Source organism: Eschrichtius robustus, chromosome 7 (assembly GCF_028021215.1).
Source record: "Eschrichtius robustus isolate mEscRob2 chromosome 7, mEscRob2.pri, whole genome shotgun sequence".
NCBI classification, from domain to species: Eukaryota; Metazoa; Chordata; class Mammalia; order Artiodactyla; family Eschrichtiidae; genus Eschrichtius; species Eschrichtius robustus.
The window spans coordinates 70,307,729-70,451,907 of NC_090830.1; positions in this window are offsets into that span (position 1 = coordinate 70,307,729).

A 144,179-nucleotide genomic window follows, 5' to 3' on the forward strand; every position below is an offset into this window, starting at 1 on the left:
AGATATATAGTTCCTGTGTTTATGGAGCCTGCCTCCTAAAAAAAAGAAAACATTCATAGGTTCAAAATGAAATTCATAGAAAGTGTTTTGTGTTCTGTACTTACACATGGAAGAATAACCTTACATCTACTTAAGCTATCAATAAATTAATGCTTAGAAAGTGTTTAAATATATACAAATAAAAAATGAAATATGTAAATTCTGTACTTATTATAAATGTTGTCCTGAAATATCAATATGAACATGCATGTCATAAATGAAATATAAGTTCTTTAATAGCTGATGACTTGGACCTTCTTAAAGTTATTCTGTCCAAAATGGGACCTTCGACAAATCTTACATGGTATTTCTGATTCCTCACAGAAAACACTTCAAAAGAATCAAATAATTAATATTCACATTCCATATTCACAGCCTATTCAATACAATTTTTTAAAAGGAAAAAAGACATCTTTAATTAAAAAGAAAGCTAAAAGAGTAGGAGGAACTAAAATGTGCTCAATTTCAATGACACTATTAGAAAACAATTATTTCAAAAACAGTTTATCTGTTGAAAGCTGGCAAACTACCAGGAACCTGATTGCTATAAGTAATTTTATAACTGCTTTAAGCAGATAAATTGAACAAAGAGAAATTAATTTCAGTCACACAATGACTCATCATCTTTTCAGAATGAAGTATCTTTTGCAATATAGTTCTTTTTACATTGTGTTTGTAACAGGAATTTGTGAGCAAATAGTAAATTCCTGTTTTGAAAAGTTCATTGTGAGATCTGGACTGATAATGTCTTATCATATTAGGGTTTTATTCTTCTTCATCTTTTTAACTTTTACTGGGACGATGCACACATGCAAACCACCCCCCACGCACACACACACAAACACACACATACACAGACACGGAGAGGTGGCAGTAGAAAATACTTCTACATTATTCATTCTTCAATAGTAATATAGAAATACAATTTTTCTAAGCAGCAGCATATATAAATATTAAAAAGGTAGTTTTGAAATATTTTAATCTTTTTTACCTTACATAGATGAAAAGAATGAGATACTGCAAGTGGCTTATTTAATTTCTTCAATCCAGTTCAATGCCTTTACAACAAGGTTTCAAGCCTAGAATTCTGCAGAGGACAGGATACCAGGTAGAGTGGCTGTGAGTGAGCCTCAGCAGAGAATGATGTAAACTGTGGGGAATTAGTGAGTTTCACCAAAAAGCTGTTTTTCTGTAGCTCCAGCTTATTTTTTGCCACACAAGAAATGTGAGCTCAAAGTTGCCTTTTAAAAAATATATATATATTTATACAGATTTATATAAATCTATATATTATCTGTAAATATTTGAACACTGTGAAGACTAATGAAAATATACATGTGGCCCCCCCACCCAAATTCACTACTTCTGCTTTAAACTGAATCAAGAAGCGGGTGTGCCTGCTTCAAATTGCATCTCTTGGTTTTGTGCTTTGCTGAACCTCTTAAAAAGTTTACACACCTTGCCTTATTAGTATAGCTAACCCAAAAGATTTCACATAAACTGTCTCATTAATAGTCTTCTATCAAGTTTGACAGATATGTTAAAAAAAATAATAAAATGAGAAAAGTAACAAACTAAAATGATAATTAAGTACATTAAGGATAAATAGGATCATGTAAATGACATAAACAACCCCCAATTAGCAAATGAGGAAATTCTAGCCCAAGGTAGTGACATATTGTCATGTTTTAAAAAGGGAATAATAAATCATATACACTGAGTAAGGAATGTGGAAGCTATGGTAACAGACAGAATCTTTTGATGCGAAAAATTATTATACTAGTTTTTCCTCAGGATTGCTAGTGAATTCATTCAAAGGGCATAGTTTCGAGTGCGTTTGCCTGTTTGTCAGATCAATTTTGAAGCCTCTGTCTTTGGCACCACTGCAGGGAAGCTACATGACCTAGAAGAAGCAAACCACTGATTTATAATTTCCTGGAACCTCTACCCACTCCTAGGGCTAATTTCACAGCAAATGATAGAAATGATTATTGACTATTTCTGAGATAAAGGGAAATTTGGGGGAAATGAGTAGCAAGTGAAAATACAAGCTACTAACTTAGAAAAAGGAAAGAATTCTTGTTAATTGAGGAGACAATTTTCTATGTACCTATGATACAGATGTGTATGTGCCCCTTAAGTACAAGTTTGCCTGTGATCCCTAGAAAGTCTTCTATCAATATAAGATGTATGTGTTGTTCATTGTTTTTAAAAATACTATGTGCAAAGGATAAAAATTTCACCTTGCAACTGGACTTTTTAAAAAGTTCTTATTGTTTTCAAATATATTTTTATGCTTTGAAACAAGAAAATGCTACTACAATCTCTTAATGTTGAGATAAAAGCAAACAATCAAACAAACATACAGGGAGCCAGACTCTTAGAAATAAAATAGAACCAGCTTTCCAAATGGCAAACCCAGTTCCCTTTCCATAAAAACTGAGCTGCCTCTCCTTGGCAAGTGTTTGTTAAAGCTCTAAAGCCATACCTAAAACAGGACTTCTCTAATTTCAAATAATGTTCTTCTTCTTGGACTACACTGTAGAAACTACCCAAAGAGATGCAAACTAGATTTGTTTGCATCTAAATTAGTTCCTATTTATTCCCAAATATTTTACCTCAATTCATTTTTTTTTTCAGAAGTTAAATGAAAACTATGAGTAATTCAATTAAACAAACATCCACTTACAATAAGTGTAAGAGAAGAGCAAAATATAATCCTTGGCCCCAAGGAGTTCACAATCTTATAAAGAAATTCAGTACATAATAGTCCCAATATATAGCATATAGATATGTAAAAGACAGAGCAAGGGAACAGAGAAAGCAAAGTAATTAATTCATCCTGGATGAAGAGAGTCAATGTTTCAAGTTCAAGAAGGAAATTGAGAGAGGTATCAGCAAAATGGTGGAGAGACTACTCCAAGCTCTTGTTTCCCCACAGAAAAATTGAACGGCATGCAGAAACTGTTAAAACCGACTTTCTTAAAATTCTGTAAAAAAGTCAAAGGTTTACAGCAAACAAGCGTACACTGAATGAAGAAAAAGTTACTCGAAAGTGGTAGGAAACCTTTGGTTTGTACTCCCCCTTTCCTCAACTCCTCCTCCAGCACAGCAGTAGTCTTGAAGCTGGTGAGAATGTAAACTAGTTCAACTGGTGTGGAAAACGGTCTGGCAAATTCTCAGAAAACTAAACATTAAATTACCCTCTAGCCCAGCAATTCCGATCCTAGGTACGTATTCAAAAGAACTGGCAGTAGGGGCTCAAACGAATATTTGTACACCAATGTTCATCGTAGCATTATTCAAATTAGCCAAAAGGTAGAAGCAACCCAAGTGTCCATCAACAGATGAAAAGATAAACAACTTTTGATAAGTATGTACAATGGACTTTTATTAAGCCTTTAAGATAATGAAGTTCAATACATGCAACAACATGGGCGAGCCTTGAAAATATTATGCTAAGTGAAATAAACCAGAAAAAAGGACAAATATTGTATGATTCCACTTACATGAAAAATCTAGAGTAGACAAATCTATGGAGACAGAAAATAGATGAGCATTGACCAGGGACTGGAGAGAAATGGAAAACGGGAGTTATTGCTTAACAGTGACAGAATTTCTATTTGGAATTACGAAAAGATTTTGGGAATAGACAGTGGTGATAGTTGCACAATATCGTGAATGCAATTTATGCCGCTGAATTTTACATTTTAAAATGATCAAAATGGCAAAATAAAGTATATAAATAAAATTTAAAAGTTTAAAATAATGTGTAAACACAATCCTAAAAGATTGCAGAAGATAAAAAAAAGGACAAGAAAGGTAAAGGAATAATATGAATAAAGGGACAGAAAGCTGAAAGAGTTCGGAAATTAAAAAGGGAGGCTTGGGCTCCCCTGGTGGCACAGTGGTTGAGAGTCTGCTTGCTAATGCAGGGGACATGGGTTCAAGCCCTGGTCTGGGAAGATCCCACGTGCCATGGAGCAACTAGGCCCGTGAGCCACAACTACTAAGCCTGCGCGTCTGGAGCCTGTGCTCCGCAACAAGAGAGGCCACGATAGTGAGAGGCCCGCTCACCGCGATGAAGAGTGGCCCCCGCTTGCCACAACTAGAGAAAGCCCTTGCACAGAAACGAAGACCCAACATAGTAATCAATCAATCAATAAATCTTTAAAAAAAAAAAAAAAAAGGGAGGCTTGTACTGGATTATGGGGATTGTTAATGGTCAAGTGGAATTTGTTCTGTAAGAGGAGAATAGTTGAAGACAATTGAAGAGGGAGAGTGCTGTGATTACATCTATACATTTTAATAAATTAGAGGATGTTTTAGAAGGAGGGATAAATTGGAAGATGTATAATCATCAAGGAGATTATTGCAAAAAAACCCATGAGATGGAAACATTGGAGAAAATGTGAGGGAAGATATAAGAGAAATATTGGAAGTGATTGAGAAGCACATATACATAGTACAGAAATATCTTAATTATGTTTAAAATGTATTATAATGCCAGATACTACAGGTATACAGTCCAGGTATTACTTCCACCTAAGTATGTACCCTAATACTGTATTGATGTGTCAAAGTGTCAAATGGGACATATGTTCTAAAACCTACTGCCCATTTTATCATATCTCCCTTTCTATCTATGTATCAGGCAGGATTATCTATTAACACTGCTTAAGAAAAAGGAAAGAAAGAAACTAGAAGAAAGTTAACAAATCTGCTGGGAAGGAAAAAGCAATGTTATAACTAATGATAGATAACAAGCTGCAGGGTTAAATAGAAATCTACACTGATTATTTTTGCACATCCCAAAGGACTTTGTTTATAAAATTATTTTTCTATCAGTATTTCAATGACACATATAAAATTCTGAACAGTATCTCACAACATGGGGCCGAAGAGAAAGAGGGTTATTCAATGCCAACATTCTAGTTAAATTCTGTATTTATAGTATAATTATTCTCCATGTTGATAATGCACAGGTGATAATGTTGCCCTCTTTTATTCCTCAGCTATCCACCAATGAGAAGGGGACAAAACATTGCAGTTCACTGTAGGCTTGAAACTCAATATGGCTCATCACTCGATCAAATGCTGTGGGGTTATATGCTGATCATTCACTCCAGCCATGGTGAGTCCCAGCTATTTATTTTCCTTTACTGCATGTTAGTGTACACCTCCCATCTGAACTTAGACACAAGCTGATTTGCAATTATGATTTCCTTTAGAAATACTAATCCTATTCTTAAGTAAAAGTAGGCAGACACACTAATGGTGGCAGATAATTGTTGTCCAAAATGAACAAAGACCACCAGAGGGCAGACAGCAGAAACAAGAAGAACTACAATCCTGCAGCCTGTGGAACAAAAACCACATTCACAGAAAGACAGACAACATGAAAAGGCAGAGGGCTATGTACCAGATGAAGGAACAAGATAAAACCCCAGAAAAACAACTAAATGAAGTGGAGATAGGCAACCTTCCAGAAAAAGAATTCAGAATAATGATAGTGAAGATGATCCAGGACCTCGGAATAAGAATGGAGGCAAAGATTGAGAAGATGCAAGAAATGATTAACAAAGACCTAGAGGAATTAAAGAACAAACAAACAGAGATGACCAATACAATAACTGAAATGAAAACTACACTAGAAGGAATCAATAGCAGAATAACTGAGGCAGAAGAACGGATAAGTGACCTGGAAGACAGAATGGTGGAATTCACTGCTGCGGAACAGACTAAAGAAAAAAGAATGAAAAGAAATGAAGACAGCCTAAGAGACCTCTGGGACAACATTAAACACAACAACATTCGCATTATAGGGGTCCCAGAAGGAGAAGAGAGAGAGAAAGGACCAGAGAAAATATTTGAAGAGATTATAGTCAAAAACTTCCCTAACATGGGAAAGGAAATAGCCAACCAAGTCCAGGAAGCGCAGAGAGTCCCATACAGAATAAACCCAAGGAGAAACACGCCAAGACACATAGTAATCAAATTGGCAAAAATTAAAGACAAAGAAAAATTATTGAAAGCAGCAAGGGAAAAACGACAAATAACATACAAGGGAACTCCCATAAGGTTAACAGCTGATTTCTCAGCAGAAACTCTGCAAGCCAGAAGGGAGTGGCATGATATACTTAAAGTGATGAAAGGGAAGAACCTACAACCAAGATGACTCTACCCGGCAAGGATCTCATTTAGATTTGATGGAGAAATCAAAAGCTTTACAGACAAGCAAAAGCTAAGAGAATTCAGCACCACCAAACCAGCTCTACAACAAATGCTACAGGAACTTCTCTAAGTGGGAAACACAAGAGAAGTAAAGGACCTACAAAAACAAGGCCAAAACAATTAAGATAATGTTCATAGGAACATACATATCGATAATTACCTTAAACGTGAATGGATTAAATGATCCTACCAAAAGACACAGGCTTGCTGAATGGATACAAAAACAAGACCCATCTATATGCTGTCTACAAGACACCCACTTCAGACCTAGGGACACATTCAGACTGAAAGTGAGGGGATGGAAAAAGATATTCCATGCAAATGGAAATCAAAAGAAAGCTGGAGTAGCTATACTCATATCAGATAAAACAGACTTTAAAATAAAGAATGTTACAAGAGACAAGGAAGGACACTACATAATGATCAAGGGATCAATCCAAGAAGAAGATATAACAATTATAAATACATATGCACCCAACATAGGAGCACCTCAATACATAAGGCAACTGCGAACAGCTGTAAAAGAGGAAATTGACAGTAACACAAAAATAGTGGGGGACTTTAACACCTCACTTACACCAATGGACAGATCATCCAAAAGGAAAATTAATAAGGAAACAGAAGCTTTAAATGACACAATAGAACAGAGAGATTTAATTGATATTTATAGGACATTCCATCCAAAACCAGCAGATTACACTTTCAAATGCGTACGGAACATTCTCCAGGATAGATCACATCTTGGGGCACAAATCAAGCCTCAGTAAATTTAAGAAAATTGAAATCATATCAAGCATCTTTTCTGACCACAACGCTATGAGATTAGAAATGAATTATAGGGAAAAAAACATAAAAAACACAAACACATGGAGGGTAAACAATACGTTACTAAATAACCAAGAGATCACTGAAGAAATCAAAGAGGAAATCAAAAAATACCTAGAGACAAATGACAATGAAAACACGATGATCCAAAACCTATGGGATGCAGCAAAAGCAGTTCTAAGAAGGAACTTTATAGCTATACAAGCCTACCTCAAGAAACAAGAAAAATCTCAAATAAACAATCAAACCTTACACCTAAAGTAACTAGAGAAAGAAGAACAAACAAAACGCAAAGTTAGCAGAAAGAAAGAAATCATAAAGATCAGAGCAGAAATAAATGCAAGAGAAACAAAGAAAACAATTGCAAAGATCAATAAAACTAAAAGCTGCTTCTTTGAGAAGATAAACAAAATTGATAAACCACTAGCCAGACTCATCACGAAAAAGAGGGAGAGGACTCAAATCAATAAAATTAGAAATGAAAAAGGAGAAGTTACAACAGACACCGCAGAAATACAAAGCATCCTAAGAGACTACTACAAGCAGCTCTATGCCAATAAAATGGACAACCTGGAAGAAATGAACAAATTCTTAGAAAGGTATAAACTTCCAAGACTGAACCAGGAAGAAACAGAAATTATGAACAGACCAATCACAAGTAATGAAATTGAAACTGTGATTAAAAATCTTCCAACAAACAAACGTCCAGGACCAGATGGCTTCACAGGTCAATTCTATCAAACATTTAGAGAAGAGCAAACACCCATCCTTCTCAAACTCTTCCACAAAATTGCAGAGGAAGGAACACTCCCAAAGTCATTCTATGAGGCCACCATCACCCTGATACCAAAACCAAACAAAGATACTACAAAAAAAGAGAATTACAGACCAGTAACACTGATGAATATAGATGCAAGAATCCTCAACAAAATACTAAAAAACAGAATCCAACAACACATTAAAAGGATCACACACCATGATCAAGTGGGATTTATCCCAGGGATGCAAGGATTCTTTAATATATGCAAATGAATCAATGTGATACACCATATTAACAAATTGAAGAATAAAAACTATATGATCATCTCAGTAGATGCAGAAAAAGCTTTTGACAAAATTCAACACACATTTATGATAAAAACTCTCCAGAATGTGGGCATAGAGGGAACCTACCTCAACATATAAAGGCCATATACGACAAACCCACAGCAAACATCATTCTCAATGGTGAAAAACTAAAAGCATTTCCTCTAAGATCAGGAACGAGACAAGGATGTCCACTCTCACCACTATTATTCAACATAGGTTTGGAAATCCTAGTCACAGCAATCAGAGAAGAAAAAGAAATAAAAGGAATACAAATTGGAAAAGAAGAAGTAAAATTGTCACTGTTTGCAGATGACATGATACTACACATAGAGAATCCTAAAAATGCCACCAGCAAACTACTAGAGCTAATCAATGAATTCGGTAAAGTTGCAGGATACAAAATTAATGCACAGAAATCTCTTGCATTCCTATACACTAATGATGAAAAATCTGAGCGAGAAATTAAGGAAACACTCCCATTTACCATTGCAACAAAAAGAATAAAATACCTAGGAATAAACCTACCTAAGGAGACAAAAGACCTGTATGCAGAAAACTATAAGACACTGATGAAAGAAATTAAAGATGATACCAACGGATGGAGAGATATACCATGTTCTCGGATTGGAAGAATCAACATTGTGAACATGACTATACTACCGAAAGCAATCTACAGATTCTGTGCAATCCCTATCAAGTTACCAATGGCATTTTTTTACGGAACTAGAACGAATCATCTTAAAATTTGTATGGAGACACAAAAGACGAATAGCCAAAGCAGTCTTGAGGGAAGAAAATGGAGCTGGAGGAATCAGACTCCCTGACTTCAGCCTACACTACAAAGCTACGTTAATCAAGACAATATGGTACCGGCACAAAAACAGAAACATAGATCAAGGGAACAAGACAGAAAGCCCAGAGATAAACTCACGAACCTATGGTCAACTAATCTATGACAAAGGAGGCAAGGATATACAAAGGAGAAAAGACAGCCTCTTCAATAAGTGGTGCTGGGAAAACTGGACAGCTACATGTAAAAGAATGAAATTAGCACACTTCCTAACACCATACACAAAAATAAACTCAAAATGGATTCAAGACCTAAACATAAGACTGGACACTATAAAACTCTTAGAGGAAAACATAGGAAGAACACTCTTTGATATAAATCACAGCAAGATCTTTTTTGATCCACCTCCTAGAGTAATGGAAATTAAAACAAAAATAAACAAATGGGACCTAATGAAACTTGAAAGCTTTTGCACAGCAAAGGAAACCATAAACAAGACGAAAAGACAACCCTCAGAATGGGAGAAACTATTTGCAAACGAATCAACAGACAAAGGATTAATCTCCAAAATATACAAACAGCTCATGCAACTCAATATTAAAGAAACAAACAACCCAATCCAAAAATGGGCAGAAGACCTAAACAGACATTTCTACAAAGAAGACATACAGATGGCTAAGAAGCATATGAAAAGCTGCTCAACATCACTAATTATTAGAGAAATGCAAATCAAAACTACAATGAGGTATCACCTCACACCAGTTAGAATAGGCATCATCAGAAAATCTACAAACAACAAATGCTGGAGAGGGTGTGGAGAAAAGGGAATCCTCTTGCACTGTTGGTGGGAATGTAAATTGATACAGCCACTATGGAGATCAGTATGGAGGTTCCTTAAAAACTAAAAATAGAATTACCATATGATCCAGCAATCCCTCTACTGGGCGTATACCCAGAGAAAACCATAATTCAAAAAGACACATGCACCCCAATGTTCACTGCAGCACTATTTACAATAGCCAGGTCATGGAAGCAACCTAAATGCCCATCGACAGATGAATGGATAAAGAAGTTGTGGTACATATATACAATGGACTATTACTCAGCCATAAAAAGGAATGAAATTGAGTCATTTGTTGAGACGTGGATGGATCTAGAGACTCTCATACAGAGTGAAGTAAGTCAGAAAGAGAAAAACAAATATCGTATATTAACGCATGTATGTGGAACCTAGAAAAATGGTACAGATGAACCGGTTTGCAGGGCAGAAGTTGAGACACAGATGTAGAGAACAAACATATGTACACCAAAGAGGGAAAACCGCAGTGGGGTGGGGATTGTGGTGTGCTGAATTGGGCGATTGGGTTTGACATGTATACACTGATGTGTATAAAATTGATGACTAATAAGAACCTGCAGTACAGAAAAACAAACAAACAAACAAAAAACAACTAATACTTAACTTTCTTTGGGTTATTTTTATGGAAATATGTTTATATAAATGTTTCAGACATTACATGAAATTTCTAAAAATCTTATATGTTCTGGTATTATGTTATAAGTCATAATTCTAGTTATTACTTTAAAATATCTCAGAAATAACTACATTTCCTTGTCAAATGCATTATTATGAACTTTCATCAAATCTTTAACCGTGGTCATTTTTAAGTCTTTTGTCATTTACAGACAGTTGTGGGTGTACTCTGATGCTTTTGCAAAAATGTTCCTATAAAAGGGTTTCATCTTCAAGGAATTCATGGAAAAGACTCTGACAAGTACAGGTTTCTGGTAATTGACTGTACTGCTGAACTGAATATGCATTTTCAGAACTCTAATTGAAAACTGATGAATTCATAAAAGTGCTAACAAAAGACCAAGATAAAAAAAATTAATTACATGGGACTGAGTGAACTGATGAGGATGATTATAATTTTTGTGACTTTCTGTTTGAATAAAAAAAAAGAAATCTCACAAGGACTCAGAGGCAAAAAATATACAAATCAATTCTCACTGCAAAGTAAAGGAGCTGTTACAGTGGATGATTACTGGAGAGAATGTCAATATTATGACATAGTAGGAGTGTGTTTCATGTTTCGTAATTGCAATCATTGTTGCTTTTGTTGTGGTCATCCATTTACAATGCTTGGTGTCAGTTTATTTACCTCTTGTAAAAATAAAATACAGTGTGTGTGTGTGAAAAAAAAAATGAACAAAGATACCAAATACTAAAACCTAAAGTATTAATTTTATTTGGCTTTATAGTTTTATGCAGTAAACGTTATTAAACACACACACACACACACACACACACACACACACTTCTGATCACTGTCCACTACTGTGTCTTTTCTTGAGAAAAGTGTAATTGAAAAAAATGTATTGGGGCAAGATTATCGCTATTCTCATTTTTTTTCCCTCCTACGTGAGCCTTTCTGATTTGCCTGGGAGCAGATTTCACCTGTAAACAAAGTTTCTGGGGGAAAAAAATGCACTGGATCTTTTCTCTGGGCTGCAATATTCCTTGTTCTGGCTTCACTCTATTCAACAATTGTTCCAGCATCAAAATTTTGAGCCAAGTATACTATCCAATTTCATTTTGATGGCACTCCAAATTAAGAGATACTGATGGAACAATTTCCTGTCATTCAGATGAGAGAGAACATAAATATAGGAATGAGAGAAGTGATTTCACTGTAGATTCTATAGATACTTAATGATAATATGGAAATGTTAAAAATAAATGTATGCCAATAAATCTGGCAGCTTAGATGAAATGGACAATTTCCTTGAAATCTACAGACTATCTATTAAATAAATTGTATTTGTAGTTTAAAAACCTTCCCACGAAGAGAACTCCAAGCTTAGATGGCCTTAGTGGAGAATTATACCCAACAGTTATGGAAGAAATAATAGAAATACTTCCAGAAAATTGAAAAGCAAAGGAACACTTCACAAATCATTTCAGGAGTTTAGCATTATTACCTTGACATCAAAAACAGATATATACATTTTAAGAAAATAAAAGTACAGAACAATATTTCTTATAAAACAGGGTGCAGAAATTCTCAACAAAATTTTAGCAAATCAAATGAGAAAATGTATAAGTAGGACAATATATCATGGCCAAGTGTGGTAGAAATCGAGAATGTAAAGGTGATTTAGTGTTTGAAAACTAACATGTAAACACACCATGTAAAAACTACCATGTAAAAAAGTAATATAAAAAAGTAGTGACTGAGATCTAAAATATGTAAAATCTATTGAAATCAAATGAAAAGGAAAAGCAAGTCATTAAATAACAGGCTTTTTATAGAAGAGAAATGGACATTATGCAAATAAACAGAGATTCAAACAGCAGAATTCAGAAAACAATAAATAAAGCCAAAATATATTATTTTGCACCCACCAGATTTTCAAAATAAAAAATGTAGGAAGTTCTCCCATTATTTGGAAATAAATACATTGAGTTTACATAAAAAATCAGCTTAGAAGTATCTCAGAAATAAAATATTGAGCAAAAAAGTAATTTTCAGATAATACCATTCAGATAAAGTTTAAAAATGTAAAAGTAAATCATATAGCTTATTATGTATAATACATATAGTAAAAAATATGAAGAAAAATATTAGAAAAATGAAGGGAATTAAAAAAACCAGAAGAGTTTCAATATTAATAATCTCCGTGAGGGTAAAAGGGTTTCAATGACCCTAGTAAGGTTCTACTTATTAAGGGCAATGAAAGGAACTCAGTGTTCATTGTATTATCTTGTGTTCCTTTGATGAATTCCTTTGATATTAAAAATAAAGGCACTACTGTTAAATATATATATGTATAGTACAATATATACACACATATATACAAAAATACATACATGTATGTATTTACACACATACATACACACACTATATGTCAACATTTTGTCAACATTTGTCCTTTACTGCTTCATGGATTGATAGAGTGCAGGAATTATTGTCTTTAAGTAAAATTATATTATTTCATTTATGCTTGAATATAAAAAAAAACCTTATGCAGGTAAATTAATTCTTTTGCATTTGATTTAAAAAGTAAAAGCTGATGCTTCAGGATTTAAAAAAAAAAAAAGGTAGATATGTCTTAAACTTGAAGATACTCCTTTGCATTCTAAATCATAAATCCTAAGTATTAGAAGTAAGAGTTTGATCATCTGCAAGTTCAACTTCCAATTCCTGAACCTTATTCGTAGGATATAGAGAGCAATCGTGTTTCTGTATGTCACATTACTGAGTGCTTTTTTCCAATTTGGAGAGTTACCTTGACATCCAAATCACTGACTCAAGTTCAGCACCCTGATTGATTCCCAAACCTCAATGTCACTCCAAAAATTGTTTTGTCTGAAACACTAAATAATACTCTTTTATCTAAAAGTGTAACCTTCACCCTTTTCCAACTGTCTTAAGAGCATTTCCTTTATCATAATCAATTTATAATAAAACAGTTTTTAAAAAATAATTGCAAATGGTTTAATGAAGTTATGTACTCAAAAGTGTTTTAAAAACGAAATGTTAGCTTTAACTTAATCTTACCCTACAGTAATCTGAGTACATTAATTTGCAACCAAATGACTTTATTTCTGTTGACTGAATATGGTTAAGCTGCATAAATTTAAAATATTAGCTAAAAAATTTAATTCAACATAACTCCCTTTTATATATTAAAAAATCCTTATTATTTATAATAAATGCACTCTATTTTTGTCTGAGCAAGCTTTACAAATTCCTTGTTTCTTAAATATGCACAATTGTTGAAGAAAAATGAAAATAAGTTACATTTTTCAAGTGAGTATGGTGAGAATGCCAACACAGTTTTTAAAGAATACACATTCATGGCCAGAAGGGAGTAAAATGATTTACTGTTTCTTGTATGTAGCTGCAAAATCATTTTTTAAAAAGAGTTTTATACCATACGACCCGGCAATCCCACTACTGGGCATATACCCTGAGAAAACCATAGTTCAAAAAGAGTCATGTACCAAAATGTTCATTGCAGCTCTATTTACAATAGCCAGGACATGGAAGCAACCTAAATGTCCATTGACAGATGAATGGATAAAGAAGATGTGGCACATATATACAATGGAATATTACTCAGCCATAAAAAGAAATGAAATGGAGGTATTTGTAATGAGGTGGATGGAGTTAGAGTCTGTCATACAGAGTGAAGTAAGTCAGAAAGAGAAAAACAAATACAGTATGCTAACACATATATACGGAATCTAAGGAAAAAAAAAAAAAAAAGCCATGAAGAACCTAGTGGCAAGACGGGAATAAAGACACAGACCTACTAGAGAATGGACTTGAGGATATGGGGAGGGGGTGGGGTGAGATGTGACAGGGTAAGAGAGTGTCATGGACATATATACACTACCAAATGTAAAATAGATAGCTAGTGGGAAGCAGCCACATAGCACAGGGAGATCAGCTCGGTGCTTCGTGACCACCTAGAGGGGTGGGATGGGGAGGGTGGGAGGGAGGGAGATGCAAGAGGGAAGAGATATGGGAACATATTGTATGTGTATAACTGATTCACTTTGTTATAAAGCAGAAGCTAACACACCAAAAAAAAAAAAAAAAAAGAGTTTTAACTTATAAATCAAGGGTAGCAGAGTCTGAACATTATACTGAATTTAAACAGAGAAATCATTTTACATAAAGATTACATTCTGGATCACAAATGAATTTCATCTGTTTTCCCAGAAATTACTGTCCAGAAAATCATTTGTCACTATCATCATATGTAAATACGAAATTCTACTGCCCCACTTAAAACTTCTATTAACATTAGTAGGGATGGCAAGGATTTGCTAAAAAATAGCACCCCTGTAATTGCGAAAACTAGCTTCTGTTTTCCAAACGACTTTAGAGGAACAGATTTGTAAAAGAATCTACTACTGATGATTATACTTTTTTAAAAAACTGGAATTTGTCAGAACAAAATAAAAACACCACAATTCTTTCATTTTCAGTCATTTTGTTTTACGTTGCACACACTGGAAGGTGTTACTTCTTGAGAGGCTGATCTTCAAACTTACACATTTTTCTAAATCCTAAACAAAACTACCTACACAAACATGAAGAAATGCAGCAGGTTGTGAGAAACAACCTCTTCCCGGGTTCATTTCATTAATTTGAAGAATAAAATCATGCTTTGTTTAAAAGTATAAAATTATTATTTCACACAGTAGAAAATACAGAGTGGTATTGTTTATGGGTTGTAGAACAATCAATTGTATAACTGGCTGGATTAATGTTAGGGATACCCCCAAAACTTCTGATACAGGATAAGCTTTGTTTATGATTCACTAGTGTGTACAGAACAAATGCATTGAAGTAGAATTATATTAATATGAAGATTGCCATGGAGTGGGTTAGCTTGTCAAGTTGTTCACTAAGAAATGAGAACATGGGGAAATTCTATTTCAAAGTGCATAATTCTTCCTGATTCACTAGGATTCTCAAAAGAGCTCTGTGGCCAGCACTTTTTCTGTTTTATGTCTATTTCCATCATGCTTGTTTATCCCCCCCCCCCAATTCTGTGCATAAAAATAGCACACACCAAACAGAAATAGAGCAAAACAGTGTTTTCTATTTTAATATCACTAGGATGGTGAAGTTATCTAGAAAAAAGAAATATAAAATGCAAATGGTTTTAAAGCTATATTTATAAGTGACTTAACATAACCTGGTCTCTACTAGGACATAAAGCAACATAAAGCAAAATATAGAAAAGACTGAGAAAATCAGAGAAAAAGCAATATCTAAAGATGTTTTACTTAGGAATAAAAAGTAAACTTCATTGGAGAAATGTCTATTTAGGTCTTCTGCCCATATTTGGATTGGGTTGTTTGTTTTTTTTTTGATATTGATCTGTATGAGCTGCTTGTAAATTTTGGAGATTAATCCTTTGTCAGTTGCTTCATTGGCAAATATTTTCTCCCATTCTGAGGGTTGTCTTTTGGTCTTGTTTATGGTTTCCTTTGCTGTGCAAAACATTTTAAGTTTCATTAGGTCCCATTTGTTTATTTTTGGTTTTATTTCCATTATTCTAGGAGGTGGGTCAAAAAGGATCTTGCTGTGATTTATGTCATAGAGTGTTCTGCCTATATTTTCCTCTAAGAGTTTGATAGTGTCTGGCCTTACACTTAGGTCTTTAATCCATTTTGAGTTTATTTTTGTGTATGGTGTTAGGGAGTGTTCTAATTTCATTCTGTTACATGTAGCTGTCCAGTTTTCCCAGCACCACTTATTGAAGAGGCTGTCTTTTCTCCATTGTATATTCTTGCCTCCTTTATCAAAAATAAGGTGACCATATGTGCGTGGGTTTATCTCTGGGCTTCCTCTCCTGTTCCATTGATCTATATTTCTGTTTTTGTGCCAGTACCATACTGTCTTGATTACTGTAGCTTTGTAGTATAGTCTGAAGTCCGGGAGCCTGATTCCTCCAGCTCCGTTTTTTTTTTTCTCAAGATTGCTTTGGCTATTCGGGGTCTTTTGTGTTTCCATACAAATTGTGAAAATTTTTGTTCTAGTTCTGTGAAAAATGCCCTTGGTAGTTTGATAGGGATTACATTGAATCTGTAGATTGCTTTGGGTAGTAGAGTCATTTTCACAATGTTGATTCTTCCAATCCAAGAACATGGTATATCTCTCCATCTGTCTGTATCATCTTTAATTTCTTTCATCAGTGTCTTATAGTTTTCTGTATTTCTCCAAAGAAGATATACAGATTGCCAACAAACATGAAAGAATGCTCAACATCATTAATCATTAGAGAAATGCAAATCAAAACTACAATGAGATATCATCTCACACCGGTCAGAATGGCCACCATCAAAAAATCTACAAACAATAAATGCTGGGGAGGGTGTGGAGAAAAGGGAACCCTTTTGCACTGTTGGTGGGAATGTAAATTGATACAGCCACTATGGAGAACAGTATGGAGGTTCCTTAAAAAACTAAAAACAGAACTACCATACAACCCAGCAATCCCACTACTGGGTATATACCCTGAGAAAACCATAATTCAAAAAGAGTCATGTACCACAATGTTCACTACAGCTGTATTTACAATAGCCAGGACATGGAAGCAACCTAAGTGTCCATCAACAGATGAATGGATAAAGAAGATGTGGCACATGTATACAATGGAATATTACTCAGCCATAAAAAGAAATGAAATTGAGTTATTTGTCATGAGGTGGATGGACCTAGAGTCTGTCATACAGAGTGAAGTAAGTCAGAAAGAAAAAAACAAATACCATATGCTAACACATATATATGGAATCTAAAAAAAAAAAAAAAAGGTCATGAAGAACCTAGGGGCAGGATGGAAATAAAGACGCAGACCTACTAGAGAATGGACTTGACACAGGGAGGGGGAAGGGTAAGCTGGGACAAAGTGAGAGAGTTGCATGTACCTATATACACTACCAAATGTAAAACCAATAGCTAGTGGGAAGCAGCCACATAGCCCAGGAAGATCAGTTCAGTGCATTGTGACCACCTAGAGGGGTGGGATAGGGAGGGTGGAAGGGAGGGAGATGCAAGAGGGAAGAGATATGGGGATATATGTATATGTATAGCTGATTCACTTTGTTATAAAGCAGAAACTAACACACCATTGTAAAGCAATTATACTCCAATAAAGATGTTAAAAAAGAAAAAATGTAAACTGCAGAGGGGAAACCTAAAAAGCTAAAAAAATAGCACTATTTATGAAAGAGAATACACTTAGAAGAAACAACACTAAAATAGTGAATATGATACTACATGTTCAGCACTGTGTTAGGTTCCTTCATCTGTGCTTTATTTAATCCTCAATACTGACATTAAGAGTTTAATATCATATATTATAAATAATGGAACTGAAGCTTTGAGAGAAAAGAGTGATTTATTCAAGGTGTTTTAGTTCCTGAAGGGCAGAATCTCAAGTCAATTCAGGTCTTATTATTCAAAATGAAAGAAAAAGTAAATATCCTACAGATAAATGAGAAAAAATGAGTAGATGAATACTAATAAAACTGGTAGGTTAAACTTACCTGTCCCATTTATGTAAAAGACAGTCAACCAAGAAAACAAGTATTTCTGGTATAGGTGATAATAAAGAAAGGGGTTATTAAGAAGTATCTTTCATTTCTCTTCTTTCATGACTACTGATTGTTGATTTTAAAAAAGGAAAAACAAACAATTAAGAAAAAATAGAATTAGAAGTTAGAACTAGATGACAGGAAGAATCTTGTCCTATTCTCCCATTCATTCACTTAGTTATCCCTTCAGCAGATACTTTCTAGTAATGAGTAGTAGTTTAGATAGTGTTGATCAAAATATTGTACTGGAGGCAATAAAGAATCCGTTCATTAGTAGCAGTAAAACTAACAAACTTAATTAATTCAGATAAAACTATGTAAATCAGCAAAAAATTGTGGGAAAGCCAAAACAAATCAATGTATAAACAAGTAAATAATTAATAAATAAACTACAAAGAAACTAAAGCACATTTACCTTCTGATTATCATAGTTATGGCATAAACCATAACTAAAAATAGACCATATAGAAATAAATTCATTAGTATTCAAAGTCATGCAATTTTACTACAAACAGTGTCAACTCTGGGAACAACTGTTGAATAGTAGACAAAGATGTGATCCCAAAAGTGTTGGACTTGAGTTCTGCATTCACTTTGTCTGAACGACCCTGCCTGAAGTGACTGCTCCATAAAAAGAAATTCTAGATGGAGCAGAGTAGGTGAGGCAATGCACATAAGACCCTAGATCCTATCCTTGTGGAAATTAACTTTATTAGAGAAGGAAGTGAATAACTGTATAAACAAATAAATATATGATAAGAAACAGAGAAATATCTTACAAGATCTTGTGATAGACAATTCTAGGGACAAGGTGGGAGGGCGGGACATACACAGATGAGTGCATCAAAAAGACCTATTTGAAGAGACTACATTTAATAAGAAATTATGAAAAGGAGGCACCGGCCATGTAAAGAACTCAGGGCAAAGCATTTTGAACATGCACATTAAAAACAAGGTGTGAAAAAGCTCTAGGCAGGTAGAAGTTTGGGGTGATCTTGAAGCTGAAAATATTTCTCTATGACTAAAGGTTAGAGAGACTGGCTGGAGATGACATTTGAAAGGTGAGAAGTGTCCAGGTTATACAGGCCTTTGTAATTGAGAAAACTGAAGGCCAACGATCAAGTGACCTATCTAAAATCAAATTAGCTAGACGCTAAATAAACTATAATATAGGTCTCCTAATCCATCATTAAGAGCTATTTATTTCCTATATTTCGTAAGTTTTAACCCTAGATTATAAAACTCAATAATGTATTAAAGAAAGAGGAAAAACTATTCAAGAGCTGACCTTTGCCTGCTTATGTTGATAATCAAGTGTCCACACAAAATTCATGATCCAATTAAACTGTGGTTATATAATGACCACCGTGTACCAATTGACATCTTTACTCCTCCAATAAATGCACTAATGTTAGAGCTATTCAATTCCCTCAATATCAATATTCTTCAATTTACAAACACAAAGTCCAAAATAAAACAAAAATTTGTCCATTTTTATGTCAGTAACCAAGAACTCAAGATCATTACACTTGTAATGGTATGTTATAACTTTCTATTGCATATACAATCAAGATCAGCTGAGGAGGCACTAGAAAAAGACCCATACCTTCCAGAATTCATATTTTAATCAGCTGACTTTCACGGCAGCTAAAAAGTTCTGTGGGAGTTTTGCGATAGGAAACTGAACTCTGCCTACATTTACAATTCAGGTAATTCTAGTCTACTTTCATAGGCTGAGAGAACCCCAAATGAACATCATTTTTCAGGGCCCTAATAGAAACCTTCACAAGAAGAAAGAAATTGATAGAAGTTGTTCACAGAAAGTTGAACAAATCTTGAGATTCTAAGTACAGTATGATGGTTGGTTCTTGAACATCACCCACTCCCACCAGCTGTTGAGGCTTGGTAAGTCTGGTATATGCATTTCATGTGTAATATAGTTGTCCATTTTATTACATGCTGCAATTCCCCGTGAATGTATTTTTATATTTAGCTCTTGCTAATGATATCTTTGGAGATATAGCATTCCTTACTTCTTAGTAGAATGGTAAGACCTGAATGGATTTGAATTCTTCTCCTCAGTAACTAACAACTTTGAGTAAGTCATTTTTTTCTCTAATATTCAATTCCAATATTTGTAAAATAGGATATTAATCTGTTTAATTCACAGATATTTTGAGAATTAAATGAAAGAGCACAAGGGGAGAAACCTAACATAATTCATGACAACTGCAGCTGCTCTCTGAAAGGCCTTCCCATTTTTACTTTGTCTCTTAAGCTTATGTTTGGCCCGATTTGTTGATTATTAAAAACAGAGGTGCACTAACTCTAGAAGTCTCGTGACAGAGTTTTCACTTACTATGACTTCTTGGATAGCTATGATTGTACTTTGATGCCTCAATGCTTATTTTGCACTCCAAATAACTTATTTATTTATATATAATTGTAAGATTATATGTATGGTGTGTGGTAATATTGAAGAATTCATTTTCATTAAAATAAATTACTCCAGAGTAAAGTGATACCATGTGATTTCACAAAATTACTTGTCTTCAGATAAGAGGGGAGGGTAGCATTTAAATTACTTTAAATATAAAATAATTTCAGGTGGCAACAATTTTTGTACCTTTAACATTATGTGACATAAAACATTTTTTAAAATTACAATTAAAAGACACATGCTCAAGGTAGATTGACAGGTGTATTAGTCTTCTGTTGATGCAGTAACAAATTACCACAAATTTCATGGCTTAAAACAGCACAAATCTGAATTATAATTTTGTATGGATATATGCCCAGGAGAGGGATTGCTGGATCATATGGCAACTCTATTTTTAGTTATTTGAGGAACCTCCAGTAGTTTTCCATAGTGGCTGTACCAACTTACATTCCCACCAACAATGTAGGAGGGTTCCCTTTTCTCCACACCCTCTCCAGCATTTGTTACTTGTAGACTTTTTAATGAAGGCCATTCTGACTGGCTTGAGGTGGTACCTCATTGTAATTTTTATTTGCATTTCTCTAATAATTAGCAATGTTGTGCATCTTTTCATATGCCTGTTGGCCATCTGTATGTCTTCTTTGGAGAACTGTCTATTTAGGTCTTCTGCCCAGTTTTCAATTGGGTTGTTTGGAATTTTTTGTTGTTGAGTTGTATGTACTGTTTGTGTATTTTGGAAATTAAACAGTTTCTCCCAGTCTATAGGTTGTCTTTTCATTTTTTTTATGGTTTCCTTTGCTGTACAGAAGCTTGTAAATTTGATTAGGTACCATTTGTTTATTTTTGCTTTTGTTTCTATTGCCTTGGGTGACCTAAGAAAACATTGGTATGATTTATGTCAGAGAATGTTTTGCCTATGTTTTCTTCCAGGAGTTTTATGGTGTCATGTCTTATATTTAAGTCTTTAAGCTATTTTTAGTTTATTTTTGTGTATGGTGTGAAGGTGTGTTCTAACTTCATGGATTTACATGTGGCTGTCCAATTTTCCCAACACCACCTGTTGAAGAGACTGTCTTTTTTCCACTGTATATTCCTGCCTCCTCTGTCAAAGGTTAATTGACCTTAGGTATGTGGGTTTATTTCTGGGCTCTTTACTCTGTTCCACTGATCCATATGTCAGTTTTTGTGCCAATACCATGCTGTTTTGATTACTGTAGCTTTGTAGTATTATCTGAAGTTATGCTTCCTGCTTTGTTCTTTTTCCCCAGGATTGCTTTGGTAATTCTGGGTCTTTCATGGTTCAATATAAATTTTAGGATTATTTGTCCTAGTTCTGTGAAAAATGTCATGGGTAATTTGATAAGGATCACATTCAATCTGTAGACTGCTCTGGGTAGTAGGCCATTTTAACAAAACTATAATTCCAAAAGATACATGCACCCCTATGTTCATAGCAGCACTACTCACAATAGCCAAGACATGGAGACAACCTAAATGTCCATCAATAGATGAGTGGATAAAGAAGAGTGGTACATATATACAATGGAATAGTATGCAGCAATAAAAAAGAATGAAATAATGTCATTTGCAGCAACATGGATGGACTTAGAGGTTATCATACTAAGTGAAGTAAGTCAGACAGAGAAAGACAAATATCATATGATATAGCTTATATGTGGAATCTAAAATATGACACAAATGAACTTATCTACAAAACAGAAACAGACTCACAGACATAGAGAACAGACTTGAGGTTGCCAAGAGGAAGGAGTGGTGGGGGAGTGATGGCTTAGGAATTTAGGGTTAGCAGATGCAAACTATTATATATAGGATGGATAAACAACAAAATCCTACTGTATAGCACAGGGAACTATATTCAATATCCTGTGATAGAACATAATGGAAAAGAATATAAAAAAGAATATATACAAATGCATAACTGATTCACTTTGCTGCACAGCAGAAACTAACACAACACTGTACATCAACTATACTTCAATTAAAAAATAAATAAAAACAGCAAAGGCAAAAAAACCACACCAAAATCCCCATAAATGTATTATCTTACAATTTTGTAAGTCAGAATTTTCACGTGGGTTGCACACACGGCTAAAATTAAGGGGTTGGCAGGACTGTGCTCCCTTCTGGGTCTACTGAAGAAGAATGTTACCTTGCCTTTTCCAGTTTCTAAAGCTCATGTGTTGCTTGATTCTGAAGCCTTCCTCCATCTTCAAAAGCCAGAAGCCAAAGATGGAGATCATCTCTAGCACATCAACCTGACCTTCCCTTCTGCCTCCCTCTTCTACCTTAAGAGACCCCTGCAATTACACAAGGCCCAACAGAATAATCCAAGATAATCCACCCTATGTTAAGATGAGTTGATTATCAATCTTAATTCCATTTGGTTTCTTTATTCTTTTGCCATATAATCTAACACAGTTACAGGTTATAGGGCTCAGGACATGGACCTGTTTGGTGCCCATTATTCTACCTACCACAGTATATGATTTATCAAAGTCTACTGTTGTCCAAATTTACCAGTTTGGGTAAAGTACAGAAACTTTACCCCATCTACATCCCCTTACCCTCTCCCTTTATAATAAAATTGTGTTAAATATTCTTTCTGTATATACATTAGACAGGGTTATAATTTTGCTTAAACTATTAAATGTAATTTAGAAAACTCAAGAGGAAAAGAAAGTTTACAAAATTAACCATATTTTGCTCTTTTCATGTTCTTTTCTTTTTTCTGATATCCTCCTATCATCATTTCCTTACTTCATACTGAGAGGAACTGCCCACCCACATAACCTACTATCTAGGCGACCTTGCTTGGTACTGCATGACTCATCATACCTCTTTTATTTCACCTCCACCCTTAATGGTGAATGGTTCAAGTGATGGTCGTGACCTGAGGTCAGCAAATCCACAGGACTTCAAGAAACCTATTTAATTTTAGTAGTTACTTAAGGTTTACAATATATATATTTAATTATCAGAGTCTTCCTTCAAATAATATTATAACACATCATGTGTAGTATAAGGACTTTCTAGCAGTTCAGTCCCAATTACTTTCTCTCACCCCTTAGGCTGCTGTCATTTACTTTTATACATGCTGTGAAAACACAATATATAGCTACTCTTTTTTGCTTTAGATAATCAGTTATCTTTTAGAGCAATTAAAAATAAGGAAAATGAATTTTTATCTAAACTTATTTATCCCATTTCAGCACTCTTGATCCCTGTCTATGGAGCTAAGTTTCTGTCTAGTATCATATTCCTTCTGTTAGAAAATCTTCCTGTAACATTTTTGGTAGGGCAGGTCTGCTGGCAATTCTCTATTTTGTTTGTCTGAAAAAGTCTTTATTTCTTCTTCAGTTTTGAAAGATACTCTGCTGGGCATAGAATTCTGGGTTGACAATTTTTTTTTTTTTCAGAAGATCTAAATAGACATTCCTCTAAAGAAGATAGATGGTCAAAAAGCACATGAAAAGATGCTCAACGTTGCTAATTATCAGAGAAATGAAAATAAAAACTACAGTGAGGTATCTCCTCACACCAGGAAGAATGGCCATCATCAAAAAGTCTGCAAACAATAAATGTTGGAGATGGTGTGGAGAAAAGGGAACCCTCCTACACTATTGGTGGGAATGTAAACTGGTACAGCCACTAGGGAGAACAGTATGGAAGTTCCTTAAACAACTGAAAATAGAGCTACCATATGATCCAGCAATCCCACTCCTGGGCATATATCTGGAGAAAACCATAATTCAAAGAGATACATGCACCCCAATGTTCACTGCAGCACTATTTACAATAGCGAAGACATGGAAGCAACCTAAACGTCCATCGAAAATGAATGGATAAAGAAGATGTGGTACATATATACAATGGAATATTACTCAGCCATAAAAAGGAATGGGATAATGCCATTTGCAGCAACACAGATAGACCTAGAGATTGTCATACTAAGTGAAGTAAGTCAGACAGAGAAAGACAAATATCATATGATATCACTTATATGCGGAATGTAAAAAAATGATACAAATGAACTTATTTACAAGACAGAAACAGACTCACAGACTTGGAAAACAAACTTGTGGTTACCAAAGGGAAACAGTTGGGGCAACTAGGAGTTTGGGATTAACATATACACACTACTATATTTAAAATAGATAACCAACAAGGACCTACTGTATAGCACAGGGAACTCTTCTCAATAGTCTGTAATAACCTACATGGGAAAAGAATCTGAAAAAGAGTAGATATATGTATATGTATAAGTGAATAACTTTGCTGTACACCCGAAACTAACACAACATTGTAAATCAACTGTACTCCAATATAAAATAAAATTTTTTAAGAAAGAGATTTTTCCGTTGTCCTACAGTCTGCTGTAATCTTTGTCTTTTTCTTTTGTTACTTTTTTCTCTGGTTACCTTCAAGAGTTTCTTCTTATCTTTGACTTTCAGTACTTTAAATGTGTTGTCTAGATGGTTGTTGTTTTTATTTATGCTGTTTGGCATTGCCTGAGCTTCTTGGATCTGTGGCCTCTTTTATTGATTTTGGAAAATTATTTACCATTAATTCTTCAAATATTTCTTCTGCCCTGAGTTTTCCTTCTGAGGTTCTAATCTCCCTTACATTTGATAATGTTCCAAAGTTCTTGGATGCTCTGTTCTGGTTTGTTGTTTTTACTTTGTTATCACTTTGTGTTTCAGTTTGGGTAATCTCCTTTGACATAGCTTTGAGTTCATTGATTCTTTCCTCCCTTGTGTTGAGTTTACTGATGAGCCCACTGAAGGTTTTCTTCATCTCTATTAATATGTTTTTCATTTGTATAATTTTCACTTTATTTTTTATTATAGTTTATGTATCTTTGTTTTAATTACCCATCTGATCTGATTATGCATGCTGCCCATTATTTTCTACTGAAGCACTTAAAATATCCACCACATTTATTTTTAAATTCACTGTTAGATAGCTCTAACATCTCTTTCATAATTGATTATGGTTTGGCTGATTGCTTTGTCTCTTGATTTTTTTTGCCTCGACTCTTTGTATGCCTTGTAATTTTTTGTTGATAGCTAGACATCTTATATACAACCATGGAAACTGAAATAAAGAGTATTTATTATGTTTAGAAATGAGCAGATCTTTCTGGCCTTCTGCTAAATCTTCAGTGTGGACAGATGATTCAGTTTTATCAGAAGTCAAGCCAGATCTGGGATTTGTTATTTCTGTGGTTACCTACAGTGAACCACAGGCTCCAAATCCCTCTAATGCCACATTGCGCATATGGTAGGGTTGGTTTGCCAGAGAGTTTACCTAATGTCTGCTCCACCCTCAACTTTAGGTCTTCCTTTTGTTCTGAGCCTCACAGCAAATTACTCTCCATGCTCTTGCCTTTTTCCTACCCATAAGCTTTTGTTGTTATTCAACACTTGTTAGTTTGTCAAGCTAGTGGTGAGGGGCTGGAGAGGGCATGCTCCTTTTGCTCTGATTAAATCTGTCTTAGACATTGTGTTGCTGTCTCAGTAGTGGGAGTTCTCAGCAATCTTGCCTGTATGCCTGAGCCAAGCATGCATTCCTGACCCCTCAAGAATAGGTAAAGGACTTTTTCAGGTTTATTTTTCCTAGCTGCAAAGTCTTCACCAATGACTAAGAGTAACAACATTTATTCCCATTTTCTCAGCTGTTTAGGACTTTTGTTTCTATGAAAGACGGAAAAGAGTGATCCAGATGAGACTTTGAGCCTTTCTCAGAGTGGTTGTTGTCCTCTCTCAGACCTGCTCTACACGAGTCATGTTTTCAGGTCTTTCACCTTGCCCTCGATCTTTTATTGTGAGCAACCAGTGATATCCATGGATTTCATGTGAGCATGAAATCCCCTTGCGTCTGTGGCCTCCAGAGTTTATATGACCTTGCTTCTCCACACTTGGCCTTCAGTATATGTTAAACATTTTAGTTGAATCCTCTTCACCATTTTCCACTATATGTTAAACATTTTAGTTGAATCCTCTTCACCATTTTCCAGTGGATAGGCCAACTTAGGCAAGAGCTTTCATACCATCTCTTCTTAAACATACCTGTCTATCCCTAGATGATCAGTTAGTTGTCATCCTGTGACTTCAACTCTCTGATGAGTTCAAAAATTTGAGAATTTTTCAGACTGTGAAGAGTTCTTGTTGTTGTTATTTTTGCAATGGTGAGAGTGATAATCTTTCCAGCTTTCTACATCCTAAGTGGAAACTTGAAGTCAAAATACTTACACAATTAAAAAAAAAAAAAGACCTATAAAAGTCTACCTACCCACTTAGCATAGAACAGCAGTTATATCCATCAGGGTCCAGTCAGAAAAACAGAAACTACACTAACTGTTTGAACAGATGCTACATTATATATCACAAGTAATATAAATATGCAGTGTTTTATATTATGTAAAGAAAATCTTACAGAATTTTGAAATAGACATTAAAAGGCTTAAAAAAAAAACAAAAAACAAAAAGGAAACCCTGAGGCAACACATAAATAGGAACTGCAAAAAGCAGCTCCCCCTGCCCCCAGGAATAGGGGAATGAGGAGGGGTCTGGGGTTATCAGAACAGAGAAGTATGAAGATGAGGGCCTGCCTCTGGGGCTCAGCCATCTGGTGAACTCACAGCCAGGCTGCTACTGGTACCTCTAATGGATATGATACGCTGATTCTGGGATTGGCAGGAAGAAAAGACAAAAATTGGAACCAACTGCTGTTTTCATAGGAAGGGCCTTCACTGGAATGATTCCAACAAGAAAAAATCAAACTAGAAGCAGAAATTTCTTCTCTTACCTCCTGCCTTCTGGCCTCTCTCCAGGGCACCCTACTGGCATAATTTAACAGTCTCTGGCAAAGGGGAAATATAGTTTTCATAGTCCCAGTCCTGGCATCACAAAGCCTATAAAAGGTATCTATGGAGCCGAAAGACAGTAGCTTAATAACTATCCCAGTAGGATCTTTTTATTTTCAATAGGCTGAGTGAATTGTAAGTAGAGATTTTAAAGTGTTTTCAATTTTATAAACTATGCTTCATTAAATACCAATATCTAAATTGTAAAAATTATTCATGTAAATAAACTCACTTTTGTAGAACCGGTACATTTTCAAATTTCTATTATCTGAGAAATGACTGCCAGTTCCAAAGTCTTACAGCTAAATATTATTCTTATGGACGGCACATTACTGACAGTGATGGAGAACACTTTTAATATTTCTTTGTTTTACCGAATTTCAATTGAGCTGACAGTTGCACTAAGAAGTTTCCATTTAGCTGTTTAGAACATTCATTACTCCAGAAACGATTTCTTTTATGAGCATACACTTCGTGAACTTTTAAAATTAAAAAAAAAGAAAAGAAAGAAAAAACCTTGATTTGCCATAAATAAATGAGAGGTTATAGGGAATTCTCTGGTGGTCCAGAGATTAGGACTTGGCGCTTTCACTGCGGGGCCCAGGTTTTATCGGGGAACTAAGATGCCGCAAGACGCAGCCAAAAAAATAAATTAATTAATTATTTTAAAAAAATGATAGGCTATATTTTGTTACATGTTTATTAAAATAAAGATCAAAGTTTACCAAAAAAAGAGATAAAGAAAAGAGAAGAAAGAGAATGAAATCTTGCTTCTCTTTTATTTATATTATTCAAGTGTCAGTATAAATTGGATAAACAATTTTATATTTCAAAGAAGATGCCTATACCAATTACTAGAATTCTTACCAACTTCTATCAAGTTGATAAATTTTTATGGTAGTACACATTTTAGAATCATTTTAATATGTAAATGTCACATTATAAAAATAAGTTCCTAGTAAATAGTAGAAATTTAATACCTGTTATTTGAAATGGTTAGATGGATGAACTGAAGAAAAAAAAAAGGTCCATAAAAACAAATGAATAAAACTAAATATTCTCTGCTCTGGGAAATATGTGGTAAGACAAATTCAGCAAGTAAATTTTGTTCATTATAAATATATTCAGGGCTTCCCTGCTGGCACAGTGGTTGAGAGTCTGCCTGCCAATGCAGGGGACACAGGTTCATGCCCGGGTCCGGGAAGATCCCACATGCCGCGGAGCAACTAGGCCTGTAAGCCACAATTACTGAGCCTGCGTGTCTGCAGCCTGTGCTCCGCAACAAGAGAGGCCACGATAATGAGAGGTCTGTGCCCCGCGATGAAGAGTGGCCCCCACTTGCCGCAACTGGAGAAAGCCCTCGCACAGAAACGAAGACCCAACACAGCCATAAATAAATTAATTCATTTAAAAAAATAAAAAATAAAATGTATACTCATAATCACATTGGTTAATTTTTTTTCCAATATAAAACACCTAGTTACAACCAATACTCATTGTACGAATCATCACTTTTTCTCTTTGAAAACCTAGGTCAGTATTATTCATATCGAAATAGCAACGTGATAGATAGGTAGACAGACAGGCTGAGTAAAGTTCCACAATTCTTGAATATTTCTGAATTTCTGAGTTGGCATAGAATATAAAAGGGAAAGATGGGACTCCTTACTAGTATGGGCAGGTTAGATCTTGAGAAAAAAATTTGACAGTATGACTATGTTTACCTCAGTTTGACAAAATGGATCATCCTGGTTATATAAATTCATAATAGATTTGAGAATAGAACATATGTTCTTGAAAGGAAGAGGATAAATTGGAAAGTGTGTATACTGCATCAATGTTGAAACTTTAATTAAAAAGAATTTTCCTTTAGAAATTTTGCTAAGACTCTCTAAAGTAATTGATTCAACTTTTCTTTGTTACTTTTATTCTATTTTAGAAATAGATCATCCTTTCTTTGATGTATATATATATTTTTTGATTCAGTGAAAGCCAACATAACCAGGAAATTGGGTTCTTCCACTGAAGACACTTATCAAACAGACTGTTTCAAATTGCTTTGGCTTGGAGACAGAGAAAGTCAGTTTCAGTAAAAGTGCTATTTATTTTAAAAGGAAATATACTTTTTGTAATCCTGATAGGAATTCATTCCTGAGACTTTAGAAAGTTTATCCATAATCCAAAGTTGGCACCACTATTTAATCTTAACAATACTTTAAAAAACTTTAGTAAAAATACACGTGCACACACACACACACACACACACACACACACACACACACACACACAGTATTCAGAAATATTTTGTCTCACTGTTTATCACCAAATAACTTTTAGGTTGAGCAAGGGGCTTTCTTCTGAATATACATATACAGAATTTATTCTGTTCCCTCTAAAGATAAGTCCCAGGTAGAGACTTGTGTAAATTATGTACCTAAATTCATATCAACAACTCTCCATCTCAAATCAAAGACTTGATAACAAACTATAATTTTATTCATGAAACTGGTGGTTCAGTATAAATTTGACTGGAATAAAATAGCTTTCACTTTTACCAAATGAACCAAACTGTACACAAGAGCTCCTATAGTTTCTCTGACAGAAAGAGTTTTCTCTATTCTGTCATCTCTCTGATGCACTCAAGCAGATGTTCTCATTTTACTTCATTTTAAAAATTTTATCCAAATTTCACAGTTATCCTCAATGTGAGGGTTGGTATAAGTTAAGTGTCTGTCATGATAAAAACAGGAGTCCTTTGGGGTATTTGTTTAAATATTTTCTTCTCTCATTTCTCTCTTCTTTCACTAAAACTATTATCAACAGGCTGGTTTACATTTTGAGCTGATTTTCTAGTTTTATTACGTTTCTTGAATTTTATTTTTTTTTACCAAGGGAATTCCAGTTTTATTTTTTTCAACCTTTTTATTCTCTCTCTCTCTCTCTCTCGCCCACTGCCTCCCGCCCTCCCCCTCTCTCCCTTACTCCCCGCCTCTCTCTCTCCATTCACACAATACACACACACTTTTATGCACAACTTTCTAATGTTTAAAGTTTTATATTTTCAAATATTTGTTCCCTTTACATAGATTTCTTTCTTATTTCATAGATGCAATATCTTCTCTACTTTATGAGAACAACAATTTTTATTTTCTTTGTTATGTTAATAATCCTAATGTGGTATAAGTTAAAAACAATAAAACATACATTCTTGAGTTTGCATTTGGAGTTTAATGAATCATAATAAACATATACTCATGTAATCACTGTCTCAGTCATGATGTAGAACATTGCATTCACTCCAGAAAGTTCCCTCATGCCTCTTGCAGTCATTCCTCCATGCCACTTATAATTCAAGCCCATACCTGAACTTTTCATTGTATGAATATAAAATAGTTTAAGCATTTACCTCTGGATAACATTCAAGTTGTTTACAGTTCAGAACTATTATGAATAAATTAAGTATAATCATTCATGTACACATCATTTTATAGACATATGTTTTCAGTTCTCACGTAAATACTTAGGTGTTGAATTGCTGGGTCATAGGGTAGGTTTAACTTAAAGTCACAAAGACTTTCTCCCACGTTTTTTCCTAGCTGATTAGGCTTTAGTTTTAACTTACTTTTTAAGGTCCATGTTTCTTATCAATTAATTTCTGTGTGACATAGGGAGAGAAGTTAGTTTTTCTCCATATTTATATCCTGTTGTTACAACACCTTTTGTTAAAAATGCTGCTCATTCCCCACTGAATTGTCTTAACACATCTTTCAAAAATAAATTGAGAAAGTATGTGGTCAATTTCTGGGTTCCCTACTCTGTTTCATTGATTTCTATGTTTACCCTGATGCCAGTATTACACTGTCATGATTTATGTATCTTTATATCTATAGGAGGTCTTCAAGTGAGGTGGTAGAAGGCTTTCAAATGCTTCTTTTTCCCAAAATATTTGAATTCTTCCAGAATCTTTACATTTTGAAATATATTTAAGAGTTTACTTGGCAGTTTATACAACAACAAAAATACCTGCTTTGGATTTTGATTGGAATTGCGTTCATTCTGTAGATCAATTTGAGGGCTATGGACATCTTAATATTGACTCTTCCAATGCATGGTATATCCTAACACTTCCATTTTTATGATCATTGGGTAGAGAATATTTTCTAATTTCTTGCACTATGAATTTTACTAGAAGTGGATTATGTAATTTCCAAATATTAGGAAATTTCTAATTTTTCATTTCTAATTTAATTCCATTCTTCAGAGAACCTATTCTGCTATATTTAAATCATTTGAAATTAGGACATTTTATGCCCCAATACATCATCTACCTTTATAAACATTCCATGAGCAGTTGAATACATATTCTGTAGTTGTTATATGCATTGGTCTGTAAATATCAATTAAGTGAGATTGGCTGATAGTTTTGATCAGATTCTTACTGAGTTTTTGCTTACTTGTTTTATCAAATACTGAGAGAAGTGTCTTAAAATCATGAACCATGATGGTCACTTTGTCTGTTTCTCTCTTTTTTTTTTTTTTGCCAGGGGGTGACTGCCAATTTTTTTTTCATATATATTAAAGTCTATATTTATTGCATTTACATCTTGAAGTGTTAGGTCTCCTTGGTGAATTGTTTCTTTAGCCTGTGAAATGTCCTTTTCTGTTTCTGATAGCACTCTGTCTTGAAGCCTACCTTGTCTGATAGTAATATAGCCATATTACCTTTCCTACACTTGGTGTTTATTTGCAGGTTATATCTTTTTTACTCCCTTTAATTCCAACTCTGTATTTAAAGCACATTGCTAATAAATATCACATAGTTGTGTTCTGTCTTTTAATCCAGTCTAACGATCTGCCTTAAAATGAGTGTTTAGTCCATATACATTTAATGTAATTATTGACATAATAGGACTTACAGGTCACTAAGCCCCGTATATTTTCTTCAATCTTTTATTCTCCATTTTTCCAACTGGATTATCTGATTAGATTTTGCATGAATCCAATTATATGGTTCTATAATTCGTATTGCTATCTATATATCTTATTGCTATTCTTATCATCAAGTTGACTTTCCATTTTCTAAAAAGTCTAATCCAGTCTGCTATTATGCCTACCATGAACTTTGCATTTTAGTTGTTACAGCATTCTCATCCAGTATTTCCATTTTGTTGTATTTTGAAATTTCTATTTCTCTGCTAGGATTTTCTTCAAGATTTCTCATTAAGATATTTTTCTTTACATACTGTATGTATTTATAATAGTGTTTTAAAAATTTGTCTGCTAAATCTAATATATGGACCATTTGGGGGTCTGTTTCCACTTATTACATTTTTCTTTTCTTGGCTATAAGTCACAATTTCCTATTTCTTTAGAAATATAGTATTTTTTATTATATAGATTTTGGACACTATAATTGGCACATTATATAGATGCCACATTTTCTCTTCTCTGCAAATTGTTGATTCTTTTTTTTTCCCCCTAGAAAATTAGTGGCTGATCTCCATCAACATGTGTAGGTTTGGTTTTATGTTTTATTGGAGTGGGTTGGTCGAAAGTTCAAGGTGCTTACCAAGCTCCTCTAACGTGTTGAGGCTCAATCTCCAAGGGTCTAAAGTAGGTTTTATGACAGGGCGTGAGCTTTATTCTTAAGTCACAGTCTTGCTGACATCTTAATTAAATGCTCAGGTGCTAGAAAGGTCTCTCCACTCTGCTTGTGCTGGAATTCAAATGTCTGCTACCACTGACTGATTTCTATTTATTTTGTTCTACTCTCAACCCAGGAAAAGCTGAGAATTTTATATGATCTTGCCTGGAAAAATCACAATTCCACCCTCAGCCAGGGACGTGTAGGAAGCTTTCACACAGATGTCTGCCCTCCCCGCCCTGCACCCTGTCACCTGATCCCCTTACTCAGCTAATTCCTTGCTAGTGATTGCAGACTGTAGCTGCTTTAGCAGTCAAATCCTGATCTCTGTCTTCTCAACTCAGAAGCTTTGTTTGAATTTTTCTTTTCTGCACCACAATTAAGAAAATGTCCCTGGACAGGATGCTGAGATAAATATAGGACTTACTCATGAGTTCCCTTCACTCAGAGATTGCAGTTTTGAGTGCCTATTATCCTGTGCTTGAAAATAGTTGTCTCAGATGCATAGTTATTATATAATCCATGCAAAAATACATGTGTGGTATTTGTGGTGCTTATATGGTTTTAAAATGTCAAAATGACTATACTACCCAAGGCAGTCTACAGATTCAGTGCAATCCCTATCAATTTACCAATGGCATATTTTGCAGATCTAGAACAAAAAATCTTACAATTTGTATGGAAACACGAAAACCCCCAAATAGCCAATGCAGTCTTGAGAAAGAAAAACGGAGCTGGAAGAATCAGGCTCCCTGACTTCAGATTATACTATTAAGCTACAGTAATAAAAACAGTATGCTACTGGCACAAAGACAGGCTTATAGGTCATTGGAACAGGATAGAAAGCCCAGAAATAAACCCACACATCTAGAGTCAGTTAATCTACAACAAAGGAGGCAAGAATATACAATGGAGAAAAGAGTCTCTTCAATAAGTGATGCTGGGAAAACTGGACAGCCACATGTAAAAGAATGAAATTAGAACATTCTCTAACACCATACTCAAAAATAAACTCAAAATGGATTAAAGACCTAAATGTAAAACCGGATACTATAAAACTCTTAGAGGAAAACATAGGCAGACCACACTTTGACATAAATCGCAGCAATGTCTTTTTGGACCCACCTCCTAGAGTAATGAAAATAAAAACAAAAATAAACAAATGGGACCTAAAATTAAACTTAAAAGCTTTTGCACAGCAAAGGAAACCATAAACAAAATGAAAAGACAACCCACAGAATGGGAGAAAATATTTGCAAACAATACAACTGACAAGGGATTAGTCTCCAAAATATACAAACAGCTCATGCAGCTTAATACCAAAAAAACCAAACAACCCAATCAAAAAAGGGGCAGAAGATCCAAATACACATTTCTCCAGAGAAGACATACAGATGGCCAAAAAGCACATGAAAAGATGCTCAACATCACTAATTATTAGAGAAATGCAAACCAAAACTACAATGAGGTAATCACCTCACACTAGTCAGAATGGCCATCATCAAAAAATCTACAAACAATAAATGCTGGAGAGGGTGTAGAGAAAAGGGAACCCTCCTGCACTGTTGGTAGGAATGTAACTTGGTACAGCCACTATGGAGAACAGTATGAAGATTCCTTAAAAAAACTAAAAATAGAGCTACTGTATGATCCAGCAATCCCATTGCTAGGCATATAACTGGAAAATAAACATCATTCAAAGAGATACATGCACCCCAATGTTCACTGTAGCACTATTTACAATAGCCAAGACATGGAAGCAACCTAAATGTCCATCGACAGAGGAATGGATAAAGAAGATGTGGTATACACACACAAATGCACACACACACAATGGAATATTACTCAGCCATTAAAAAAAATGAAATAATGCCATTTGTAGCATCATGGATGGACCTAGAGACTGTCATAATAAGTGAAATAAGTCAGACAAAGGCAAATACCATATGATATCACTTACATGTGGAATCTAAAAAATGATACAAATTAACTTATTTACAAAGCAGAAATAGACTCACAGACTTTGAAAACAAACTTATGGTTACCAAAGGGGAAAGGTGGGGGGGGGAGGGATAAATTAGGAGTTTGGCATTAACATATACACACTACTATATATAAAATAAATAATCAACAAGGACCTACTGTATAGCACAGGGAACTCTACTCAGTACTCTGTAATAACCTATATGGGAAAAGAATATGAAAAAGAATAGGTATATGTATATGTAAAACTAAATCACTTTGCTGTACACCTGAAACTAACACATTATAAATCAACTATACTCCAATATAAAATAAAATTTTTTTTAAATGTTCAAATGTCACCATTTTCATATATGCCCGTATAAATACATATCTGTCAATAATTAGTATAAGAATTTTTGAAAAGCTTCTTTCATCACTTGGAAAGAGACAACACAACAGAAAAATGAGCAAAAGATTATAAAAAGGCCGTTTACAGGGGAGGAAATAAATGGACAATATTAAAAGAACTATTTTTTGTTAGCAATGAGGGAACTGCAAAATTTTGAAAAACACTGCAGGGAAAAGGAGTTTTACATAGTCCTGGTGGGGCAACAGCTTGGAAGAGAAATTCAGTAGTAGAGTAATTCTACTTTAGAGAAACTCTTGTAGTCACATGCAAGGAAGTTATGCATAAAGACAGTCACTGTGCCAATATTTGTAACAGTAAATAAGTGGGACAACTTGACTGTTCCTCAGTAGCAGGATGAATAAATTCAATGGCCTGGTCATAGAGTGGTTTATCAATATCAACTTGATCAAAATAAATGATTTAATATTTTTAAAGATCTTAAAACAATGTAGTTTTCTTTTTTTTTTTTTTTTTTGGTTCTGTTTCTTTTTTTCTCTTTCTTTCAAACCCTTGTGTCGAGGGCTGACTTTCAATAGATCGCAGCGAGGGAGCTGCTCTGCTACATAAGAAACCCCGACCGAGAAGCAGGTCGTCTAGAAATGGTTTAGCACCAGGCTGCCCGCGAACGTTCGGTGCGTGACAGGAGAGGGGCGGCTGCCTTTCCGGCCGCACGCCGTGTCCCAGGATGAGGGACTCTCCGCACCGGACCCCGGTCCCAACGCGCGGCGGGTGGGCCGCACCGTGCCCCGGGGGATGCGGCCGGTGCCCAGCCAGCGGGGACGGCGGTGGGGTGCTGGCTATCGGAGGCCAACCGAGGCTCCCGAGGCGCTGCCGTATCATTCTGCCTGGGCGGGATTCAACAATGTCTATTCTTAGGGGTGTATGTTAGTCACTTTAATGCAGGTTAAAATTAATGAATTAGATTTAAATATATTAACAAAGATATGTATCAAAAACAATGTTGAGTGTAAAATCCAGTTGCAAACATGTATGTCCAGTATGACCCCATTAATGTAAAATCGAAAACACATAAAACAGTAGAATATATAATTATAAATACATGGAAATAATACTCTAGAGGATATAGAGAGGGGCTATAAAGGGATGGCAAGTGGGAGTTTGCTATGTGTATGATTTTATTTTTGTTCTCCTTTTATAGAAAAATTCCGAAACAAACAAAAGAGCAAACGCTTGTAAGGCATCAGACATGGAGAGATTCTCAATTGTGTTAACAGAGCAGAAATATTATTTTAAGCTCTATAACACCATTATTTTCAGTTCAGCTGGCCAGCAGAGTCTATCTATGAGAGAAACAGTGACAGAGAAATAAAAGTATGGTTATCTCTGCTCATGCCACTGTAAGGAAAGGCCACGACAATCAATGAATGGTATATTTGAAATGGGATTTCAACTCTTTATTCACCAAGTTTATAGAACAGTAAGCCTCAATAATGTAGTACTCTTGGCACACATTTTTTTTCCCCTTGGGAGTGGGGGATTTTGCTGCACTAACCCAACTAAAAGTGATGTGCAGTGTTTCGTGTTTACAATGAGGACAATTGAAATTATTTTACCTTAGAAGTATGAGAACTGCACGAGCATTACATAAACAATTTTAAAAAGAAACAAATGTCACATATGTTATTCTGACACAGTCAAAGATGATTATATTCACATGGGGACAGACTATTAATTATACAGATTTCGTATAAGTTAGGAAAACTTTCTTGTTCCATGCCTGGACTGTATTCCTAAATATCTTTCTTTAGCCTAAGGAGCAGCAAACTTTTCCTTTAAAGGGCCAGATAGTAAGTACTTTAGGCTTGGAGGGCCAGATGGTCTGTTGCAAATGCTCAATTCCTCTCTGTTAGTTTGGAGGCAGCCATTCATAATACATAAATTAATAGGCACGTCTGTTTTTCAATACATCTTTATAGAAATAGGCAATCTGGGGCTTCCCTGGTGGCGCAGTGGTTGAGAATCTGCCTGCCAATGCAGGGGACACGGGTTCGAGCCCTGGTCTGGGAAGATCCCACATGCCGCGGAGCAACTAGGCCCGTGAGCCACAAGTACTGAGCCTGCGCGTTTGGAGCCTGTGCTCCGCAACAAGAGAGGCCGCGACAGTGAGAGGCCCACGCACGGCGATGAAGAGCGCCCCCACTCGCCACAACCAGAGAAAGCCGTCGCACAGAAACGAAGACCCAACACAGCCAAAAATAAATGAATAAAGCGTAAAAATTAAAAAAAAAAAAAAAAAGAAATAGGCAATCTGGATTTGTCCTGCAAGTCACAATATGCCAACACTTGCTCTAGATTGTTTTTGATTTTTCCAGTATTCTAGCTAAATGTTTAATACCTCTGTCAATGATTCTATGTATCCTTCTTGCCTACTGGGTTTTTTTTTTAGTCCTCTGGCAAGTAAAAGATAACTTGAGATCTACAAAAATGAGGCGCTGATTTGGATTTTGAAAAGAATAAGATGATTGACCAGTACTGGACTTTGTATCAGTGGTCTGCCCTTGTTTTAATAACCTCCTCCAACATCCTCCTTTAGTCTCCCACGTTCTTACAGATGTAGATGCCCCCAGTGTTATATTGGTGGGGAGGCTTAGGAAGCTAATATAAATTTGGAGCTTACAAAGTCTTCCTGATTAAAACTTTTCCACGGGATCAGGTTTGAATTCTTAATCTCTTTCAACTTTTCACGGCATTCTAAATGCTGTTTATCAATAAAGTCCCATAAGATTCTGTAAAACAAGTAATCACACTAACTTTCTTATGTCTAGATTTATAACTTTCTTATCTCTACTTACAGGCGAGATCAATCCTGGTAGGAAAACCACCAGGGATAAGGGTTCAAAATAGCTAGACAGGCTTGATAAGATTTTTTATGATTTCTTAGGGAAACAAAGAAGAAAATTAAAAGAATGTGGTTCATTATAAGTTATGTCTGCTTTTTAAACATAGATCATCACTAACCAGTCCCTGAAAAAAATTCTTCATTTAGAGAAAAATGATATAAAATTTATTTTAAAAATTGATTATTACTGTCATTTTCATTTGTATGCTGCCTGTGTTGTACGTTTTAGATTCCGTAATAAAACAGGTGAAGTAGAGGGTTAAGAACCACAGAGTGATAGTAAATCTCTGCAGGTGTACTCTTTAGTCAGATATTTATTGGATAGTGGGTGAGACACATAAATAGGAAGTAATGTCCCCATGAATGCCTGTTTAACAATCTTATACATTCAAATATGATTGTTGGATTTGTGGTTGAATTAAGTGGTGCATAAATAGTATATATAAAAGATCTTGGAATTCCTGGTGCAAAAAAGGTTTCTGAATTCACCTAGTATGTCAGTTCAGTGCCACTGAGAAACAGACACTTCAATAGTATCAGAAGTCTCAGACAGTTATTGAGAGACATGCCTGTGAAAGATAAAGAAGATAGAAGAGGGAGCAGAAGTAAGATAGATAAGGAAGATAGATAAAGAAGATAGAAGAGGGAGAGCCTCCAGACCGAGATGCAGGTCTGAAACCTATGAAAGCAGGGAGAAAAATCAGGTATGAAAGCTTCAGAAGGCGATGCAGTTCTGAGAAAGTCTCAGCCAAGCTGAAAGGGAGTTCCCAAGCATAGGCTGTCCTTTGGAAGAGCCCCACATCAGGCAGGGGTGGCTTGGCTCTGGCCCTCCACCGTGCTCAGTTCTTGGCTTAGAGCAGCCCATGGAAAGCATGTCTGTGGTGTGAATGCTGGAAAGTCTAAAAGTACTTCAACTGAAGACCATTAGTTCACTGTGCTCCTCACAGCAGGCTGTCATGAAGAATATGTGAGTGGCACAACAACATGGTCACCTAAGAGAGGTTCTACAACTTCAATCTGAAACTGCATGGCGTGAAGCACTTTTAGCTCTCAGAAGTACTGCCTATGCAGAGGAAGTTTTTAAATAACATATAATACACTTTAGTTAGTATTTACATTTACACACTTCATACAATGATAGGAATATGATCCCAGTACCAAGGACAGTGCTTGAAACATAAGAGATGTTCAATATAAGTTTGAGAATAAATGCAGGTTGTTTTTCACATTTCTTGTTTCAGAAAGCTCTTTAATTTATCCATTTTACTTTTTTTCTAGTTCACCCCTATTGACTGAATAAACTTTTCTTTAGCTAGAATCTTCATCTTAAGCTTTTTAAGAACACATGATCTACGCTCTTTACATCCTGTGGCGTGTGTGTTATAACAATACACAGTTGTAACACTGATTAAGCTCATCAGTCCTAAAAAGTCACCCTGGGATCAATACTTGGCTTCAACACTTTCTAGTTGTGAGAACTTTGGAGAGCCAAGGAACCTCTCTCTGCCTTAGTTTCCTTGTCTATAAAATCAAGACTGTAATAGCACCTAATCATAAAGTTGTTATGAAGATGAAAAGTAGTATGTTAAAATATTGAGAGCAGTGTCTGTACACAGTGAGTGCTCAGAAAATGAAGCCAGTATGATCCATGTTGTTTTTACTAGCATGGATCAAAATCTATACCACATGATTAATAAAGCATTAACGATGTCTGCACCAGGGGAAAGAGACTTTGATAAAGTCTCTATGACTGGCTCATCAATTGAAAATGCTTGGTCATACAAGAAATGAATATAATCTGGGCTCAACTGTCCTGTGACCAGCAGAGATGAAAGTAGAAAAGATATTCTCGGTAAACAAAAAAGCTAAAACACAGCATGGACAGAAAAAGATAATAATAATTTCTGATTTGGGTGAGATATTGTGTGCATGAGTGGAAACAGTGAAAAAGAAAGCTGGCTATTCTCAGACCAGACAACAAAAGACCTTGGATAACATACTACAGATATCAGAGAGTCGTGTATCTTGTCCTGCCATAGAATTAGGGCCAGGGAGGGTATTTGGGCAAGGGAATGGCAAATTCAGAGATGCTTTGATAGCAGTATGAAAGATGCAATAGAGAGGAAAGGGTGCAAGAGATGAAAATGAGATAAGAAGTCTCATGCAAGTGTCCAAAAGTTATTGCTTATGAAAACCTAAGCTAGCTTTGTGGCCTGGGAATGAAGCGTTTGTGATGGAAAAGAGAAGTACCTCAAAAGTAAAATCTATAGAACTTGGACGATAATTAGATATGAGAGACAGAAAAAAACTCATTTATTTATTTAATCCTGTACTCATTCCTCAGATATTTATTGTCTAGTTTGTGTCAGACAATGATCTAAGGTACGGCATCAAGAGACAGATACACAGTCTTCTGCAAGAAACACACTCTTAAACAGAGCATTAAATTGTAAAATGATTATTACTATATTAGGCACAAGTGCAATATACATGTCATCTAGTGTGGCCCAACATGGAGATAACCAACACTGTAGGTTTGATCTAAGCAACTGCACAGATTATGATGCCATTAACAGAGACAAAGAATGAAGAAAGGGGGGGACTTCCCTGGTGGTCCAGTGGCTCAGACTCCGTGCTCCCAGTGCAGGGGGCCTGAGTTCGATCCCTGGTCAGGGAACTAGATCCCTCATGCAAAACTAAGAGTTTGCATGCTGCAACTAAAGATCCCTCATGCCACAACGAAGATTCTACACGCAGCAACCATGATCCCCTGTGCCGCAACTAAGACCCTGCGCAGCCAAACAAACAAACAAACAAATAAATACATAAATAAACAGGGAGGTACCAGTTTTGGAAGAGATAATAAGGAGTTTTGTTTTACATGTGTTAAGGTGTCAGCAGATCAAATACTGAAAATTAAGTTAAAATACCACACAACTGATACTTGTCACTAAGAACATTTTTCCTAAATCAAGCACATTTGAAAATATTTTAATGCAAGCCATGACAACTGTATCAAAACCTCATATGCATCTAAATTCTCTTCACAAATAATACCACTTAAAAACACATGCTTTTCAAAGGGTTTTTTAGTACCAAAATGCTTTCGTTATTAAAAGTTGAAGAAATATTCATTTAATATTTTAAACACAACACGCATCCTAACTTTATCTGGCTGTTTTTATTAGCTATGTTTTTGTCTTTCAAAATAAGAGGGAAAATCACACTGACTATTATGCTGGTTGGTCTTTGGTGGCTGCCTTCTTAACTGATCATTTAAAGATTAAAGTCTTGGGAGAAGGAAAGTAGCTACATTAAGTACTCAGCTCCTTTCTGCACTGTGTCCTAATCCCTTTCATGCAAGGTAACACCACGCTTAAGTTAAAAGCTCACTCTATTTTGAACCATCACACTCCAGAAATACAGAGCTTTCCAGATACTTAGAAACAAAATCCAAAATTTTGAGAGTTATCAGAAAAATGTATACTTAGCCAGGTAAGAAACTGTGCATTCCAATGTAAAAATAAAATTATTACCATGCACTTGGTAAAAGAAAAGTAATTGACACTTGTGCCCCTCACACCCAAAATAACTGGCATTATGAATATATCCTATAAATCAACAACTGAAGAGTGCTGTACAATAACAACTGAAGATGGCAATTATTACATATCTCTTAAACTAGTTAATGAAGCAATTTATGGTTTAGACAAAAGATTTTTTAAATTACTTGTGTATTTTCCTATAGTAGCCACGTGATTAAGAGGAAAATCCATATTTCACTCTGAATTATTACTTACACATTCACTTCCCTTTACCCCGGTAAGCATTTAGTTTACCTGATTATAGGCTTCTTAGCCATTCGAAGTGTGAATGAATGGATGATGAATGAATGCAAGCAAACGGCAAGCTTCTGTCACGCAAAATACACAGATCAGAAAAGAAATTCATCACTCAAAAGTTCTATTTAGGGCTTCCCTGGTGGCGCAGTGGTTGGGAGTCTGCCTGCCAATGCAGGGGACACGGGTTCGAGCCCTGGTCTGGGAAGATCCCACATGCCGCAGAGCAACTAGGCCCGTGAGCCACAACTACTGAGCCTGCGCGTCTGGAACCTGTGCTCCGCAACAGGAGAGGCCGCGATGGTGAGAGGCCCGCGCACCGCGATGAGGAGTGGCCCCCGCTTGCCGCTGCTAGAGGAAGCCCTCCCACAGAAACGAAGACCCAACACAGCCAATAAATAAATAAATAAATAAATAAATAAATAAAATTAAAAAAAAAAAAAGTTCTATTTATTTACTACTCAGAAAATGGATCAGGGTCTTTAATGGATTTTCTCTGCCTATTGATTTGTTTCAAAATAAAGAAATATCATGCTTTTTGTCCTACCACCTTTTGTGCCCATGTACCAGTTTGATACTTCCGTGACTTTACATATCACCATTCTCTGCCAAAATCTCCCCCCTCTATTCTGTATTAGCCCATGCCAATCACACATTTCAAAATGAGGTTCAAAACTATCTCCCTAAGGTATTCCTGATGCTTTGCTTTATCTTCTCTTGTATTTATATTCTCTCCCCATTGCAAATGTAACTTTTTTTTTAAAGGGATTAAAAGGAACTGGCTTCCTTTTCTGCTTGATTTGTATTATTTATGTCATGAGAGGTACTCAACTTATGTATTTCAATTTAGTTCTTTACTAAACAAATTACCAAACAAATTGAAGACCAATTGTGGGTACAATATTAGGAACTGGGATTAAACAAAGACCTGCCCTTGAAAAGCCTGCAAGGCTTATTCATTCCACAATTATTAATCTAATAGCTATATTAACAAACACTTTGCTAGGTGTTTGGAATATTATGTATGGGTTATTTACCTTTAGGGGTCTCACACAGATGGACATATATGTGAAATATAAATTATGATTCATAACAAGTAAATGCAACGTGGGATCCTGATTTGGATTCTGTCAAGACAAAGGAGATTAGTGAAACAATTGAGTAAAATTTGAATAAGGCCTGTAGATTAGTGAATAGTACTGTATCCACGTTAATTTCCTGGTTGAGGTCATTGTAATGAAGTTGTGTAAGATATTAACATTGGAGAAGGTGAGTGAAGGATACGTAGGTTCTGTTCATACTGTTTTTGCAAACTTGTGTAAATCTAGCATTCTTTTAAAGGTAAAAGGTTTTCAAAGTCATGTAAAATACACCGTGAGATGGACACAGAAATGTTCATATCACGATGTATTCCAGCAATATTCCTCTTGAAGAAAGATCTTAGTGCTCCACTGCAGGGATTGTGGCCAGCAGTCAATGCCCAGGTGTTAGCTTCTTCAGGACATGCCTCAGCTGCAGAGAGCCACCTCATGTAAGCCCCACCCTTCTGACCACAACCATTACCTGGTGACTGATTAAACCAGGGGTATAAAGGTCTGGCCATTTTGTTTCAACAGAAAACACTGACAAGCAACACTCCCTCCAGAATTCCTCCTGAAGCTTTGTTAAACCTGCATCACAGTTTGTCCTCCTCCTTGGCCCACTCCTGCGTCCTCCTCCTTCCTTTCCCAGTTGTTAATCCCTAAAAACATGTTGTCGCTCAATTACCTCTCACTGTTTGCTTCAGGAGAAGCCAACCAGTGTTATGTTAGAGGACTCTGAGAACACAGATGACAAAGCAATTATAAACAGCCAGTGGTGCTATACTGAGATATATATATTCCTAAATAGCACCATGCTATGCAAAATTTGTACAGTAAAATACACAGGACTTATGGAGGAAATGGGGTAAGGACATAATACTTGAAAACATAAATGTGTCAGTGACACATTAAAAAAAAGATATGAGCCTAAGAGAAATAATACTGCCATTTACACATGTTAAGCAGCATTATCTATCTATCTATCTATCTATCTATCTATCTATCTATCTATCTATCTATCCATCCATCTATCCTACAATAAACAAGGCACTTGACCTGAAAGACCATAAGTTTGTTTGTGGAAGTAGGCATTGGATGGATTGCAGCTTGTGAGTTATGGTGGAATGGTTGACAGAAGGTTATCTGCAATTACATGTAAAGTTGTAACACTAACACATATAGTGAACTGAGGTAGCTGGTAGATGTTTCAGGGATGTGTGTGTGTGTGTGTGTGTGTGTGTGTGTATGCATGTGTGTTCTATATTCCTACACAGTTTAGTTCAGCTGGGTTCAGTTTTCTGCTTTCCTCTAAGAAATCAAGCAAAAGAAAACACATGTATGTTATGCTCAAATTGTCCCCTAATACATCGATCATGTTGGGGAAAAAATCGTATTTTCAGAAAAAGTGTTTTAAGAAAAATGACTGTACAACACAAGAAAAGCACTCTTCAGACAGTATTTGATATATGGCAGGTGAGTAGTATACAAGGAAAATAATATAGCTTTTCTGAGGAGGGAGAAGTTGCATTGTATTACATGTCAAGACCCCAGATCATACCTTTGTGGCAATGTGCAGGCTAACAATTTATAAGTAGGACATTGGTCATATTAGTATTAAGTACTGCACGTTAACAAATGTCAGTACAGGGAATGCATGATATGTGAAAGTCCTAACATAACATTTAATTTACTAATAACTTTAAAAAGGTACAACCCTTGAATATATAAACAATTATCTTTTAACAAAAATTAAAGTTCAGAAATCTAGTAAACAGATTATTATTCTTTTCTGCTGGTGACAGGAAATTTTAGTTAATACATACACAAGTAACGACATTGCTTCATTCACTCAATATTTATGGACTGCCTATCATGAGCCAGAGACTGGTCTAGGTGTTGGAATAAAGCACATAAGAAAAATAAAATATATGCTGGTTCTCCTGCTGCTTATAATCTGGAGAGCAGAAATAGAGAAAAGAAAAACCCCACAAATATTTTGTAAGATAGTGAAAGTGGTATTGAAAAAAATAAAACAAGGGAAGGACACAGAGAATGACAGGATAATAGAGAGTTCACCAGAAACTTTCTTAAGAATTTAAAGTATTGCAACTCAGTAAAAGAAAGCATTTTTTTCAGCTATAAAGATAAATGATTTGGGGTCATCCCTTTCTACGGAGTTCAGAGCAAAGAGTACATTTTCAGTGGAGGGTTGTAGTAGTAGTTGCCTTGCACCAAAATATGCTCCATTGAACAGCTAAAAAATGCTGAAGATTTTTATTCATGCTTTTAAAGGCATCAGAGATCTGTGGAAGCAATGAGTACTAGGTGAACACCAATGGGACACATCTGTATAATCACCACCCAGGACAAGAAACAGAACATTCCAGCACCTCAGCAATCATCATGTGTCCTTCCAGTCGTCTACTCTCTGTCAAAGAAAACCACTTCCAGTACCTTTTAAAAGCACTTAAGTGGTGGCCCTTTGTGGACCAGGAATATTAGAGTGAAATCCTGATTTTGAAATAGTTTCCTGACTTCAGTGGGGATGAGAAGATTCAAAGGTATCAGAGGTCAAGAAGATGCAATTAACTGCCAGAGATAAAATGGGCATGATTTCCATAATAAGCAGCAGGGCCACCATGAAAAATGAAGTGACCTGACCCACAATGATCTTTGACTACAGTGGACTGATCATGGGGTCTGTAAGACTGAAATGGATGGTTAAATTGTCATACACCCAGATCTGGCCACCACAATAGACCTTCATCAAAGTCTTTGATCTGAGCCAGTAAATAGACAGAGGGCTCCTTAAATGGCAGGTAGGTTGAGGAAGAATCTTGAAATGTCAACAGCATGCTCAAAATGTGGACATATGCTGAGTCTTTGTTCTGTATTTCCCAAAGAGATCTGCAACTATTTAACAAGATTCAATTGCAGTTGAGAATGGGAAAGACCCAGACCGAAATATTTCAAGGATTCTTGAATATGGCTCAATGCTAACCCATTGATTCCAGGTAAAACTTATGCAGATCAGGTGAAAAATGGAAATATAGCTTGTTAATCTCTGCAATAACACCCAATTTTTTCTAGGTAATTTTTCTGGTTTGAGTTTCCCTTCAATTCCTAAGTACATTATTGGACTATACTTCTCTTGTAGGCAATTGTGGCCATGTGACTGAGTTCTGGCGAAGAAAATATGAGTATTCTATTCAAGTCCTGAGCCACAAAGTGTTCTGGCACAATCCCAAATGCCAGCTAAATCAAAAGAGGGTCTAAAGGAGAGTAAAGTTGGAAAAAGCCAAGGTGTTAGGGTCTCATAGAGGGAAGCCATCTGACTACTGACAGCCACACCGGACTGTGGCATATGAGTAAATACTTTCCGTGTAAAGCTGTAAGATTTGGCACTCACACTTTATCATGGCTAGCACTCCATCACTTGACTACTGCAATACAAATATCTAAGTGGAAGTACTTGATGTTTCTCTTTCCCTATCAAAAATGATGCAAAAGCAATACCACAATCATGAAGACAACACCATTAGTGTCACCATTTTACTGTAAGATTCAAAGGTTATGCTATTATACCCTTGTTTAAGTTTTCACTTTGATCATTGTAAAAGGGGGACATACCTTGGAACTAAGGGTAGATGACCAGAAATTAAATCAGGAGTTACACATATTAGCTGTTATTGGAATCCAGGTGTTCTAACTCCATAGCTCCCATGCTCATTAACTCAATAGGTCAATATTATCACTGAATGTTTGTGACCCCTGCCTTCAAATTCATGTTGAAATCCTAAACCCAATGTGATGATATGAGAGGGTAGGGCCTTTGGGAGGTAATTAGGTCTTGAGGGTGGAGCCCTCATGAATGGGATTAGAGCTCTTTAAAAGGGATCCCAGAGAGCTTTCTAGTCCTCTTTCTGCCATGTGAGGATACAATAAAAAACAATCCATCTGCAACTGGAAAAGAGCTCTTACCAGAACCCTGACCATGCTGGCACCCTGATCTCAAACTTCCAGCCTCCAGGACTATGAGAAATAAATTTGCGTTATTTATAAGCCACCCAGCCTATGATACCCTGTTAATAGCAGCTCGAGCTGCCTAAGGTACCTTCATAGCAAGGGATCACTAAATTCAGAAGAACAGAATTGGAACTGTAAGTAACAGCCTGGTTGACACTTATACGTAAAGATTATCATCCTCCGTGACTTGACTTTTAAAGGGATGGAAGAGAGTTGCTGGGTTAAGGATGGAAGAAATCATACTATCTCCCACTAAAAGCTTTCCATAAAAGAGTGTAATCAGATGTTACAATAATGATAATTTGTAACATTTAAAAAAATTTAGCAAGTGCTTCTACCTGTATCATCTACCATGAAGTTGACCTAAAATTAGGTACTAAGGATAAAAATACAGAGAGTTTGCAGGAATGAACTGAGTGTGAAATGTAGACCTAAATGACTATTTTGACTTCCAAAAATGTGTTCCAAGTAAGTCGTTTTAAGCTAATTTTCTGGGTGTACAATAGATATTATATACACTACATTTTCGTTATATACTTTTAATTGATTAAAGATGATATCTGTATCAGAAGAGAGTTCTATAAACAAATATAGAAACACGGTCTAATAGTCCATTATCTAAATAATAATAATAACTAATAGAAAATATATGGATTGGATCCCATATGAATATTTCCTAGGGTCACTTTGAAACCCGCTACTGACTGAGGACAAGGATATATATCAAATATAGGGCCTGCTTGTGCAGTATAGCCAATTACCAAAAACACTGTCTCAGACATACCTTATCTAATAAATATAGTTTAAAGAAATAAGTTGTAAGCTTGATGTAAAGAGACTATCACAACAATTTAATGGTTAAGTAGACACATCCTGTTTACACATGCAACTTTGCTCCTGAAATTCCACCAAGTTATTTCAAACTGTATCTTAATTTTTTTAAATGCCACTTTGTAATATGGTTATGTCTTATCACATCTTCTAAACCCAAAATTAGTTCCAATTAACACTGTAACCCCAAAGTGCCTAGTATCTTCCCCCATCTTGTGCATACTCAGTAAATAGTTGTAGCTACTCAATAAATCATTTTAGTATTAAACAATTAGTTAATATATTTCAAGGCCTACATCCTTTTTAAGCTTTCTTTAGTCTCTAGACTGACTAGAGAAAGCTTAAAGAGGATGCAGGCATTGAACTACAGTCTGACCTACAGGGTTCTCCATCCCTTGTTTTCTGTTGACACAGTCCTGTAGATTTCTAAGTGTAAACTGATTCAGTTTCGCTAAAGAACCCTACTTCAATATATTGACAGACATATCTGTAAGGAAGAATCAATTTTGGAAACAGATAAAACAAAGTTGTACAAAATTTGACTGCTGTACTTTCTCAGGTATTTGAAAATACTAATGTAAATTGTAAATCTCTAAGATGGGGATAAAGTATGTACAGTTAACCCTTGAACAATGCAGGGGTTAGGGGAGCCCACCATCCTTACAGTGGAAAATCTGCATAAAACTTAAAATCAGCCCTCAGTATCAGGGGCTCCTCCATGTCCAAGGTTCTGCATCCACGGATTCAAATAACCAAGCATCATGTAGTGCTGTAGAAGGTAGTCAGTAAAAAAAAAAAAAAAAAAAAAATCTGTGTATAAGCAGACTTGAGCAGTTCTAATCAGTTCGGTTCAAGGACCAACTCTATTGTTTTCCTAAACTATTTGACCTTCAAATAGTATTTGAGAGAACACATCTAGGTTGAATACATTACAGCTCATAAGGTGTCTACAGACACATATTGCACTTTATTATATACACATATATGTCATTATATACATATGTCATATATATATAAATGTGTCAGGGAAGAATGTTGCTATGTTCCTTACATCTTGGTAAGATACCTTGGCCAAGATCTCAAGACTAATCAACAATGACTCCAACACTAGCACCTTCTGTTCTTGTGATTTCTAGGATTCTGTGCTCTTGATCATTTCTCCATGGGTGAAGGGTGTTGCTCCAACTCTTCTGTAAATCCTTGAAAATACTGGCAATATCTTACTCTGCTTTGCATCTCGAATAATTCCTAATCCATAGTGGACATTCAGAAAAGCTTATAATTTTAGTCATCAAAAGTCCAAGCACCAAATCTAGAAGGAATTATTGTCTTTGAAGAAATTACTTTATGACTCTGGGGGAAATGTATTCCTTTTCAACTAAAACTAAACAAGGAATAAAAAACAACAACTGAGTCTCAGCAGTCTATTTTAAAATTCAGGGATGGAGCTAATTGCAGACTCCAGGAGGGCTCACACTAAGGAGTATCTCCCAGAACTTCTGCTGCCAGTGTCCTTGTCCCTGTGGTGAGCCACAGTCATCCCCCGCCTCTACAGGAGACCCTCCAACACTAGCAGGAAGGACCTTCAAGATGGCGGAGGAATATGACGTGGCGATCACCTTGCTCCCCGCAAATACACCAAAAATACATCTACATGTTCAACGACTCCTACAGAACACCTACTGAACGCTGGCAGAAGACCTCAGACTTCCCAAAAGGCAAGAAACTCCCCATATACCTGGGTAGGACAAAAGAAAAAAGAAAAAACAGAGACAAAAGAATAGGGACGGAACCTGCACCAGTGGGAGGGAGCTGTGAAGGAGGAAAGGTTTCCGCACACTAGGAAGCCCCTTTGCGGGCGGAGACTGTGGGTGGCAGAGGCGGGAAGCTTCGGAGCCACGGAGGAGAGCGCAGCCACAGGGGTGCGGAGGGCAAAGCAGAGAGATTCCCACACAGAGGATCGGTGTTGACCAGCACTCACCAGCCCGAGAGGCTTGTCTGCTCAACCGCCGGGGCGGGCAGGGGCTGGGAGCTGAGGCTCGGGCTTCGGAGGTCAGATCCCAGGGAGAGGACTGGGGTTGGCTGCGTGATCACAGCCTGAAGGGGTTAGCACACCACAGCTAGCTGGGAGGGAGTCCAGGAAAAGGTCTGGAGCTGCCGAAGAGGCAAGAGACTTTTTCTTGCCTCTTTGTTTCGCCGTGCGCAAGGAGAGGGGATTCAGAGCACCGCCTAAAGGAGCTCCAGAGACGGGCGCGAGCCGCGGCTATCAGCGTGGACCCCAGAGACGGGCATGAGACGCTAAGGCTGCTGCTGCCGCCACCAAGAAGCCTGTGTGTGAGCACAGGTCACTATCCACACCACCCCTCCCGGGAGCCTGTGCAGCCCGCCACTGCCAGGGTCCCGTGATCCAGGGACAACTTCCCTGGGAGAACACACGGCGCGCCTCAAGCTGCTGCAACGTCGTGCCAGCCTCTGCCTCCGCAGGCTCGCCCCGCATCTGTATCCTTCCCTCCCCCCGGCCTGACTGAGCCAGAGCCCCGAAGCAGCTGCTCCTTTAACTCCGTCCTGTCGGAGTGAAGAACAGACGCCCCCAGGCGACCTACACGCAGAGGCGGGTCCAAATACAAAGCTGAACCCCGGGAGCTGTACGAACAAAGAAGAGAAAGGGAAATCTCTCCCAGCAGCCTCAGAAGCAGGGGATTAAATCTTCACAATCAACTGGATGTACCTGCATCTGTGGAATACCTGAATAGACAACGAATCATCCCAAATTGAGGAGGTGGACTTTGGGAGCAACAATATATATATTTTTTTCCCTTTTTCTTTTTTTGGGAGTGTGTATGTGTATGCTTCTGTGTGTGATTCTTTATAGCTTTGCTTTTACCATTTGTCCTAGGGTTCTGTCTGTTTGTTTGTTTTTTTAGTATAGTTTTTACCGCTTGTTATCATTGGTGGATTTGTTTTTTGGTTTGGTTGCTCTGTTCTTTTTCTCTTTTTTTTTTTATTACTTAAAAAAATTTTATAATAATTATTTTTATTTTAATAACTTTATTTTATTTTAATTTATTTTATCTTCTTTCTTTCTTTCTTTCTTTCTTTCTTTCTTTCTTTCTTTCTTTCTTTCTTATTTTTTCTCCCTTTTATTCTGAGCCATGTGGAGGACAGGCTCCTGGTGCTCCAGTCAGGCGTCAGGGCTGTGCCTCTGAGGTGGGAGAGCCAAGTTCAGGACACTGGTCCACAAGAGACCTCCCAGCTCCACGTAATACCAAACGGCAAAAATCTCCCAGAGATCTCCATCTCAACGTCAAGACCCAGCTTCACTCAATGACCAGCAACCTCCAGTGCTGGACACCTTATGCCAAACAACTAGCAAAACAGGAACACAACCACACCCATTAGCAGAGAGGCTGCCTAAAATCACAAGAAAGCCACAGACACCCCAAAACACCCCACCAGACATGGACCTGCCCACCAGAAAGACAAGATACAGCCTCATCCACCAGAACACAGGCACTAGTCCTCTCCACCAGGAAGCCTACACAACCCACCGAACCAACCTTAACCATTGGGGTAGACACCAAAAACAACAGGAATTACAAACGTGCAGCCTGTGAAAAGGAGACCCCAAACACAGTAAGTTAAGCAAAATGAGGAGACACAGAAATACACAGCAGATGAAGGACCAACGTAAAAACCCAACAGACCTAACAAATGAAGAGGAAACAGGCAGTCTACATGAAAAAGAATTCAGAATAATGATAGTAAAGATGATCCAAAATCTTGGAATTAGAATGAAGAAAATACAAGAAACATTTAACAAGGACCTAGAAGAACTAAAGAGCAAACAAACAGTGATGAACAACACAATAAATGAAATTTAAAATTCGCTAGAAGGGATCAATAGCAGAATAACTGAGGCAGAGGAATGGATAAGTGACCTGGAAGATAAAATAGTGGAAATAACTACTGCAAAGCAGAATAAAGAAAAAAAAAAAGAATTGAGGACAGTCTCAGAGATCTCTGGGACAACATTTAACGCACCAACATTCGCATTATAGGGGTCCCAGAAGAAGAAGAGAAAAAGAAAGGGACTGAGAAAATATTTGAAGAGATTATAGTTGAAAACTTCCCTAATATGGGAAAGGAAATAGTTAATCAAGTCCAGGAAGCACAGAGAGTCCCATACAGGATAAATCCAAGGAGAAACATGCCAAGACACATATTAATCAAACTGTCAAAAGTTAAATACAAGGAAAAAATTAAAAGCAGCAAGGAAAAAACAACAAATAACATACAAGGGAATCCCCATAAGGTTAACAGCTGACCTTTCAGCAGAAACTCTCCAAGCCAGAAGGGAGTGGCAGGACATATTTAAAGTGATGTAGGAGAAAAACCAACAACCAAGATTATTCTACCCAGCAAGGATCTCATTTAGATTTGATGGAGAAATCAAAAGCTTTACAGACAAGCAAAAGCTAAGAGAATTCAGCACCACCAAACCACCTCTACAACAAATGCTAAAGGAACTTCTCTAAGTGGGAAACACAAGAGAAGAAAAGGACCTACAAAAACAAACCCAAAACAATTAAGAAAATGGTCATAGGAACATACATATCGATAATTACCTTAAACGTGAATGGATTAAATGCCCCAACCAAAAGACATAGACTGGCTGAATGGATACAAAAACAAGACCCATATATATGCTGTCTACAAGAGACCCACTTCAGACCTAGGGACACATACAGACTGAAAGTGAGGGGATGGAAAAAGATATTCCATGCAAATGGAAATCAAAAGAAAGCTGGAGTAGCAATTCTCATATCAGTCTCAAAATAGACTTTAAAACAAAGAGCAGACAGCAACAGTCAGTTCTACCCACCACCAGAGCCTCCCATCAAGCCTCTTAGATAGCCTCATCCACCAGAGGGCAGACAGCAGAAGCAAGAAGAACTACAATCCTGCAGCCTGTGGAACAAAAACCACATTCACAGAAAGATAGACAAGATGAAAAGGCAGAGGGCTATGTACCAGGTGAAGGAACAAGATAAAACCCCAGAAAAACAACTAAATGAAGTGGAGATAGGCAACCTTCCAGAAAAGGAATTCAGAATAATGATAGTGAAGATGATCCAGGACCTCGGAAAAAGAACGGAGGCAAAGATCGAGAAGATGCAAGAAATGTTTAACAAAGACCTAGAAGAATTAAAGAACAAACAAACAGAGATGAACAATACAATAACTGAAATGAAAACTACACTAGAAGGAATCAATAGCAGAATAACTGAGGCAGAAGAACGGATAAGTGACCTGGAAGACAGAATGGTGGAATTCACTGCTGCGGAACAGACTAAAGAAAAAAGAATGAAAAGAAATGAAGACAGCCTAAGAGACCTCTGGGACAACATTAAACGCAACAACATTCGCATTATAGGGGTCCCAGAAGGAGAAGAGAGAGAGAAAGGACCAGAGAAAATAGTTGAAGAGATTATAGTCAAAAACTTCCCTAACATGGGAAAGGAAATAGCCACCCAAGTCCAGGAAGCGCAGAGAGTCCCATACAGAATAAACCCAAGGAGAAACACGCCAAGACACATAGTAATCAAATTGGCAAAAATTAAAGACAAAGAAAAATTATTGAAAGCAGCAAGGGAAAAACGACAAATAACATACAAGGGAACTCCCATAAGGTTAACAGCTGATTTCTCAGCAGAAACTCTGCAAGCCAGAAGGGAGTGGCGTGATATACTTAAAGTGATGAAAGGGAAGAACCTACAACCAAGATGACTCTACCCGGCAAGGATCTCATTTAGATTTGATGGAGAAATCAAAAGCTTTACAGACAAGCAAAAGCTAAGAGAATTCAGCACCACCAAACCACCTCTACAACAAATGCTAAAGGAACTTCTCTAAGTGGGAAACACAAGAGAAGAAAAGGACCTACAAAAACAAACCCAAAACAATTAAGAAAATGGTCATAGGAACATACATATCGATAATTACCTTAAACGTGAATGGATTAAATGCCCCAACCAAAAGACATAGACTGGCTGAATGGATACAAAAACAAGACCCATATATATGCTGTCTACAAGAGACCCACTTCAGACCTAGGGACACATACAGACTGAAAGTGAGGGGATGGAAAAAGATATTCCATGCAAATGGAAATCAAAAGAAAGCTGGAGTAGCAATTCTCATATCAGTCTCAAAATAGACTTTAAAACAAAGAGCAGACAGCAACAGTCAGTTCTACCCACCACCAGAGCCTCCCATCAAGCCTCTTAGATAGCCTCATCCACCAGAGGGCAGACAGCAGAAGCAAGAAGAACTACAATCCTGCAGCCTGTGGAACAAAAACCACATTCACAGAAAGATAGACAAGATGAAAAGGCAGAGGGCTATGTACCAGGTGAAGGAACAAGATAAAACCCCAGAAAAACAACTAAATGAAGTGGAGATAGGCAACCTTCCAGAAAAGGAATTCAGAATAATGATAGTGAAGATGATCCAGGACCTCGGAAAAAGAACGGAGGCAAAGATCGAGAAGATGCAAGAAATGTTTAACAAAGACCTAGAAGAATTAAAGAACAAACAAACAGAGATGAACAATACAATAACTGAAATGAAAACTACACTAGAAGGAATCAATAGCAGAATAACTGAGGCAGAAGAACGGATAAGTGACCTGGAAGACAGAATGGTGGAATTCACTGCTGCGGAACAGACTAAAGAAAAAAGAATGAAAAGAAATGAAGACAGCCTAAGAGACCTCTGGGACAACATTAAACGCAACAACATTCGCATTATAGGGGTCCCAGAAGGAGAAGAGAGAGAGAAAGGACCAGAGAAAATAGTTGAAGAGATTATAGTCAAAAACTTCCCTAACATGGGAAAGGAAATAGCCACCCAAGTCCAGGAAGCGCAGAGAGTCCCATACAGAATAAACCCAAGGAGAAACACGCCAAGACACATAGTAATCAAATTGGCAAAAATTAAAGACAAAGAAAAATTATTGAAAGCAGCAAGGGAAAAACGACAAATAACATACAAGGGAACTCCCATAAGGTTAACAGCTGATTTCTCAGCAGAAACTCTGCAAGCCAGAAGGGAGTGGCGTGATATACTTAAAGTGATGAAAGGGAAGAACCTACAACCAAGATGACTCTACCCGGCAAGGATCTCATTTAGATTTGATGGAGAAATCAAAAGCTTTACAGACAAGCAAAAGCTAAGAGAATTCAGCACCACCAAACCACCTCTACAACAAATGCTAAAGGAACTTCTCTAAGTGGGAAACACAAGAGAAGAAAAGGACCTACAAAAACAAACCCAAAACAATTAAGAAAATGGTCATAGGAACATACATATCGATAATTACCTTAAACGTGAATGGATTAAATGCCCCAACCAAAAGACATAGACTGGCTGAATGGATACAAAAACAAGACCCATATATATGCTGTCTACAAGAGACCCACTTCAGACCTAGGGACACATACAGACTGAAAGTGAGGGGATGGAAAAAGATATTCCATGCAAATGGAAATCAAAAGAAAGCTGGAGTAGCAATTCTCATATCAGTCTCAAAATAGACTTTAAAACAAAGAGCAGACAGCAACAGTCAGTTCTACCCACCACCAGAGCCTCCCATCAAGCCTCTTAGATAGCCTCATCCACCAGAGGGCAGACAGCAGAAGCAAGAAGAACTACAATCCTGCAGCCTGTGGAACAAAAACCACATTCACAGAAAGATAGACAAGATGAAAAGGCAGAGGGCTATGTACCAGGTGAAGGAACAAGATAAAACCCCAGAAAAACAACTAAATGAAGTGGAGATAGGCAACCTTCCAGAAAAGGAATTCAGAATAATGATAGTGAAGATGATCCAGGACCTCGGAAAAAGAACGGAGGCAAAGATCGAGAAGATGCAAGAAATGTTTAACAAAGACCTAGAAGAATTAAAGAACAAACAAACAGAGATGAACAATACAATAACTGAAATGAAAACTACACTAGAAGGAATCAATAGCAGAATAACTGAGGCAGAAGAACGGATAAGTGACCTGGAAGACAGAATGGTGGAATTCACTGCTGCGGAACAGACTAAAGAAAAAAGAATGAAAAGAAATGAAGACAGCCTAAGAGACCTCTGGGACAACATTAAACGCAACAACATTCGCATTATAGGGGTCCCAGAAGGAGAAGAGAGAGAGAAAGGACCAGAGAAAATAGTTGAAGAGATTATAGTCAAAAACTTCCCTAACATGGGAAAGGAAATAGCCACCCAAGTCCAGGAAGCGCAGAGAGTCCCATACAGAATAAACCCAAGGAGAAACACGCCAAGACACATAGTAATCAAATTGGCAAAAATTAAAGACAAAGAAAAATTATTGAAAGCAGCAAGGGAAAAACGACAAATAACATACAAGGGAACTCCCATAAGGTTAACAGCTGATTTCTCAGCAGAAACTCTGCAAGCCAGAAGGGAGTGGCGTGATATACTTAAAGTGATGAAAGGGAAGAACCTACAACCAAGATGACTCTACCCGGCAAGGATCTCATTTAGATTTGATGGAGAAATCAAAAGCTTTACAGACAAGCAAAAGCTAAGAGAATTCAGCACCACCAAACCACCTCTACAACAAATGCTAAAGGAACTTCTCTAAGTGGGAAACACAAGAGAAGAAAAGGACCTACAAAAACAAACCCAAAACAATTAAGAAAATGGTCATAGGAACATACATATCGATAATTACCTTAAACGTGAATGGATTAAATGCCCCAACCAAAAGACATAGACTGGCTGAATGGATACAAAAACAAGACCCATATATATGCTGTCTACAAGAGACCCACTTCAGACCTAGGGACACATACAGACTGAAAGTGAGGGGATGGAAAAAGATATTCCATGCAAATGGAAATCAAAAGAAAGCTGGAGTAGCAATTCTCATATCAGTCTCAAAATAGACTTTAAAACAAAGAGCAGACAGCAACAGTCAGTTCTACCCACCACCAGAGCCTCCCATCAAGCCTCTTAGATAGCCTCATCCACCAGAGGGCAGACAGCAGAAGCAAGAAGAACTACAATCCTGCAGCCTGTGGAACAAAAACCACATTCACAGAAAGATAGACAAGATGAAAAGGCAGAGGGCTATGTACCAGGTGAAGGAACAAGATAAAACCCCAGAAAAACAACTAAATGAAGTGGAGATAGGCAACCTTCCAGAAAAGGAATTCAGAATAATGATAGTGAAGATGATCCAGGACCTCGGAAAAAGAACGGAGGCAAAGATCGAGAAGATGCAAGAAATGTTTAACAAAGACCTAGAAGAATTAAAGAACAAACAAACAGAGATGAACAATACAATAACTGAAATGAAAACTACACTAGAAGGAATCAATAGCAGAATAACTGAGGCAGAAGAACGGATAAGTGACCTGGAAGACAGAATGGTGGAATTCACTGCTGCGGAACAGACTAAAGAAAAAAGAATGAAAAGAAATGAAGACAGCCTAAGAGACCTCTGGGACAACATTAAACGCAACAACATTCGCATTATAGGGGTCCCAGAAGGAGAAGAGAGAGAGAAAGGACCAGAGAAAATAGTTGAAGAGATTATAGTCAAAAACTTCCCTAACATGGGAAAGGAAATAGCCACCCAAGTCCAGGAAGCGCAGAGAGTCCCATACAGAATAAACCCAAGGAGAAACACGCCAAGACACATAGTAATCAAATTGGCAAAAATTAAAGACAAAGAAAAATTATTGAAAGCAGCAAGGGAAAAACGACAAATAACATACAAGGGAACTCCCATAAGGTTAACAGCTGATTTCTCAGCAGAAACTCTGCAAGCCAGAAGGGAGTGGCGTGATATACTTAAAGTGATGAAAGGGAAGAACCTACAACCAAGATGACTCTACCCGGCAAGGATCTCATTTAGATTTGATGGAGAAATCAAAAGCTTTACAGACAAGCAAAAGCTAAGAGAATTCAGCACCACCAAACCACCTCTACAACAAATGCTAAAGGAACTTCTCTAAGTGGGAAACACAAGAGAAGTAAAGGACCTACAAAAACAAACCCAAAACAATTAAGAAAATGGTCATAGGAACATACATATCGATAATTACCTTAAACGTGAATGGATTAAATGCCCCAACCAAAAGACACAGGCTTGCTGAATGGATACAAAAACAAGACCCATATATATGCTGTCTACAAGAGACCCACTTTAGACCTAGGGACACATACAGACTGAAAGTGAGGGGATGGAAAAAGATATTCCATGCAAATGGAAATCAAAAGAAAGCTGGAGTAGCTATACTCATATCAGATAAAATAGACTTTAAAATAAAGAATGTTACAAGAGACAAGGAAGGACACTACCTAATGATCCAGGGATCAATCCAAGAAGAAGATATAACAATTATAAATATATATGCACCCAACATAGGAGCACCTCAATACATAAAGCAACTGCTAACAGCTATAAAAGAGGAAATCGACAGTAACACAATAATAGTGGGGGACTTTAACACTTCACTTACACCAATGGACAGATCATCCAAAATGAAAATAAATAAGGAAACAGAAGCTTTAAATGACACAATAGACCAGATAGATTTAATTGATATATATAGGACATTCCATCCAAAAACAGCAGATTACACGTTCTTCTCAAGTGCGCACGGAACATTCTCCAGGATAGATCACATCTTGGGTCACAAATCAAGCCTCAGTAAATTTAAGAAAATTGAAATCATATCAAGCATCTTTTCTGACCACAACGCTATGAGATTAGAAATGAATTACAGGGAAAAAAACGTAAAAAAGACAAACACATGGAGGCTAAACAATACGTTACTAAATAACCAAGAGATCACTGAAGAAATCAAAGAGGAAATCAAAAAATACCTAGAGACAAATGACAATGAAAACACGACGACCCAAAACCTATGGGAGGCAGCAAAAGCGGTTCTAAGAGGGAAGTTTATAGCTATACAAGCCTACCTAAAGAAACAAGAAAAATCTCAAGTAAACAATCTAACCTTACACCTAAAGAAACTAGAGAAAGAACAACAAACAAAACCCAAAGTTAGCAGAAGGAAAGAAATCATAAAGATCAGAGCAGAAATAAATGAAATAGAAACAAAGAAAACAATAGCAAAGATCAATAAAACTAAAAGTTGGTTCTTTGAGAAGATAAACAAAATTGATAAGCCATTAGCCAGACTCATCAAGAAAAAGAGGGAGAGGACTCAAATCAATAAAATCAGAAATGAAAAAGGAGAAGTTACAACAGACACCGCAGACATACAAAGCATCCTAAGAGACTACTACAAGCAACTTTATGCCAATAAAATGGACAACCTGGAAGAAATGGACAAATTCTTAGAAAGGTATAACCTTCCAAGACTGAATCAGGAAGAAATAGAAAATATGAATAGACCAATCACAAGTAATGAAATTGAAACTGTGATTAAAAATCTTCCAACAAACAAAAGTCCAGGACCAGATGGCTTCACAGGTGAATTCTATCAAACATTTAGAGAAGAGCTAACACCCATCCTTCTCAAACTCTTCCAAAAAATTGCAGAGGAAGGAACACTCCCAAACTCATTCTATGAGGCCACCATCACCCTGATACCAAAACCAGACAAAGACACTACAAAAAAAGAAAATTACAGACCAATATCACTCATGAATATAGATGCAAAAATCCTCAACAAAATACTAGCAAACAGAATCCAACAACACATTAAAAGGATCATACACCACGATCAAGTGGGATTTATCCCAGGGATGCAAGGATTCTTCAATATACGCAAATCAATCAATGTGATACACCATATTAACAAATTGAAGAAGAAAAACCATATGATCATCTCAATAGATGCAGAAAAAGCTTTTGACAAAATTCAACACCCATTTCTGATAAAAACTCTCCAGAAAGTGGGCATAGAGGGAACCTACCTCAACATAATAAAGGCCATATATGACAAACCCACAGCAAACATCATTCTCAATGGTGAAAAACTGAAAGCATTTCCTCTAAGATCAGGAACGAGACAAGGATGTCCACTCTCACCACTATTATTCAACATAGTTCTGGAAGTCCTAGCCACGGCAATCAGAGAAGAAAAAGAAATAAAAGGAATACAAATTGGAAAAGAAGAAGTAAAACTGTCACTGTTTGCGGATGACATGATACTATACATAGAGAATCCTAACACTGCCACCAGAAAACTGCTAGAGCTAATTAATGACTATGGTAAAGTTGCAGGATACAAAATTAATGCACAGAAATCTCTTGCATTCCTATACACTAATGATGAAAAATCTGAAAGAGAAATTATGGAAACACTTCCATTTACCATTGCAACAAAAAGAATAAAATACCTAGGAATAAACCTACCTAGGGAGACAAAAGACCTGTATGCAGAAAACTATAAGACACTGATGAAAGAAATTAAAGATGATACCAACAGATGGAGAGATATACCATGTTCTTGGATTGGAAGAATCAACATTGTGAAAATGAGTATACTACCCAAAGCAATCTACAGATTCAATGCAATCCCTATCAAATTACCAATGGCATTTTTTACGGAGCTAGAACAAATCATCTTAAAATTTGTATGGAGACACAAAAGACCCCGAATAGCCAAAGCAGTCTTGAGGCAAAAAAAATGGAGCTGGAGGAATCAGACTCCCTGACTTCAGACTCAACTACAAAGCTACAGTAATCAAGACAATATGGTACTGGCACAAAAACAGAAACATAGATCAATGGACCAAGATAGAAAGCCCAGAGATTAACCCACGCACCTATGGTCAACTAATCTATGACAAAGGAGGCAAAGATATACAATGGAGAAAAGACAGTCTCTTCAATAAGTGGTGCTGGGAAAACTGGACAGCTACATGTAAAAGAATGAAATTAGAATATTCCCTAACACCATACACAAAAATAAACTCAAAAAAAAAAAAAATAAATAAATAAAACAAAGAGCATTACAAGAGACAAAGAAGGACACTACATAATGATCAAGGGATCAATCCAAGATGAAGATTTAACAATTGTAAATATTTATGCACCCAACATAGGAGCACCTCAATACATAAGGCAAATACTAACAGCCATAAAAGGAGAAATCGACAGTAACACAATTATACTAGAGGACTTTTAACACCCTACAATCACCAATGGAGAGATAATGCAAAATGAAAATAACTAAGGATACACAAGCTTTAAATGATACATTAAACAAGATGGACTTAATTGATATTTATAGGACATTCCATCCAAAAACAACAGAATACACTTTCTTCTCAAGTACTCATGGAACATTCTCCATGATAGATCATATCTTGGGTCACAAATTAAGCCTTGGTGAATGTAGGAAAATTGAAATGGTATCAAGTAACTTTCCCGACCACAATGCTATGAAACTAGATATCAATTACAGGAAAAAGTCTGTAAAAAATACAAACACATGGAGGCTACACAATACACTACTTAATAACCAAGAGATCACTGAAGAAATCAAAGAGGAAATCAAAAAATACCTAGAAACAAATCACAATGAAAACACGATGACTGAAAACCTACGGGATGCAACAAAAGCAGTTCTAAGAGGGAAGTTTATAGCAATACAAGCCTACCTTAAGAAACAAGAAACATCTCAAATAAACAACCTAACCTTACACCTAAAGCAATTAGAGAAAGAAGAAGAAGAAAACCCCAAAGCTAGCAGAAGGAAAGAAATCATAAAGATCAGATCAGAAATAAATGAAGAAAACTATAGCAAAGATCAATAAAAATAAAAGCTGGTTCTTTGAGAAGATAAACAAAATTGATAAACCATTAGCCAGACTCATCAAGAAAAAAAGGGAGAAGACTCAAATCAATAGAATTAGAAATGAAAAACGAGAAGTACAACTGACACTGCAGAAATACAAAGGATCATGAGAGATTACTACAAGCAACTATTTGCCAATAAAATAGACAATCTGGAAGAAATGGACAAACTCTTAGAAATGCACAACCTTCCGAGACTCAACCAGGAAGAAATAGAAAATATAAACAGACCAATCACAAGCACTGAAGTAGAAACTCTGATTAAAAATCTTCCAACAAACAAAAGCCCAGGACCAGATGGCTTCACAGGCGAATTGTATCAAACATTTAGAGAAGAGCTAACACTTATCCTTCTCAAACTCTTCTAAAATATAGCAGAGGGAGGAACACTCCAAAACTCATTCTACGAGGCCACCATCACCCTGATACCAAAACCAGACAAAGATGTCAATAAGAAAGAAAACTACAGGTCAATATCACTGATGAACATAGATGCAAAAATCCTCAGCAAAACACTGGCAAGCAGAATCCAACAGCACATTAAAAGGATCATACACCAGGACCAAGTGGGGTTTATCCCAGGAATGCAAGGATTCTTCAATATACGCAAATCAATGTGATACACAATATTAACAAATTGAGGGATAAAAACACTATGATCATCTCAATAGATGCAGAGAAAGCTTTCGACAAATTTAATACCCATTTATGATAGGAACTCTCCAGAAAGTAGGCACAGAGGGAACTTACCTCAACATAATAAAGGCCATATATGACAAACCCACAGCCAACATCGTCCTCAATAGTGAAAAACTGAAACCATTTCCACTAAGATCAGGAACAAGACAAGGTTGTCCACTCTCACCACTATTATTCAACATAGTTTTGGAAGTTTTAGCCACAGCAATCAGAGTAGAAAAAGAAATAAAAGGAATCCAAATCGGAAAAGAAGAAGTAAAGCTGTCACTGTTTGCAGATGACATGATACTATACATAGAAAATCCTAAAGATGCTACCAGAAAACTACTAGAGCTAATCAATGAATTTGTTAAAGTAGCAGGATACAAAGTTAATACACAGAAATCTCTTGCAATCCTACACACTAATGATGAAAAATCTGAAAGTGAAATTAAGAAAACACTCCCATTTACCACTGCAACAAAAAGAATAAAATATCTAGGAATAAACCTACCTAAGGAGACAAAAGACCTGTATACAGAACACTATAAGACACTGATGAAAGAAATTACAGATGATACAAATAGATGGAGACATATACCATGTTCTTGGATTGGAAGAATCAACATTGTGAAAATGACTATACTACCCAAAGCAGTCTACAGATTCAATGCAATCCCTATCAAACTACCAATGGCATTTTTCACAGATCTAGAACAAAAAAATCTCACAATTTGTATGGAAACATAAAAGGCCCCGAATAGCCCAAGCAATCTTGAGAAAGAAAAACGGAGCTGGAGGAATCAGGCTCCCTGACTTCAGACTATACTACAAAGCTACAGTAATCAAGACAGTATGGTACTGGCACAAAAACAGATATATAGATCAATAGAACAGGATAGAAAGCCCAGAGGTAAACCCACGCACATATGGTCACCTTATTTTTGATAAAGGAGGCAAACATATACAGTGGAGTAAAGACAGCCTTTTCAATTAGTGGTGCTGGGAAAACCGGACAGCTACATGTAAAAGAATGAAATTAGAACACTCCCTAACACCATACACAGAAATAAACTCAAAATGGATTAAAGACCTAAACGTACTGCCAGACACCATGAAACTATTAGAGGAAAACATAGGAAGAACACTCCATGACATAAATCACAGCAAGATCCTTTTTGACCCACCTCCTAGAGAAATGGAAATAAAAACAAAAATAAACAAATGGGACCTAATGAAACTTAAAAGCTTTTGCACAGCAAAGGCAACCTTAAAGAAGACAAAAAGACAACCCTCAGAATGGGAGAAAATATTTGCAAATGAAGCAACTGACAAAGGATTAATCTCCCAAATTTACAAGCAGCTCATGCAGCTCAATATCATAAAAACAAACAACCCAATCTAAAAATGGGTAGAAGGCCTAAATAGACATCTCTCCAAAGAAGATATGCAGATTGCCAGCACACACATGAAAGGATGCTCAACATCATTAATCATTAGAGAAATGCAAATCAAAACTACAATGAGATATCATCTCACACCTGTCAGAAAGGCCATCATCAAAAAATCTACAAACAATAAATGCTGGAGAGGGTGTGGAGAAAAGGGAACACTCTTGCACTGTTGGTGGGAATGTAAATTGATACAGCCACTATGGAGAACAGTATGGAGGTTCCTTAAAAAACTAAAAATAGAACTACCATATGACCCAGCAATCCCACTACTGGGCATATACCCTGAGAAAACCATAATTCAAAAAGAGTCATGTACCACAATGTTCATTGCAACTCTGTTTACAATAGCCAGGACATGGAAGTAACCTAAGTGTCCATCAACAGATGAATGGATATAGAAGATGTGGTACATATATACAATGGAATATTACTCAGCCATAAAAAGAAATGAAATTGAGTTATTTGTAGTGAGGTGGATGGACCTAGATTCTGTCATACAGTGTGAAGTAAGTCAGAAAGAGAAAAACAAATAACGTATGCTAACACATATATATAGAATCTAAGGGAAAAAGAAAAAAAAAGGTCATGAAGGGTCTAGGGGCAAGATGGGAATAAAGACGCAGACCCACTAGAGAATGGACTTGAGGATATGGGGAGGGGGAGAGGGAAGGGTAAGCTGGGACAAAGTGAGAGAGTGGCATGGACATATATACACTACCAAATGTAAAATAGATAGGTAGTGGGAAGCAGCCGCATAGCACAGGGAGATCAGCTTGGTCCTTTGTGATCACCTAGAGGGGTGGGATAGGGAGCGTGGGAGGGAGGGAGATGCAAGAGGGAAGAGATATGGGGATATATGTATATGTATAACTGATTCACTTTGTTATAAAGCAGAAAGTAACACACCATTGTAAAGCAATTATACTCCAATAAGGATGTTAGAAAAAAAAAATTGCTAAGAGTAGGTAGTGTGGGAACAGTGAAGATGAGGCTATGAGGTACCAAAGGGCCTGAGATACTTAGGTCATATCCAGGCTCCCCTTTTTGTTCATCTTTAATAGAAATGGATACTTATTAAAAGGATTGAGTAGGGGAGTGAATGTATCAGATCAGCTCTTCAAATCACTACAGCTGCTGTATGAATCATGCCTTGGAATGCTGAATGTTTGGACACTAGGTAGTAAGTGGGGAAAACTGGAGAAAATTGTTCTTTATGCTGAGATGGAACAGGAATGAAGAAACAGGATGGCTTCAAGAGATGTAGTCAGGCAGGAGCTGCATTCCTCTTATTTTTGTAGTCTCATGATCTAGCAGGGTACCTGGCACATAGTTATTACTAGCATGCCTCTTTCGGGTTTGTTTTTGTTTGTTTGTGGGGTTTTGTTTTCTTTTCTTTTGTTCTGTTTTTTGGTAGTAAGAACTCTTAATGTGAGATCTACCCTCAACAAATTTTTAAGTGTACAATACTGAATTGTTATCTATGGGTACTGTTATACAGCAGATTTCTAGCACTAATTCATCTTGCATATCTGAAATATTTTTTGAAAGCTAGTTATGATGCCCTCATTACCTAAACCTTCTCCACAAATACACTCTGATGTGCGACTCTCTTCCATCCTTCTTTACTTTTCAAGGTTTTTGGATTCCCCATGTTTCCACATATATTTCAGCTTCCTTTTTGTTCATATTACTTTACCTTAGTACCTTGTATTTAGGAACCATGAAATTGAAAATGGATCCGTACAATGGTTTTACTGGTACAGAGCCCAGTGAGGCTAATGTGACCATATCTCTCTTTGTCCACAAAGAGAGGCCCGCATCGCAGAAAACCCCTCAGTCCTGGGCAAACCCAGAGGGTTGGTCAACCACATGTGAGGCTATGCTTTAAGTCTTCAGCATCTGTGTCCTTTCTCTATTATAATCCACTCTTGCATGGCCATGAATGTAATGTGTTGCAAAAGTTAGCTTTTATTCTCAACACTTTATAAGGCACTTTCACATGTACAATTTCATTTTCTTCTTAAAATTCCTCTGTGAGGCAAGATTTATAACTCAAGCTTCAGAGATGAGAAAAATGAGAATTGGAGACGTTCAGGGATTTGCTTATGTTTGCTTGGCTTTAATAATGTGAAAGCCACGTAGTTTCATCTTCCTTCATCTATTTAAACAGTCATACATAGGCAGAAAATATATTCAGATATTAATTTGTGTCATATTTTCCTTCCCTTTCCTCCAAAAAGGGAGTCAGGCCTTACCCTCAAGGACATTTTAGGTGTTTGAAGAAAGCAGAAGATGAAATTCTCTTTTGTGAAAATAATCTACCCATTAGCTTACTATTTTCACAAATATTTTTTGAGTATCTGCCATGAGCCAAGGCCATTTCTGGAACTGAATGGAGGGAAATGAGAAAAAAAGGAGGACAAACCAACCAGTATTGAGAAGAACATAAGATAATGCTGAATGTTATACAAAGAATAAAAATAAAGTTATAGCTAACAACCATGAGGCTATGTTAGTTTAGGTGATTGGAGAAGGCTTTTAGGAGATGACGCTATTCAAACTGGTATTTGAACTATAAGATGAAGGCAACTTTTCCATGCCAAGAGTGGGGGAATAGCCTTCCTGGAGGAGAGAATCATATTGCAAAGTTCCTGAGCAGGAATGAACTACTGTGTTTGAGGAACGGAAAGAAGCATAATGGTCAAGAGGTAGACTGCCTTAAGATGAAGACACAAAACAAAGCAAGGACAAGATCGTGGAGGGTCAAGTAGGCCAGGGCAATAAATTTAGGATTTTCTCCTAAATCTGATAGACCTTTAAGATTTTAAGCAAGGGAGAGTCATGTTCTAATTTCTGCCACTCTGGCTACTGTGTAGAGGAGGTGATTCAAGTAGTTGAGATTAGGTTTAGGTTTTAGAGGTAAAAGTGATAACACCTGCTGATATACTGGATAGAATCCAGGATTGAAGAGTAAGGACAAAAAGGAACAAATAATTTCCTGGTTTCAGGCATGAGAAATTCAGTGTTTGGGATTGGGGTGGGGTGAATGGCCAGGCCATCTGCGAAAAAGTTGAGAATGAAGGAGAATTAATGAAGTTTCATTTTGCCCAAGTGACATTTAAGAAACTTAATAGACAGAGATATATCAAAGAAGCAGTTTGCACATAGAAGTCATTCAAAAGATTTTGCCAGATGTCCTGGATGATGAGTGCAGAGAGAAGAGGTGTATGGATACTCCAGAAAGAGGAATAGGTTACCTGAACCTTAGGGAGGGAACATAGCTCTGCAAGACCTGCAAATAGTGAGGAACTGAGAGCTAGACCTACTTCTTTGTAGCACACTGGCTGGGTGTTAGGAGTGTGGACCCAGGGACACTTTTTGTATCTAGTAAGGCTGGATCCCAGTTTCGAGAGCTCCCAGCCCTAGAATATAACCTGCATGCCCATTAAGCAGAAAGAAAGCAACAGAACTTCCAGACCCCAGGTACCCATGTGGACTTAGAAAAGGGGCCTCTCAGAGATAATTTGTGTAGATCAAAGAAAGAATCAAGGGACATTCACAAATGTTCTGAAAAAAATAAAGTTTGAACAAAAGAACATATCACCTAGTCAGAGCCAAATAACCCTTAGAGGGGTCTGCAGAGTCAGTGAGTCCTGATGTGAAAACCAGTGAGCCTTGGTGTATCAATGATATCAGAATAAATAGGACACAGGAAGGGCTCAGGCACAATGTGCCTCATGACCGTGACCTATCCCCTCTACCAGCAGGTGTCATGAGCCACATTCCTATGCCCAATTCATAAAATAAGCTAAAGGGCAAAGAAATCTGGGAGACCGAGTAGTCATACCTTACAGACTATTAACACTTCTCAGTCACACTAAATTTCAAAGCAAATATAACTAAAATATAATTTCCCTCTAACCAGCAGATGGGAGCGTAGGGAACTACAATTTCTCTGCACACCTGAGGTGTAGGATGAGTGAATTTTATGACCCTGCAACCTGAATAAAGTATATAGAGAGGAAAACTGTGAACTAAACCAGGAAAGGCATACATTTAAGAAGTAGATGGAGGAAAAATAAAATAACAAATAGAGGGCTTAGAGTGAACACAATATTTATCTTCCAAAAAATAAAAATTAACTTAAGAAAAACGTTAACTATTATGCCCTATGTAATACAGAGACTAAAACTTTATGAAGAAAATTCCTGATCATCTCCGTAGTGCAATGAACCTGTTGGTCTGTGCTTCCTTCCATGAAAAGTGTCATTTAAAGTAGAGTATTAAATTGAGTGGAAAACAAATTAAGCCTAAAGAGAAAAAAATAATAGCTTCAACTAAGAACTCGGTGAATAACTCCATAATCTCATTCTTAGAAGGGATGATGATGCATCAAATTTTAGCCCCCACTTCACCCTAACTCTCTTTCATTCTCATTTTTAGGCACTTTGGCAATGTGTGTGTGTGTGTGTGTGTGTGTGTGTGTGTGTGTGTGTGTGTGTATACACATATATATGATCAAATTTGAGTAATCCATCCTTGGAGCTTACTTTACTTATATAGGTTTAGCACACAGAGGGGGCACTTTATCACATATGGCAACAGCTGAAATTTAATAAAACATTAATTAGGTCTAATTTTGTCTTTTAAAAATCCTTAAGCAATTATTTCTATATATGGGAATATAAAGTTATTGGCAACTTAAAAAATCATTTTCTCATAAATCATGTACTTTATTTTCATAACTATTTATATTATTAGCTCTATGGAATATAGACATAACTACATTTTATTATAGATTCATAGGAAAATAAATTCAACCACTTGTTTTTATTCCCCAAGACCTAGATTTTATATGGAAACATGGAAATAATAGCACTCTTTTTTAAAAATCTCTCTTATTTAAAATTTTCAGTTTTGTTTCTGCTAGTATATAGTCAGACAGAGAAAGCCTGGCTCAAAAAATAGCCATGACCTCCTTGTATTCAGATAAAAATGTGACCGTGTATTCTTCCTGGAGGTATTCATTCCAGAGTGGCTACTGACAAGTCAGAGTAGCTCTTCAACCAAGAAAGCATTTGCTCAGTGGCTTCTTTCTCTGCCACGTGTGACATTCAAGGCTCTTAGCAGAAGAAAGCCACTTGTGATCAGATGCCTGATACGCCTTTTTTCCCTTTCTATCCATCTGTCCTTGTTAACTTTGCAAATATATACCTAGATTTTTCCTCCCACCCCTACCCTACACTCTTTCTGATCAAATTCACAATCTTTTCTTTTAGGATTTTAGTTAGTATTTGAGGAAACTGTAAAATAAAAAAGAGCTCAGAGAAAATAATGGAAAAACCATTCACAGACAAAGAAATGCACATGGCTTTATCACTTCAAAAAATACTCATTCTCACTCATACTGAGATAAACACACTATGGCAAATATCAAAAAGTTGACTAACACAGTATGTTTAGGAGGATATGGGGAACAGGTATGGCTGGTAGAAATGTAAATAGGCACAGCCTTTGTGAACATAATTTGGCAATTCCTATCAAACACAAAATGCACATCAGGGGGACGGTCCAAGATGGTGGCATAGGAAGATCCTGAACTCTACCCTCTTCCCATAAGCACACTGAATCTGTAGCTATGTATGGAACATTCCCTCTGAAAAAGACATGAAAGTAAGATGAGCAGCTCCTTCACAACAAAAAATAAAAGGGCCACATAGAGACGAGTAGGAGAGGCAGACATAATCTTGCCCAAAACCCCACCCCCAATGTGGCAACCCACAATCAGGAGGAACCTCACAAATCCAGAGCTTCTTCCTGAGGAGTGAGCACTTTGTGCCCCACATCAAGCATCCCAAACCTTGTAACGTGCACCAGAAAGATGGACCCCCAAAATGTCTGTCTTTGAAAATCAACAGAGCTTACATCCGAGAGACCCAGAAGGCCATAGGCAACTAAGACACTGCTCTTAAAGAGCTTGTATGCAGATTCACTCACCCTGGGACCCAGTGTAAAAGCAACAGTTTATAAAACACCTAGACTATACATGAAGGAGATTCATTTGCTAATATTAACATGTCTATGGAAAGGGAAGGGGCTTGTTGGGAGTCTCTCTGGGGGTGGAGGCACAGGCAGGCACCATTTTTGGGCTGTCTCTCTACTTTGCTAACTCTGACGTGTGCTACAGCCCTGCACTCTCCCAGTGCCTTGCTAATGCTGGCAGCCATGTGCAGTCCACACAGAAGACACTACTTGATCATCTGACTCTGGTGGCCAGAAAGGTTTGCATTCCTGTGTCCCATGGGACTATAACAATTTGGAGCAGCAGTTCATGGCAGGCTACCACCCAAGGGCACTGCACAGACAGCAGACTGAAACACACCCCCAGGCTTTCTGTGAAAAAGTTCTATTAACTTGTTCAGGACCTTCAGCCTGAGGGGAAGGCCTCAGGTTTGCAACACATCTAGAGGCTACTGGGAAATATGGAATGTAGGCCAGGAGATGCTATCTTTGCTCTCTCCCTCAATCTCTCTACAGCATGCCGGTACCTCCCAGAAAGGCGTTTACACACTCATCTGGGGCCCTGATTTTTGCAACTGTTGCCCAGAGGAAATCTACAGATGACCTGGTCTGCAGGTCAGCAGAGTTCACAATTGCAGTCCCACAGGACTGTATATATTTACGTACTTTAAAAACTGCTGCCTGAGGGTCTGGCTTCCAATCAGCCTGAAACGAGGTGTTGACTGACATTCCTCACTTTGGAACATTGAGAAGTCTTGGAACACCCTCAACGGGTAACTACCAAGAATAAATCTAGCTGCTTAGACAATCACAAAGATTTGAGAGATAAGCAAGAGCTAGGGCAAGGTTGAACAATAAGGTTCATTTCCTTCAAGGCTGGGAGAGGGGCTGTTTCACCTAATACATAGAAAAGCACAGAAAGTCAAGAAAAATAAAGAAACAGAAGAATATGTCCCAAATTAAAAGAACAAGATAAAACCTCAGGGAAAAAAAAAAAAAAAAAACTTAAGGAAATGGAGATAAGTAATTTACCTGATAAAGAGTTCAAAGTAATGGTCATAAAGATGCTCACCAAACGTGGGAAAAGAATGGATGAACATGGTGAGAACTTCAACAAAGAGATAGAAACTATAAGAAAGTACCAAAGAGAAGTCTCAGAGCTGAAGACACAATAAATGAGCTGAAAAATACACTTGAGGGGTTCAACAGCAGACTAGATGAAGCATGAGAACAAATTAGTGAACTCAAAGACAAGGGAGAGGAACTTACCAAATCAGAGCTGTAGAAAGAAAAAAGGATTAAAGAAAGTGAAGATAGCTTAAGGGACATATGGGAAATGTCAAATGAGTTAACATTCACATTATAGAGGTCCCAGAAGAAGAAGAAGAGAGAGAAAGGGGCAGACAAGTTATTTAAGGAAACAATGGCTGAAAACTTTCCTAGCCTGGGAAAGAAAACAGATATCCAGATCCAGGAAGCCCAGAAATTCCAATTATGATGGACCTAAAGAGATCCACACCAAGACACATTATAATTACAATGTCAAAGTTAAATAAAGAAACTTAAAAGCAAGAGAAAAACAACATGTTATATACAAAGGAACCCTCATAAGACTATCAGCAGGTTTTTCAGCAAAATTCTATAGGCCAGAATGGAGAGGCACAATACATTCAAAGTACTAAAATGAAAAACTTCCAACCAAGAATACTCTACCCAGCAAGGTTAACATTCACATTTGAAGGAGAGATAAATAGCTTTCCAGACAAGCAAAAGCTAAAGGAGTTCATCACCACTAAACCTGCCTTACAAGAAATGTTAAAGGAATTCTTTAAGCTGAAAAGAAGGGGCACAAATTAGTAACAAGAAAACATATGAAAGTATAAAACTCACAGGTAAGCATTACCCTAATATCAAAACCAGACAAGGACACCACCCACCCACCCACACACACACAGACACACACACACACACACACACACACACACAATTATAGGCTGATATCTCCAATGAACATAGATACGAATTCTATGCAAAATCCTTTTAAAAATATTGGCAAACCAAATTCAACAATACCTTAAAATAACCATACACCATGATGAAGTGAAATTTATTCCAGGGATGCAAGGATGGATCAACACCTGCAAATCAATTAATGTGATTAAACTGCATTAAAAAAAATGAAGGACAAAAATCACACGATCATTTCAATAGATGCCAAAAAAGCATTTGACAGAACTTAACATCCATTCATGATAAAAAATATCTCAGTAAGTGGATTCAAAGGGAACGTACCTTAACATAACAAAGGCCATATATGACATGCCCACAGCTAACATCATACTCAATGGTGAAAAACTTAAAGCTTTTCCTCTAAGATCAAGAACAAGACAAGGATGTCTACTCTTACCACTTGTATTCAACATAGGATTGGAAGTTCTAGCCAGAGCAATTAGGCAAGAAAAAGAAATAAAAGGCATCTGAATCAGAAAGGAAAAAGAAAAACTGTCACTATTTTCAGATAACTTGATACTATATACCAAAAAAAAACCCCTAAAGAATCTACCAAAAAACTGTTAGAACTAATACATGAACTCAGTAAGGTTTCAGGATACATAATCAATATACAGATATTTGTTGTGTTTCAATACACAAATAATGAACTATCAGAAGGAGAAATTAAGAAAATAATCCCATTTATAATATCATCAAAAAGAGTAAAATACCTAGAAATAATTCAACCAAGTAGGTAAAAGACCTGTACACTGAAAACTATATGACAATGATGAAAGAAATTGAAGACACAAATCAACAAAAGGTTATTCTGTGTTCATGGATTCAAAGAATTAATATTGTTAAAATGTCCATACTATCCAAAATGATCTATAGATTCAATTCAATCCCTATCAAAATTCCAATGGCATTTTTCACAAAAATAGAACAAACAATTCTAAAATTTGTATGGAACCACAAAAGACCCAAATGGCCAAAGCAATCTTGAGAAAGATGAGCAAAGCTGGAGGCATCATGCTTCCTGACTTCAAACTATATTACAAAGCTATATTAATCAAAACATTATGATACTGGCATAAAAACAGACACAAAGGTCAATGGAACAGAAAAGAGAACCCAGAAATGAACCCACATTTATAAGGACAATTAATCTATGACAAAGGGGGCAAGAATATGCAATGGGGAAAGGACAGTCTCTTCAATAAATAGTGTTGAGAAAACTGGACAGCCACATGCAAAAGAATGAAACTAAACTACTCTCTCACACAATACACAAAAATTAACTTAAAATGGAGTAAAGACTTGAATGTAAAACCTGAAACCATAAAGCTCCTAAAAGAAAACATAGGTGTTAAGTTCTTGACATTGGTCTTTTTGATGATTTTTTTGGATCTGACTCTAAAAGCAAAGGCACAAAAGCAAAAATAAATAAGTTGGATTCATCAAACTCAAAAGCTTCTGCACAGCACAGAAAACCATCAACAAAATGAAAAGGTAACCTACTGAAAGGGAGAAAATATTTGCAAATACACATTAAGGAGTTAATATTCAAAATATTTAAAGAACTCATATGACTTGTTAGCAAAAAAATAATCTGATTAAAAAATGGCCAGGGGACCTGAATAGACATATTTCCAAAGGAGACATGCAAATAGCCAACAGGCACATGAAAATATGCTCAACATCACTAATCATCAGTGAACTGCAAATCAAAACCACAAACATATCACTTCACACTTGTTAGAATGGTTATTATAAAAAAAGACAAGAAATAATAAGTTTTGGTGAGGATGTGGAGGAAAGGAAACCTGTACACCATTGGTGGGAATGTAAATTGGTGCAGCCACTATGGAAAACAATATGCAGGGTCCTCAAAAAATTAAAAACAGAACTACCATATGATCCAGCAACTTCACTACTGAGTATCTATCAACAGAAAACAATAACACTAATTCCAAAAGATATATGCACCCCTGTGTTTGTTGCAGCATTATTTACAATAGCCAAGATATGGAAACAACCTTAGTGCTCATCAGTGAATGAATGGAAAAGATGATGAGGTCTGTGTATATAATGGATATACTCAGCCAAAAGAAAGAATGAAATCTTGCCATTTGCAACAACATAGACTGAGATTGAGGGTATGATGCTAAGTGAAGTAAGTCACACAGAGAAAGATGTATACCTTAGATTTCACTTAAATGTGGAATCTAAACACAAAACAAAACAAATGAACAAACAACATAAAACAAACAAAATAGATACAGAGATCAAACTGGTGGTTGCCAGAGGGGAAGGGTACTGGGGGCTGGGAAAAATGAATAAAGGGGCTTAAGAGGTACAAACTTCCACTTACAAAGTAAGTCATGGGGATGTAATGTACAAAATAATGACTACGGTCAATCATACTGTAGTGCATGTTTGAAAGTTGCCATGAGAGTAATTCTTAAAAGTTCTCATCAGGCACACAAAAAATTGCAATTTTGTATGGCGATTGATGGTAACTAGACTTTTTGTGGTGATCATTTCACAGTTTATACAAATACTGAATAATTGTATTGTATACCTGAAACTAATATAATGTTATGTGTCAACTATACCTCAATGAAAAAGAAACCAAAAATATTCTTTAATGCATATATTTTTGGCAAGTGTACAAAATGACACATGCAAGGCTGTTTGTTGCAACCATGTTTGCAACAGGAAAAGAATGGAAACAACTTGAATCAGTTTTTCACTAAATGAACTACTTTACATGCAACGATTTCACATTACATTATAATGGGAACACTATACCACTATCTTTTAAAACATGATTCAGCTCTCTCTATATACATTGAGATGAATGTATTTCCCAGATAGATGGTTAAGTGAAGGTGTCATGAATCAAGACAGTGGTATAGTGTTCTATCAATTTTGTTTAAAAAAGGAAAAGAAAATATACAATGAATATACCATGAAGGATACTGAGAGCAATACTGAAAAACCATGTGGAGATGGGTTAAGAATCTGGGGGTTAAAAAATTGGTGGAAGGGAAGGTTTATTTTTTTCCCTAAAGTATATTCTTTTGTACTCTTTGAATGATTTATTATGTGTAAATAATGTCTATTAAACTTATTAAATGAGGGGCTTCCCTGGTGGTGCAGTGGTTGAGAATCTGCCTGCCAATGCAGGGGACACGGGTTCGAGCCCTGGTCTGGGAAGATCCCACATGCCGCGGAGCACGTAGGCCCGTGAGCCGTAACTACTGAGCCTGCGCGTCTGGAGCCTGTGCTCCGCAACAAGAGAGGCCGCGATAGTGAGAGGCCCGCGTACCGCGATGAAGAGTGGCCCCCACTTGCCACAACTAGAGAAAGCCCTCGCACAGAAACGAAGACCCAACACAGCCATAAATAAATAAATAAATTAATTAATTAATTTAAAAAAATTATTAAATGATTTAATGAGATATACAGAGCACTAACAGTATGCTAAGGAATTTTGTTTACCTGAATGCAGTAGGGAGTCACTAAATAGTCTTAGGAAAGGGGATAAGATGATCAGGTGTACATAAATATCATCCTGACAACATCACTGGCATTCGAGTCACAAGAGTCTGGGTGCACAGGGGCTGCTTAGAATAGTGATTCTCCACCTTTACTTCACACTAAAATGCCTGAACTCCAACCCATAGATCCTAATGTAATGGTCTGGGGTGTTGTCAGGGCATCAGGGATTTTTAAAGCTCCCTAAATTATTATAATGTATAGCCAAGATTGAGAACCATTAACATAAAAGGCCGTTTAAGTAATTAGGTAATCTCTAATGAAGAAGACTTAGTTAAATAATGCCACAGGGGATGGAAAAGAAAAGACAAATTCTAAAGCTATTAAGAAGAGGAATCTTCAGAACTCATCAACTGATTGGATGAAGAGTGTAAAAGAAAAAGTGAGGCAACAAAGACTTAGGCAAACAGGTAATGCCACTAAATGAAACAGGAAAGAGCTGCTTTGTGGGTGGAAAAAAATGAATTTTGTTTTGGACAAAATGCTCAGTTAAATGCTTGTGAGATAAGCAAGTGCAGTGTCACAGGAGAAATTCACTATGACTCCAAAATGAGCATATTGGAGATATGAATGTTGTAATTAGTATCAAAGGCTGTTATCTGAAAAGACAGAATGTAGTATAGAAAAAGTTACAACAATGGAACTATCAACAGGGATAGAAAAAAAGGGATTGAAAAAAAGAAGACAAGCATTCAAAGAAGAATGAGGTTAAAAAAAAAAAAGGTCAGAGAGGTAAGAGTAAAAAACAGAAAAAAAAGGGGTTTCTATAGGTCAACCAAGTAGTAGCCTCATGAAAAGAATTGTTAAAAAAAAAAAAAAGAAAGAAAGAAATGAATTGTTAAAGGGGTTAATCACTATAAGGAAAGACTGGAAAGTCTTTTATGGATTTAGCAACTAGAAGCTGACCTTGGTGAGAACGGTGTCCATGCAACGTGTGGATAGCCCACTGTGTAGATTACAGTGGAGTCCATGGAGTGTGTAGACAGATGACAGTTTGCAATAGAAAGTGGGCGTGACAGGAGGTGAGGAAGGGAAGAGAGCAAATGTCTCCAGAAGATGGCATCTTTCTAGAAGACGGCTACAAATAATAGGGGATTGATAAGATCCGATTACTTTTTAAGACTGAAGAAACAATCTTAATATCTTTATACTTTATACTAAGGAAAGAGTTATTGTGCAATGAAGCTGATGACCCAGGAGAACAATGAGAAAACTGATAGAGAAATTTCCTCAAGGAGGCTGAAAAGGATGGGACCAAGATCTCAGCTAGGAGATTTTGCCTTGAGCAGGGGTATTGACATACCCTCTTCTGAGGTTGACACAAAGAAGATTTAAAAAGAGGATGAAGATAAGTTTGTTGGAGTTGAAAAAAAAGGAAGTCTTCCCCTTCTTTTGTAGCCTCTATTTCTTGATGAAGCAGGAGAAGAGGTTGGCTGCAGAGAGTGAGGGAAATGTGTTAAGGAAAATGAAGAAAAATTTAAGTTTAAAATAGCTGGGGTAGGGAGGAGGCTGGGGAGAAAAGATGACCAAGATCCTGCAAAGGAACTTTGAGGACGGAGTAAAAACCATGCTGGTGTTAGAATCCATCAGACACTCTGTTATCTCACTGAAAACTGAGTACTCATCTAGTTGCTGTTGGCATAAGCAGTGGGAAAGGCAGAGAGAAATCTGAGCCTCAAGAAACTTGAACTGCAACTAGTATAGGGCACCCAGAACTGAGGGATCTCCAGGGACACTAACATAGCACTATGTGGCTGTAAATTATAGTAAACCACAAAGAAAAAGAACAGGTGAGGAAAGAGAAAGAAACACGTGATCAGGGAAAGCCTAAAAAAAGAAGGAAGAGTTTTATGAAAAGCATGATTGACTTGGATTAACTGGTAGCACAAAGCAAAGCAATAAAAAAGGGATCCCAGAAACAAAACATGATATTGAAGAATGTGAGCTCCAGAAGGAGAGAGTGTTCACCACTGTGGACCGAGGACCACAGCAGAGCCTCAACAAAGACTTATGGAATTACAAACAACAACAAAAACTGAAGGGCATGCATAATAAATGAATGAGGGAGCACCTAAGGGGTCAGTTTCCCACTCACATTGCAATAATGAAATCAATGGGGAGGTAGCTCTGTAGCTTACTGAAAGAGCTAGGATTTCCTGGAAAGGCAAAAGGAGGCTGCTCTAAGAGAGTTGGGGCTATGAGTCAATGATCAATAAATGACTTCCTCGTTGGCTTACAAAAGAACAGGTCAAGAAGAAAGCTCTTCTTAAATTCTCTCCAAGGAATGCAGAAACTTCTCTTTTCCCCTACTAGGCAGCATCCTACTCTTTGCTTGCTTCTGGTACCCAACTGACCTTCACAAAAAGGTGTATGTGGAAATGTGAGCTACATCTTGGTCAATTTGCCCTATTTCTTCTAAGAGGCAGCCTTGTTAAATCACCAGGGCCCTTCCTCTTCCCACTGCCCAGCTCTTCTCACAGTGGGATCCCTGTGAGATCACTGAAAAGCTGTGTTAATTCTAGGCAAAAGAAGTATCTGAAGATATTTTATTTTCTCCCTTTATAATCCACCCTCTCTGTTCTACCCGCTCACACATACTTCCTTCAGCCTGGTTTTTTTTTTTTTTCCTTCGGGGGGGGGAGGGGTGCTCGTATTATACATCTTTGATTAAAATTGTTATTTAAAAAAAAAAAAAAGGAGGGATATTTGACTTCTTGCTCAACTCCCAGGACTGAATACTTTAGAAATGGCTAAAAATAACACTGGGGAAAAATGTTAAAACACAAACTCTCTCACCTGCCAGAATGAGAGTTGAGGTTTATTTTTCTAGCTTGAAAATTCTTTCAACTGACATATATTTTGCATGCCTGCAACAAACAATGTTCTACTGGCAGAGCATGCACTATACTCAGAATCCTATAATTAAGCATTTCTAAAATTTCCATGAATTTTAAATACCACAAAGAGATGCCAAGTTTGTCGCATAAAATATAAAACAGCTTATTAACATTTGCATGAAAAACAAAATAATACCTCCACATTCTAAAAAGAAACTATTTCTTTTTGTAAAACCCTCAACTTACATAGTGCTTTTCCTTCTAAGCGCTTTGATTAATATTTTCCTGGCTAAAGTGTTCGAGGAAAAGGTGTTAAAATTACCTTCAAGCAATTTAGCCACGTCTAGCTGCTCTGTGTGACAGTAACAAACAGAGTCTTTCTTCCATATCGCAAGCTGTCCTCAGAATCACACTACACAATAAATTTGGATATTGATGGGAAAAGTATGTATGCAGCCATTTCAAAAGCATGTTGCAAAAACAAATTTCCTCCCCTCCCCTGCTTTCTCTACCATGGTTTTCCTTGCCCTGAGTATCTTTTCAAATAAATGTCAAGACCGTGCCACAATAAACCTGCTTGAAAATAAATATAGGAATTGGGATTCAACAGGGGAAAGTTTTATTTGATTTTGATGGTTGTTTCAGGTCTTAGCAATTTTAATTTTTCCTTAATTTCTTTTATGTAATTCATTTCTTTTTGTCCTCTATTTTGAGGGGGATTTTTTTTTCTTTCTTCTATAAACAGTTTAAAACTAAAACATGAACAAATGACATTAGTACCACTACTTCATAAAAATTCGAGAGAGAAGTGTTTTCCTTTGCTACATTTTACACTTTTACACTGTAGCACAGACGGAGGATCTGGTTTCCAGATGGCTTCCAAGGATGGACAGAACTCAGATTGGATTTATTGTTCAATAGAAGGAAAATACCAAGGGAAAAGGGAAGGTTGCAAAACAGATGTAGGATGAAGATGAATATGAGATTTGCCCCAAGGAGTACATATGTAAATACAGGGCCATTGACAAATGTTGAACTGAATAAAAGACCCGAAATTAAGGATGCAAATTATAATTTTATAATAAATCCACATTGGTCCCAAGAGGAACACCTTGGCACTGGTGTACCTTTCTCTCTAATAATTAAAGCCAATCTGCTTATGGAGCTGCTCTTGCCTGGATTTCAAGTAAGCACATCAAGTGAGCTAACCATAGCATACTAATGATGCATTATTACTCAACAGCCATAATCACTCAGGGACTGGAAAAGGTCTAGAAGCATACTCAACATAATTAAAGGAATAAAAGGAGCAAGAGCAATGAACAGACTGTTTTGGATTCTATTTTGCCACCAGGTAGAAGGGTTGATAATGAATATATTCTTCTGGCATTATTAATTTCTTTGCTTAGAATAATAAAATATATGTATTTCGTATGCAGCAAAATTACCAGACATGCATCTATAGAATTTTTAAAAATATTCTTTTTATCCATCACTTTATACTGTCCACAAAGGTAAAGCAGATATGATAAACTAGTATCTGCAATTAATAGTGATTCCACTGTAGCAGAACTTAGCCATCAATCACTGCAGCCTTTCTCTAAAATATGGTGTAGAACCAGAATCCTTTCCAGCAACTCTCTGGGAATCCACTACTGATTCACCTGAATTGGTCCATGAGATACAACATGGCTTAGGGTAATCCTTACACAATAACATCTTTCCTTTCCACCTGCACATTAGGCCAGGTCTTAGTGAACCAGTCAAAGTGAACCAGTATAGGTATGGTAAAGCCAAGAGGCTCAGTAATCCTGAGTTACTCATTTATTCACTTACAACTATTTATTAAACTCCTTCCATACTCCTGTCACTACGTTAGACTCTGAATTCAATGATAAAATTCAATTTCTGCCAACAAGGAATCCAAAGTTTAATGGGTTTATTCCCAGATTTCCTAACTGAAGAAAAAATGATGGGGAATGTCTAGCAATTTTCCAAATAGTAAATTTGTCCTTCAACTTCATGGTGGCTCTGGATCTACAGAAACAAAGCAAAGGGTTATTACACCTAAGCAATCGTCTCCATGATGCAGCATATGTGTTCACTAGTTTAGCACTGAAAAGTATAAACATAATTTGTGTCAATATATAAAACAAATGTAGAACACCAGTATACCAGGTGCATTGCAGTGCAATGGGAAAACCACAGGTTTGGAGGCAAAAAGATCTCCGTTTGACTCCCACTTCTCTACTTATTAGTTGGGTGACCTTGACCGAGTGACTTAGCTCTCTGAGCTTCAACTATCTCAACTCAAAAATAATATGTAAATTAATACCTATGGTTATGACAAGGGTTAAATTAAATGACACAAAATAAGCCCCTGGCATACAACAGGAAATCAACAAATGTTCATAAAATTGTGATGTCATGTGGTGTCCAGCATGGAACACATCCACTAAGAACACTGTCACAAAAGAAGCTACAATGAAAAATAATTAGCACTGACTCTCTGGAAAATACCCTATGAAAGATACCAAGACACAGTGTGAGAGGTATTTATCATGGACTGACCATTTATTTATTAGCAGAAGCCACATTCAGTCTGGAGCAGCTGCTGTGAATGCACCTGCCCCTCTAGCACTGCAAAGGAAATGAGTGACGACTCTTCAGAAAGCTTTTACTACAACAACAGAAGGGGGGAGCGGAAACTACCATTGCTTCTCTGGGAATCAGTTTCTCTAGCCTTCCTCCTGTGCTACTTGATCTTTAATTTATGGAGTCAGCAGAAAACCCTGTCTTCAGCAGCACAGATGCTGGACAAATAGCTAGAGCATTGATTTTGGATTTGGCCAAACTGATGGCATCACTATGTTGACTGAATATCACTGTCTCTAATAATGCTTTATGTATAGTCTCAGGGAAGGGAGACGACTGGCTGGCTGTAGAGAAAGAAATGTAGTTAAGAAATGTCATTTTCTTTTGGGCCACTTGCCCTCTATGTTTAAGCATTACGTTGTGATTTTTTAATGTTCATTTTCTGCTGTTTATTTTTACTTTTTAAAAATATTGCACGTTAATACCACCAAACTTTAGGCAAGAAACTGTAAATACAATTTAGTTTTTCGTATCAGACGTATTTTCAATAAAACAGTTTAAATATTTGATTAAAATATATGCAAAATATGCAACCAAGCTTTTAATTAATTCTATTACCAAAACTAACAGCATTAGCCAAGAATATAACATACATACTCAGAAAAAAAATGAGTTATAAAAGGTTGCTTCTTCTTAAACCTCCACTGAATCAGGGATTCCCTCCCCCTAAAAGCTAATCCAGGCATATAGCCACAACATGAAGCAATAAATAATAATCATTAGGACATTAAAGGTATTAGCACAACCAAGTATAGACGAGTGATGGAAAGAAAAAAATAAAGCTACAAGAAACTCAAATACACTTGTAAGTTACAAATAAACTCTAATTTATTAAAAGCTACAGTATGAAAGAATACTTGCCTAAATAACCTTGAGAAGTAGTAGTGAATATAATAAATTTACTTTTTGAGATTCTTTGCTACAATGATTTTCTATCATTACATATATATGTATATGATGTATTATATATAAATGACCTACCAGCCACAATTTTACTCAGAACATACGGAGCTAGATTACTTAGCACAGGGGCCACACTGCCCTGCAAAATATGCACACATTGAAGCCATAAGCATATCTTACTCAACAATACTAAGTCTTTTTTGCTTTTCTTGATTGATTGCTGAGCCACAGATCAAATCAACAGTTCAGTGATTTGATTCACTGCTTGGAGAGTAAAAGCATAATGACGAAAATACCAGTTCACTAGTCTTGCTGCCAAGTGTCACCCACCTTTAATTCACCCTGCATATCACCAGCACATTCACTTTTTTTCTAAACAACTTTATTGAGGTGTAATTGCTTTACATTGTTGTGTTAGTTGCTGATGTATAACAAAGTGAATCAGCTATGCGTATACATATACCCTCATATCCCCTCCCTCTTGCGTCTCCATCCCACCCTCCCTATCTCACCCCTCCAGGTGGTCACAAAGCACCGAGCTGATCTCCCTGTGCTATGCGGCTGCTTCCCACTAGCTATCTATTTCACATTTGGTAATGTATATATGTCCATGCTACTCTATCACTTCGTCTCAGCTTACCCTTCCCCCTCCCTATGTCCTCAAGTCCATTCTCTACATCTGCATCTTTATTCCTGTCCTGCTCCTAGGTTCCTCAGAATTTTTTTTTTTTTTTTTTAGACGCCATGTATATGTGTTAGCCTACGGTATTTGTTTGTCTCTTTCTGACTTACTTCACTCTGTATGACAGAATCTAGGTCCATCCACCTCACTACAAATAACTCAATTTTGTTTCTTTTTATGCCTGAGTAATATTCCATTGTATATATGTGCCACATCTTCTTTATCCATTCATCTGTAGATGGACACTTAGGTTACTTCCAGGTCCTGGCTATTGTAAATAGTGCTGCAATGAACATTGTAGTACATGACTCTTTTTGAATTATGGTTTTTCTAAGGGTATATGCACAGTAGTAGGATTGCTGAGTCATATAGTAGTTCTATTTTTAGTTTTTTAAGGAACCTATATACTGTTCTCCATAGTGGCTGTATCAATTTACATTCCCACCAACAGTGCAAGAGGGTACCTTTTTCTCCACACCCTCTCCAGTATTTATTGTTTGTAGATATTTTGATGATGGCCATTCTGACCAGTGTGAGGTGATACCTCATTGTAGTTTTGATTTGCATTTCTCTAATGATTAGTGATGTTGAGCGTCCTTTCATGTGTTTGTTGGCAATCTGTGTATCTTCTTTGGAGAAATGTCTATTTAGGTCCTTGGCCCTTTTTTGGACTGGGCTATTTGTTTTTTGATATTGAGCTGCATGAGCTGCTTGTAAATTTTGGAGATTAATCTTTTGTCAGTTGCTTTGTTTGCAAATATTTTTTCCTATTCTCAGGATTCTCTTTTCTTCTTGTTTATGGTCTTCTTTGCTGTGCAAAAGCTTTTAAGTTTCATTAGGACTCATCTGTTTATTTTTGTTTTTGTTTCCATTTCTCTAGGAGGTGGGTCAAAAAGGTTCTTGCTGTGATTTATGTCATAGAGTGTTCTGCCTATGTTTTCCTCTAAGAGTTTTAGAGTGCCTGGCCTTACATTTAGGTCTTTAATTCATTTTGAGTTTATTTTTGTGTATGGTGTTAGGAAGTGTTCTAATTTCATTCTTTTACATGTAGTTGTCCAGTTTTCCCAGAACCACTTATTGAAGAGGCTGTCTTTTCTCCATTGTATATTCTCGCCTCCTTTATCAAAGATAAGGTGACCATATGTGCGTGGGTGTATCTCTGGGCTTTCTATCCTGTTCCATTGATCTATATTTCTATTTTTGTGCCAGTACCACACTGTCTTGATTACTGAAGCTTTGTAGTATAGTCTGAAGTCAGGGAGCCTGATTCCTCCAGCTCCGTTTTTCTTTCTCAAGATTGCTTTGGCTATTTGTGGTCTTTTGTGATTCCATACAAATTGTGAGTTTTTTTGTTCTAGTTCTGTGAAAAATGCCAGTGGTAGTTTGATAGGGATTGCATTGAATCTGTAGATTGCTTTGGGTGGTAGAGTCATTTTCACAATGTTGATTCTTCCAATCCAAGAACATGGTATATCTCTCCATCTGTTTCTATCATCTTTAATATCTTTCATCAGTGTCTTATAGTTTTCTGCATACAGGTCTTGGTCTCCGTAGGTAGGTTTATTCCATGGTATTTTATTCTTTTTGCTGCAATGGTAAATGGGAGTGTTTCCTTAATTTCTCTTTCAGCTTTTCATCATTAGTGTATAGGAATGCAAGAGATTTCTGTGCATTAATATTGTATGTGCTACTTTACCAGAGTCACTGATTAGCTCTAGTAATTTTCTGGTAGCATCTTTAGGATTCTCTATGTACAGTATCATACCATCTGCAAACAGTGACAGCTTTACTTCTTCTTTTCTGATTTGTATTCCTTTTATTTCTTTCTCTTCTCTGATTGCTGTGGCTAAAACTTCCAAAGCTATGTTGAATAATAGTGGTGAGAGTGGACATCCTTGTCTTGTTCTTGATCTTAGAGGAAATGGTTTCAGGTTTTCACCATTGAGAACGATGTTGGCTGTGGGTTTGTCATATACGGCCTTTATTATGTTAAGGTAAGTTCCCTCAATGCCTACTTTCTGGAGGGTTTTTATCATAAATGGGTGTTCAATTTTGTCAAAAGCTTTTTCTGCATCTATTGAGATGATCATATGGTTTTTCTCCTTCAATTTGTTAATATGGTGTTATCACACTGATTGATTTGCGTACATTGAAGAATCCCTGCATTCCTGGGATAAACCCCACTTGATCATGGTGTATGATCTTTTTAATGTGCTGTTGGATTCTGTTTGCTAGTATTTTGGTGAGGATTTTTACATCTATGTTCATCAGTGATATTGGCCTGTAGTTTTCTTTCTTATTGACATCTTTGTCTGGTTTTGGTATCAGGGTGATGGTGGCCTCGTAGAATGAACTTGGGAGTGTTTCTCCCTCTGCTATATTTTGGAAGAGTTTGAGAAGGATAGGTGTTAGCTCTTCTCTAAATATTTGATAGAATTCGCCTGTGAAGCCATCTGGTCCTGGGCTTTTGTTTGTTGGAAGATTTTTAATCACAGTTTCAATTTCAGTGCTTGTGATTGGTCTGTTCATATTTTCTATTTTTTCCTGGTTCAGTCTTGGAAGGTTGTGCATTTCTAAGAATTTGTCCATTTCTTCCAGGTTGTCCATTTAATTGGCATATAGTTGCTTGTAGTAATCTCTCAAGATCCTTTTTATTTCTGCAGTGTCAGTTGTTACTTTTCCTTTTTCATTTCTAATTCTATTGATTTGAGCCTTATCCCTTTTTTTCTTGATGAGTCTGGCTAATGGTTTATCAATTTTGTTTATCTTCTCACAGAACCAGCTTTTAGTTTTATTGATCTTTGCTATCGTTTCCTTCATTTCTTTTTCATTTATTTCTGATCTGATCTTTATGATTTCTTTCCTTCTGCTAACTTTGGGGTTTTTTGGTCCTTCTTTCTCTAATTGCTTTAGGTGTAAGGTTAGGTTGTTTGAGAGTTTTCTTGTTTCTTGAGGTAGGATTGTATTGTTATAACCTTCCCTCTTAGAATTGCTTTTGGTACATCCCATAGGTTTTAGGCTGTCATGTTTTCATGGTCATTTGTTTCTAGGTATTTTTTGATTTCCTCTGATTTCTTCAGTGATCTCTTGGTTATTTAGTAGCATATTGTTTAGCCTCCAAGTGTTTCTATTTTTTACAGTTTGTTTTCCTGTAATTGATATCTAGTCTCATAGCGTTGTGGTCGGAAAAGATACTTGATACAATTTCAATAATCTTAAATTTACCAAGGCTTGATTTGTGACCCAAGATATGATCCATCCTGGAGAATATTCCATGAACACTTGAGAAAAAAGTGTATTCTCTTGTTTTTGGATGGAATGTCCTACAAATATCAATTAATTCCATCTTGTTTAATGCATCATTTAAAGCTTGTGTTTCCTTATTTATTTTCATTTTGGTTGATCTGTCCATTGGTGAAACTGGGGTGTTAAACTCCCCTACTATTATTGTGTTACTGTTGATTTCCCCTTTTAAGGCTGTTAGCATTTGCTTTATTTGTTGAGGTGCTCCTATGTTGGGTGCATAAACATTGACAATTGTCAAATCTTCATCTTGGATTGATCCCTTGATCATTATGTAGTGTCCTTCTTTGTCACTTATAATAGTTTTTATTTTAAAGTCTATTTTTTTCTGATATAAGAATTGCCATTCCAGCTTTGTTTTGATTTCCATTTGCATGGAATATCTTTTTCCATTCCCTCACTTTCAGTCTGTATGTGTCCCTAAGTCTGAAGTGGGTCTCTTGTAGACAACATATATAAGGGTCTTGTTGTATCCATTCAGCCAGTCTATGTCTTTTGGTTGGAGCATTTAATCCATTTATATTTAAGGTAATTATGTATGTTCCTATTACCATTTGCTTATTTGTTTTGTGTTTGTTATTGTAGGTCTTTTCCTTCTCCTGTGTTTCCCAACTAGAGAAGTTCCTTTAGCATTTGTTGTAAAGTTGGTTTGGTGATGCTGAATTCTCTTAGCTTTTGCTTGTCTGTAAAAGTTTTAATTTCTCTGCTGAATCTGAATGAGATCCTTGCTGGGTAGAGTAATCGTGGTTGTAGGTTTTTCTCCTATATCACTTTAAATATGTCCTGCCACTCCCTACTGGCTTGGAGAGTTTCTGCTGAAAGATCAGCTGTTAACCTTATGAGGATTCCCTTGTATGTTATTTGTTGCTTTTCCCTTGCTGCTTTTAATAGTTTTTCTTTGTAGTTAATTTTTGATAGTTTGATTAATATGTGTCTTGGCCTGTTTCTCCTTGGATTTATCCTGTATGGGACTCTCTGCTCTTCCTGGACTTGACTATCTCCTTTCCCATATTAGGGAAGTTTTCAAATATAATCTCTTCAAATATTTTCTTAGTCCTTTTGTTTTTGTCTTCTTCTTCTGGGACCCCTATAATTCGATGTTGGTGCATTTAATGTTGTCCCAGAAGTCTCTGAGACTGTCCTCAATTCTTTTTTCTTTATTCTGCTCTGTGGCAGTTAGTTCCACTATTTTATCTTCCAGGCCACTTATCCATTCTTCTGCCTCAGTTATTCTGCTGCTGATTCCTTCTAGAGAATTTTTAATTTCATTTACTGTGTTGTTGACCATTGTTTGTTTGCTCTTTAGTTCTTCTTGGTCCTTGTTTGTATTTTCTCCATTCTATTTCCAAGATTTTAGATCATCTTTACTATCATTACTCTGAATTCTTTTTCAGGTAGACTGCCTATTTCCTCTTTATTTGTTTGGTCTGGTGGGTTTTTACCTTGCTCCTTCATCTGCTGTGTATTTCTCTGTCTTCTCATTTTGCTTAACTTACTGTGTTTGGGGTCTCCTTTTCACTGGCTGCAGGTTCATAGTTCCCTTTGTCTTTGGTGTCTGCCCCCAGTGGGTTAAGGTTAGTTCAGTGGGTTGTGTAGGCTTCCTGGTGGAGGGGACTGGTGTCTGTGTTCTGGTGAATGAGGCTGGGTCTTGTCTTTCTGGTGGGCAGTACCACATCCGGTGGTGTGAGTTGGGGTGTCTGTGAACTTAGTATGATTTTAGGCAGCTTCTCTGCTAATGGGTGGGGCCGTGTTCCTGTCTTGCTAGCTGTTTGGCATGGGTTATCCAGCACTGGAGCTTGTTCTTCGTTGAGTGGAGCTGGGTCTTAGATTGAGATGGAAATCTCTGTAAGAGCACTCGCCGATTGATATTACATGGGGCCCTGAGGTCTCTGGTGGTCCAATGTCATGCTGAGCTCTCCCACCTCAGAGGCTCAGGCCTCACAGCTGGCCAGAGCACCAAGATCCTGTCAGCCACACGGTGTAGACAACTGTGGTAAAAATGTGACTGGTGTCTTGGATTTTTCTTTGCTTGGTGAGTTATCTGAGACAGGGGTTCCCTTTCTCAGAAACAAGCAAACCAAAATGCTGCAACATCCAAGGTTTGCAGTGAAGACAGGGCTTATTCACAAGACAGCCAAGAAGAAGACAGAAGAACAAATCTCAGATCTGGTGCTCACCTTTTTAAAATACAAATTTTATCCTCTTAATAAACCTGTAGCACAATAATTATGACCTAAGGCCTTGTTGTCAAAAAGGTATATGTTCACATCTCAACTCCGCCACTTTTTAGCTATGCGACTTCCAGCTATCCAATTTTTCTGATTCTGAACTTCAGTAGCCCTGTCTATAAAATGGGGATAATAAATCATCTTACTGCCATGAGAATTAAATAAGATAATGCATATAATATCCTTCACACTATGACTGGAACATAGTCATTACTCTTTCATGGCATCTCCTTTGATAGCATCATGTTTATAGGGCAAAGTTAAGAATCTTCAGCATGAACATTTTTTATTTTTCATGTTCTAAATCCTGCCTACACATTAGAATCACTTGTGGAGGTTTAATATAATACTAAATCCTAGCCCCCAACTGAATAAGAGCATCATTATTCTGGTCATGGAGCACCATTGTATGTTACCACCCGTTATGAGGCCCTGCCCTAAATGTTCCAGTCCACTGACATTTCCCTTCCTTTCACCACCTCTGGCCTTTTACAGGCCTCACCCAGGCACAATCCATGGCCCCAGCAATAACAAAAAGTATTGTATTCCAGATGACGGGCTTCAGGGCAGGCCTCCCCAAGATAGGCCATTCTAGAATGTAGAGTATTTCAGGCTGAAAATAAGTAAAGCCCAAAAGACTCAGGAAGACACTTTGAACTTCCTCCGAACTACCTAAAAGAATTTCATACAGAAGGCATGTTCCAGGAAGAAGCTATCACCATAGATAACTATAGTAAAATATGAACTAGGTGTAGGAGACAGGGAGGAAACTAGCAAGGTCTGTTTGATCAAAGTCCTCCCTGGGTAGTATTGTCTCAAGATGGCCCAGCAAACATTTGTTTACCAAACATCAACTCTTTTCATCTTCCTGTGAATTATCTTAGTTCCCTTTGAAGACCCAGACCCCTACCACCTTCTCCTTAGTACAGAATGACATAAATACTTCATTTTGTCCTACTGTCTTCATAATTATTCATGCTTATGTGAATTCACTGTACATAGATAATAAATTTGATTTCCTTCTGTTAATCTGCCTTATGTCATTTTAATTATTTGACCAGCCAAAAGAACCAAAAAGGATAGGAGTAAAACATTCCCTGCCCCCACACAAACATACTCTGCTCTGGCAAAATTTTATACCTGATTAGAAATTATATTGCAGGCATAAAGATATATGTGATGAAAGCCTAATTCACACTCATCTGAGGAAAAAAGGCAATGTGTTGGCTGATGCAACTGACTGATTGGATTCAGATGCACAAACGATGTCATCAAAGCTCTGTCTCTCTCTCTTCCTGGTCAGGTTCATATGTGGGTAGTAACATGAACTAGGTTGAATGGTGTCTTCAAACAATTAACATCCACCTGGAACTTCAGAATGTGACTTATTTGGAAATGGGGTCTTTGCATATGTAATTAGTTAAGATGAAGTCATACTAGATTAGAGTAGGTCTAAGTATGATGACCTTATAAGAAGAAGAAAGGAAACACAGAGACATCTCGAGAAGACGGCCATGTGAAGACAGGCATTGAGATTAGAATGATATAGCTACAAGACAAAGGATGCCAACGATTTCTGGAAGCCACAAGAAGCTAGGAAGAAGTAAGGAAGAATTCTTTCCTGGAGTCTTCAGAGGGAGTGTAGCGCTGACAGCAAGTTCTTTTGGAATTCTTAGCCTCCAGAACTGTGAGAGAATACGTTTCTGTAGTTTTAAGCCACCGAGTTTGTGGTAATTTGTTATGGCAGCCCCAGGAAATGAATACACACCCTAATGATAAGATTAACTTTTGACAGTGGTAGGAAAATAGTTCCAGGTGGCCTCATACTGGCACAGAGTAATGTGAACCCATCTTTAACCAGTCACTGTGGCCAAGAGCAGGGGTAATTCTGGCCAGTACTGGTTCCCTGTCCTCCCTTTCTGCAGGGTCAGTTATAGTTCCCTGCATGATTTGTCCTGATAATCAAGTGGCCCTTTCTTCCTCAGGCCAGTCTGGACCCAGTAATAAGGATTCCCAAGAATGCAATTATCCCCTAATATTGGCCTAAACCTATCACACCATGAGAAGTCTACACCTGGCACAGCTACTATTGATTTTTTCTTCTCAGATTTCATCTCCATCAACTCAACAGTCAGTAGTGAGCAGTACTGGGAAAGATCTTCATGGACGTGGCTGGCTGAGAGAAGCTGTAACCTTCAGTAGAGGAAAGCAGTCATATCCAAATCTTATTCTATGAGACACAAAGGTAGTAAATAGCCCGACTTCACTCTCCTCCCACCCTTCACTCTCAGACCTGTTCTTTCCATTGTCAAATCCACATAGAGACAGGAGAGCAGAGTGAGGCAGTCCATAGAAGTCAGGCTCCTATGGGGTACACAGCAGAGTAGAGAAAGCTGGATTGTGGATCTGGAGGGGCAAACAGAAGACTGCCAGCACAGGAGGCTTGTAAGAAATAATGTAAGAAACGGATTATAGATCTGGTGTGAAATATAAATAGGAAAGGTAAATGGAATGTTTTATTCATTAGTTGTGTCCATGATTTTAAATTAAGGAAATAAGATGATGAATTATAGATTCAGAACTTTCAGGCAAGTCAGCCAAAATACACTGAAACCATCAAAGTATATTTTAACTGACTAGCTTAAAAAGAAGTGAGATTGTACCCCACCTATATCCTTCCTCTTCTGACATCCTCAAGAATTTGATTTCCAAGTATTGCTTCCTCTCTCTGCTATGGTCTTCCAACCAATCTGCCTCTAAGAAGCTACTAGATTCTTCATTGTCTGAAATTAAATGCAAAGGATGAGTGAGTGGTTCGGAAAACAAAAATGAGCAACACGCCAGGCTGGCATGATTGATCGTGCTTATATACACATCAGGAAGATCAATCTAGTCTCCTTGAAAAAAAGAATTTTTTAAAAGTTCAAATGACTTTGCCACTAATCCAACATACTATAGTACCTCAGTGAATCCAGCTGAGATGCACAGTAGAGCCTAGTGTACCTGCTTTTGTGAGGAAAATGTTACCTTTCATATAGGTGTTATTAGCCATCGAAGAGGTAAGCAGCTAACATTATGTGACAAAAGATAGACCAAAGCAGACATGACCTGAGCAGAGCAGTCATGTCAGCTAATCTTCCATGTTGGAGAACAGTGCTGTCCTCTGTCCTCCTGGAGGGCTGCTCACTGCTTTCCACAGAGGAGCAGGGGCAGCTTTGTGTGAACAGTATCACACCCATGATTTCAGCTAAACCAGGATCAGAAGGAAAGTCAGTTACCTTGGACCTGGTTAGCCAAGGAAACTGCACCTAAAGACAATGGAAGATGCCTTTAAGATGGAAACTTTCAAATCAGACTCAAATTCCTCATTTATTGAATAGACATGTATTGAGAAAATATTTTACCTACCATATCTGAAATAGCATTATTTTACCCGAAATTACCTGAGTAAGTAAAAAACTACTTGAAATTCCGGCAAAGAGATTTTTTTTATACCTACATATTGCTTAGGGCTTCCCACAGCCCTAAGTATCTGAAGAATTGCCTCTTTTTTTTTTTAAATGTCATTTTAAATTCAAGGACATTCTCACTGGTACTCTGGCTTCAAACTTCACTGTGTAGAATATATTTGTTAAGCAGTAACTTGGATTAGACAAAGAATGACTTTCAATTATATTCTAAATGGAAAAATAATTATCAACAAATTGTAACTGAAGAGTTTAAAAAATCAAGTTTTAAAAAAAGAAGAGCAGGAAAATTAAGGTGAAAAAAGGGAAAGCAAATAGTTCTTAGAGGACTGTCTCACTCAAATTTTGGTCCTTAATCTTTGAAAAGTTGTTTATTTTTCCTTTCAAAGGTAGATATTCAAATGTCATCCAAGTTATGAAATTATACCTGTTCTAATACCCAGAAAATACTTCTTTAAAAGAAGGTTTAATTTTACTGCATAAATGTCCTTGTTTCATAAAAATGTCCCCACAGGTACATTGACAGATGTATTTAAGTATTTAAAACTTTAAGAATCAGAAGCTAGATTTCTTGTCAGATGTGTGTAATATAAATTTGCCTAACGCTATTTTAGGCCCATTTCTACAAAAGAGTCATAACAAATTTGAGTGCATTTCAATTCCAGTTTTGGGAGCAACAGCTTGAGAGTAAGATCATTTAGGTTTAATAAAATGACCTGTTCAAGAGCCTATATTCTATTATTCATTAAGTTATTTGTTCTGCAAATATTTATTGAGGGATAAAGTAGGAATCAAGACAGATATGATACCTAATTTTAGAAAATGTACAGTCTAGCATGATATTCAGACAATTTAAGAGACCACTTATGTTAAAATAGTAACAGAAGAAGGAGTTAAGTTCAGAATTTGTGTGATTTATTAATATTTATGAAGACCCAAATTCTCATGTCCATCTTTAAGTGTGGCTAGAAATAGGAAATGTAAATGTGCATAATTTAATCAAAAAGGTCCAAAGACCTGGTATAAAAACTAGTAAAACTGCAGCCCAGACACCATGAAGATGACGCTGTCTTCTTCTGCTGGCAGTATAAAAAGGAAATAGCTGGCACAAAAACAGAAATATAGAACAGTCGGACAGGATAGAAAGCCCAGAGATAAACCCACGCACATATAGTCACCTTATCTTTGATAAAGGAGGCAAGCATATACAGTGGAGAAAAGACAGCCTCTTCAATAAGTGGTGCTGGGAAAACTGGACAGCTACATGTAAAAGAATGAAATTAGGACACTTCCTAACACCATACACAAAAATAAACTCAAAATGGATTAAAGACCTAAATGTAAGGCCAGACACTCTAAAACTCTTAGAGGAAAACATAGGCAGAACACTCTATGACATAAATCACAGCAAGATCCTTTTCGACCCACCTCCTAGAGAAATGGAAATAAAAATAAAAATAAACAAATGGGACCTAATGAAACTTAAAAGCTTTTGCACAGCAAAGGAAACCATAAACAAGATGAAAAGACAACCCTCAGAATGGGAGAAAATAGTTGCAAACAAAGCAACTGACAAAGGATTAATCTCCAAAATATACAAGCAGCTCATGCAGCTCAATATCAAAAAAACAAAGAACCTAATCCAAAAATGGGCAGAAGACCTAAATAGACATTTCTCCAAAGAAGATATACAGATTGCCAACAAACACATGAAAGGATGCTCAACATTACTAATCATCAGAGAAATGCAAATCAAATCCACAATGAGGTATCACCTCACACCAGTCAGAACAGTCATCATCAAAAAATCTACAAACAATAAATGATGGAGAGGGTGTGGAGAAAAGGGAACCCTCGTGCAGTGTTGGCAGGAATGTAAATTGATACAGCCACTATGGAGAACAGTATGGAGGTTCCTTAAAAAACTAAAAATAGAACTACCATACGACCCAGCAATCCCACTACTGGGCATATACCCTGAGAAAACCATAATTCAAAAAGAAGCATGTACCACAATGTTCATCGCAGCACTATTTACAATAGCCAGGACCTGTAAGCAACCTAAGTGTCCGTCGACAGATGAATGGATAAAGAAGATGTGGCACATATATACAATGGAATATTACTCAGCTATAAAAATAAATGAAATTGAGTTATTTGTAGTGAGGTGGATGGACCTAGAGTCTGTCATACAGAGTGAAGTAAGTCAGAAAGAGAAAAACAAATACTGTATGCTAACACATATATATGGAATCTTAAAACAAAACAAAACAAAACAAAAAAACGGTTCTGATGAACCTAGAGGCAGGACAGGAATAAAGACGCAGACATAGAGCATGGACGTGAGGACACGGGGAATGGGAAGGGTAAGCTGGAATGAAGTGAGAGAGTAGCACTGACATATATACACTACCAAATGTAAACTACATAGCTAGTGGGAAGCAGCCACATAGCACAGGGAGATCAGCTCGATGCTCTGTGACCACCTAGAGGGGTGGCATAGGGAGGGTGGGAGGGAGACGCAAGAGGGAGGGGATATGGGGATATATGTACACGTATAGCTGATTCACTTTGTTATACAGCAGAAACTAATACACCATTGTAAAGCAATTATACTCCAGTAAAGATGTTAAAAAAAAAAATTTTATTCATCATTGTAACAGATGTACCACACCAATGCAAGATGTTAATAATAGGGGAAACGGAGGGTGGAGGGTGGGGGAGAGGGATATAAGGCAGGAGCTCCCTGTACTTCCTGCTCAATTTTTCTGTAAACCTAAAACTGCTCTAAAATATGGAGTCTTTGTTAAAAATTAATGATAAGAAAGTCTATTTAAAAAAATTAAAAAAAGGAAATAGGGTTTCTGCTCCTCTGCTCTTGCAGTCACAAGGTTTTAAATCCTCCCAGCACTTCAATAGCAGGTCAGATCCCATCTACTTCTTCTACAGCCTTACAGAGGCAGTGTGGACAGATCTGGGTGTAACATCCAGAATCACCATTTTCCTTGAGCAAGTTACTTAATCTCCCTGCACCACAGGCTCCTCTTCAGTAAGACAGAGGTCACTGTGCCTGTCTCATGGGGTTGACATGGAGTTAAAACTAATGAAGGTAAAGCCCCTCAGAATAGTGTGTCTGGCCACATTAAAAAAAAAAAAAAAGTGGGGGAGAGTCATGTTATTAGCAGTAAGAGTAGCAGCAGGTATACAGTAATGATAGTTCTGTGGTAATTCTGTGGCAATAATACTAACACTTGTGGTTCTGAAGTAGTAGCAGAAGTAGCTTTAGAAGCACAGAAACTGAGGGCCTGGCAGTTTGGTGCCTTGACCAAGGTTGAATAGTGGCCAAATTAGCCTAAAACATGACACTCTTGAATCTGACTCCAGTCCTCTTCCCATGATATTATGCTACTCTCCTTCTCTAAAAAGATTGTATTTCTATAAACAATTGGTTGATAAGTGTTATCATCAAAACAAACAGAAAAGCATTCAGTGATGTTAACCCTCTTAATAATTTCAATCAAGACATGCTTGAAAGAGTCAAGCAGTCACTAGACAGGAAAACAGACCTAGGAAAACATCCACTGCAAACAACTGATCTATTATTTATACATAAACAGCACTAGAGGTAATTAAAAAAAACAAAAAACAAAAAAACCCTTTGTCTATCAAGACAGCTTTTGAAATGTTAAAAGAAATAAACACAAAACCTTTAGCAGGTCATTCTAAACTATTGGAATTGTGACTCTACACTGGCTTATTTTGTATAATGAGACTGCAGCATTATTAAAGGAAAAAGTTTAATTTAGCAGTGTCATTATATTGCACTTACTAGTTTTAGCAGCACTCAGAAAGAAAATGGCTGGTAATATCCATGCTAAGTAACCCCAGAATATAGTTAATTTGCATTAGGAAAAGAACACTATGGCAAATGCTTAGAAACACCTCTCTCCAACATCTTTTCCTTTCCCTTCCTACAATCATCACCTGGCTTCCAGCCCTCATTATCTTGCATTTCACTCTTGAAATAACCTACTGTCTTGTCTCTTCCCCCTCACTATTTTGCCTTTCCAATTCACTCCCACACTCTCCTTGCAGGAGAATTTTCCTGAAGCCCTGTTCTGATTATGTCTCATAGCTATGCTCAGACCTGCAGGGCCACCCCCACCCACCCCCCCGCCGCCCCAAAACTCTGAACACCTGAACCAAACATTTATCTTTCACATGGATCTGCCCCAACCCAGTTGCAACAGCTTTCATATTCTTACAACATAATAATAATTCTTACATAATAATTACATAATAATACATAATAATTACATAATAATTCTTACATAATTCCTACAACAGCTTTCATATTCTTAACTGTTGTCCAAACATATCTATTAATTATTTCTTAAATGTTCCCTGAACATTCTCATTTCCACAACTTTTTTCATGTAGCTACCCTTTCCTGTTTTACTCCCAGGCCCATTTCTAAAATCTGAAATCATACACAACACATTAGTATTTATATCCAGGACCTTAAACTGTTGATAGAGAGATAAATAAATCATGGAACAGCAATATGATAGAATGCTATTCAATTTTTCAAAATTATATTCTAGGAATATTTAACAGTCTGTGCAGTACTAATGATACATTATTTTAAAATAATGTATAAAATTATATACATAATGTCATTATACAAAATACATTTTTCAATGTACGTATGAGTGAAAGAAAAGCTTATCTGAAATAAATGTTTAAATCTTGATTGTAAGTTTTCCTGGGTGATGGAATTACAGATAACTTTTTATTCTGTCCTGCAGATAGATTTTTTTTCAAATGTTTTATATCAACCACACAGCAATTAGCACTTTTATAATTTAAAAATTATTTTTTAAAGTTGGCTCACCTATTAATTCCATTCCAAATAATTCTTCCTTCATAAAATCTGTGGCTATGGCCCAAGTAGATTACATGTTTCCTTCCTTTGAGGTGTTAACATACTGAGAACCTCTCTCACCATATTCCCTGGCATGTTTTGGACATACATTGGAGGACTAGCTCATATAACTGTGGTTACAAGCCCAGACTCTTTCATAATTGCCTGGTACTCAAGCCACCTAAACCTCCATACCAATATTAGCCTTAAAAGTGAAAAATTAAACAAATGGCACCTAATTAAACTTAAAAGCTTTTGCACAGCAAAAGAAATCATTGACAAAATGAAAAAAGACAACCTACTAATTGGGAGAAAATATTTGCAAATGATGTGACTGATAAAGGGTTAATACCTAAAATATATAAGCAGCTCATACAACTCAACACCAAAAAAACAAAAAAACCAAATGAAAAATGGGCAGAAGACCTGAACAGACATTTTTCCAAACAAGATATACAGATGGCCAACAGGGACATGAAAATGCTAATCATCAGAGAAATGCAAATCAAAACCACAATGAGATGTCACCTCACACCTCTCAAAATGGCTATCATCAAAAATACCACAAATAACAAACGTTGGCAAGGATGTAGAGAAAAGGGAACCCTTGTACACTGTTGGTGGGATTGTAAATTGGTGCAGCCACTAAACAGTATGGAGGTTTGTCAAAAAACTAAAAATAGAACTACACTATGACCCAGCAATTCCACTCCTGGGTATACAGCTGAAGAAAATGAAAACTCTCACCCCAATGTTCATTGCAGCATTATTTATAATAGCCAAGATACAGAAGCAAGCTAAGTGTCTATCAACAGATGAATGGATAAAGAAGATGTTTATATATATATATATATATATATATATATATATATATATATATATATATACACACACACACACACATACACACACACACACACACCCCACACAATGGAATATTATACACACAATGGAAAATTACTCAGCCATAAAATATGAAATTCTGCCATTTGCAACAATGTGGGAGAACCTAGAGGGTATTTTGCTTAGTGAAATAAGTCAGAGAAAGACCAATACTCTATGTTATCACTTATATGTGGAATCTACAACAAATGAATGAATATAACAAAACAGAAACAGACTCTCAGATATAGAGAACCAACTAGAGGTTACCAGTGGGGACAGGGGAGGGAAGAGGGGCAAGATAAAGGTAGGGGATTAAGAGATACAAACTACTATGTATAAAATAAATACACACTGGGAAATACAGCTATTATTTTGTAATAACTTTAAATGGAGTATAATTTGCAAAAATAAGGAATCACTATTTTGCACATCTGATACTAATATAATATTGTAAATCAACTATACTTCAATTTAAAAAGTAAAAATTAAATCCTAATCCTTTTAGAGAGTATTTTGTTTTAAATAAAAATAATTCACTGCTTTTTTTTCATAAAACCAAGCATACCTTAGAAATTATGTTTCAACCATAAAGCCGTGAAAATAAACCATTAAAAATGTTTAACAAGTTTATAAGATGAAATCTTACTGTATAAATGATAACTTGAGTGAAATGCATAAATAAAAAAATTACATTTCTTGGGTTCCTGTCATGTATTGTGCCATTCATCTCTCACTTAGGGATCCCCTTTGGTATTTTATTATTATTATTATTATTTTGATATTTATTATTATCAGTAAATTCTAATCTAGTATTAGATAATAATAATACATTTAGTTTATAGTCATGGAATAGACCTTGAAAAAAGGACCCAGTGAAGTATGTGTTTATTTGCTCATAATTCTAGAACCCCTTTCCTGAACATAAATACTTATTTCATGATCACAAATTGGTCTTTTTTTAAAAATTCATTATTTGTTCAGTCTAGGCAGTTCAGCAGGCTAAAATTGCTTCTTTAGGGCTTACATGTCCTAATGCTTTAATTCACCGTGCTTATTCGGGAAGAAACTATAAGATTTATTATAAAATAACGTCTCCAGTAGGTATTATTGCACAGTGTCAATGCCAGTACTTTCTTCTTCTAAACCTGAGGATTTCAAGAAACACTAGTCTTGTTTTGGAAGTGTTGAGGTCCAGGGTAGGCCACCCCAAAATGTATTTGAATTACATGTTGATTATTTTGAATTAAAGTTACTTAAGAAATGGCCAGTGAAAGAGGGACACTCTGACCTTCCTGTCTCCCTGAAGGCAGGAAATAAATCTCTCGTTTGAAATGTGCACTGCAGGCAGGCAGAGGTAAAAGGACACCGTTAACACCAGAGACAGGGAACTGGAGATGAGAAGTCTGAAACAACAGACCTCGTTACTTCTTTAATTCACTACCCCAAGCCCAAACTCTGCTTTAGATTCTTCACTAACTGAGCACCCAAAACCTTAGTTTCTTGGTCCTATCAATTCCTCATAAATTTATTGTTTCTTCATCCAAAAACTATAAAAGATGACTGCTTTGGACACTTCTCAGTTCCCATTTCTTTTTTTAATGTATTTATTTAATTTATTTATTTATGGCTGCGTTGGGTCTTCGTTGCCACGTGCAGCCTTTCTCTAGTTGCTGCGAGCAGGGGCTACTCTTTGTTGCAGCGCGCAGGCTTCTCATTGCGGTGGCTTCTCTTGTTGCGGAGCACGGGCTCTAGGCGCACGGGCTCAGTCATTGTGGCTTGTGGGCTTAGTAGTTGTGGTGCATGGGCTTAGTTGCTCCACGGCATGTGGGATCTTCCCGGACCAGGGTTGGAACCCATGTTCCCTGCATCGGCAGGCAGATTCTTAACCACTGGCCCACCAGGGAAGCCCCTCAGTTCCCATTTCTAGATCTCCATGTGCATGAATTAAATCTTCTTTTTCTTCTAGTAATCTATCTTGTGTCAATTTTGTTATTAGTCCAGCCACAAGAACTCAGAAGAGGTAGAAGGTGAATGTTCCCCCTCCCCAAGAGAAGAAAATTATAGAATATCTGAGATTATGCTCAAATTTCATTTGTCTTTATACAAAGCGACACAGGAGGGGCAGGATGGTGACCACAGGGCATTAACATTAAATGTATACCATATACCACGTAGTTTTTCTAATTTAATTTACCTTATTGTCAATTAATTCTTTATAAACAATACCATACATAACACATTATTATTTCTATTTTGTATCTAAAGAAACTGAGTATATGAGAGAGTAACTGAAACATGCTAGATCAAACAGCTAGAGAATAGCACATCCAGGATTTAATCTAAAATGCCACTGCTCTTGCAAGCATACTGTGATGATGTTTTGATTTGTCAAGGATTAGTAAGTGAGAGAGAGAGAGAGAGAGGGAGAGAGAGAGAGAAAGCAATCTGACATCATTTCTTGAATGTCTATTGGGCACCTCAAATTTAGCATTTCTGAAAGCTAATGAGCTCTTATTGCCATTCTTTTCCTCCAACCTAGCCTTTTTTCCCCTCTGTTAACATTTGTATCCATCACCCAGTTGGTCAGGCCAATAACAAAGGAGCTGACCCTGATTCTTTCCTTTCCTCACACACTTCCCATTGAATTTATTAACAAATTTTGTCACCTCCACCTCCAGATATTCATAATGTCTTTGGATACTTCTTAAATTTTGTTACACATATGATTTTTAAAAATATGTTAATACTTGACAAGGGAGCCAAGAGTACTCAATAGGGAAAGGATAGTGTCTTCAATAAATGGAGCTGGGAAACTGGATAACCATATGCAGAAAAATTAAATTAGACCCTTATCTTACAACACTCACAAAAATTAACTCAAAATGGATTAAAGACTTGGACATAAGACTTGAAACTATAAAAGCCATAGAAGAAAACATAGGAGAAAAGCCCTTTGACGTTAGTCTCAGCAATAATCTCTTTGGATATGACTCCAAAAGCACAAACAACAAAAGCCAGAATTACGAAGAGTGACTATATCAAACTAAAACACATTGCACAGCAAAAATAAATAAATTAAAGAAAGAAAAAAAGAAAGAAAGAAAGATAAATCAAGGAAACGAAAAGGCCTCCTACAGAGGGAGAAGATATTGGCAAACCATATGTCTGACAGGGGTTAATATCCAAAATATATAAAGCACTCATACGACTTCAATGACAAATAAACAAACATTTAAAAATGGGCAGAAGAGCTGAATAGACATTTTTCAAAGAAGACATACAAGTGGCCAACAGGCACATAAAAAGATGTACAACATCACTAAATATCATGGAAATGCAAATCAAAACCACAATGAGATATCACCTCACACCTGTTAGAATGGCTAACTACAAGAAGACTTAAGTTTCCGTCTACAGATGAATGGATAAAGATATGATGTATATAAATATATATACCGTACAGTATATATGTGTGTGTGTGTGTGTGTATATATATATATATATGCACCATATGATACGTGTGAGTGTGTGTGTATATACACACACACACACACACACACTCACACACAATGAATACTATTCAGCTACAGGAAAGAAGGAAATCTTGCCATTTTTAACAACATGGATGAACCTTGAGAATATTATGCTAAGTGAGATAAGTCAGACACAAAAAAGACATAGGCTGCATGGTATCACTTATATGTGGGATCTAAAAAAGCTGGATTCTCAGAAAAAAGAATAGAAGGGTGGTTATCAGGGGCTAGCAGGTGGGAAAATTGGAGAGATGTTGATCAAAGGGTATAAACTTGAAGTTAGAAGATTAATAAAGTTCTGGGGGTTTAATGTACTGCAACAGTGATTACAGTGATTCTAATCAATGATTATAGTCAATGATATACTGTATTATATACTTGTAAGTTGCAAAGAGACTAGATCTTAAATGTTCTCACCACATTTAAAATTGAAATGTGTAATAATTGTGATGTGATGCAGATGTTAGCTAACACTATAGAGGTAATCATATTGCAATATATAAGTGTATAAAATCAATACGTTGTAGATCTTAAACTTATGCAATGTTCTATGTCAACTATATCTCAATAAAAGAAAATAATAATGTCGTTTAAAGGAAAATTGATTTTTCAACTAGTAACTTAATGCCAGAAAAACTGGGACTTTATATGTGTGTGTGTGTGTGTGTATACACACTACATATTACTCTACGATTTATGAACTAAGCCTAAGATAAAGACCAGAGACAGCTTAGGTACCAACAGAGCCTAGGTAGGCTGGAGGGTTAAAATCCCTTTGCATCTTGTAAAAAGTACAAAAGGAGAGGCTTTGTTTCTACTTCCTGCACAGGGATGAGAGACTGCTTCATGAGAGGACCTAAGAAGTTTATCCAAATAAAACAGCTGGAGGGAAGCACACAGAGGAGCCTAAAAAGGCAACCAAGGGACAAAAGGCAGAGGATGAATCCTCAGGATCTATCTGCTCTGGGCCAAGAAGGAAAGCTAGAATGAGAAATCAGTGACTTTGCCCAGTGTGTCTATATAGATGCAACGTTGCACATACAGGATGGTGACAGAGTCTTTATTGAGGAATCAGTGATGACTGAAAACAGAGTGAGTTTTAGATGGAGACTGGTGCATCCTGAAACAAAGTTGTGTACAAATCCTGATATACCAAGAGAAGAAAATGCACTCAGTTGCAATGTGTGTGTGGGTGTGTGTGTGTGTGTGTGTGTGTGTGTGTGCATACGTGTGCAGCTGAAACATACTGGCTTGGATATGTATTTGTGCGTATTAGGAATGCTTATATATTGTGAATATGCAATATTAGATTCGTGTCATTAAAGACTATAAAAATAAGTCTTCCTCCTCCCTCTCATCCTCCAAAGCCCAACTCAAAATTTAACGCAAGGGTAATCTCTGCCCTCTCTGAGTCTGTGTATCAATTCTTCATACATCTCTTACTGTAATTACTATGTTGCATTATAATTATTTGTTACAGGTATTACTCTGTCACTAAAATGTTAGTGTTTAGGAGGAGGAATTTGATCTCCAGGGCTTATCAAAGTACCTGCCTCATAATAAGCAATGAATAAATGATGAATGAATGAATGAGTACACAGTGTTTTCAGAAATGTAAAATTTATATAGAAGGTCTATTTGGAAAGCCTGACATGCATAGGAAAAAACCTGTATCCATCAAAACAAAGTTTGCTGAATTGTCAAGAGCATAGCCTTAGAATTTGTGGAGTGGGTTCCACACAAACCATCCCTGTGAAGCAGCAGATGATTTAAATGCAAAATTAATGAAATGTGCAGATAATTCTTAACAAGAAAAGAAGTAAACAGGAGAGATGGCTGAATTGTTGAATGACAAGCTTGGGGAGACTGGCAGATATAATGAGATGAGACTTAACATGAATACTGCAGGATAATTTACCTAGGGAAAAATCACTGGCAGCTAAGATATAAAATCGAAACCCATTCTCCCTTTGTAAATAAATAATGTTTAAAAAGATTCCGGTTATAGTGGATAATAATTTGTATATGAGCTCAGTTTATAATGTTGTTGCTAAACAGCCAACTGCCCTCTCAGGAGGATGAACATAAAGGATCATTTCAACTAGACACATACATGCAAAAGAGAGAAGGTGCCTTCAGGAGCTTTAGGAATCACTTTGATTCTACTGTCTGTAATTGGAACCATTTCAATAGAGAAAGAGCACCTTAAGGTTTAAGGAAAAAGCAATAAACATCATGAAATGAATTGGAGCCCTATTAATTTGGAAAACCTCTAAAGGGCTCAGAGTGAAGGTCATTCTGCCCAGTCCAATGCAATCAGCCTCCAGCTGCCAGACAACAATAAGATGAATTACTGCTAGCATATATTGAGTGCTTACTCTGGGCCAGGCCCTGCCAACTACTTTAAAAGTATTATCACACTTAATTCCCACAGCAGAGCCATGTCATTGCTCCTTGACATTGTATCCATTCTACAGATAAGGAAACTGAGGCTTAGAGACATCAGGGAAGTTGAATATGGTCTGACAGCAATGAAATGACAGCAGCATGGTTAGTATCCTGGCCTCACAGAATCCAAGACTGTGCTCTTTTCTACTTTGTTGCATTTTTAGTGCCATTTACAAAACTGTAAGCCCCTGCTCCTCTGCCTGCTTTCCATTAAATGAGGTGGCCATTTCCTTTCTCTTTACCCTAATCTCTTTCAGCGCCTCAACCATTACTCTCCCTTGAATTCAGAACTTTCTGACAAATTATGTTCAATCCTATCTGTACACCTTTGCTGTGCTGTAACTAAAGTCCAGAAAATCTCTCTCCACTCAGCCAACTCTTCCAATTCTCTCTATCAGGACCCAGCCTTCTCAGGAAACTTTTAATAGATTATATTCTGGTTTTGAAGTTATCTCCAATTGTTCTGCACACATGTTCACATTTATTTTACTACAGCCGATGTTAACCTTCCCTATCTTTATCTTATTCATAGCCCAGCACCCTATTAGGCACAGAGGTGGCATTCACAAGTTCTGTATGATTGATCAAAAAAAGAGAGTTAGGGAGAAAGGGAAGATTTATAAATACCAATACCTCCAAAGTTTGGCATCCAAAGAGAATGGTATTATTCACAGGGAAGAAACTGCGAAGTTTACGTTTGCTGTTCAACCTGAGTGAAAACAAACTTTTCATGAAAAGAGAAGAATTAGATCTACTAAGGCTAGCTTTAAGAAAATGTACTGACGTTTGACGCTCAGAAATTATCCACTTAAATTCTCAACAATCGCGGTGAGAGAGCACCTCTTCTGCCAGACAAGAGTCCTGGGTTATCAAAGTTGTCCATCTGTTTCTGGTTCTGTGTGGTGAAACTCTGGGTATTATGTTCAGAAATTTATTCTGACTTCCACATCTGGAATGTGGGATCAGATTGTGAAAAGGCCATGAGGATTGAATAAATTAAAATGTAATGACCCTCAGCTCTGAAAGTGTATCTACCTGGAGGACAGCCTGCTCCTGGGAGTAACCCAAGAGCTTAAAATCAGCTGAATGTTAGTGCATTTTACCCCTGTAACCATGGCAAGAAAAATGATGATGAAGCCAACAGCTATCCTATACCACACCCATTTCACTGCCATTGAAAAATGTCCTACATCTGTGTCTTAATGCTGGCATCTGCTTCAAATTACCCTCAGATGAGCTCTACAGCTCTTGCCTAATTGGACACTAACAAAATGGTATGGCTGTTATTGCTTAGCTTCTAGCTGCCCTTTATGCAACAGTCTGGGCTGCTAATGAATCTTCATACGCAAGAGGCTTGCCTTTATCAGAAATTCTAAAAGCAGTATATATCAGCAAGTTGTTCAAAAGATCTTAGGTATCAAATGATTAGTTCTTAACTAAATTTCTTATTGTCTGTTAACTGAGAAGTTTTAAAACCCACTAGTCAGAAGCAGCTGGAAACAAAACAAATAGGAATTAAATCCACCCAGACCTTCAAAGAGTCAGTTTTAGAGAGGATAGAGACCTTTTTTAATACATGAGATGGAGCATCAAGCAAGCAAAATGGTTTTCTCTAGGTCAAATGTTAAACTAGTGGCAGAATCAAGACTAGGACCCAGGTTTCCTTTCAGTACAGGAAACATTCTACTCTCTAGCACTGCCACTCCCTCAGTTATCACTATCACCAGTTAAGATGCATCTTGTAGTCAGCACAGCAACACCAAAGGGAAGTTGAGTCCATGCACTACTTTTCCTTTCTTCTTGATAAAACTTGACACAATATTAAGACGGAAGATATCAGGGACCTTTGTTATCACAAAATCCAAGAGTGAAGTTGCAGGGCCTTGAGAAAGTGATAGAGAAGAAGCATGAAAGCCAGAAGCAAAGTCTGTCTTGAATTTAATGTATGACAAGTCCAAGGGGAGTTGGCACACTTTAGTATTTTTATAAGATGGGCCTCACCGATAAGATGATGGCAGAGTATGAACCATTAGGAGAGCGTTTCAGTATTAATGATGCTCTATCTTGAAAGTAAGTCAAGAAGATATTACCAAAGTAGAATTTATTAAAATTGCTTACATTAAGAAAAATATGGAAAGCTATATTATGTAGAAAATCCATTTCAATAGTGTTCTTAAATTTTGCAATACAAACAATGAAATTTTATCTTTACAGATATTTCTTAAAATGTGTAGTCTACAAGTTATGAGTAATATGAATACATTTCATGATAAAATTAATTATTTACTTCTATGCAGTAAATGCAGTGTTGCGTTTCATATCTTGGTGAATAACATCACCATCAACTCAAGTTCCCAAGTGAGAATCTTAAATCATCTTCTCCTTCTCCCATGCCCTCAATTCTCACACTTTCTTCAAATCTTATTGACTCTGCCTTTGATATACGTTTGTCCCACTTGTCTGCTCACTGCCCCTGCTTCAACTCAACCTCATTTCATCCAAAGACTGAAGAATTAACCAAAAAAGTGGCCTAATATGTCACGGCCTCCACCTTATTTTCCCCAACTCAGTTTATCTTCCTCTTGGCATCAGTGATAAATTTTTCAAATACAAAGTTGTCTGTGTTATGTCTCTGTTTCAGAACCTTCAATAACATCCTTCTACTCACAGACTAAAACTCAAAATCCTTTGAATGGCCTATATGGCCATCAAATTATGGCCACGACTGAGCCTTCTAACCTCATATCCAGGCTCTTTTCCTCACATGGCCTATCCCTTAAACTGCACTGAATTCTCTGTAGTACTCCAACACACTCATATCTTTGCTAATTATTTTCCTACTAATTGAATTTACTAGCTTTTCTTATTCACCTGATGAATGTTTAATCACCCTTAATGAATTGGCTTAAATATCAACTGTTCTGTGAAGTTTTTCTGATTCTCCACAACATAAAAATCTGACTTCTTCACTGTTCTATATGTATAACTACTGTCACTCATCACGTTGGATTGTTTCCTTTAATGTATTTGTCTCATTTGTTTTTCAGAATTCCTGGCAGGCAGGGAGTAGGTATACTTGTCTTTTTATTCCCAGTATCTAGCACAATCAATATAGATGCTTACATTTCACAGTAAATGATGAATTTGCTTAATATTTTGTCATTTTTAATAGTCACAGTGATTGCTCACAGTCTTTACAAAATGTTAGTTATTCATAATATCAATTCCATGATGAACTCTTCATAGCCATATCACATACAGTAGAAATTTCCAGGAGAATAAGAACAAAGAAATGTCTTTGGAGTTGGCCATCATGGTGGTCACTGATAACTTTTCAGGGACTAATTCCAGTAGAATTGAAGAGAACCTTAGAGGTTTGAGGAATAAAACGAACACAGCAATAAGTAACATTTTTAGTATTTTCTAAGACTCTTCTCAGTGCTTTACATACATTATTACATAAACCCTGTAAAGAGGAGAGGCCCTGTCATGTGGTGATGGCTTTAGGCATGTATACATATACCAAAATGATCAAATCCTACTTTTAAATAGGTGCAGTTAATTGCATGTCTCAATAAAGGTGCTAAAAAAACCCAAAAAACATAAACTTCTGAGAAACTTGCCATGATAATCCCCATTTAGCAGATAAGAGTGTTAAGGCACAGAGAGATTAAGGAAAGTACCCAAGTTCACACAGTCAGTCAGCTACAGCTGAGCACAGAACCCAATTGCTCTGACTTCAGAACCTATACAGGGCTGCTCTCTATTTTGCCATAACAGAAAACCCTCACTTACTCTAGAAGTCCTGCTGTGATAGAAAGGGCAGACTGCACAGGAAGGGAGCTGAAGAAACTCAACAGGTTCAAGCAAAGATTTGTTTTTCTTTCAAGAAAATTTTATACCCATTTGGGGTCAGAGATAGAGAGGAAATTCCTAGGAAAAAAATTGACAGAACAGAACTTCACATTTAAGTGGTTTATTTAAAATTATTTTATATTTAATCACCTAATTACAACTTTAAAGCATGCTATTATCAACCCTTACCACTCATGCCTCTGGCAACATGTCACTTGGGTCAATAGCAGACAAAAGTAAGGAGAAACCCCAAAGCAAGAAAGGGCAGGATGATTGAATAGGGGGCCTCCATCCCACTTGCTAAGGTCAGAAGCTAAAGAAGCCCCTGGTGACAACAGAATCTGCCTTCTAGGGAGAGGGACACATTTGAGAATGAACTGTGAGAAATCCTTCTTTAAACTGACCCTACAGGGTAAAGAGTGTGGGTGAAGATAGACAGTCCTTTGATCTTCATTTTCTGAGAAAAAAATTGATGAAATTGTTTCTATGAAGTACAGTGGAATTCATCTTAGATGGAGGCTGGACTCTCAACTCAGCCCACAAGGTAAGGCCACCCTTAAAAATAATCACGTAAATTGTGCACAAATATAGTGCAAGTGATTTTATGAATCCAATCTTTTAAGTAATCACTTTATGAATAAACTTTTGAGAGCCAAATATTGAAGGAACTAGAGGAAAGTCTAAGTGTAGAGTTCTGAGCATTTAAACTACTCTGCTTTTCAGATAACTACCAAAGGTCTAGCAATAAATTAGGAATAGGTGGAAAATTCAAAACATTTCTGCTTGCCTGAAGGGTTTACTCCTCTCACTTTTACTTTGTTTCCATTGCCTTAATACCTTCATTTTGTGAGTTAAGTAAGATGGTTAAGTCCTTCCAACGTTAACTTGTAATGAGAATCTATCATGTCATATTTAGTATACAGTATGTAAAGTATGTAGTAATAAATATATAGAGAATACAGACTGTACAAAGAATGAAATAATGTAATCACTTCAAATACCTAAATGAGAGACTAAAATTATATATCACCCGGTATGTGAAACAGTGAATGTCTTTCTTGTTCATAAAGCCTCAGGACATCACTTCAATATTTACGAGCTCAAGATCAGTGGTTATTGCAATTTGCCATTCTCTCCCATGTGGAGTAATTGTTGGCATCAATCATTTTTACAAAATTGATGTAATTATATTTTCATCTTTCTACAGGATATTTATGTATGTCTATTTAAAATACAATTACATACTCATCATATATTCCATTTCAACAACAGTGAAAAATTTGCTCCTTGCAAAATAATAGAAAGGTAGAATAAAGTACATCCAAATTTATCAATAAAACCTCATATTCTGCTATTTGTACATACACAAGTATTATTAAATTTCATAAGGTTGCTGAATGATGTCATGAAAAAAAGAATTTTGGTATTTTCTTTCTCCACATTTGTTATCATATATAATTGTAAACTATAGTTACTTCATTAATAAATGTGTTTAAATAAGTTTACTAAGTATTTTCAATATGTATACTATTTAGTAAAATTATTTTCCCTGAGTGTAATTCTAAGTCACTTCATATTACTATTGAGTAATAGTCCACATTATTACTCAAAATTGGTAGTGGTTAAGTTAACCACAGTGCTTTTCAACACTGGGGACTTACAGAGCATTTATGCTGAGAAACACAATGGAGTCGATATTTCTTATAAAATACATTTCATTTTTTAAAATATGTTAAAAATGTTTTTAAAATTTTTTGACCACGCTGCATGGCATGTGGGATCTTAGTTCCCCAACTAGGAATGAAACTCATGCCCCCTGCGCTGGAAGCACAGTCTTAACCAGTGGACCGCCAGGGAAGTCCCTTACGGGATGCCTAACGTAATTCTGAATTGGAAAAGTGACGTGCCTTGTATAAACTCCACTATTTTCAATATCTCTTTAAAAAACTGCATTTTATTTAGCCCCAACCCTAATTTTCATATGATTCATACACTGAAACATTATACTACAAATTATAAGTTCACTTCAATTCTTACTCTTTTCAACGGGGACAAAGAGGCCAGGAAGAGCACATATGTCTTTACAGTGTATCATCTCCTGCCTCGCCAGCTCCCCCTCCTGCGAGGCCTTCAGTGTTCTGTGAGCGGTAACATCTCCCTGCGTCAAACTCATCTTCAGCCTCTACCCCTCACACTATCATTTATTCCTCATCCTCACTAATTACTGCAACAGTCACCTCAGCCACTGCATTCTATTCCTATTGCTACTATCTGTATCTTCTGGACTCTATCCCTGCTGCAGTAGTGTTCTAGCAGGGTCTTCTGCCCTGTCTTCCTCCCATGACGGTGTAAACCACACTTGGATCAATTTTTAAAAGCACAGTTCCAACCAGACCACAAAAAAGCATTGGTTACTCTCCCTCTTGTTCTTCCCATTTCAGGCATACAAAGAGTAGAACTACCAGAGCCACATTCTCTTACTAAGGGTATAAACAGAATGTAGAAGAATAATATAGAAGGCCACTATATATTTTTAAATGAAAATCACAGGTTATAAAATGTGTGTGTGTGTATGCATATGATGAAACAATATTTTAAAAAGTCTGTTTGAAGTGTTTGTCTTTTGGTGCAAGGGGTAACCCAACGCTTGCATTGTCATATATCCACACATACATATACATATGTACAATGTTTAAATTCAATGATGTATATAAAAACATTAATTTCATATTTAAAATAATTAAAACTGTGATTTAGAGACAAAAATTCCTATTAAACAGTTCCTTGTTTAAACATGTAATTAAAATTGCAGTGATAACAATATTTAGAAAATAACAGCGTTAGACATAAAGGAATAAAACACCTTCAATATTAACCCCCCCCCCCCAAAAAAAAGAGTGGAAACTGTGAGACCGATAAAAAGACTGTTTCAGTAGTCCAGTAGTTCACTGAGGATTGGTTTCGAACAGTGGCACTGGAGACAGGAAAGAAGTGGATAGGTTTGAGATCTATATCTTAGAGGTAGAGCTGATAGGACATGGGGATGCACTGAAGTGGGAGGTAAGAGAGAAATGTCAAAGTTTACAACTGGATTTATAACACAAAAAACGGGGGGGAGTGTATAGAATTGCTATTTATTGAGATGGGAAATACTGGGGAACAATAAGAAAGTGAAGTTAAGGGGTTAAGAGATGTCTTCGAGACCTCCAAATGAAAATGTCAAGAACACAGTTTAATCTATGTGTCTGGGAATGAGAAGAGAGATCAGAAATAGAAATAAATGTGAGAGCAGTCACATCTAGATGGTATTAAAACTCTACTAGCAAATGAGATAAACTAGGAAACGTGTCTAGATTAAGGAGCGAGGAGGCTAACATTCAGATCTGGTAGAGGAAACATCCAATAAAGAAAATGGCAATTGAAAAGTTAGGTAAGTGGAAGAAATTAGGATAGCATTCTGTATCAGCAGTGGAGAGGGCAGAGGACATTTTTTTTTCTTTCTTTTTATTCTTTTCTTTTCAGAAGGAAATCAACTATGCCCAGTGTTGCTGAGTACAGGGTAAGATAAAGATTAAAAGATACTCATTAAGAGTTCCATTTCTGACAGTGTGGAAAATCCTGAAAATCTTTACACCAAAGATCACCTAGAAATGCTGCATAAAGTACAATTAGCACTGAGCTCAGAACAAAGTAAGGGAAATATTAAGGACCAAAATACAAGGATGAAGATGCAAAGCAGAGTAGAAGATGGGTCTTCAGAGGCATTATGCCAAGCGGTATAAGGCAAACAGAGAAAGACAAATACTTTATATCACTTATATTTGGAATCTAAAAAAGCAAAACTCATAGAAACAGAGTAGAATGGTGGTTGCCAGGGCTGGGGGTAAGGGAAATGGAAGATAAGAGTCAAAGGGTACAAACTTCCAATCAGATGAATACATTCTGGGGATCTAACGTTTAGCATGGTGGCTACGGTTAACAATACTGTATTATATACTTGAAACTTGCTAAGAGAGTAGATCTGAAATGTTCTCATCACAAAAAAGAAATGGGAATTATGTGAGGCGATGGAAGTGTTAACTAACACTCCTGTGGTAATCATTTTGCAATATGTAAGGGTATAAATCATCACACTGTACCCCTTAAACTTACACAATGTTATCTGCTAATTATATCTCAACAAAGCTGGAAAAAAACATAATAATTTCCCAAAAATGAGCAAAAAAATATAAGCTGGTCTGATAATGATTAATGTGCTGGTTTTCTGCATTTTCTTCTTCCATTTTCCATGTTCCAATGAATTGTTTTCCCTATTGCTTCTCTGTTAAAAGATACTACTGGAAAAATAAATAAAAAGAGAGGAAACAATGGATTTTATGATGTGCACCTGAACATACAGTAAATATAGACTTTACCACTGTCCACTCAGGAGAGGTGCTTTCTCCAAATTTTATGGAGTTCCTTATCTCTGCTTTGCAGTTCCTAGGCCCAAAGCTGCCTTCCTTTAAAACAGACAAATTACCACATAATTTTTCTGACTTTTGAAAGTCAGCCTTGCCTTACTGTATTTATATTTAGATGAGCTTGCATATTCACAGACAACTCAGTATTTTTCAATTAACCTATCATTTGTTTTTTAGTTTCTCAAATTAAAAGCAAAAGAATCTGTTTAAACATTTCAATCTGGTGGAGCTGTAGATGACCCCACTTTTACTGACTCTTCTCCCTATTATCAAATCTTTGAAATAAATTTCAGCTGTTTTTAAATGTATTAGGTCTTTTCCTTTTGTTCAGTTGTGTGAAATAATGAAGTTAAATAGGAAGTTATAACATTTTGGCTAGACAGGTAATATTATATGAAAGAACAAGAGACACTAAATCAGTTTTAATAGTTGCTAATATGGACTTGGGCACCTGGTGAGAACCTTATCCGCCAAGGATCTTTCAGGACACATGAGAACAGTGCATTTTGATACTTAAATAGATGTCAAAGAAATAAAGGTAAACACACACAAGTGCACATACACACCCCAAAACTCATATATGCCATGAGCTAAAATAATCGACTTCCCGTAGAATCTAAACCATCAAGATTTTCAAATAATCATGTCTGGGATCAGCTCTGGAGTACTGTCCATTCCTGAAGTGCTTTCTGAATCACTCATAATAAACTCCTCAGACTGACTTTCAAGACCTTCACCTCTTTGCATAATTCTTCTTAGTGTCCTGAATCATCAGGAAAATTGTCCAAGACTTGAAAATTGGCAAAAGAGATGGTTCAGCACTGCCTAGCAGACCCTCTGGGTCTGATCTTACGGAGTGAAGAGGCTGGGAATCTTTGATGAGACTTGTTATTGACTAGGCTATTTTACAGCTCTTCACAGTTACAAGTTAAGTGACAGAAAACTGACAGCAATGAGGATGACTCCTGTTCATAGCAAGACAACTTTTTTCTCATACAGAATATAAATCTCTGTAAGACAAATTCTCAACAGGTTTTAATTTGATCATTCCTTCATAAAGTCATGGGTTGGTAAATCTTTGACACGTTTATTTTATATTTGCATAAGTCATGTTTTTAACTTTTTTGAAAAATTATATGCTGTCAGTCCAACCACCCTCTTTGGAAGGAGATATTGAGACCTCATACATGGGACCCTAATGGGAAACTCAGCATCAGGTTACCTGTGCAGTTGGTCTAGTTCAAGAATGTCCTAAGCCCCACCCTTGTGACTCACATCAGATAATCAGTCTTCTACCTGGCCAGTTCCTAATCTTAGCATAGTCTTGGCAATTTGGCTAGTATTTCAAATGTATCCATAGGATCTTCTAGGTTTCAAGTATCAAAAACAGATTGAGTTTAAACTCAGTGATTGAGCTTTATTGTGAGGAGCTTTACTGTAAGTGAAGGGGAAAAAAAAAAAGGGCAAAAAATTATTTCTTCTATTATATATCCAGGACTCATGAAAACTTGATAATTATTAAGAACTGGAAGATCACTTAACATAACATACATCATATCTCTTCTTACCCAACTGAGATTTCATTGGAGTGATTCATTAATCAATTATCAACAGATAACATTAGCTGAGCATTTAACTATCTTTCTGGCACTTTAATAACTTTGCATGTATAATCTCTCAACAACATTTTGACGTAGATACTGTATCATAATCATTTTAAAGATAAAGACATAAGGGCTTGTAATGTTTAAGTTCCTTGTGCCACCATCACACAATCTTTGTAAGTAGGAGAGCTGGAAATCAAACTCCAGCTGTTTAGAGCTAAAGCCTTAGCCCCAGAAATTCTGTATGTTGCTCCTGCCTCTTCACTTTTCTTTTTCCACTTTACTCTTTTTTCTATTTTATGACAGTGGCAATTTTGAACTTTACCTGGGCCCTGAGCTCCCAGAAAACAGCAACAATTTTAGAAGTCCCCCACTGTTTTCTATTTCAGGAAATGGTTTACTGCCAAGAGCTATGCTTCACCATATAAGTTAGATAACTCACTGTCCTCTTTCTCAGGACCCTTATAAGACTTGTAGATTTTCTTCACCTGTGGCAAGATCAGACACAGGCTTTTCCCCTTTTGCTTTAATCTGCTGACAAGGCTAGATACAGACCTTCCAATTTCCCCTTCTTTGACTGATTAGCTGACACTAGAACTGTTTGTCCCCCCTAAAACTAGCTGTGGTAGGAAAAATAATGACCTCCTAAAGATATCCACATCCTAATCCCTAGAACCCATCACTCTGTTAGGTTACATGCAGAGGGGAATTATGGTTGCAGATGCAATTTAAGTTGCTAATAAGATCGCCTTAAAACAGTGAGATTAACCTGGATTATCAGGGTGAATGCAGTATATATAACCACAAGCAACCTTAAATGCAGAGTAGAGGTAGAAAAGGAGAACTAAGGGGATAGCAGCATGAGAAAGACTTGCCCGATGCTACTAGCTCTGAAGACAGAGGAACAGAGCTATGATCCAAGGAATGCAGATAGATGGCTACTAAGAGGTGAAAAAGGAAAGTAAATGAATTATCTCCTAAAGTTTCAATGATAATAAATTTGTGTTGTTTTAAACCACCAAATTTGTGGTAATTTTTTTTAACATCTTTATTGGAGTATAACTGCTTTACAATGTTGTGTTAGTTTCTACTGTGTAACAAAGGGAATCAGCTATACTTATTCTATCCCTATATCTCCTCCCTCTTGCGTCTCCATTCCACCCTCCCTATCCCACCCCTCTAGGTCATCACAAAGCACTGAGCTGATCTCCCTGTGCTCTGCAGCTGCTTCCCACTAGCTATCTATTTTACATTTGGTAGTGTACATATGTCCATGCCACTCTCTTACTTCGTCTGTCCCAGCTTATGCTTCCCATTCCCCGTGTCCTCAAGTCCATTCTCTACGTCTGTGTCTTTATTCCTGTCCTGCACCTAGGTTCTTCAGAACCATTTTTTCTTTTTTTTAGATTCCATATATATGTGTTAGCATATGGTACTTGTTCTTCTCTTTCTGACTTACTTCACTCTGTATGACAGACTCTAGGTCCATCCACCTCACTACAAATAACTCAATTTCATTTCTTTTTATGGCTGAGTAATATTCCATTGTACATATGTGCCACATCTTCTTTATCCATCCATCTGTCGCTGGACACTTAGGATGCTTCCAAGTCCTGGCTATTGTAAATAGAGCTGCAATGAACATTGTGGTACATGACTCTTTTAGAATTATGGTTTTCTCAGGGTATATGCCCAGTAGTGGGGTTGCTGGGTCGTATGGTAGTTCTATTTGTAGTTTTTAAAGGAACCTCTATACTGTTCTCCATAGTGGCTGTATCAATTTACATTCCCACCAACAGTGCAAGAGGGTTCCCTTTTCTCCACACTCTCTCCAGCATTTATTGTTTGTAGATTTTTTGATGATGGCCATTCTGACCGGTGTGAGGTGATACCTCACTGTAGTTTTGATTTGCATTTCTCTAATGATTAATGATGTTGAGCATTCTTTCATGTGTTTGTTGGCAATCTGTATATCTTCTTTGGAGAAATGTCTATTTAGGTCTTCTGCCCATTTTTGGATTGGGTTATTTGTTTTTTTGATATTGAGCTGCATGAGCTGCTTGTAAATTTTGGAGATTAATCCTTTGTCAGTTGCTTCATTTGCAAGTATTTTCTCCCATTCTGAGGGTTGTCTTTTCATCTTGTTTATCGTTTCCTTTGCTGTGCAAAACCTTTTAAGTTTCATTAGGTCCCATTTGTTTATTTTTGTTTTTATTTCCATTTCTCTAGGAGGTGGGTTAAAAAGGATCTTGCTGTGATTGATGTCATAGAGTGTTCTACCTATGTTTTCCTCTAAGAGTTTGATAGTGTCTGGCCTTACATTTCAGTCTTTAATCCATTTTGAGTTTATTTTTGTGTATGGTGTTAGGGAGTGTTCTAATTTCATTATTTTACATGTAGCTGTCCAGTTTTCCCAGCACCACTTATTGAAGAGGCTGTCTTTTCTCCATTGTATATTCTTGCCTCCTTTATCAAAAATAAGGTGACCATATGTGCGTGGGTTTATCTCTGGGCTTTCTATCCCGTTCCATTTACCATTGCAACAAAAAGAATAAAATACCTAGGAATAAACCTACCTAAGTAGACAAAAGACCTGTATGCAGAAAACTATAAGACACTGATGAAAGAAATTAAAGATGATAGAGATGGAGAGATCTACCATGTTCTTGGATTGGAAGAATCAAAACTGTGAAAATGACTCTACTACCCAAAGCAATCTGCAGATTCAGTGCAGTCCCTTTCAAACTACCAATGGCATTTTTCACAGAACTAGAACAAAAATTTCACAATTTGTATGGAAACATAGAAGACCGCAAATAGCCAAAACAATCTTGAGAAAGAAAAATGGAGCTGGAGGAATCAGGCTCCCAGACTTCAGTCTATACTACAAAGCTACAGTAATCAAGACAGTATGGTACTGGCACAAAAACAGAAATGTGGTAATTTTTTAAAACAGCAATAAAACTAATGCACTAGCTAACCACAGACAAAAACATTTGCTGTTCAGATAACTTACTGAGATTTCCCCTACTTGCAAAACAACCCTAATTATTAATATATAAATCACTCCATCTGTAATTTGTTTGTCCCTCCCTATAAAAGCCTAAGGCAAAACCACTTGTTCTGAGACACTCTCAGTTTTGGATTTGGGATATTCTCACTACTGCAATAATCTGAGTAAAATCATCACCTTAATTGTTCAGTGCATTTTGTCTCTGACACTTTGGTGCCATGACTCAGGCAGGACTGGATCTCAACTTTGGATCATTTACTTCCAGGTAATGTGATTCAATCTTGGCTCTTGATCTAGGGATCCAACAGTGAGCCTGACTGTTCCAGATGCTTACCCCTCTATAGAACAATGAGGATTTTGGTCCCTTTTGAGTACTGACTTGATTACTGGTGGTGACTTCTTTTGGTTTGGGTCTGACCATTTGCTGGTCTCTGTAAATGAATTTATGGTACATAGAGATCTTGTCTCTACTGGGTGAAAGAAAACAGAGAATCTGGTTTGCTAATCTTTTCTCATTGTCTTTGGATATTTTGCACTCACAGCAATTTAGAATCCACACCTATTAGAAAGAGAACAATTCTTTGATATGAAACAGTGAATTCTGTAATTCTGCATCTATTCTTGACACAAGAATAAAATTTTATAATTAAAGCTATAAACTCTCTCCCTGTGTCTATATATATGTTTATGTGTCTATAAGTGTGGAATGTGTTTCTATCTCTGGATGGAATTACCAAATTAGATTATAAAGTCTCTTAAAGGAGCTCTGTTCTGATTGGCTTAAGATTAGTAGGTGCTTATAAAAAATTAAATACTCCTAAAATTTGCAAAAATTAAGGAAATTGAACTTCCACTAGTGTTAATATCCTTTAAAATTATATAGAAACTAATCCAAATGCTTTAAGAATTCAAGCTCATGTAATTTAGGTAAACCTTGGCAAATGGATTTGTTTAATATTGTTGGTTTTATAAAAACAGATATGTCTTAAGCATTAGGTATAATACGTGCTTATGTATGTATAACTATGTATATTTGGGTCTGTTAATGAATTTGTTCACCTACCTTCCCAAATTGAATCCTGAATTATATCTTTTGCACCTAAAATTGCCTTTGAGATTTCTCAGAGGGCCCCTGGAAAACCATAAGGGACTTGTTCTTTTACCTTCCAAAAAGAAAGATGCTAGGTAATTAGGTCAACTTGATGTACTACTATTGGTGAGTTGCATAAAAAGCCTAGCCAAATCAGAAAAGCTATTTAGTCTTCTCTAGGTAACATTTATATGAATAAAATGTTATACATATTTCAGAAATTAGATGCTGTATAGAAAGTCTCTACAGATTTGTCAGTGCTCTAGCTATCAGAGATATGTTTCTACTTATTAGAGTCCTGGTGTTGCTTTGCCTGATAGTACACAATGACAGTGTAGTCTTATTGGCCATAATATCATATATTTTAAAATGTTAACTTTGATGCACCTTTACCTATTTAATTAATATCTGACATCTTCTAGCCTAGAGGTTTTCAAGTAAGGATTCACATCAGATCTTTCCCCTTTGAAAATTATTATTAATAAGTTAACCGCAGCCATTTTAAGTCTTTTGTCAGCTACAGATAGTTTTTTTGTTTCATTCTGATGCTTCTCTAAAATCTCTTGCATTCAGCTACAGACCAGAAAGTGTTGACTTTAACAAAGGACAGGTGAAAGAACTATGCCAAGTACTCTTGGACACAGGCATCTGACGGCATTGCTTAAACAACGTTGAAACCGTAACAATGAACTGAGTTAGAATTTGCAGAACTCTAGTCCAAAAGCTGATGGTTTCATGAGACTACTAACCCATGAGCAAGTGGAACAAGAATTAATTATATAGGATTGAATGAACTAATGAGATATGATTTTTGGTTTTGTTTGGAATATTGTTGATGTTGGAATATTCTATTTTCTGCATATAAGGATATCCATTATCTTTTATCTGTATCTTCTATCTTTAGCTCTGTCTCTTTCTATCTATAACTCATAACAATTTAGTAGACTGTGCTTTTGTAGACAGAAATAAAACACCTTTATCTCCTCACCTGATCCCTCCAGAATTAAGAACCTCTTATGAAACTCTTACGTATATTATTATTTTCATGGCAATACCATTATTTGAATAGATTCAAAAAGAGTTTGTCTTCCTTATTAACAGCACTTATTGCAAACTATGCTTATGCAAACAATGTTTTGTCTGTAGTATATTTGAGAGTGATGCTTATTGAATCAGATATAACTAGACAAGATTAAGGACTTATGGTTGACTTTATGGAGCCAATGATTACTAAGCTCTCTTTTGAAAAGTGGTCAGATAGCTGGCTTACAGAGTTCCTAGCCATAGAGACCAGTAAGGAAGGTCATTTCCAGGAAGGCCCAAAAACTTCATGGTATTTTGGGGACCTTGAGAAGAGATGAATTTATCCAAAATTATAGGTACTGCAGGTAAAATCTGACGGTGAATTTCTGGCTTGGCTTCCTAATCTGAGGAGGCTTTTAAAAGTCCAATCTAAGATTCCTCATGAAACTTCTAGCCAAGCAAATTTAAGAGTGACCACAGTCTCCAGCACAATGCCTGGAACAACAGCCTTGCCCAACAGTTATTTCTTGAATAAATGAAGAAATGAATGAATTCATAACAATTATGTTAATGATCTTATTCTTTTGTTAATTCAGTAACTATTTAATGAGTTGGTACAGGTTGCTTTCCTAGGTTCTAGAGATACAAGGGTAAATAAGTGAGATATCACAGAAATTACAGTTTAATTCAATCTTTAGATAAGCTTCTAGAAATCAGCCTTTTCCCCTGTCTCTCAAATTTAGCTTCATATAATCATTTTTTCCAGGAAAATATTTGATAGTGTCTTTCCTTAGGGAAAACAACACATTCTGAAATGTAACGTTATCTCTAAATCTAGATAGACACAGGCAGAAAACATTTTTATGAGAGTTGACCAGGATGTGGAAAGAATTTCAATAAGTAAAAATATTCAAATGATCAAAATTGGCAAAAAGAAAAAAAAAACATGAAGTTTTAATTTTGTCCTTAGTCCAAATCATAAATATATATTAAATAATATTTCTGCATGAGGTCAAATTTAAACCAATCATACAATGAGTATTTTTTACATGCCTGTTTAATTTAATAGACCTGCCAAAATAAACTTGTCTTTTACAATAATTCACAGTATATTTCTTTCAGCCTAATATGAAATTCTTGAAAGTTGGTAGTTATCAGACTTTCTAACAAGTCAAAAAATGATTTGAATGTTTGTTCCAAATAAAAGATTTGAATTAAGATGTTTCTTAATCTCCTTGTTCTTTTTTAGGTTAATATTCTCACATATTTCTGCATCCTGGAGATGTGAATGATAATCAGACAGAATATAATTAAGTGAAAGTATCATAGTGAAATAACCAGGGAAAATAAAGCTAGAGACTGCTATACTGAACAAATTTGCTTTGATCACATGTAACATTATTATCTCCATCAGCTTATCAACTTCTAAACAACCACATTACCAACATATTAGCTCGCTCTTTGAACCTCCCAGGACATTTGAATTTTCCTTGACCACATACTGGAAATATTTCTGTTGGTGGAAATTAATGGACTTTAGATGTTGGATGATTGAAACATTATGATTTACTATAATCTTTGTTTGTTTGTGGTTAATTAACATTTCCATTAACTTTTTAGCCTTCCTCCCTTTACAGAAGCATTTCTATAAATTCTCCAAAACAAGCAACTAAGAAAGAGAAAAATGGTACTGCAAAAAATACATACGCCTTTTTCAAATATATGAAACTAAAGCAGGAACAAAAATTATCTAACAATTTTAGAAACAGATGATTCATCTGGACACTGACTTATGAGTACATTTTATTAAAAAACATTTCAAAAAGGTATAACTTTTCAAAGTACTTGCAAGGTCACACATTGCTAAAGGTAAGATCATCTTTAAAACCTTGAATACAATCTAAATTTAAAGACTTCCTAAAATGCAGTTTCCAAAAGTTTCCTCAGTGATTTATTGTTCAAATGTAAAACTCTTATTTTTCAAATTAAATCCCTTTTGTTGCAATTGATTATTTTGGAGTCTGATTTAGGAAATATGTAGCAGTGGCTACTTTCTTTCAAAAGTCTAAAATTTACTTCTGAATTGAACCTGCAGAGGCTTTTTTTAAAATTTATTTTTATTTGTGAGTCTACATGCTTTTTGCCAAGCAGCAGAGGTTGCTAAAACTTTTATTCAATAAATGACACATGAATAAATGAAAACGATGGAAGACACTCATGCCTATCATACCGTTCTGAATTCTACATTTTTGTGATACATCCCTGACCTAGGCCTGCTCTTTGAACACAGCACTACCTTGCTGATGCTTGACCACTTGGAATTCACTATGACTCCAAAGCAAGCCTATGATTCCAAATACTGAAAATTTCAATCTGAGGCCTTCATTCAAAAGAACTTTGTCTCCTATTTCTGCCAGGATAAGATAAGAAACCACAATGGAACAAAGAGATGGGAATTGCTATTTCCGGGTGGGGGGGTGGTTGCAGCGCTTTGTGGCGGGGGGGCAATATCAGCTGCTAACAAGCCAGGGTTTTATAATACAGGAATTCTCATCCGTTTTCCTGCATCTTAGCACTGAGACCACTTTAGACCAATCTCCCTATCCCTTATCTAATGCTAAGCACCAGCACTGAGTCAAAAAATGCCATACAAATGAATAGATGGAGAAGGAACAGATCTAAAAGCTAACTCCAAAAAAGCACGCAGCCCATAGCCCTCCTTCAAATAATGCATCTTGTGAAACGGGGTTACTCTAAACCAGAGCTCATGTTTGAAAATTGTAAACACTCTCCAGGAAAAGAAGCAATTCACAAGAATGGTTTAATCAACCCTACATAAATCATCATTGAATCCAACTACCTCAAATTTCAGATGCTGGCATCTCGCCAGTAAAAAAATCAGAGGTGTGAGTTTTTCTTGCTTAATGCAAAGAGGAAAAAAACAAAGACAAAAGCAAAACAAATACAAAACATAAAAACCTACAAAAATTAAGTTTGTGAAATCTGATCTGAAGTTAATATATTTCATGGACTTCGAACCAGAACAAGGTGAATATATAACTGCAAATGATGCAAATTTTAAATGTGGAACTATAGAATACCTTTGTTGACCATTATTTAAATTTTTATTTATTTAAACTAGTAAAGTGCTTCAAAAGGATTCTCCTGATTATAGTATATAATTCTATTCTTCACAGATTCTCTTTTCAAATTGTGGTTCTTTGGGGAGGTGCTATCCTTGGCCATTTCTTTTTACATTCATGAATTGGGCTGTTTCACGGCAGCTTCTGACACAGTTGAAGATGCAGCTGTGACTAGCAGGCACTAGTAGAATTGCTGCTGAGCTTTGAAATCCAAGGAAAAACACAAAGGATTCTTCTAACTTTTAATAATTTTATTGGGAAACATTCTTATACCACCTTCATGGTGAGAAACTCACAGGCTAAAGTGAGATATTATAGTTGAAAAATTCTCAAATCAAAAAATTGAATTAAATACACTCCTTGTACAAGCTTAAGAGATTGACCATCCATGTGGGAGATGTGTAGGGTATCTGTCTTGAGCACCAAAATGTGGTCATAAATATATATATATATATATACACACACACAGAAGGGCCTCAAATATCAAATATCATTAGGTAACCTAATAAATGTACATCCAAAAGTTACTTATATACCCTTTTCCTAAATCTTAGGAGAAATGCTGGAAGTGAAAAATATGAGTGGCAGAGATAAGCTGCTTCAACCACTAGGACTTAAACCTGTAGACCTATATGAAAAAATAAGTGTTGGCACTTGTATCTCTTATTTCTGGCCTACAAGTTAAGTACAAGAGGGAATAATTATGTGCACTCTAACAAATTGAAAGTAAGTTTATTTTCTAAGCACTAAATTATAGTAACTCTGTGAAGTGATGGATGTGCTAATGAACTTGATTGTGGTAATAATTTCATAATGTATACATGAAGTTATCATGTTATATGCCTTAAAAAAAGAATGAAACTATAAAATAATTATACACTGAATGAATGAATTTGAGTCAGCCTATGACAGCTTAGACAAAACAGCTTTCTCACTCTCACGACTTGACTATAACTTTTGAATATATTAAGGCATCTAAAAAAACCTGTGTGTATCAGAAGGGTGGCAGGTGTCTTTCATAAAAATATAGGAGGTGAAAGAGACACAAGCAAATATTGGTTCCCACCTCAGCCATGCACAAGCAAGAAGGTACCTGGGCAAGCAAACTAGATTCTGAAGGTAATGGAAATAATACGTCATTAGAAGTCACAAAGTGGTGATCCAAAGGTGAGATATGTTTCCTCTTTTATTCTGAATTCTCTGTGCTTCTGGTTCTCACAATGTCAACAAATCAAAACAAAACAAAAACAAAAATATTTTAAGTGTACTTTTCTAAGATATAAAAAAGTAGAGGTTTTATAAAATTTCATATTTACAGCTTCTCTTATAAAATTAGATTATTGGGCAGTAGTGGGTCTATATCCTTTCTTGGCAAGAATTGACTGGAAATGAGTATTGGCTGCTCTCTATAGATAGAACATTTCATCCTAGGTTCATGAAGTCTCCACCACTTCCCATTTTTTTCTTCACACTAAAGCCGTTTTGACGGCAGTGGCTATCTTTGCCCTTCCACTATTTTCATATTAAACTTTAAAAAATGTCTTTTACCCATATTTCTGTGAAAAGTGGGAAAATGACAGTAGTTACAAGGATGGAAAGCACTGGCCACGCCTTGGTTAACTTCTACTCCAAGTAACATATTTTTAAATAGTCAACTAATAGCATAGTCTTGGCAATGTTTCAGGTGTTAGTTGGACTCTTAGTACAACCCATTTTGAGCCACTAACTAGAAGGAAGGACCACACCTACATATTTGTAGAGTGATGAATTCACTCGGTTAATGTCACCTTGTGGAGACTGTACTGGGAATGTTCTTAATTCAGAATTTAGTAAGTTCTTTCCCATTTGTGTGTTGTATTGCAAAACTCCAAAGACACAAGCAACAGCTTATTATTTGACCTGAAATCTGAGTCCAGTTTGGATACATAATTCTATGAATTGTGTTTTTATGGCAAGCAGACCTCCAGGTTTTCTTTTATTTTTTTAAATTTAACTTTTATTATATTATACAAAGAACATATGTCCAGTGTAGGAATATAAAAAATATAGATAAAAAATGAACGGGAAAACGAAAGCTACTGATATTTTCATCACCTAGGTAGATATAACGCTACTGATACTTTGGTATAGAGTCTTTCAGATATATTTTTAAATTCTCTAGGTTTATTGTGGGTAAAATAATCTTTGAATTGTCAGTTGTGTCTAAATTTTCAAAAGATAAGTAATGTCCATGCCTATTAGTTAACTGGATTGCTTATGCCAAAGATATTTCATGACTCTTAGAACCTACTGTGTGGCTCTAGAATATAAAGAACAAAACCAAGAGGCATTTCTCAATCTCAATCAGATATTGCTAGAATACCAAGGAGTGAAACCAGGAAAGAATTAGACAAGATATTTGAAAAAGAGGAGGAATATCTTATGTTCTGGCTTTCTCTAAACAGTTTCTTTAAGTAAAATCTTGGATTGTTGGACTGAACACATCTAAGTCACGTACTCCTTGATAAATTCTCCCCAAATTAAATCATATTGGGTTGGCAAGTACATTGGAAACCCACTAACTAGCACTATCAACAGATTATAGATATTTTGCCTCATTATATTCTGTTTGGGAAGCTATGAAGTAAATATTTTTCAAAGTTTAACTACCTCATCTTTAGTAAATATGCTAATATTGCCTCTTTAATTTGAAAACTCTAAACTTGACATCAGAATTTTATGGTGCCATGGTTCCACATAAAAGGTAATCATTTCTTCCTAAACAGCATGCAAATGTTTAATGGTTCTTTGACACCCACAAATATACTTGCTAACTATGCTTTTCAGGTCACATGGTTTTGAAAATAAGCAATAAAATTAACCCATGTTTTTAAATTTGTATAATCTCTTGTTCAATAAAACCCTTACCATATTTGACTAAACATTAAATAGAATAAATGAATAATCTTGTTACATAAAAATGATATTTTTACCTAAGCTGGCAGAATTTTGGAAAAACTCTTCTTTGATTCTGCCAAATTCATCTGGAAGAAAATCAACACACAGTTGTAAAACTCATGAAGTCTAAACAAGTGTGAGTATAAAATAATCTCTCTTTGTTTTTCAGGAATTTGTTTTGAGAACAATTTATCCTACCCTTGCGCCTTACTGAGTCTCCCCTCCCTCTTTCATTTATCTCCTGCCATGGGAAAAGAAAGCAGCCAGTAAAAGGCTCTGAGTAAAGCCAAATCTAATTTCTTTGGCAAAATGTGAAGTTCAACCTCTAAATATTGGATTACATGTGATACTGTACAAGAGGTATTTAATAAAGCAAGGTTTACATTAGAAGAAAAAAACTTTCAATTTTCAATTTTCAAATGAAACAATTCCTATTATCTAGTTCAAACCAGGCACAAACTTGCTTTTAAAAAATGCATTTGTTTTTTCTGACCTCTTACAAAACCAGAAGAAAAATTTGTCTCCAGAAAATTACTAACTAAATTACAAGGTCTATTTAAGCTTCATGATACACAATACTAATCACATCCCCCAAATCCATTTTTCTTTCCCAGTCAACTCCAACTGTTGGATTCATGGAATTCCTGAAATGAGTCTAGTGTCTAACTGGAAAGGTGAACACATGACCTAGTATAAGCCATGAACACAATCCACCACAGAGGCTGGGTGGTCAACTCAAGGTTAGACATTTAAGCTAGTCAGCATAATCAGAACGACTCTCAGGAAATTTGCTCAGAATTCCAAAAGAAAGGCCCTCTTTCAGATGATGTGATCTGTTAAGTACTGAGCATTATAATAGACATGGTTGAGCTATGATATTAAAGGGATGGGATCCATTTTTGGCTAACTGGTACACTTTCATGGTAGAACTCCAGAGGAGTCAGGTTAACATCAAAGCAAGATGGCCTCTATAGTACTTAATCACCTGTTTGCTCAGTTCCCTGGAAGTCTCAGTGCCATGTGAGCTGGCCTAATTGTTATTGGTCCAATTACTTTATGTCTTAGAGTGTTTCAGTAATACAAGAATTTGAAACATTTTTCTGCCTGTGTCATACTAATACCAATATAACTCTTACCTATTATGCACACAAAATATGTTTAGGAGCTTAGTCTTAAATTAGTCAGAATGACTTTTGCTTCTCTTTTTAGAGAGGAAACATGACAATAAAGGCAAGTCCCATGCAAAGTATCACATGATTTTCATTCAACACTGAAAGTAAGGTCAATGACAAACAGAACTTCAATTGTGCAGTGCTTTCTAGAGCACTCAAATGAAGGCCACACATTCACCCAAGCTTCAGCATTTTAAGGTTTAAGAAATACTTATGCTATACTCCTGAGACATTCTTTCAATGTCCGTGAAGCCTTGAAACTCTGCACACAATTTCTGTATTGTAATCATCTGCTTACATGTTTTTATGCTTACTAGACCTTAAATTTGTAGAAAACTGTGGCTGCATCTTTTTTATCTTCCACCCACAGTTTCTGGAACATAATAGGTATTAAATCAGTGATCGTTAAGTTAAAGAGCACTTTGGATGCTTCCCCCTCTTCAACCTTCTTGCCAATTTCCAATCTACATGAATCACACTCTTTCTCCATTCCCTCTTCACAGCTCTTGAGTAAGACAGAGAAATCACTTTGATACATTGACCTGCTCCACGACAAATGTTATTCAACTGTCATTATAAACTCAATGACACTCACAAGTCCATACATTTATTATGAATACTCGATGCTCAATAAGAAAATGGAAATTTTCTCATTATTTTCAAAACCTTGATTGACCCCAACTTACTTTCTTTTTATTCAATTATCATACTTCCTACTTTGTAGGGAAATTTGTCAGAGTCCAATCTGAGCACCAGTTGTCTTCTCCTTAATCTCAAGAAGTAGCTACACTTTTAGCTAGCCAAATTATGTTTTCTTCTTTATAAAGGTAAATTCTATTCTGTTGTGAACGTTTCAGCTCCAAGACCTTTCCTCATCTATGTTCCCTTCTTTACCTATCTTTAATCTGTCCCTTCCAATTTCTACTCCTAGATTTCAAGTTCCTTGAAACCTAGATCTATTTTGGTCATTTTTGTATTTCTTCCTTCCTCCTATACATAGGCTATCGTCTTGGAAAGAGTAATTACACAATAAATATTTGGTGAAATAATGATAAAGTACATGATAGTCTCTTAAATTAATGAGGAATATTTTGTATGTCACACAAAAATAGTCCAATCCTATTATACAGACCTTTTTCTTCGGGGGTGGGGGAGAGATTTTAAAATACAAATGGGGAAAAACATTGGACATAACTTTTAAACTTCTTTGTGCACAAATATACATCTTCTCTTTGAAGACTGATTCAGAGAAAGATATCATTGGCATTTAACTCAATTTCTTACGTTATTATTATGATACTTCTTTATCTTGCTGCTTTATGCCTTCCTAATTAATGGTGTTTGGAGACTCTAAATATCTGTATGCCACTGAAATTTTCCACTTCAGTCAATTGGCTTTCCTTTTTACATTCTTATTAAGATATTAATATAAATACTTTCTTGCACATTAAAAACACTTCAGACTTAAAGCTAAAATTTGGAGAAATGCCATTAAAATAACTTTTCTAAATTATTTGCAAACAGTATACCTAAGACCTTGCATTATTACATGAAATTATGATAATGAATAACTTGTAAAATTTTAATAATTTATTCTGCCTGCAATGCAGAATTTTCAAACTAATGTAATTTTGTTCAACAAAATTAAAGGTTTTTTTTTAAAAGATATACTTTCTAAGCATGTTACCTACTTTAGAAAAACTTAGTTTGAGAAATCTGGTGACAGGTTGTCTACATGAAAAGAAGCATCCCTTGTTGGAAGTACCTTACTTCCTATGTTGCCATAGTTATGTGGCTGTCCATCATTTGCAAGGATCCAGTCACACACTGAGAAAAAAGACTTTCTGCCAAATAAAAGCCATTAGTGCATCTTAACATATTCTATCTGAAAAGAATGATCTGGTGCAGAAAGTGCCAACCTGAGCTCTCTAAAACACTCTTTAATAGTAATTCCACTGAAAAAGAATTCTCCCTCTCAGAGATTCAGACTGCACATATGCTTAGTAAGGATTGAAGTTCTGTGATAAACAAGTCTGTATAAATAGATTAAGAGTTTTTCAAATATATTTTTCTATAAAATCTAGTGTTTTACAAACACCAACTAACATTGCACTGACCCAGGATTCTTTGGAACACAACCTTTCTTTTTTCTGTCATTCTACCTGAGCTTTTGGTCACAACAGAATTTTTACATGTATAAGACTTATTTATCAAAACAACATTCCCAGAACATGCCAAATGGTATGATGAAGTCAGAATTTTTAAATGGCATAACCTTTAATGTGCTTAAAATCAAAATTAGGAAAGCATGACCAATATATTAAATCACTGTTAAACATATAAAATTCCATATTTATAGGTACCTATAAAGGTGCACTTATAGATGTACTTCTAAAGGTAAAAGAGCCTAATATGTAAAACTTACTTCTAAAATTTAGTCACTTATATTGTTTGAGAAATACACAATGATGTATTGTCTATGGTAATGGAAATAGCTTAACAGGTCACCATGTATCCTAGATCCAATTACAATCTAAATCCAGACGTAGGATAGTAAGCTAAGAAACACAACAACAGTACACGGTCCTCCCTCCAGCAAATTTATACTTATTTTATAAAAATAATTACAAATTATCACAATTAAAATCAATGAAATGAACAGGGGTAAAGGTGCAGGCTTCCAGAAGAAGGATGACTTCACAATAAAAAGCCAAGGAACAGACATCTGGTTTCAGTCCCAACAATGCAGAGTTGAAAAGTGATCACTCCCATCTTCACAGCAAAGAAAAAGCTGAACTGAAAATCAATGACTTTTCTTAAATCCAACAGAGAATTGAGTTCACAGAGCAAACAGTCACATGAGATCTGGAGAGACAGGAGAATACGGAGACTCAGGTAACTGAAGCAGACGCTGACAGAGCAAATAACTAGTAGGAACATTAAAATAGTAATTCGATAAATTGTTAGCTGCTGTAGGAGAATGAGCTTGAGAGTTAAAAACTCTTGAAGGTTCAGTCATAGGAGGAAACCTACATTTTTACATTTTTTTTTTTTTTCCCCAAGAGCCCCACCAAATTTTCACAGGGAATATTACAGAAAAATTCCCTCCAGTTTCAGGCAGAGAGAGGGAAAGAAAGCACTGGTTTTGAAATAGGACCAGATCTTTTCCCATACCAATGGCCTGCCTTCTAAGGAAAACCACATTACCAAAGGCTTATCTGACTTGGGGAAAGGGCAATGACAGGCTCATTTCTGTCTCATGTAAGGGGAGGGAAAAAACACGAAGGAACACATCTGACATCACAGCCCAGGGATTCAAACCAACTAAAAAAGCTGAGATTTAATTATAAGATTATAGAACACTCCTCCTCCCCAACACCTCACCACTACATCAACAGGGCTCCAGGATAATAACAGTGGATTACACCTGAAAGACGTGTAAGATATGGACTCCACTTAAGAAGATGTTCATAGGGAAACACAGAGACAATAGTCGCGGGGTGGGTGGGGTGGGGGGGAAGAAAGAAAATGAGAGGAAACTAAAGCCTCTGGCAACTGCGTTTACAACAAACATTAAATAAAGCACAACCCTTAGCCAGATGTCTTATTCAGTTTGGGATGCTATAACAAAATACCATAAATGGAGGGTCTTAAACAACAGACATTTATTTTTTTATAGTTGTGGATGCTGTGAAGTCTAATAACAAGGTTTTCATAGATTCAGAGTTTGGAGAGGGACTTCTTCCTGGTTTGTAGATGGCCATCTTCCTGTTATGTCCTCACATGGCCTTTCTTTGGTACATGAGCATGGAGAGAGTGAGATATCTCCTGTCTTTTTCTCTTTTTATAAGGCCACTAATCCCATCATGATGTAATCTAACCCTAATTATCTCCTAAAGGCTCCACCTCCAAATGTCTTCACATTGGGGATTAGGACTTAAGTATTTGAATGCGGGGGTAGGGACATAAACAGAAAACTTCATACTAAAACTTAATTACCTCAGTTCCTATTACCCAACATATAATGTTTGGCTTTCAACAAAAACATTACGAGGCATAGTGTATAAGTGATATCAACAGAGAAATAAAAACTCTAAAAAGGGATCAAAAGGAAATTCTAAAAATCAAAAACCTTAACAGAAATGAAGAATGCCTGAATGGAATCATCAAAAAACTGCAGACAGCCTAGGAAATAATCAATGACTTTTAAGATATGTCAACAGAATCTTTGTAAACCAAAATGAAAGTAGAAACAATTATTTTTATGAACAGAACACAAATCCCAGAACTATGGGGCAATTACAAAAGGTACAATATGCACATAATGGCAATATCAGGAGGAAAAGAAAGAGAGAAAAGAGCAGAGAAATATTTTGAGTAATATGGCTGAGCATTTTCCAAAATTAATGACAGGTACAAATCACAGGTCCAGGACGCTTAGAGAATAGGAAGTAGGATATGTACCAAAAAATCTACACCTCAGCACATAGTATTCAAACTACAGAAAACCAAAGTCAAACAGGAAATCTTAAAGGAAGTCAGAGAAGAAAACAGCTTACCTACAGAGAAATAAAGATAAGAATTACATTGTACTCCTCATCAGATACCATGCAAGCAAGAAGACAGTGAAGTGAAATATGTAATGTACTGAAAGAAAAAACACCAACTTAGAATTCTATATCCAGCAAAATTATACATCAAAAGTGAATGAGGAATAAAGACTTTCTCAAACAAAAACAGACTGAACTTATAATCAGTGGACCTGCCTTGAAAGAAATGTTAAAAGAAGTTCTTCAAGAAGAAGGAAAAAAATGTAGCTCAGAAACTTAGATACACATAAGAGCATCAGAGAAGGAGTAAGTGAAGGTAAAATTAAATCTTCCATTGTTTTGTATTCTTAATTGAACTAATAGTAATAATATCAACAACATACTAGGTGATTACAGTATATTGATAAGTAAAATGAATGACACCAGTGTTATAAGGGACAAGATAGAGGAATTGAGAACATTCTGTTAGAAAGTTTCTTTACAAACTATGAAACACTGTAGTGTTATTTCAAAGTGGAATTAGATTAGGGGTAAAGGTATACTGGAAACTCTAGGCAAATACTTTAAATTAAGAAAAGAAGTATCACTGATATGCTAAGGGTTGAGAGAAAATTGACTGATACAAAATGTTCAATTAAAACCAGAGAAGGCAGAAAAAGAAGGGAAATTTTGGGGGGAAAAATAAAATGAAACAAAGACCAAGTAAAACAAATAGAAAACAGTTACAAACATGATAGATATTAATCCAACTATATCAGTGAGCACTTTAATATGAATGGTCTAATACACCAACTAAAAGCCATAGACTACCAGAGTGGATAGAAAACAAGACCCACTATGTGCTGTCTACAAGAAACACACTTTAAATATAAAGACTCTGGTAGATTAAAAGTAAAAGTATGGAGAAAGTTACACTATGCTAGCACTAATCAAAAGAAAGCTGAAATAGCTATATTAATTTCATATAAGGAAGACTTTAGAATAAGGAAAATTATCATGGATAAACAGAAATATTACATATTTATAATGGAAGCAATTCTAATAAGAAGACATAAAATTCCTTAACATGATGCACTGAAAAATAGAGCATTAAAATATATGAGGCAGAATCTGATAGAACTGCAAGAACTAGACATATCCACTATTATAGTTGAAGACTTCAACATACCTTTTCCAGGAATTGACAGATCAAGCAGAGAAAAAATCAGCACGGATACAGCTGACCTGAACAACACTATCAATCACCTTGATCTAATTGACATTTATAGAATACTCCAGTCCAACTACAGTACAATACACATTATTCTTAAGCTCACATAGAGCATTCACTAAGATAGAACACATTCTGGCCCATAAAACACACTTTAACAAATCTATTTTTTTTCAGGTTTATGACGTATCACTGCAAATAAAAATTATACATATATATTTAAGGTGTACAGTGTGATGTTTTGATACACATGTACATTGTGAAATGATTACCACAATCAAGCTAATCAACATATCCATCACCTCACACACCAATTTTTGTGTGTGGTGAAAACACTTAAGATCTATTCTCTCAGCAAGTGTCAGGGATACAAAACAATATTGCTAATATAGGCCCAATGTTGTACAACAAGCAGATCTTTAGAATTTATTCATCTTGCATAATTGAAACTTTACACCCATTGAACAGCAACTCTCCATTTCCCTCTCTCTCCAGGCAACTACCATTCTATTTGTTGTTCCTATGAGTTTGACATTTTAGATTTCATGTATAAGTGAGACCATGCCGTATTTGTCTTTCTATCCTGGCTTATTTCAATTAGCATAATATCTTCCAGGTTTATTCATGATTGTCACAAATGGCAAGCTTTCCTTTTCTTTTTTTAAAGGCTGACCAATATTTCTTTATCTTTATATATATAAAACACATCTGTATCCATTCATCAGTCAACAGACATTTAGATAGTTTCTATATATTGGCTGTTGTGAATAATGCTGCAATGAACCTGGAAGTGAAGACATCTCTTAGAGATATTGATTCTATTTCATTTGGATATGTATCCAGAACTGGGATTGATGGATCATCTGGTAGCTTCATCTTCAACTTTTTGAAGAAATTTCATACTGTTTTCCATAGCAGCTGTACCAATTTAAATTTCCACCAATGGTGTTCCAGGATCCCCCTTTCTCTACATCCTCACGGACACTTATCTGTTATATTTTTGATAATAGCCATCTTAACAGGTGACACTTCACTGTGGTTTTGATTTGCATTTCTCTGATGACTAGTCATGTTGAGTACATTTTCATATACTTGTTGGTCATTTGTATGTCATTTTTTCTTTTTTAAGAAATGTCTATTCAGGTATTTTGTACATTTTTTAATTGGGTTATTGTTTTTTGCCATTGAGTAGTATGAGTTTCTTATATACTTTGGATATAAACCCCTTATAAGATATGTAGTTTGTAAATATTTTCTTCCAACCCATAGGCTCCCCTTTCAATTTGTTTATTGTTTCCTTTGCTGTATGAAAGCCATTAAGTTTGAAGTCCCATTTGTTTATTTTTGCTTTTGTTGCCAGTGATTTTGGTGTCATATCCAACAGATCAATGTCAAAAGTATTTTCCCTGTTTTCTTCTGATAGTTGTATTCTTCTGATAGTTCAGGTCTTATGTTTAAGTTTTTTATCCATTATGTTACATTTTTGTTTATGGTGTAAGGGCTCAATTTTATTCTTATGCATGTGGATATCCAATTTTCCCAGCACCATTTATTGAGAAGACTACCTTTTCCCCCATTTTGTGTCCTTAACACATCTGTTGAAGATAAGATGACTGTAAATGTGACATTTTATTTCTGGGTTCTCTATTTTGTTCCACTGGTCTGTGTGTCAGTTTTTATGCCAGCACAATACTGTTTTGATTAATGTAGCATTGTAATGTAGTTTGAAATCAGGATGTGTGATGCCTTCAGCTTTGTTCATCTTGCTCAAGAGTGTTTTAACTGTTGGGGGTTGTTTGTAGTTCCATATGAATTTTAGGATTTTTTTCTACTTCTGTGAAAATGCTTTTGGAATTTTGGTAGGGATTACTCCTACTCTGTAGATTACTTTGGGTAGTATCAAAATTTTAACAAATTAATTCCTCCAATTCATGAGCATAGGATATTTTTCCATTTATTTGTCTATTTTTTTCCCCAAAGAACTAAGTTAATCATTTCCAAAATGATTCGAGAAAAAGAATCTCAGTTTCATGAACATCTCAGTCCCCCAACCTCTCCTCTGCAAAGACTCCCCAAGTGGTTGAAGTCTTTAACATAAGGTGCCAAGCTGTTCTACAAACGGCAAAGCAGCCTAATGCAACATCTGTGTTTTGACAGATCAACTTCTAGGAATCAGGAAAAAAAAACATCTTGTAACATCACAAGCAATGAACTCTTTGCAAGCATGATGGATATTAAGAAATAGTGTCCTACTTCCCGAACGTCTCCTGCCAGGGGTTCTTTCAACATCTGTATATCTTCTCTGGGTCTCCATTTGGTTTTTATTACATCTCCATTTAAGTGTTTCTTCCTCTCCTGACCAGGATGAAGTGAGAGAGTGGCATTAACATATATTTGTGTCTTCTTCAGTTTCTTTCATTAATGTTTTATAGTTATCAGTATTCAGCTTCTTAAATTTTTCCTTAAGTATTTTATTCTTTTTGATGATATTGTAAATGGGATTGCTTTCTTTTTCAGATAGTTCACTGTTAGTGTATAGAAATGCAGTTGATTTTTGTACATTGATTTTGTATCCTACAAGTTTAATGAATTCATTTATTAGTTCAACAGTTTGTTTTTTTTTTATATATAGTCTTTTAGGTTTTTTATATGTAAGACCATGTCATCTGCAAACAGAACAATTTTATTTCTTCCTTTCCAATTTGGATTCCTTTTATTTCTTTTTCTTGCTTAATTGCTCTGGAGAGGACTTCCAGTACTATGTTGAATAAGAGAGATGAAAGTGGGCACTCTTGTCTTGTTTCTGATCTCAGAGGAAAAAGCTTTCAGATTTTCACCACTGAGTATAACAGCTGTGGACTTGTAATATATGATCTTTATTATGATGCGGGACATTTTTTCTATATGTAATTTGTTGACAGCTTTTATCATGCAAGAATGCTGTATTCTGTCAAATGCATTCCCTGCATATCTTGAGATGACTGTATGCGTTTTGTTCTACATTCTGTTAATGTGATGTGTCACATATACATTTGACCCTTGAACAATGTGGGGACTAGGGGTGCTGACCACCTGCCCCAGTCAAAAATCTGTGAATAACTTTAGAGTCAGCTGCCCATATCTGCAGTCCTGCATCTGTGGATGCAAAAAACCATGGACGGTGCAGTACTGTAGCATATATTTATGGAAAAAATCTGCATATAAGTGGATTGATGAAGCTCAAATTGGTGTTGTTCAATGGTCAATTGTATTCATTTGCATATACTGAGCCATTCTTTCATCCCAGGGATATATGCCACTTGAGCATGGTGCGTGATCCTTTTTTTTTTTTAGAGGTAGATTGGACTCGCCTTTATTATTTATTTATTTATTCATTCATTCATTTTTGGCTGTGCTGGGTCTTCGTCCCTGCGCGAGGGCCTCCTCTAGTTGCGGCCAGCGGGGGCCACTCTTCATCATGGTGCACGGGCCTCTCACCATCGTGGCCTCTCTTGTCACGGAGCACAAGCTCCAGACACGCAGGCTCAGTAGTTGTGGCTCATGGGCCCAGCTGCTCCACAGCATGTGGGATCTTCCCAGACCAGGGCTCGAATCCCTGTCCCCTGCACTGGCAGGCAGACTCTCAACCACTTCACCACCAGGGAAGCCCTGGTGTGTGATCCTTTTAATGTGCTGTTGAATTTGCTCTGCTAGTCATTTGTTGAGGAGTTTTGCACTTATGTCCATTAGAGAATTTGGCCTGTATTATTTTTTCTTGTAGTGTCCTGTGGTTTTGGTATCAGGGTAATGATAGTCTCAAAAATTGAGTTTGGGGGGAGGAGAGAAGATGGCGGAAGAGTAAGACGCGGAGAGCACCTTCCTTCCCACAGATACAGTAGAAATACATCTACACGTGGAACTGCTCCTACAGAACACCCACTGAACGCTGGCAGAAAACGTCAGACCTCCAAAAAGGCAAGAAACTCCCCCCGTACTTGGGTAGGGCAAAAGAAAAAAGAAATAACAGAGACAAAAGAATAGGGACGGCACCTGCACCAGTGGGAGGGAGCTGTGAAGGAGGAAAGATTTCCACGCACTAGGAAGCCCCTTCGCGGGCAGAGACTGCGGGTGGCAGAGGGGGGAAGCTTCGGAGCCATGGAGGAGAGCGCAGACACAGGGGTGCGGAGGGCAAAGCGGAGAGGTTCCCGCACGGAGGAGCGGTGCCGACCAGCACTCACCAGCCCGAGAGGCTTGTCTGCTCACCCGCCGGGGCGGGCGGGGCTGGGAGCTGAGGCTCAGCTTCTGTCGGATCGCAGGGAGAGGACTGGGGCTGGCGGCGTGAACACAGCCTGAAGGGGTTAGTGCACCACAGCTAGCTGGGAGGGAGCCCGGGAAAAAGTCTGCAGCTGCTGAAGAGGCAAGAGACTTTTTCTTCCCTCTTTGTTTCCTGGTGCGCGAGGAGAGGGGATTCAGAGCGCCGCCTAAACGAACTCCAGAGACGGGCGCGAGCCCCGGCTATCAGCGCGGATCCCACAGCAACAGGGGCGCAGAGGAAAAAGCGGAGAGATTCCCGCACAGAGGCTCGGCGCCGAGCAGCGCTCACCAGCCCGAGAGGCTTGTCTGCTCCCCCGCCGGGGCGGGCGGGGCTGGGAGCTGAGGCTCGGCTTCGGTCGGATCGCAGGGAGAGGACTGGGGCTGGCGGCGTGAACACAGCCTGAAGGGGTTAGCGCACCACAGCTGCCTGGGAGGGAGACCGGGAAAAGGTCTGCAGCTGCCGAAGAGGCAAGAGACTTTTTCTTGCCTCTTTGTTTCGCTGCGCGCAAGGAGAGGGGATTCAGAGCGCCGCCTAAACGAACTCCAGAGAAGGGCGCGAGCCGCGGCGATCAGCGCGGACCCCAGAGACGGGCGTGAGACGCTGGGGCTGCTGCTGCCGCCTCCAAAAAGCCTGTGTGTGACCATAGGTCACTCTCCACACCGCCCATCCCGGGAGCCTGCGCAGCCCGCCACTGCCAGCGTCCCGTGATCCGGGGACAACTTCCCCGGGAGAATGCACTGCGCGCCTCAGGCTGGTGCAACGTCACGCTGGCCTCTGCCGCCGCAGGCTCGCCCCGCCTCCTCCGTTCCCCTCCCTCCCCGTGGCCTGAGTGAGCCAGCGCCCCCGAAGCAGCTGCTTCTTTAACCCCGTCCTGTCTGGGCGGGGAATAGACGCCCTCAGGCGACCTACACGCAGAGGCGGGTCCAAATCCAAAGCTGAACCCCAGGAGCTGTGCGAACAGGGAAGAGAAGGGGAAATCTCTCCCAGCAGCCTCAGTAGCAGCGGATTAAAACTCCACAAACAACTTGATGTGCCTGCATCTGTTGAATACCTGAATAGACAACAAATCATCCCAAATCCAGGAGGTGGACTTTGGGAGCAGGATATATTAATTTTTCCCCTTTTCCTTTTTTTTGTGAGTGTATATGTATATGCTTCTGGGTGAGATTTTGTCTGTATAGCTTTGCTTTATAATAGCTTTATTTTACTTCACTATATTATAGCCTCTTTCTTTCTTTCTTTCTATTTTTTCTCCCTTTTACTCTGAGCCGTGTGGACGAAAGGCTCTTGGTGCTCCAGCCAGGCATCAGGGCCGTACCTCTGAGGTGGGAGAGCCAACTTCAGGACACTGGTCCACAAGAGACCTCCCAGCTCCACGTAATACCAAACGGCAAAAATCTCTCAGAGATCTCCATCTCAACATCAAGACCCAGCATCACTCAATGACCGGCAAGCTACAGTGCTGAACACCCTATGCCAAACAACTAGCAAGACAGGAACACAGCCCCATCCATTAGCGGAGAGGCTGCCTAAAATCATAATAAGGCCACAGACACCCCAAAATACACCACCAGACGAGGACGTGCCCACCAGAAAGACAAGATCCAGCCTCATCCACCAGAACTCAGGCACTAGTTCCCTCCACCAGGAAGCCTTCACAACCCACTGAACCAACCTTAGCCACTGGGGACAGATACCAAAAACAACGGGAAGTACGAACCTGCAGTCTGTGAAAAGGAGACCCCAAACACAGTAAGATAAGCAAAATGAGATGACAGAAAAACACACAGCAGATGAAGGAACGGGGTCAAAACACACCAGACTTAACAAATGAAGAGGAAATAGGTAGTCTACCTGAAAAAGAATTCAGAATAATGATAGTAAGGATGATCCAAAATCTGGGAAATAGAATAGACAAAATGCAAGAAACATTTAACAAGGACGTAGAAGAACTAAAGAGGAACCAAGCAACGATGAAAAACACAATAAATGAAATTAAAAATACTCTAGATGGGATCAATAGCAGAATAACTGAGGCAGAAGAAAGGATAAGTGACCTGGAAGATAAAATGGTGGCAATAACTACTGCAGAGCAGGATAAAGAAAAAAGAATGAAAAGAACTGAGGACAGTCTCAGAGACCTCTGGGACAACATTAAACGCACCAACATTCGAATTATAGGGGTCCCAGAAGAAGAAGAGAAAAAGAAAGGGACTGAGAAAATATTTGAAGAGATTATAGTTGAAAACTTCCCTAATATGGGAAAGGAAATAGTTAATCAAGTCCTGGAAGCACAGAGAGTCCCATACAGGATAAACCCAAGGAGAAACACGCCAAGACACATATTAATCAAACTGTCAAAAATTAAATATAAGGAAAACATATTAAAGGCAGCAAGGGAAAAACAACAAATAACACACAAGGGAATCCCCATAAGGTTAACAGCTGATCTTTCAGCACAAACTCTGCAAGCCAGAAGGGAGTGGCAGGATATACTTAAAGTGATGAAGGAGAAAAACCTACAACCAAGATTACTCTACCCAGAAAGGATCTCATTCAGATTCGATGGAGAAATTAAAACCTTTACAGACAAGCAAAAGCTGAGAGAGTTCAGCACCACCAAACCAGCTTTACAACAAATGCTAAAGGAACTTCTCTAGGCAAGAAACACAAGAGAAGGAAAACACCTACAATAACAAACCCAAAACATTTAAGAAAATGGGAATAGGAACATACATATCGATAATTACCTTGAATGTAAATGGATTAAATGCTCCCACCAAAAGACACAGGCTGGCTGAATGGATACAAAAACAAGACCCATATATATGCTGTCTACAAGAGACCCACTTCAGACCTAGAGACACATACAGACTGAAAGTGAGGGGATGGAAAAAGATATTCCATGCAAATGGAAATCAAAAGAAAGCTGGAGTAGCAATTCTCATATCAGACAAAATAGACTTTAAAATAAAGACTATTACAAGAGACAAAGAAGGACACTATATAATGATCAAGGGATCGATCCAAGAGGAAGCTATAACAATTGTAAATATTTATGCACCCAACATAGGAGCACCTCAATACATAAGGCAAATACTAACAGCCATAAAAGGGGAAATCGACAGTAACACAATCATAGTAGGGGACATTAACACCCCACTTTCACCAATGGACAGATCATCCAAAATGAAAATAAATAAGGAAACACAAGCTTTAAATGATACATTAAACAAGATGGACTTAATTGATATTTATAGGACATTCCACCCAAAAACAACAGAATACACATTTTTCTCAAGTGCTCATGGAACATTCTCCAGGATAGATCATATCTTGGGTCACAAATCAAGCCTTGGTAAATTTAAGAAAATTGAAATCGTATCAAGTATCTTTTCTGACCACAACGCTATGAGACTAGATATCAATTACAGGAAAAGATCTGTAAAAAAATACAAACACATGGAGGCTACACAATACCCTGCTTAATAACGAAGTGATCACTGAAGAAATCAAAGGGGAAATCAAAAAATACCTAGAAACAAATGACAATGGAGATACGACGACCCAAAACCTATGGGACGCAGCAAAAGCAGTGCTAAGAGGGAAGTTTATAGCAATACAAGCCTACCTCAAGAAACAGGAAACATCTCGAATAAACAACCTAACCTTGCACCTGAAGCAGTTAGAGAAAGAAGAACAAAAAAACCCCAAAGCCAGCAGAAGGAAAGAAATTATAAAGATCAGGTCAGAAATAAATGAAAAAGAAATGAAGGAAACAATAGCAAAAATCAATGAAACTAAAAGCTGGTTCTTTGAGAAGATAAACAAAATTGATAAACCATTAGCCAGACTCATCAAGAGAAAAAGGGAGAAGACTCAGATCAATAGAATTAGAAATGAAAAAGGAGAAGTAACCACTGACACTGCAGAAATACAAAAGATCATGAGAGATTACTACAAGCAACTCTATGCCAATAAAATGGACAACCTGGAAGAAATGGACAGATTCTTAGAAATGCACAAACTGCCGAGACTGAACCAGGAAGAAATCGAAAATATGAACAGACCAATCACAAGCACTGAAATTGAAACTGTGATTAAAAACCTTCCAACAAACAAAAGCCCAGGACCAGATGGCTTCACAGGCGAATTCTATCAAACATTTAGAGACGAGCTAACACCTATCCTTCTCAAACTCTTCCAAAATATTGCAGAGGGAGGAACACTCCCAAACTCATTCTACGAGGCCACCATCACCCTGATACCAAAACCAGACAAAGATGTCACAAAGAAAGAAAACTACAGGCCAATATCACTGATGAACATAGATGCAAAAATCCTCAACAAAATACTAGCAAACAGAATCCAACAGCACATTAAAAGGATCATACACCATGATCAAGTGGGGTTTATCCCAGGAATGCAAGGATTCTTCAATATACGCAAATCAATCAATGTGATACACCATATTAACAAATTGAAGGAGAAAAACCATATGATCATCTCAATAGATGCAGAGAAAGCTTTCGACAAAATTCAACACCCATTTATGATAAAAGCCCTGCAGAAAGTAGGCATAGAGGGAACTTTCCTCAACATAATAAAGGCCATATATGAGAAACCCACAGCCAACATTGTCCTCAATGGTGAAAAACTGAAACCATTTCCACTAAGATCAGGAACAAGACAAGGTTGCCCACTCTCACCACTATTATTCAACATAGTTTTGGAAGTGTTAGCCACAGCAATCAGAGAAGACAAAGAAATAAAAGGAACCCAAATCGGAAAAGAAGGAGTAAAGCTGTCACTATTTGCAGATGACATGATGCTATACATAGAGAATCCTAAAGATGCTACCAGAAAACTCCTAGAGCTAATCAATGAATTTGGTAAAGTAGCAGGATACAAAATAAATGCACAGAAATCTCTTGCATTTCTATACACTAATGACGAAAAATCTGAAAGTGAAATTAAGAAAACACTCCCGTTTACCATTGCAACAAAAAGAATAAAATATCTAGGAATAAACCTACCTAAGGAGACAAAAGACCTGTATGCAGAAAATTATAAGACACTGATGAAAGAAATTAAAGATGATACAAATAGATGGAGAGATATACCATGTTCCTGGATTGGAAGAATCAACATTGTGAAAATGACTCTACTACCCAAAGCAGTCTACAGATTCAATGCAATCCCTATCAAACTACCACTGGCATTTTTCACAGAACTAGAACAAAAAATTTCACAATTTGTATGGAAACACAAAAGACCCCAAATAGCCAAAGCAATCTTGAGAACGAAAAATGGAGCTGGGGGAATCAGGCTCCCTGACTTCAGACTATATTACAAAGCTTCAGTAATCAAGACAGTTTGGTACTGGCACAAAAACAGAAATATAGATCAATGGAACAGGATAGAAAGCCCAGAGATAAACCCACACACATATGGTCACCTTATCTTTGATAAAGGAGGCAAGCATATACAGTGGAGAAAAGACAGCCTCTTCAATAAGTGGTGCTGGGAAAATTGGACAGCTACATGTAAAAGTATGAAATTAGAACACTCCCTGACACCATGCACAAAAATAAACTCAAAATGGATTAAAGACCTAAGTGTAAGGGCAGACACTATCAAACTCTTAGAGGAAAACATAGGCAGAACACTCTATGACATACATCACAGCAAGATTCTTTTTGACCCAGCTCCCAGAGAAATGGAAATAAGAACACAAATAAACAAATGGGACCTAATGAAACTTAAAAGCTTTTGCACAGCAAAGGAAACCATAAACAAGACCAAAAGACAACCATCAGAATGGGAGAAGCAACTGACAAAGGATTAATCTCCAAGATTTACAAGCAGCTCATGCAGCTCAATAACAAAAAAACCAACAACCCAATCCAAAAATGGGCAGAAGACCTAAATAGACATTTCTCCAAAGAAGATATACAGATGGCCTACAGACACATGAAAGAATGCTCAACATCATTAATCATTAGAGAAATGCAAATCAAAACTACAATGAGATATCATCTCACACCGGTCAGAATGGCCATCATCAAAAAATCTAGAAACAATAAATGCTGGAGAGGGTGTGGAGGAAAGGGAACACTCTTGCACTGTTGGTGGGAATGTAAATTGATACAGCCACTATGGAGAAGAGTATGGAGGTTCCTTTAAAAACTACAAATAGAACTACCATACGACCCAGCAATCCCACTACTGGGCATATACCCTGAGAAAACCATAGGTCAAAAAGAGTCATGTACCAAAATGTTCATTGCTGCTCTATTTACAATAGCCAGGACATGGAAGCAACCTAAATGTCCACCGACAGATGAATGGATAAAGAAGGTGTGGCACATATATACAATGGAATATTACTCAGCCATAAAAAGAAATGAAATGGAGGTATTTGTAATGAGGTGGATGGAGTTAGAGTCTGTCATACAGAGTGAAGTAAGTCAGAAAGAGAAAAACAAATACAGTATGCTAACACATATATACGGAATCTAAGGGGAAAAAAAAAAAAAAAAGGCCATGAAGAACCTAGTGGCAAGACAGGAATAAAGACACAGACCTACTAGAGAATGGACTTGAGGATATGGGGAGGGGGTGGGGTGAGATGTGACAGGGTAAGAGAGTGTCATGGACATATATACACTACCAAATGTAAAATAGATAACTAGTGGGAAGCAGCCGCATAGCACAGGGAGATCAGCTCGGTGCTTTGTGACCACCTAGAGGGGTGGGATGGGGAGGGTGGGAGGGAGGGAGATGCAAGAGGGAAGAGAAATGGGAACATATTGTATATGTATAACTGATTCACTTTGTTATAAAGCAGAAGCTAACACACCATTGTAAGGCAATTATACTTCAATAAAGATTTAAAAAAAAAAAACAGTATAAAACTCATGTACCCTACTTAAATCTTACTTTTTGCTATATTTGTAGTTACCTTTTAATTATTCTTGAATCAGACACATATAATGTGAATAATTTTCTGTCAGTCTACACTTGCCTATTCATTTTCTTAGTGGTGGCTTTTGAAGAGTTGAAATTTTAAATTGTGATTAAACTAAATATATCGGTCAAAAAAAAAAAAAATTGAGTTTGGCAGTCTTCTCTCCCCTTCAATTTCTTGGAAGTGTTTGAGAAGTACACACCTTACCAAATTAAAAAATGTAGAAACTATACAAAATATGATATTAGACTATAACAGAATTAATCAGAAATCAATAAATAAAAATACCTAGAAAATCCTTAAAGACTTGTATATTAAACAACAGACTACTACATAACACATAGATCCAACATCCATTTATGATAAAAACTCTCTAGAAAGTGGGCATAGAGGGGACATACTTCAATATAGTAAAGGCATGATATGACAAACCCACAGCTAACATCATACTCAATGGTGAAAAGATGAAAGCATTTCTTTCAAGATCAGGAACAGGACAAGGATGCCCACTCTTGCCATTTTTATTCAACATAGTTTTGGAAGTTCTATCTATAGCAATCATAGAAGAAAAAGAAATAAAAGGAATCCAAACTGGAAAGAAGTAAAACTGTCACTGTTTGCAGATGACATGATACTATACATAGAAAATCCTAAAGACACTACCAGAAAACTACTAGACCTCACTGATGAATTCGGTAAAGTTGCAGGATGCAATATTAATACATAGAAATCTGTTGCATTTCTATACAGTAACAATGAAAGATCAGAAAGAGAAACTAAAGAAACAATCCCATTTACCACTGCATCAATCAATCAATCAATCAATCAATCAATCAGTAAAATACCTAGGAATAAACTTACTTAAGGAGGTAAAAGACCTGTACTCAGAAAACTGTAAGACACTGATGAAAGAAATTGAGACCACACAAACAGATGAAAAGATACATTCTGTTCTTGGATTGGAAGAATCAATATTGTCAAAATGACCATACTACCCAAGGCAATCAACAGATTAAATGCAATCCCTATCAAATTTCCAACAGTATTTTTCACAGACCTGGAACAAAAAATTTTAAAAATGGTCTAGAAGTGCAAAAGACCCAGAAGAGCCAAAAGAGTCTTGAGAAAGAAAGATGAAGCTGGAGGAAACACACTCCCTGACTTCAGACTATACTACAGTAATCAAAACAGTATGGCACAAAAACAACCACATAGATCAATCGAAGAGGATAGAAAGCCCAGGAAGAAACCCACACACTTACGGTCAATTAATCTACGTCAAAGAAGGCAAGAATATACAATGGAGGAAAGACAGTCTCTTCAATAAGTGGTG